Genomic DNA, 101573 nt, shown 5'->3' on the forward strand with positions numbered 1-101573 from the left:
ATCTGCATTTTTTCCTCATTTTGACCTCCATGGATGGAATCTTGAATAACTTGGTCACTCTTTAGACCAAAGCAGTTAAAAATTGGGCCATTTTCTCCGCAAATATGTGGGCTTTTTGAAAATACTCCCATATACAGCTTACTACATGTGTGGCACTGTCCATAACCACTTTTTTCTGCTCTGTCCTGCACAATTTCTTGATACTATGCATATAATTCAATTCTCAATAACTTTTTCATTTTTGGTTCAAATTAGTTGGAATCTAGACCATTTTATCCGCACATATGTGGCCTTTTTGAAACTATTATCATCTATAGATTGTTACATGTGTGGCACTGTCCATAATCATATTTGTCTGCGCCGTTCAGCACAATTGCTTCATACTATGCATATAACTCAATGCTCAATAACTTTTTCACTTTTGATTCAAATATTTTAAAAATTGGCGCATTTTCTGCGCTAGTATCATTAATTTAATATTACACCTTAACATTTACCTTATGACATGTGTGCGCAAAGTTGTAACCCAAAACATCTCACCTACCTAGCGCGTGGGCTGCTCATGCTGTTGCTGAAGGATACAATTCTTGATCACCACTCCAATTGTTTTATGTATATTAATCATGATGATTAATATATATCTGCCTGTTTAAAGTCCTTTTGAATCTACCTCTACATCACATCCACAACATACATGGAAATATACATAACACTCAATGCTATGATCATCTCATCTTTCAAATTAGATCAACAAACCAATTATTGAATGCCTGATTACTGCTTTTTAGATCTGGTAATCCTTTATTGTCTATTTAAAACCCCACATAGTTGGGGCTCTCAAAGACTTGCTGGACTTCTGCAGTTTACGTGGTAAAAGCAGGGGACATTCTCACTTTGTCTCATAGTCAATCTTCATTCAAATTGATGAATCATTCCTCCCCTGAAATATGTCAATTGAATCAATATTTATCACATATTATGATAACATAGTATTATATTCACTTACATATTTCAGAACAGAAGGCCAAGTACATGGTTTTTCCGGTATTAGTGGCCAAAGGTGTGCCTATAGCACAGGTGATAACTTCTTCAATATTGTGTATTTTAATCAAAATTTGAGATAAAAGTCAGAATTGCGCCAATTGAATTGAAATTTGAGATTAAACTCAGAATTGCACCAATTGAATTACAAGACGCGCCCCAAGCTCAAAAAAACTGGAGTAATGCACCTCACCACCACATACAACAGCATACATCAAGCCTCACTAACTTTAATATCAATCCTACGTGCCGGTAATCAAGAAACACATTGATTTAGAGATGGAAAACTCAAGGCAAGGTCAGATTTTAGACCAGCAATCATTTATGGCGGCCTTACACCAACAATCTCCTCTTGAACATCAGCAATATTCAGATCAAAGCTATGAAGATTTAATTCATCAACCTTTTCAAAGACCTACTACGGATCATAATGGCTCAATATATTCTCAAAATATTCATAACAGTTTCAATTTAGGTAATCGAGTAACACCTTTAAATCAAAATCAAGCTGATATCAACCAAATCAATTATGTTCAAGAGGCTCAGTGTGCACCTATTGATTTCAATCAAGATCATCAACTTCCACAACCTCCATTGGTTGATAATCGGCCATGTATAAACCAAAATAATATCAATCAAAACATTCAGCTTCAACATACTCAAACCTTACCAAACACAAGTATAAATCAAAATATTCAGCTTCAACAGGTTCAAATCGTACCAAATCAATTCAATTCACTTTTAAACATTGATCAAAATCATCAAATATCGGTTCCGCACTCTCATCGCGCATCAGCACCAATAGCACCAATTGCTATAAGCTCTTCCCTAAATCGGCAATCAGAATCTGAACCTTTGGGTTTGACAAAAACAACAACATCCGATTCGATAGGAATCTCTACTGTGTCCCAGCCAGCAGGAAAGAAAGCGTCACAAACAAAGAAATCTGCATCTAGATCAAAGAGTTCAACACAAACTAAACCTAACAAAGATTCTAACTGTGAAGAGGAAGTGACTAAGAGCAACAAGGCTCTCTTGGACGAGTTCCTAACACCAGCCCAACGTCTACCCGATAATATCTCTCTTCCAGCTGATCTGACTGTAACTGAATTGTATGCGTTGGATGCCTCGCAGCTTAGGACGCTTGCTGACCAGCATACTCGTGGGCGAGGTCATGGGGCACCATCATTACAGAAGAGACAAATTCTGAGGGATTTTCACAACTCGACCGAGAAACTGCTTGCCATCTTGTGCATCCACCTTGGAATATCACAAGATGTGGCCTCAAACGAGATGTGAGGTGCTCTTCATCCTATTCTCAACTCTAATAGATTATACTTCTGACGTCTATCTTTCTTTTTTGAAGTGGAAAATGCGCATCCTTTAGGGCGTCAAGAAATTATGACTATTTCATAAAATCTAAGGCAGTCTCAGATATCTATCGACAAAGTGAGTACAGCTCAATTCACAATCTTAATACTGAATTCCGACTGAAAGCCAAGTTCTTGTTATGGACAGATGGTGGTCCTCTTAATCCTGTTTCCAGGGAACAAGTACGTGAACTATGGGCAAGTTATACAAAAGAAGAGCAAGATCAGTTTCGCAAAGCTGGCGAGGCATGCGATATTGGTGATATTGATGATATTGATAATATTGAACCAGAGGACAACATCGACAACATCGACAACATCGACGGGGTTAATCCAGATGTAATACCCGACAATCGTCCAACTCACAAAGGCTTACTCAAGATTGTTCGGGGATCGAATGATGAGGAGACCCGCAAGAATGGCTTCCGCACCAAAAGCCGTGACCTGGCGCATTCCAAAATCAAATGCGATGAGTTTGTGGCTAGCTTCATCCAGAAGGTAAGTACATAATTCATTCTTTTCATCTTTTTGTGTGACGCTGATTGATGATTGTTCAACTTGTGTGGCTCTCAGGCAAACAACATGTCTCGAATTCATCCGGCTCAATTCACTATCACAGCTGTCTCAACACACCTTTCTAAGCACTGCTTTCAATACATGTCGACTACACCTGGCTTATGGGAATGGGTGGATCATGACATCAATTCGTCTCCAACTCATGAAAGCACTACTTCAAAGATGCAGGCTTTTTTGACCGGTAAGACAGTTGCAGGCCTCGCGCGTCCTAAGCGAGCAAGTAAGTGATTTCTACTCAATCTTGTGCTCGATCACAATTAATGTCAAATTTTTGAATCGTTTCAGATGGCTCAAGGGTAGAATTAGAGAAGTTGAAGGCCACCTTGAACCAAATCATTCGTATGTACCTGGTTTTTTATCACCGCTGCCTGCCTGTGCAGTGGCTGACACGACATTTGATTCCAGGAAAAGCTACAGAAGCTGCAAACAAGCCTCAAGAAGCTTGGACTTGGTCAAATTGTGAAGCTCGCCTTGCCGAACAAGGCTTCAAGTTGCAATACGAGCCATCCGATCCTTTGTACAAGTTTTGGATCACTAATCCAAATTCTGCTGTCACTGAAGAGAAAGCTCGACAGATCAATATTGACCTTGTAACTCACCCGGTGTCACTCACCCCAATTCCAGGCTTTGTATTCAAGTACAAGTCCGGCAGGAATAACAAGCGAAAACGGGATGTTGGTCTTGATGAGGAAGAGGAGCGGATTGGGGATGTTAATCTCAACATAAATGACTCGAACAGCAACTAATTTAGCTTTCCCTGTCCATTCTTATCGCACAACAGTTTAGCAATCTATACTACACTACTAACCGATTATGTTTGTTCTTTATTCAATCTGGTGCCTCAACTTGCTCGACTCGTTTCCAAATATGTGTTTCTTTTGAACTTGCAATTAGTCCGTTTGTAATCTAGAGGTAACCGTTCCAAAAAAAAATCGAAAGAGCAATTCAAACCCTTTTGCATTTCAGAAATGCTGTTTTCTTTGTTGTCACTTTCACTTAATGAGCGTTTTGTTTATCTTCGATTCGGATCAGAAACTCAATCATATCAAACTCTCATTTCATTGTAACTTTTGGATCAGAAATTCAATCAGATCGAATGCTCATTTCATTGTCACTCATATTTCCGTTTCCATCTCCATTTCCATGTTCATTCTGATCATCAACCCCCATCACCAGTATTGTGATCTTCCTCATCTTCTTTTAATTTAAATCAAAGAATAGAAAAACAAAAACAAAAAATGACTAGCAAATTGTCGACCAGCAATCGCAGAAAGCGCTTGACCACAATCTTCAATTTGTTCAAATTTAATAAACACCTTACCTAATCCTTCAACCGATTCACTCGCTTTCGAATGTATTCTACCTTTTTGATTCTTCTTTGGTCTTGGGATCTTCACATCTTCAATCTTAACATATTTACCTTTTCAAGAAAGACACAATCAATCAATGTGTGTTTGAGAAGTAAGTTTAAGAAAAAAGAACAACGTACTGCATTCTTCTATAATATCTTCCAAAATCTCTTTATACTCTTCATCATCCACCAATTCTTCCGGATTCACCTTATTCAACATCTGTAAGACCTTAGTCCTTTCACCTTGACTAGCCTTCACCGCCGCCAAAACACTAGCAGTCGCTGCCGTTGTATTCGGATTATTACGCTTTTGCTTTTGTTTTAAGACATTTCTCATTCTAGTGACAACATTTCCAAAACATGATCTATACGTTTTGTTCGACTTGACAATGAGATGTGAGATTTTTTCAAGATGTTGTAAAGGTGCCAGTGAAGTTTGCTGAGCAAAGGTGAATGGCCCGACACTGACAGGCCCCTATGAGCGGTGACCGGGTAGGGCAAACCCGATGTTACACACGGACTTGACTGTAGGAAGTCTTAAGCCGGATTTGGGCAAGTTACGGTGTTGAATTTCAAAAAATTTCGCCCGGGGGACTTGTGTGTATTTGGGTGGGCTTAACAGGTCATCTCTGAGAGAGGCTGTTAACAGCCACACTCGACTAGTAGTCGTTTGAAATGTCCCCCTCAATTCGACTACTAGTCGAGTTGTACAGGGTCGCGCGGTGCTCACTTCATGAGAGAAATTTAAAACAAAATGAAAAGTGCGGCCATCAGTTTTAGAGGGCATGGTCGCATCCGCGCATAATTAGGAATGTTCCTTAAAAAAGGTTCCTTAGAGCATCCACAGCCGTGCCGTAAATTGGTATCGTACGGAGGGTCGCACGGGTCGTTTAGGGAAGTGTTTGAGGCATGATTTTTAACTGATGCACAGCCATGGTTCCGTACAGTACGGCTTGAAGCATATTTGGCAAGGTGAGTTATGGGTTATTGATCATCAAGGGGGATGATTTGCAGGGAGTGTCGGCGAGGAAGTGGGAGTTTTATGGGAAAAGCGAGGTACGGATGAATTTAGGGAGCAAGCCGAAATAGAACAAATTTCTTCTATTTTGGCTCACACGGAGGAAATTCCCTTAGCTACATGACAATAGGGGGTTTCAAGCCGGATTGTTTTTGTGAAAATCGTAAAAAAACAGACAAACTTTTTACAACAGTGGATTTTTAAAAATTTGTCTGATCTCATAAAAGACACTGTAAAAATAGATGAGCGTAAAAGGAGCAAACTTGTCTGATTGAGTATCCAGACAGCGCTGGACCGGATGATCTATGATCGGTCAAGCCAATCCAGCTTCAGAACTTTTGTTTTCTTCTTTACCACATCAATTGAATGCAATTCATCTCTATTCATTTTGTTGATCATCTCTTCACCTAATCAAATCCGATGGTCCGCACATCTCAACGAAAGAAGACATTGGCTGAGGTTGAAAACTTTTGTGAAATCATGGAGATCGATGAAGATGATGACTGGTTAGCGGAGCAGGTCTTAGGCAAAAAGATCTTGCCTTCGGTCGGCAACATACTCTTTGAGGACAATCCAGACACCGGTGACCTTATTGACATCTTGTTCAACAAAGCTGGCGAGGCTCGAGATCTGTTAGAGATCCTACAAGGCTTACGATACCACAACACTCAATGGAAGATGCCCTTTGAGATGGAATTCAGTCTCAATGACCTTCTCCGAGATCGAGAGGTCGAGTTTTGACAGTGCATGCGAACCTCACATGCTGGCTTCTACACCCTTCTTGATAGGATCTCCGCTCATCCTATCTTCATTTCCATCACCAACAACCCACAGCCTCCCGTCATCATTCAACTAGCTCTTGCCCTTGAACGCCTCAGCAGCAATGGAAATGGTTGTGCAGTGCGTAGGATGGGAAGAGACTACAAGAGATCAATGGGCGCTATTGTCAAATGTACCCGACGAGTAATTCACGCCATCATCAGCACAAGTAGTGACTATATACAGTGGCCTTGACCAGACAGACGAGAAGATATATCGGCAGTGATGGCTCTAGAGGGTTTCCCAGGGTGTGTAGGTTTTGTTGATGGAACCAACATCCCTCTCTACCAACGGCCAGGTCTTGACGGCGAGACCTTTTTCGATTGAAAAAAACATTACTCAATCAATTGTCAAGTTGTCTGTGACTGTGATCACTGTATCACAGCTTTCTACACTGGATGGCCTGGATCCTGTCATGATTACAAGTGCTTTTTGATGATGACACTTTGTACTGAACCAGAACGTTGGTTTTCGGAAGGTGAGTTCATCAGTTCAACCGATGTGTTTCATTTTGAACAAGTCTCATTGACAAAATCATCTTTGATCATAGGTGAATACATATTAGGCAACTCTGCCTACAAAATCAGCAACGCCGTGGTCTCTACGTGTAAAGGTCAAGCAGCCAATCTTCCGGAAAACAAAGCGTTCAACACACTTGTTGCACAAGTTCGTATACGCAACAAACATACAATTGGATCTCAAAGTGCCGTTGGGCCTTGCTTCAATGCTTACGGCTTTGACTTGACAAGGCCAAGCACATGAAGTCAACCCTTCAATGGATACATGCCTGTTTTATCCTACACAACCTACTTGCTGCACTGGGAGATCAATGGGACAACGAATATGCTGATGACTATGCAAATGACACATATCAAGGTGTGGATAGCTTGTTTTTGGCAATGAATGATATTAGAGATAATGAAATTGGTCGTTTACGCAGAGAGCTAGTGCAAGACTTTGCTTTAGCATTTGATCAAGAAGATGTGTAGGTCCTTCTTTGTTCAAATAATACATGATTCAATTGTACATTCAGAATTATCTTTATTTCATGAGTACATGATGAACATGTACCTTCTGTGCAAAGAAACAAACAAATTTATTTTCATCTAATAGAACAACATTGAAATAACACACAAGCTGATCAGATCAACAAATGATCACAAAGAACTTGACATTTTGAGTAATAAGATACTTGACATTTTGAGTAATAAGATACTTGACATTTTGAGTAATAAGATACTTGACATTGTGAATAGAAAGAAATTTTCATTCATTAAACACTATCTTCAAGTACACTGAAATTTCATCTACAGACACACCATCCCTTTGACAGGTCTCCATAACATCTAAACAAGTTCTCAATGCTAAAGTACTGGCTTGTGCCTGTTGGTTCACAGCTGCTTGAGAGGCTTCTAAATTGAACTTCTCACAAGCCCAGACAATTTCTCTGTCATTCTTATCAGCTTCTACCTGCACTCGTCTCTCTTCAATAAGTGTCCGCCTTATCTCAGTGTCCATACTTCTCTCTTCACGACGTTTCATATTCTCATCGTCACACTCATACTTGATCTTGTCCCAGGTCAGTGATTCTTTAGCTCGTTGATTTTCAGAGTTGAGTTTTTTCAAATCATTCCCATTCTTGGCTTGAAACTTTGAATCTAGGAACATGTACTTCTTATTGTCACGGTCGTCCATAAGAAAGTGTGCTGGTCCTTTGCGGTGTTTTTGATTGGATTCATCAATTGTTGCCAAAGGTTTGGCAGGTTGATCGTCAGTGGCTGCATTTGAAGGCTTGCGTTTTTTGTTTGTCGAAGAGGTTTGATCTGCTTCAATTGGTGTATTGGCAATTACAGGTGGAGCAATTGGAGACGGCAGAGCAATTGGGGATTGGAGTGGTGGAAACTCAGGATCAAGAGAATCTTCAATATTGTCTAGGATTGGATCTTTGTTTGTAGGAGTCCAAAAGAAAGGCAGACCAATTGACGTCATCACCAGAAAGTGAGTTGAGAATAGGATCAATCACGTTGTCATCATCTTCAACCTGATTAACTGCTTGTGTACCTTCAATAATGACTGAATCGTCTTCTCAATCATTTTCTGAAGCTGTCTCTATATCTTCTTCAATTTGATTCATGCTATCCAAGAGGGCGTGTGGGATGACATTGGATTTGTGTCCATAGAGTTTGTCTAGAAGTTCATAGCAAGGACATATTTTTTCTGCTTTTTTTTTGAGGGTGTCCATTTCATCGTCTGCTTCAAGACCTTCACCTATACTTTTGAAAAGTTTCTTGGCTGCTATATATTTCTCTTTTATGATTCTCCACCTCTTCAACAAATCAGTCCCTTTCAAAGCCATTTGTTCATTAGAGTTTTTTGTTGATGTGCAATTGTTATTGTTATGAAGGAAATTCATCATACTTGCAACTGTAGTCCATGCCCCATTTTAACTGAGGCCAAGGCTTGACTTGCTCCCCGATCCAAAAAGGGCGTTATTGACTTTAGGCTTACTGATTTCCTCAATTAAACACGCCAAATCCTTGCAATCAAAGCGAGGATTGGTATGAGCTATCTTGGCCGTCTTCTCATTGTCTTGGACAGGATCAGGTAATTTGGATGATTTTTTGAAAGTGGTTGCTTTAGGAAGAGTAGAAAGAACCCCCGCTGGCTGTTTGGGCAAGGTCCTTTTAGCAGGTACTGGAGTTTTTGATACAGTCGGCTTTGCAGGAGTCGGCTTGGCAGGAGTAGAGCCTGATTCAATCTGTTTGCACATCTCTTTTGACTTTTGAATCTCAGCTGGAGTCGGGGTGGCGTTTGGACCCAGATTCAAGAGTGTGACATCCTCCTGGACCTGTGCCTTTGTCTTTTGAACCATTCTAAAAACAATCCAAAGTGTCAGCAAGCACATTCTGAATCACTCATTCCTTATAAATTCAAATAAAAACAAACCTGCTAATTGTTTGACTGGGTCAACCTTTATTGTGTTTTTTTCTAAACAATTGGGTTGATCTGAAATGGGACAAATGCCCCTGGAATTCATAGCGTGAAGCCAACAATTCGTGGGACACTCAACACCAATAACAGAGACTCAATTATCGAATTGTTGATACAGGGCGATCCTGAAGTTATCAATGGTACTAAAACTTAAAAAAGAAAGAGATACACTATGTGAGTATCTTTTGCTTTCAGTGATCTAAACAAATTAGACGAAGAAGCTTATTACAAAAATAAAAAGAAGGGATTCAACTAAATAATGAAAATTGTTGACTAACGGACGTCCAAATAACTTCAAGATAAGGGCTGGTTGATTGCTGAACAATCAAAGATAAAAGATAACTAGATGAAACAAAATAAACAACTGTAAGTTTATTTTTCAAAGACTTTTGATTGATCTTAGTTGAAACTGATTTGATCTAAATTTCACTTACTTCTCCACCTAGCTGGCTGATGAGTGAAACCCAATAGAAAATGGTCAGTAAGTCAATTGTCTTCTATAATGAATTCAGAGCTGATTGTCTCACCTTGGAATTGATGATTGAGTCAAGGTTAAGAACTAAAGAATTAATTTGAACAATTGAATTCAGAAGAAACCTTGAGGATAATCTTGATCCAAGTTGATCAAGGTAAAGAAATGATTATTCAAATCAAAAAGAATTGAGATTAAACTAATAATTGAATAACTTGAGGATAAATTTGAATCAATGATGAAGAAAAGATCAAATTCAAAAGGAATCTTGCAAATAAACTAATGATCTGATAACTTGAGACTAAAGACTTGAATTAAAAGATTACATTCAAAAGGAATCTTGAGAAGTAAACTGAAAACTAATAATTGAATCACTTGAGGATAAATTTGAATTGATGAAGAAGATCGAACGAAAGATTTGATTGGAGAGATCAAATTTGAAAGGAATCAGCTTGTGAATAAACTTGAGGAAGAATTGATGATGGAGATCAAAGCCGAGGTGAAGAGGTAAAGAACTGAAGAGGTAAGGAGGTGGTCTTGAAGATCAAGAGATGATCTTGAGTTGTGTTTTTTGATCGGTCAGCTGTAAAAAGAACCACAAAGATACAGCATCTTGTCCGGATTGCTGGACTATTACGCAAATATACGGTTTTATGAATTTGGGACACCTAAAAAGGTGTCCTGGAGTTTTAAATTTTATGGTATATTTTACAGTTTTGGACAGCTTACTGTACTGAAAAATACCGTCAAAAATCCGACTTGAAACCCCCTAATAAGGGGTTTCAAGTTTGAGTTTTTGCGTATCTTTACGTTTTAAAAACTTGGACGATGTTACAAATTTTACATAAAATAATTTTAAAACGGACAACCTTTTTACGTCTCCCGTTTTAAAATTAGCGTAAATTTACGCTTATAAAAAGTATCTGGTCAACCTTTTGACCTTTTCAATGATGGTATCGCCCACTTCATCAAACATGAGATCGGTCAAGAAGGCCATCTTGTCATTGTCTTTGAAGGGAATGTTGCCAAAGCTTGGAACAATTGGTTCACCACTTTTATTCTTTTTACGACGATAATCATTCAACGTGCTTGCTTCTTACAAACGGTCAAGTTTAAAGTTTTACGCTGTTGTATAAAACTTGACCGATTTTTTAAAAAAGCGTATAAAAATTGTAACTTGAAACCCCTTAATTTAGGGCATTGGCTGTGGATGTTTTTGCCCTAAATTTCCGTACAACACGGTTTACGCCACACAGCTGTGGATGCTCTTAAGAGCATCCACTATGTTGAGGGTGTTTTATCGTAAATTTTGCGGTCCTGATTGCAAAATTTAATCATGCGTGTTGTAGCTAAGTTGTTAACCGCATGAAATCCACTATGGGATGATGTAACGTAGGATTTAACTACGATAATCTGTTCTTAGAACACTATACACGCTATGGCAAAGTCGAGACTCGAATTAAAGTATCTTACCACACCTCACCCAGCCTATGCTGATGACTACCTTGGTGACCAGAAAGAACCAAATTGATGCCTTCAGGTTTTGACAATCAGCAAAGAGCTTTCTCACCTCTTGTTTGATCTTGGTGACATCGATCGCGCGAGATGACTTCTTTTGAACAAAGGTGCTTTTTTTAGCAAATCCGGAGTAAACAGCTACTATCAACAAGCTGAGGGTTCGAGGGAAGAGGGAAGGTTTTGAGTGAAGGTGGTGAGTGCAGAGCTGGATGGGAGATAGATCATTGGATGGCTGTTGACCGTTTGGATGCGCCAAAAGTTTACGATAAATCAAGTCGTAGGCTTTCGTAGATTTGAACAAGCGGACTGCAAGACTTGACGCGGTCGTACGGACCGCATGTCTAAAACAGGTCCATAGTGGACCTGTCTGGATTTTAGCGTTACGGTAACGCTAAATCACGTCGTTAACGCACCCATAGTGGATGCTCTAATAACCCTAAGGAACGTTCCTAAACAAGTATTGCACATGTATATTGCAAATCCCTGCCAACCGCAGCACTGCCAGCATTAAAGAGGTTCCCAGATGGGAATACGGGTCCTAGTGATCAGATTCCCATTCTGCTACTGTTACACAGTTCCATGAATATTTCCTGAGTAGCCATTGTGATATATGTAGTCAATATTTTGAAATGAAATGTACGTCTCAATCTGAACAAAGTTACAACATGTATTACACATGATTTTCTTATCTAGATGAGCAGATAACTGAGCGGACCTGTATGTAGCTGATAGCTAAGGATTTACTCAGATGTTTGCACATATGTAGTGTATGCTTTATGGCTCAGATGTGCAGTGCAAGATGATTTGATTCTGCATTCTTCTCTCAATGATATTCCCAGCCTAGGTCATGTTCCGACCAGGGAACCTATTTAATGCTGGCAGCATGTCAGACTACAGACCAATGTGTTGCACAGTGAGATACCCAATACACCAACTCCCAATGCATAACATGTTATCCACTGTTATCCAGCTATACACAAGGAGCGAGGTCCTCCTTGCTTTTGGATGCCCAACCACGTAGCCCTGTCAATGGCATCGATGTTTATCTGCTAAAACACAATAATGCAACCTTTGCAGGACCACAACGGAAAACATCAGGAAAGTTTTAGCCACGCTTGATAAACATAACAGACTCTACATATTGCTTACTGGTGTTAGTGACAAATCAAGCTATTTGATAGGTAGGATTTTATAACCTTTCAAAAAGGAAGAGACTACAACTTTGTTCGGAAGTATGAGTTTATCAAACAGCAACTAGTTGAGAACCGGATGGAAAATGAGGACTGTTATCAAGATGAGCTACACATAATGGCGTGATTTTTGGACCATCAATGTCCAATGATTCAATCAACGTAAGGAAATGAAAACAACACATAAAAACTTGACAATGGTTGAGAAAAACTTGACAACTTTTGAAGTTGCAAACAGCTGTATTATGTCAGCCCTGAGTACATATACATGTACCCAAAACTAACCTGTAACAGTAAAAAACACCATGTATAAAATTAATTACATGTTACATACTGAGCATAGACGGTATGTAACATGTAATACAATGTATCAAAACCTTCATTACATATACATAAACCTATAAAACAACATGTAATATGTAATAAATCACCATTTACACCTCATAACTCAGTGTCAAGAGTTAAATGCTTATGTTACATATCACACATAACATGTATATGTAATTAAGCATTACTAGTAACAATCATTACTATATGTTAATGACTAACCCTGAACCAATGTAGTGATAATAACAAATATCACTACAGTTAGGTTTAGAGAGGAGAGTATATAAACCCCTCCTCTCTCAGCCTTCAGAGATTCCCCCCAAGCAATAATTACTCACTCCTTTTAAAGAACAATTAAAGTTCAACTGAAGTAAATATCAAGAGTCTTATATAAATAAGACTAGTGATAAGCTTCATTAACTTTAATCAGCTTCCTGATTAAAAATAGGTAATACAATTCTTCACTCCCCTCTGGATCCTCTACTTCCCCTAAGTAGAAACCCAATCAAGGCTAGTGACCTTCAACAACTCCAGGCTGGTGACCTTAAGAAGAACTGCAGGCCGGTGACCTTAAGAATAACCCCAAGTTGGTGACTTTAAGGACAACCAGATTGGTGAACTAACTCACTCTTTGATCTGTTACAATAAGGATTAAAGGAAGGTCCAGGATCCAACCTTCACTTATTATAATAAAACTTTATTATAAATAATAAATCTCCTCTTCAGGAGTCAATTAAAGGAAGTCTTCCTGGGTTTGTCCAAACAGACTATCAGTCCTTTTTTTTCTTCCTTTCTTTTTCTTCCTTACTTCAATTTGTACCTACTAAATATTTGAAATAAAGAAGTAAAAATTAAGTAAACCTACTATTTACCATTTAGTGAGCATTGAGTACTCCTACAAAGAGCACCAAACCCTCACATATTATTTATGAGCTGAGCCAATTTTTGTTAGAGTATGTAGAGTACATAGACACATTGCACATTGTTAAGTTGAGAGTTGCATGGGTGGAAGGAGGTGGAAGGATGAACTCAATTGGTCACGGTATCTGTACGTGGGACTGTCAATTGACACTTTGTGCATAGGAACTATATTCCTTAAGCATCTAGGGAATGTTCCTAGTTATGCTCAAGTGCAACCGTGTTCTGCAGTTTTATGGTAGCAGTGCTGATGGAAGTATTCTTTAGTGATTACGGAAGTGAAGATAGTAAACTTATCAGAAGTCCCCCTGCCCAAGTAGTTGATGGAGGGACTTACGGCTAATGTCCTGTTTGTACACTCACAACAGCAAGGTTTTTGGCCACTTTTCTGTTTTTGGCCATTTTAAGGGCTCCAAACCTCATAGAATCTTACATCCAACTGCACAGAGCTTCCTTGACATCTTGTACCTCTCTTGGTACTGGTTTCAGATCTTCATTGTGGATAGATTTGATGCTATTGGGATTCTTGAACACTGTGTTTTTGGGCAGAACAGCACGCTTTAGTGGTCCTGTATCAAATTTGGTGTTCCAGCTAACACTTTTTACAACTCTTTGGAGTGGGCTCAATCAATACAATGGGTAAAAAACACGGTAAGTTGGAGGATCCAACCTGGCGGGAGACTATCCAAGAGACTTCAAAAATTGAGAAAAAAAGGCGCTGTGAGGCGTTCGGCTTTGTTTATCTGGCCTTTTACGGGCCTGTACGATGATTTATAGCTCGCAAATCAACACTTCAATCAATTTGTATGTCATTCAACAAAACTCTTTGATGATTGCACCGATCTACGCCCATATGAGGATAAAATTGTCACCGTGTGAGCACAGTAGCTGATCATAGAGTCTTCTTGCAAAAAAATCATTCACGGGAAAAATGAGAACGATAAATAAAAAAATGAAAAAGAAACACAAAAAGGTACTAATCAAAATCAAGAAGAGAGACGCAATACAAAAACAAACAAGAACAATGATAAAATATACCAGAACAACGATAAGAAATGTCAAAACAACGATAAAAATACAAAAATGAAGATCAAAGATACAGTAACAAGGGTCAAAGATGCACATAGAGATAATCAATGCAAGAACAATGTCAAAAACAGGATAACAGTGATGAAAACATGAGGATAAAAACTTGAAATCGTTGACATAAACATGAGAAAATTGATAAAAAGCAATTGGTTAGGCCTGGTTAGGGGGGTTAGGGGTTTGGGCTTAGGCTTAGGGCTTGAGGAAATATCAAGAATGTGGAGGAATGTGGCAAAGGATGTTATTTCATTTTTGAATGAAAATGCATTTTGATACAGCATTTATTTCTAAAGTCTCTCTGGTAGTCTCTCTTGTAGTCTCCCTCTCTCCCCAGGTTGGATCCTCCACCGTTCCCAAAAAACACACACAAGGACATGTACAAGGTACAAATGAAGATCCTTGCCAAAGGAAGCAAGATTTGATGAGGTCTGTGACCCTCATAATGGGCAAAAACAAAAAAAAATGACCAAAAATCTTGCTGTTGTGAGTATGAAAACCTGACATTAGCCGCAAGTCCCTCCCTTGACTACTTGGGTGGGGGGATTTCTGATAAGTAAGGCCCCGTTTGGTATAGCTTTCAGCTTTTACAAATACATTAGAAATTAATAGATTATGCAGTGTATAATCTATTATTTTATGAAGCCTCAGATCTGAAATTCAATTTTCAAAGCAAAAACAATTGATGGTGTTTGGTCTTTTTGGTATTTCACCAAACAAGACCACATATCAATCAGAATATATCATCAGCTTTATTCTTGCTCGGTCAATTCAATTTTGGACATTTAAGAGATCAACTGAACTTGGCTATTGATTCATTGATGACTCGATAGAATCATCACATTGATGGTTCAATGGAGTTGATCACAAGTGAAATCACTTGGTCCAAGTCTGGACCCCTTGGTCTATATGTTCACCAAGAAACAAGTGATGTTGTTTCTATTATCACAGTAATTGATTGAAAGACAAAAGGCAAATCAATGATTATGAAGATCAAAAATGAAAGTTGAACTTGAAAGGATCACAGTTGTTAGCAAAGATCAAAGTAAAGTTACAACAATTGAAGTACAAATCAGAGTAGAGTTGTTAGTCTGAACGTTTGAAGTCGCTTGTGGGATAGAGAATGATTTGTTTGTAGTTGGCGAGATTTTAATCGGAAGTGGTCTTGAGTGTCAATGCAACAGAGCCCCGAGTTTTGAGGCTTCCTCCAGGTAATAATGGATTATCAAAACTTGAAAGCTGGTCTAGAGCAGCTTTCATAATGATCAAACATAATAGATTATTGACTATAAAATGGCTTTTGAAAAGAGGGGCAAAAGAGGGAAAAAGCGATAACAAACCACTTTTTTTGAAAAAGTGTAAAATGTATTATTTTCAAAAAATAATACATTTCTCCCGGTTTTTGTAAGCTATACCAAACGGGGCCTAAGTTTATGAAGATAGTGATCCCTTGGAAGCTTACCAATCAACCGCCTTCACCTCAGTCTTGGACAAAGTTTGTTCTTCTCCTTCCTTTGATTCAATTCTCAATGATACTCATCCCCCACTCTGTTGTTACCATTGGAAATATAGAAAAACAATTTGACAATATACAAGAACAAATGTTGTACAAAATTTGAGGATGAACCATGATCATCTTTGAGAAAAGCAACAAGACTTCTTCAATCAATTCTTAATAGTGGTACACAAACTTGAACACCCAACCTAAAAACCCATGGACAAAACCCATGACAACCCAATTGTTTTTTGGGTTTTGTCCAACGGGGAAGTGGAAAACCAATGGACAAAACCCCCAAAACAATTGGGTTATCATGGGTGTTGGCCATGGGTTTTCAGGTTGGGTGTTCAAGTTTGTGTACCAATATTTAACCCATAGCTCCGATGTAACCATCTGACCTTGTGCATAGTACAACAGAGTTTATAAATCTTGTCACAAATTCCCTTCCAATTTGTTTGAGTTTTGTGAGCAAGTTGAACAAGGCGCTTTGTGAAATCAAGCTTATTGCTAGCCATGCAGAAAGATCTGATGGTGGATGGGACAAGACTGACAAGTACTGTGAAGATAAAGCAATGATGATATCTGAATTTTTATTCTCATACACGACTTGAAGCAAAAGAGTTATGTACAGGATATTGAATTGCACACAGATACTTCAACACTTGAGGGCATTACTTCAATCACAAGTTTTGTCACCATACATCAAGTTTCTTCTGATTATCAAAGCATTTGGTCATTGATTGGTCATACTAGCAGTTGAGAGAGGAACAAGAAAGAGTGAAGAGGAGCAATACTAAGAACATAGAGTTAAATACCCCATCAACACATCAAACGTACAGGTTTGATCTCAAAAATTGACAAACCAACATAACCAAAGATTATTTTATGTGTAAATTGGATCCAACTCAAACTCGTAATCCACCAGTTGAAAGCAAGTCTGCCAAAGGTCCATTGCACCCTTGTGCTGCTTCTCAATCTGATGTCAATATGATCTCTAAGCCGCCACCAACAGCAAAGACTTCATGGAAATCAATAAAGCATCTAGAAGACATTGTTTTTGTAGAAGAATGAGAACACAAGGTAACCTATAAAACCAGTGCAGAGTGTGAGCACTCTTCTCCACAACTCTTCAGGTATGCAGACCTTTTGAGCTAACCTATAAGGAAAAAGTGGAGGACAAAAAGTGAGAAACTAAAGAAGGCTTGAGATTGAACTCACAGATAAGATCTGATGGATGTTTCTCTTTCCAAAAGATGTTTATTATTATTATCAACTAACCTATAAAACCAGTGCAGAGTGTGAGCACTCTTCTCCACAACTCTTCAGGTATCCAGACCTTCCGAGCTAACCTAAACAGACACAATGGAAAACACAGAGGACAGGAAAAAGTTCAACTACCAGCGCACACATGTAGTTAGAGGATATATAATCTACCTATAAGGAAAAAGTGGAGGACAAAAAGTGAGAAACTAAAGAATACTCAAGATTGAAATAGAAATTACTTACTCTCTTTCCAAAAGATGGAGAAGAAAGTAAGTATTGAACACAGACGAGTACATATAGGGAGTGAAAAATAATTGTGGAAAAACAAGTTGGGGATGATGTGCGTCAGTGATATTGGGAAAGTAAGTATTGAACACAGACGAGTACATATAGGGAGTGAAAAATAATTGTGGAAAAACAAGTTGGGGATGATGTGCGTCAGTGATATTGGGAAAACAAAAATGAGAGCTAAACAACAATCAACAAGACAAGATGAGAATGAAAGCCCATTATCCAGTCACTACTAATCCCATAAGTACCGGTCTTGATTGTATTTCAACAGTTTTACCATTGAACTTGATTTCCTTGACGTATGCCAAGACACCCTTTGGAACGGGATACACAAGGCTCTTTTTATTGTATCCTGTCACTCGGACTGTAGTTGAGACATTGAGATACGGATTGTGTTGACATGTACTTCTGATTACATCACTAATACACTTTACATAATTTCTCCTATGTCTTTCAAATCATTTCATTATTCATATGCTTAGGGCCCGTTTGGTACGATATGATATATGTATATCCTACACCAAACCAATATACAGTATATCATGATATACGTATATTGAATTTTGAAAAAGAGAGGGTTGTTTGGTAAAATCATTTGGACAAAATATTAAGTCATATATTGCAATATATTTGTCCATTATGATATACAGCCTTTTGGCCGTATATCAGCCCCAAAAAGTCTTTTTGCCCCTCTCTCCTTACATTGTCCTTGCTACCTTTTTTTATCAATCATCCCCTCTTTCGTCACCATACACTCTCCTTCACCATACCCAATCATCCTTTCTTTGACTTCACCCTTTCAACTGTTCTTTGACTTCAACATTTTAATCATCACTCATCCTCTCAACTCTTCATCACTTCTTTTTTTATCAATCCCCATGTTATGATTCTTCTTTTGTCTTCAGCATCCACTTCTGTCTTGTCTTTGTTCACTTTCATGGAACAAACACAAATGAAAGATCTATTACCATGTCTGAAATACAAACAATTTCAATTGGAAGTCCAATAATACATGTGTAAAACAAAGATCCAATGAGGGTTGAAATCCGAATGGTTTTAAAAACATTTGATGGGTATTAAAAAGATTGGATGGTTTTTAAAATGAACTAGCCCTATCAGCGGCGGGCACCACACAGCTCCTTCTGAAGATTGACTGCCCATACTTTTTGGCCCGCACTTCTTGCATTATTACTCAAGCTTGTCTTTAGGCTTTTCTTGATCAATTTCGATGGTTGTCTATTTAACTGTTTAAGATAGGTCCATTGAGTAGGAGTAGAGGATGATAAAATCATAATATGGCTACTCAATGGATTTCCAGTGGGCTGATCTCCGTTTTGAGGTGTTTGAGTATTTCTTGGCATATGTGGTTGAAATTGAGATGCTGGTATCCCATGCCCTCCAGAAGCTTATGATGGTATAAGGGGCTTGGAAATGGTTTAGTGCCTGATTTTGTGTCCAAATAGACTGGATGGGCTGGTTCAGATGAGAGCTGGTTATAAGGGTGATGACTCTGATGAGACTTCAGCTGCTGTTTCTCTTGAGCTTGTACCGAGGATCTGGTATCCGGTTCAGGAAAGTTTCACAGGCTGACTCTTCTGCCTTTCACCCTCATCATTTGAAATCTTTCTCATTTTTTGTTAATTGATAGGAGAAGTTGGAAGAGGATATGGATTTCTCTCTGGGTTGTAGGCTATTGGTTTGACATGATATAATGTCTTTAGGTTGATGGTGGTCATGAATTGATTGGTAGTGATAATCTGGAGACCAAGTTGGTTCAATTAAGTTCAGCTCTAACAATAAATTGTGTGCCTGATGATACTTTGGCTGTCCTTGATCAAACATCATGAATGGATCAACAGAGGACTTGACCATTGGAACTGATCCACTCCAATTTGTGAGTGGGGCTTACTCTCCAATGGGTTCAAATTTGCCTTTGATTTCAGGTTTGATTTGATTTGGCACTTTTAAGGGTCAGGTGGGCAAGTGAAAGAATATTTTTCTATAGTTGTGATCATCAAGTGCGAAAGTATTCAACCCCTGTTTCTTACTCTGATGATGCTGGCAAAGTAGATTATGTTGATAGGTCTCTGGTGATGGTAGAAAGCGTTTGGGTGAATCTGAGCTCACAATTTGTGGTTGATCATCAGGTGTCAAGTTGATTGCTCTATGTCATTGGTGAGCTTGGAGAAGATAATTGATTTGAAGGTGAAGCTTATTCCTGTGTGATTGGATTTGTTTTTGAGTGGTGTTGAAACTGAATGAAGCTTGAATAATAGGCTCTTAAGCCCTATGTTACGCAGAAACACAAAAGAAAAAATCACCAAAGAGACACAACAAAAAAGAGGAAAGATAAAGCAAGACAACAGTGTAGTGGAAACAATCAAAAACAACCTGAGGAATTGTGCTCTGGAATTTTTGCAGGTAATGTTAGGTATACCACTATCTATAATGAATCAACACTTTCAATTACTAAACCTCTTAATGCAATAGCTACATTACTTGGAGATTCCTTCTTGATCTTCATTTGTTTCTTACAACCACTTTCTATTAATTCTGCTTCTGTAGATTGTGATATTAAACTTTCACATATGTCTAGGAAACCATTTGATAATTCAGGAACTGTTCAGATTCAGTTATATGTCTAGGTCCAACTTGAAATCAAGGATGGTAAGAGAGTAGAAGGTTTAAGTTCATGTGATATTATGATCTATAAGACTGATTTCAAAAATGTATGTCCAATGACCTTCAGTTGTGTATCTGAGACATTTGAAGTGTTTGCACCTATTGATTGAAGGCAAATAATATATGTGTATGTCTTCAAACTCCCATGAATACAAAAAACCTGATGATAAAAAATTAGAGATAAAATTGTAAAAAAAAACCAACCACACAGGGTTGCTGGTAGGATGAGTAAAGCCACCTCTCAAACATCATCATTGAACTTGGGGACCGTCAATGACACTTGCTAGTATTCATTTATAAAAAGGGAAAATATAACACTAAACTGGAACTTCATAAGCGGTGATACACCCCCTGAAGCAGTGATACAATCCCTGCACTCACTTCAAAAGGATGGACAAAGTGTGAGTGAATTTGTTTGATGATGATTGACAACCCTTCCAATGCGCCTGTTTTGTCTTCTAGAGTTGAAGTCTTGGTATCAAATGATGTCTCCAATCATGAACCTAGAGTTGGGCTAAGTGACATGAAATCAAGAACCAATGAATGCAATGAGATTTGCTTTAGAAAAGGATCAGAGAAAATTTGAATCTTACAATTGCTGTTCTTGATCATGATGATGATCACAATTATCATCCAGTTCACTTATTAAAAGTTCCAGTTCCTTGGTCACATACTTGTCAGATTGTCAATCAATCAATCTAGAAATTGTTGGATTTGAGCAGGCTGGATACACTTTGATAAGTAACACAAGCACAGGAGAAGTTTCATCTTTTCATCTGTTGTATGTTCTGAGGTTTATCAAAGCAAAAAATTGATGAGCAACATGAGAATTTCTGAGATGAGTGCGAGCTAATTTATAGAAGTGATTGATCTATGAATCCAGTGGGTTCAATCAGATAAAAACCTGTCTTCTTGAAGTACATTAAGTACAAAAATGAGCCATTAAGCTGTCAGGGTATGGAAATAAAGGTCAAAGGGTTTGGAAGACTGACCAAGATAATCCAAACAATTGTACACTCTCTCCTTGAGTCAACTCGTTTTGTGATACAACAATTCACTATTCAAGACCTTGTCGGCTATCAGCTTGAGCTTTTTTCCAAGTGCTTCTTGTCTCTATAATACCAAAATGAATCCACAACCTAAATGTGCATCTCTGTTGTAACTTTCTGAACTGCTGGTATCATCATCCTTGAGTGTAATCAAAACAGAAGTGGAGCTCCTTCCGCATTACTGTCAGTCGATATGTTCATTGCTTTGTTCAAGGTCAACTGTTTATCTAACACCAACTGTGTTTGAGCTTCTTCAGGATCGATGTTGTCTATCTCACATTTCCAAATCAAAATAACTTTCAGTTTCAGCTGTTTTAACTTTGCCAAAGTAATGAATCTTATTGTAGATACCTTGATTTGGTACTGTGCTTCCTAAGATTTTGAGATAACTCTTTGTTACTGGATTATCTATCACCTCTGATTGTTTGCTTGAATCAAGATTTGTTTGATTGTTTGAATCCTTGAAGTTATCTTTAGTCACATCACCTCATGGGTTGGGTGGAACTCTGGCTTCCCAATTAAGAGTAGCAAAGACAGCACCAGGATTGATAAATCAAAAAGTAGAATCAGAATTGAATTAGTGATTTTAAGCTAGATGAAGAAAATGGATTGAATGAAGAACTTACCATCAAATGAAGTCGATCCATTAATGAGTTCAAAAAAAGCACAAAAGCATCTGTGTATTGTTCAAATCAAAAAAGAATCAAACATCAGATCAGAGAGAATGAAATCGAGAAAGAGATAAATGAGTAAACTCAATCAGTAATCTGTTTTGATATCAGCGTGGTGTACAGCACCCAATGAAAGTAAATGATCAAGTTAATCTACAAGTTAATGTACCATTTTGGTTATATGTTCAGGATCCCTAGAAGTACAAACTTCTAAAGAATTCAAAGCTGATAATCAAACCAGTCCTTTCCTAAGATCATCTCCATACCATATTCATTTTTGAGTAAAGTTAATGATTGAGTCACTGTAAACATCATTCAACTTCCCCAATTTGGCAGAGGAAAATGATTAATAGTACAGTTTTTCATAAAAGAATCTAATACTGCACACCTGGGCCATTTCACCCACACTACATATGTGCAGCAAGCTAAGTCAATAGTTGTCTATCATGTACATACAGGTCTGCTCAGTTTTTTGCCCATCAGAATAAATAAATCACATGTTATACCACATGTAACTTTTTCGACTTTGAAATTTTTTTCCCAAAAATTCACTACATATAATTCTGTAGCTGCTCAGGCAATATTGTTGAAGCTATGTCTTAGTAACAGAAAGTGTGTTACATGCAGTTGAGTTGATGAGATCACACCAAAACATTGAGTCAGTGTATGTAGTCAATCTTTTGGAAGCTTTTTTCAATCTGAAAGAAGTTACAGCATGTATTACATATGAATAACTTGTCCTGATGAGCAGATAACTGAGCAGAACTGTATGTACATGATAACCACATATTCACTGAGCCTGCTACACATATGTAGTGTGGGTGTTATGGCTCAGGTGTGGAGTGATAGACCATTTTATGACAAATCATACTCCCAATCATTTTTCCCTGCCCACTTGGGGAACCCGAATAATGTCTGCAGTGAGTGTCATTTGGTTTTGATTTGATCGGTCAAATTAGAAACCAACTGAGCACATTTGAATGCAATTGAAGGGATAAGATTAAGCAATTGAGTTCAGATTGACAATGGGTATCTGATACATTTTGAGTTTTAAACCAAGAGATTCATTCAAGTTGATGTAATTCCCAAGAGTCATGAAGGCAACCATTGAACAGTGTTCAAGTTGAGGTTGTTATTTTCAAAACCAATCGTTCGAGTAATTTATCATTGAGATTTGCATGACTTAAAAGATTGGATATACCAAGAATTGAATAAACTGTGATCCCATATGGGTGTAGACAGGTGTAGGGGAGGAGATGAACTTTTCATAGTAAACTTGAGAATCCCTCATGATCATCTGATCCAAATGGTGTACGGCCTACAACAACCTTATACATAAGATGATATGGATTAATAGATTAGAACAAATACTAATAAATTGAATTTGATGATTTGTTTGATCACCTTGATGTTTTAGAGTGGTTCATGTTTCTTTGATATTTCTCTCTTGATGGCCGTTTTGAGCAATTTGATGATGGGATTGATTGATCATTCAAAGATACAATATTTTGATTGGATTGTCTGTGGTCTTTGATCAGCTGGGATGAGGAACTGATTGATAATTGATAAAGAGAGTAAAGTGTCAAGATTGAAGTGATTACCTGATTGTATTTGATGATCGAAGTTGAAGTTGAAGTTGAAGTGGATTGAAGGATTGGATTGAATGGAGATGATGTGACCAGGTGATTTGATGGGAGCTTGAATGAGGCGAACGCGTGAGCCAGCGATTTTACTCAAAGGACATGTAAACCTCCAATTTGGCAGTACTGATTGGGAGTTTTGTCGGGTTTTGCCGTCAAACACGGTTTGCCTTTAACTTGAATGATCGATTGATTGATTTTCAAATTTCATTCAATAGACACATTTGTTGTAGTGGTTACCAAACACTCAAGCAGTGGTCAAAAGGTCAACAACAGTCCAAAATGATCGTTGTTGACCTTTTTGGACAAGTGTTTGGTAACAGTATATTGAAAATCCTACCAAACGGGCCCTTATATCTAATTTCATGCTTGTAGTATTTCATATATATTCTAGTCTTCTCCAGAGCCTGTTGTTGTTTGAGTCTTGATTCTGTTTTATTCTTCTGTGAAACACTGTCCTTGGCGTACCACTCTATCTTATCTCCTTATTCATCATACACATAGAGTGCTGACTTCCACGTACAGCTGTTTTGTGTATCATCAGATTGTGGAGCATATATGATGGTACCCAAGGTGAAAGAACAAGATACTGAGTTGTGGATGGAACAGGACAAAAACCAAGGAGGTGAAAGAGTAAGAGAGTGGTCATCACAGCTTGATCATCATTACCAGGAATCCCCCAGGCCCAGTGTTGAAATTGTCACAAACTACTGATTGTACTCGGGAAACTGAATCTGCTGGTTTACCAGCATAGTGATACCCAACAAAAGTTTGGAAGCTAGGTTTGTTGCCAGCAAGGTAGTGACCTTTTTCAAAGAAATGATCCAACCTGTTCACCAAGGTCTCGTTTCCTCCATGAAGTTTGATCAAATATGCTGTATTGTTTGGTGCATAGAAGGAATATTCCCAAATACTGCTCTATAGATACAAATTGTTCCGACTGGTAAATCAGGATCATATAGACACATAATCATGATTAAAAATCACAAACCTCGTAAAATCCAACTTCATTAGATTCATGGAGCAAACACGCACGGTTTTTTCAGTATCTTCAGGTGAGCAAGCTTTGGGGTCAGTATAAGCATATGATCTGTTTGCAAAACACTTCTGAAAGAATCCTGAATCCAAAAAAAATCAATCATCAGAAGTCATTCCACAATAGAGAGAAAGTGGGTTAATCCAACCTTTGAAACCATCACTGGTGACTGTAGGATCCCATATATTTTGATACCATAATGACTGATTCTCATGTTTATGAGCATCTTTGAGGTGATTGAGAAGCTGGGCAACCTGACTGATTCCAAAATTTCTGAAAGCGTACTGATAGGAAACTGAGATCAGCTCTAGCACGAGGTTAAAGGGTTATTGATTTTGAGAAGAGCTTACCTCCAAGTTTCTACTACCTTCACAAGTCTGGCGACCAGTACTAAAGGCGTCCAAGACTGTGTAAGGTATATATTTGTATTGTCTGTCACAGATATTGTGTATAAGCCAGATTGATTTCAAGGAACACTGAAGATAACAATGGACAGTAGCACAACTTATAAACACATATTTCTTGACCCTCAACATCACAGCTGTGTCATCCCAACAAACACAAGTTCAATTTCAAGATTGCCCAATTGATTCTGAAGAGATTTACTTACATTGCCAGGGTTTGTTCTGCATCACTCACAAGTGCAGTGTACATCTCTTGAAGGTCCACCCCAAGACTGGCAGCTTGCCAAGAGTACTTCAAGGCAAAGTCTGCAAGAATATTGGTACCATCACTACCTCCTTGAGTCCAACCAGGAAGGATCTATTGAATACCCATATGAAACAGTAAAAATTATGTTCTTAGTGCTGGGTTCGCTCCCTTGAGCAAAGGGTAGTGCAAAAAGATGCTCATGTTTGATTGGCATTCAGGAATGACTCTGATAGATGGGAAAGATCAGGTAAACCCATAGATTATTATACATATCAATGGATTCAAGATATAAAGGACTTACCCATTCTTCCACGATCCATCACTGCAAGTTTCTGCTATCTGGGCATTTTCTACTGGCAAGTGAAGATTCATCCACAGGTAGACAGTTTGAGTGGTGTCCCTGAGGTGTATAGAAATGTCAAGGGTCAATACTTTGGAAGGTACCCTGATATGAGTCTTGTTTGCCTCACCATGAGCAATAGAGTGAGTCAAAATATGGCAATGTTGTATTGGCAAATACACCTGCAGACACCAGATTCAATGAATTATGACTCTTTCTTGCACCTAAAGCTGCAATTTCTGAGGACCAAATGTGATCACATACCCTGAGTTTCACCTGTTGCGTTATTTGGAGTCATGAAAGAGCAATACATGCTTGAATATCTGAAGAATGTCATGAGTATAGGCGCACTGGCAATCAGCATGGCATGCAATTGACCTCAAGGAAAGATCATGACATTACATCATTACAGCAATATCCTCTTTGGTGTCTTTGAGTGGAATATTGAGGTGGCCTAAAGGCTTGCTCCATTGTTTGACACTTTCTGCTCAAACATCTTCGAATGTTTTCTGATCCCCAATCTCCTCTTCACACCAACAAGCCTGATATGCTGACACAAACAAGACTCCAACTTGGGTGGTGATTGAATTTACACCAGGTGGGTATGAAAAGAGTGCGCCCAACTTGTAATCACCCTGAACATAAGTAACAGGGATATCCAGAGTGGTTTGAACAATTCCCTTTGAGTTCATTCCAAATCTGAAGAAATACAGTGTTTAGTGAATCCCACAAGCAGACAATGAAGGTGGAAATGACTGACTTGTCCGCTTGCCAAATACCCCATCCACTCAAACACCATGTAAATATCCGTGTGGCACGTCGACGTGCACACACGGAGAGTTTTGAAATAAAACTCCAAGTCTTTTGGTCGAATTTAGACTGAGATTGTTGTTGAGCACCCTTTGTGCTTTGTGATTTGTTCAAAGGATTTGCAGAATCCTTTGTTGTCAGCAGGGGTCAACTGACTTTCAACCTCCCAGGTGATAAGGGGAAGATGTGCTTGTTGTGGCACCTCTTTGATGGGTTGTTACAGGGTCTAAGGAAAGTCTTTCGTGTGTGCACGTCGACGTGCTACAAGGATATTTACATGGTGAAAGGTTGTTTGCCGCCTTGAGTCAAATCATAGCAGGCAAAAGCTTTATACCGGCCAGAACCTGGTGCAAAGCTATCAAGAAATGAATCTGAGTAAGAATACATGTGGAAGACCTTATTTCATTGGAATTCACGCACCAGGCCACCCATCTTCCACCCAGGGTGATACAACCTTTTTTCGGATCAATTTGCATTTTACCCCCTGTTGTGTGTAATGTAAAGGGATAGGTCAGACCAAAGGTTTCTGTAGGGCGTCAAATTGATCTTAATCTTTTGACGCATCAGCAAATGAAAACAGAAGGTCATTGGAGAGGTCCAACACAAAATAAGCTTTCTGGTTACCGGCAGGTTCAGAAGTGAAGCATTCCAATCCAGCACGTCAGGTAGATGTGGCTTCAAGCTTGACCTTTGGTGAGTCAAGTGTTATAGCAAAGTACCCAGGATATGCCTCTGTTACCAAGACAGATTTTGATGGGTGCAGAGTAAGACCAAGTGAGATGATAATTACCACAGATTAATCAGCTCTTGGCCACATTTTCAAGTCTTGGTATGAGTGTTCTGACCATCTGAACCATTCACACACAATCTCAACCTGTCCTTGTACTTTGTGACCCAAGTGTTGAATCCATGTGGACATTGGGTGGGTAATAGCTGAAAGTTTCCATACGAGCTGAATTTACCATAAGCTCATCAGTCACCATGACCAACATGAGTATGCAAGTGTTTTGGTTGTGACTCACCCTAATGAACTTCTGGTTCCAGAATTGTGCAAAGGACTCAGACCATAGATCCTAGCTGTTGAATGAGCCAGATAGCCTAGATAACCAGAAAGGTGGTCAGATGTGCATTAAATGTAGTAGTCTACGGCAGTGAATTCAAGACCCGCCTGCAGGGGCATAACCCTCACAATCCACATTGATCTTGACTGTGCCAAATGGGACTGATGGTGAGACAAAAACCCAACATTCAGTCTTTGCTCAGACACATTTTTCAATTTGACCTTACTCACTAGAAGCACCCAGTGACACATCACCAAGGTTGTTGGTCCAGATGAATGGGTTCTGAGCCAGATATAAATGGTGCATGTGTGTCAGGACATATTGCTGTAAGCCAAGTCTACCTCAAATTGCATCTTGGCATTGCCGTAGGATGTACCACCCAAGTTGTTATATCTGAGTAGGATTGTGTCTTGTTGATACTCTTGTTGTGGTTTTGGTCATCATTGGATCTTGCAAGTATCTCGTGAAAGCAAGGCTGGATCAATGATTTTTCTTGAAGGAAGAATGAAGCTGCTAGGCAAATGCAAGCAAATGTGAGAAGCGCACAAGCCGGGTTTTTTTGCGTTATTTTTGTTTCAAGACGGTAGTTGAATGATCAGATACAAATCTTGAAGAGACAAACAGTGAATGCAAGTATTGAAGAAAAGACAGGAAGACTACAAAAAATATGACAACTTTGAGTGTGGGATCACAATGCAAACACTGTGCTGTGTAAATAAAACTGAATTGAGGGTGTGAATCCAAACAAATTTCAATCTCTGCACAAAAAATGGACATATCCCCCACCAGTGGATTCCCAGGGCCCAAATGCTCCTGGATGATCAAAGGAGGAAGGCTTGGCAAACACCGAAGATGCTTGCAGCAGCTCGCAGCTCAAGATGATGATCCAAATCATAAGAGCATCAGCACCGGGCCTTGTAAAATAGGGCCTGATTTGTTGTTGAGATACTAGCAGTGTATCTCTTTGACTTGAGTTTCAGACATCGAGAAAGGTCTTCCAATTATCTGTGAAAGTTCCCTTTTCCATTACTCCAACATTTCAATTTAAAACACATCACAAACAAATCAACACACCTGGAAGCAAATCTTATTGATCATTGGTGCATTTAATCTTAAATAATGCACATAGAAAATCAAATGATATCCACCTCTTGTCCTAATTCTTTCCAATGCATATAGCTAGTCTCTCTTGAAAGCTTTCTTTCCCTTTCTCTCTGTTCCTCATCCGTTACTTTACGGAGGAAAAGAGAGTAAGTCACTTTCATTATTTCTTTCTGTATGTTCATGATACTGATCACCATATATGATTATGTTTTGTTTTCCTTTATCTAATTCACCTATATGTGTGTTATCATCAGAAAAAATAACTAAAAGTGTTTGTACTGAACACTTTTATTTTTCTTAATCTGACCTTGCAAACCTTATAGGTCAGATTATACTTGAATTTTCTATCATTTTCATTCTTTCTTATCTAACATCGCTTTATCATGTTGTTATTGTTTCTCTTTTGATCTCTTAGGTTAGTTGGCAAGTTTTATTGTGACTGAGGTGATAATGGCTCACCTCTTGATATTTGTCACAAGTTTATCAGGTGAAATAATATGCATTATTTTACAGAGGAAAAGAGAAGCATATAACTAAAAGTATTTGTACTGCACAATTTTCTTTTTCTTAATCTGAACTTGCAAACCTTATAGGTTAGTTGGCAAGTTTTATTGTGACCGAGTTGATAGAGGCTCACCTCTAGATATTTGTCACGAGTTTATCAGGTACACTTCTACAACAATCTTCTCTTTTCATTTGTTTGCTGTATGACACAGAGTTAACAGCCAAGAACATGTATGCATATTTTCCCAGAACATTGTAAAGTTTTGGCAAAACTGAGGCTTTGCAAAAGCTGGAAAGTCCAAATGATACATTGCTCAAGCAGGCTTGATATGTGATATGTGATTATGTCATATCAATTGCTGATCTAAACACAATTGAGATGTGTTGGGCGAGGTTGTTGTCTTTTTTGATGGTAGGAATTTGTACATCCAATATTGGTGGGTTAAGTGCAGTCCTTTGGTCCCTTGGGGCAAATTTAGGATTATACAATGCAGTCCATGATTACATGTTCAAGGTATATTTTACGTGTTGTTTAAACCATACAGGCTGTTTGCAAGGTCCAGTGCCTCACTTTTATTCTCATGGGTTTGTAAAATGGCCTGGATTTAAATCTTTACAAGGCCTGGTGCTGATGCTCTAAGAGACCTGTTCATAGTTGGCATGGAATGTTAACACAGTGGAATATGTGAAACGGCAAATGTCACACTCGCAAACAGATCAAGCAAGCTAACCACTCTCAAAAGAAGTGCATTGAAAAGCATACAACAAACTCCCCCAATGGTTTTGGTTGTGCTACTCTCGGACATTGTCCACATTTTTATTCCTTCTCTCATTTGTGGTTGCGTTTTCTAACACAGTACTTCCAAAAAAGATTGTTTGATATCTTCAAAAAAGTAGTATCTACTCAAAATTACTAAATTTGTTATTAGTGTTATCATTTTGATTCATTTTCATTTTTAATGGTAGTAGTTCAGCAATTTTTATTTTCCCGCCCATCACCCTTCTTGTCAGACAAAGGGTTGAAGTTTCATGTGGAGCATTATGCCAGCGTTAAAGCAGCTGTATTTCTCTTCTCACAGGAGAGCAGGGAGTGTCACAGTGGGACAGCTCAGCACCAAGTTAGGCTACCCACAGTGCTCTCCTACTCTGCAGCCCAGTCCAATATGATCTCATGCAATTCCAGGCCACAGGCCTCTATGGGTAGCACAGCGGACCATTTGCCAAAATTAGCAGTGACTGATTCCTCAAAATTCATGAGGTGGAAATTGGAACAAACACCAAATTTGAAATGATGACCCGCATTGCACCCCTCTGAGTTGAATTTGACTGTGCACCGGTGGAGCACCCCTGCAGTGGGCTGTGCACCAATGATGTATCACACTCAGTCAGCCCAAGTATATTGTATGCCGAGCACACATTCCTGTGATATCTGACTTGCTTACTCCGCCCCAGACAAAAGGTGAGCATCGGAAGAGTTGTGATTCCCAATTCCCGCCTGCCACCTGGAAGGACCACAGTTTGTAAATTTCCTGTGCAGTCAACACAGCATGCCTCATCTGGTCACAAGCATCCATTTACCAATTCCCAAAAAGAACACAAGATATTCCAAACTTAACAAAGTCCCCCGTTTCTCTGAGGCTGTACAGGCCAGCTCAAACGAGGGACTTACACGCAAAGTCCCAAATTTGGCGTGAGATCTGTCGGGGAATTTCGACAAAATCTATCATTGTCACTGCACAAAAATCTCACTAATCATCTCCTCTCGAGATCCTTATCAAAAATATGCGCAGGGGCGCTGCGCATCTTTTGCCCTGCTCCATTTTTCCTTAACTTAAATGGCTCAAAAGATGCTTTGCAAAAAGGAATTCGGGCCAAAACCGGGGCCCATCAGGGCCTCGCGACGACTGCGGCAACCAAAACTTGAAAATTAGGTGCGAAACCCGTATTTGCGCGACAATACCTCCAATTGGTTACGCGCAAACACAGTGCCCGTGGAGAAGGCCCCCGACGTCGGGGGCCCAAAGCTGTTGCGCAAAAGTATCAAAAAAACTGTGAAATTTCTGTCCAGGCCAAATTGGAACGCTGAGCCCGCCCAGTTTGCCCCATACCCAGCAGCCAGACTCGGGTGTTGACCTCAGGAGCACTGAGCCATCATTCAACTTCACCAACAGTGATGAGCTGGGCTGAGCGGTCCTGCCCTTTGTATGAACCCATGGGGCATCTGTCAAAACATATGCTCAAGGCCATTACCGGGCAAAGATTCCCCGCAATTCCCGTTTTAGATTGGGGTTGGAGCTTCGGGATCCAGATCCTGAAGAGAGTATGTCCGGTCTCGATGCCATCCTTACATCGTCCACAAGGAAATCAAGCTATCTTATTCCTCAGAGAGTCTCAGGTCTTGTTTACAGCTTGTGATCACAAAAACAACCACAAACAGTTATATCAAATCACAAATCAAGACTATCATTACTAGTAAAGGGTAGAATCGATGTCAGAACTATCAGATCATAATTAACATCATCAACGACATCTGTTCATCATTATTCTTAGGTGGTCCTCATGGATTTGGTTATGAACCACTTTTACTCAAACATGAGCGTGATGCGGTAGCAAGTCTCTTGCAGTTCCTCGAGTGTCATCATTAAACCTTCATCAGCCCCAACAGCACTATTCGACCGTTGACTTTCAACTCTCATCTTTCACCATCAATCTACCCTTTGTTTAGATCAAACTGGTACCAATTTCTTCACTGGAGAACCGCTCAAGTCACTCAACTCTATCCTTCTCCGATAATGTTGACTTACAACGACCAGCTGCTTTGGCCTTTTCCGAGATTACTGAAAAAGATGTTAGAGAAGTAGGAAGGGATACTTTAGAACCTATCATGTTCTTATTACAATCTCATGATACAGAAGTTCAACGTGCTGCTAGCGCTTCTTGGTAACTTGGCTGTCAACAGTTTGTTGCATTTCCAATCCTCTCTAGTCAATCATCATGGTCATGCGCTAATTAGAATTCATCTGATCATCATGACTTCTGTTCTCTTTATCACTTGAACAGCTGAAAACAAGTTGTTGATTGTTAAGTTGGGTGGACTTGAAATGTGACGAGCAACAACAAAAGACAACCGAATTCAAGGAAAACACAATGAAGAACGAAAAACAAAAGAACAAAAGCCGACCTAAGCGAAGGTCAGCTTTACTTCTTTTCTATCAAACTTGGGAAATAAATTCAAACAACTAACTAACAATACCAAAACATTTTATCTGTTGATCAAACAGACATATACTACCTCCACCAAGTTTTTCCTCTAAACCAAGTTAATATCTCGATTACCATTCTCCTTTGAATTGATTTTCTTGAATCAAAGAACTAACCATTTGCCAAAAAAGGATGCTAAACCTCCTCCGATAGATGAACCTGCATTACATCAAGGAAGGAAAAGAATAAAAGAACATGTAGAAGGTGATTGGCCTACTCACATATACCTTTCAAGTTAGTTGTGTTCATCTTTGTCTTATGATAAAAGAATTCAAAGAGAAACTGATTTTGAATGAATTGGTTATTAAAAAAGAAAGAGATTAAATCAATTCTATTGAAAATCATAAGATACTTGTCAAGAGAGTTCTTCAAAATGGCATAACTTGATAACCAGTCAAAGTAAGCAAAAAACCCCAATCTGTCTTGATGATGATTTGTAGCTCTTAGGCTCATTTTTTGTTGACTCTAGATGATCGATTACATTTATCACTTTCACGCCCATTAGCTCTCAAATCTCCTCAACTAAAGACTTTTAGAATAGCTTTAACACATGCTATAAACCAAATGAATTCCATTTTGTTCCATTCTCTCGATTTTGTTATCTTACAAATGACAATCAAAGTAGATCTTTTTAGCTTCAGAAGTGGGAAGTGGACATTCTTCTGTACGTCTTTTTTGACTCTGATTCAATCTTTCAAACAAAAACTGATCAAGATTTTTTTATTTTTGAAAAGCTGACAAATTTGGTCGAAAAAGTCAATGAAATTTTGAAAGAATTTGGGTTAGAAGAATACTATGAGAATCCAATCTTTCATTCATCGATTCCATGTGATTTAATAAATTCTGAAAACTCTACATCAGAAGAAAATGTAATAAAAGAAATTGAAAAGAAATCAAACCAAAACAAAGAATTAAATAAGATTAGATCATTTGAAGTTTCAATCAAGAATGTAGAGTCAACTATTGAAAAAGTATATGGTCATTACCTTCAAAAGATTCATAAACCATTTCAACCTTTATTTATTCTTGGGATTTTTACTTTCTTATCAATACCATTCACATACAATTTGGGAACTCTAGCTTCAGGATTGATAAAGGAAAAAATTGTAATTGTAGAAGTTCTCCAAAGCTAATGAGAAGGATTTGCCTTCAAAGTCATCTGTAAATAAGATCTCCAGGAATACATTGTAAGGTGCACATCTACACTCAACCCCTTTGGCTCTCAAGTCATACATATACCAATATATCATAAATGTAGTGAAGCATTAAAAAATGACCATGAGTTCACAACAGCCCAATCAATTTTGTCATGTTCTCAAGGGCAGCAGCCTGTATACTCTCCTTACCCATACAGCAGTAAAGTCTTCCGGTGCAAACTGATTTGCAGATCCACTCGAATGAAAAGTTGAATCCATTCTTTGATCCTTCACTCAATAAAGAGGCACAATGTTGATTGATTTAAGATTAAATCAAGAGATTTGAATGATGCATTACATTTCATATTGTAGAAGAAGTACTACTACTAATATTAGATTGAGCATCAAGTGAATCAAGTACAGGTCCCAGTACATGCCAGCAGGTTTACTTAATATGTCCCTCATCCTATCAGAATTGAAAATTTCTAAAGCAGGTAAAAGATCAAGTGTAGCTTTAACTTCAACCTTTGAAAATTTAGCCCTCAATTGTTTGATTCGATTTTTCACCATTTTAATTTCTGGTTTCGAAATCTTGGGTTTCTTGGATACTCCTAATGCTGATGGTCTACGTTCAGTTGAGATTTCTAATTCGTTTTGGGTTTGATGTTAATCTAATTTGATTCCTACTACTTTAGATTTTTCTATCATCCATTCAAGTTCTTCTTCAATATGTTGATTAACCTTTTCATTTAACTTTGTTTCCCATTCTTTTGTTTTATAACGTCTTGTATGACGTCCTGCGGAAAATTCCCAATCTGGTACTAATAATCCCGGTACTATTGGGATGTTTTTGGTCGGATTTTGAAAATAATCTGGGAATCGGTTTCTTAGTTCTGGTGAACTTGATAGCCAAAGATGGTAATCCTCATATTCTTCTGGATCTACTGTAGATTTCCAAGTATCTAGAGGTGGTGCGAATAGGTCTTTGCGATCTGAAAAAAAAAGCAAGGACAGAGGCAATCACGTCAGCCAATTTATTTCTAAGCGCACATAGGCCTTGGGTATGATAGGAAATCCAATGATCATGGGCTGATGATAGATCATGAGAATTAAGTGCTTACTTTCTCTCGGTTGGACGTGTGAGACCTCGATAACCCGTTGATCTGCGAGCATAGGATAAGGTATGAAGTTTAGCAATCTACGAAGAAAGCTCACTCTTCAAGGTGTCAAATCAACTTACCAACGATCTCTCCATCCCTTCTACGCAGTTCCTTAGCCCATTCAGCTTCCATAAGTGTTTGATAACGCTCACGAGCCTCGATTCGTTTCTCAGAATCTTGAAGTCCTATCATCCATTTATGTTCGACAGGCCAAGGAATGATTTTCTCCGATTCTCTTAATGGTTCAAGTTGTTGTATTGAATGTGGTGTACCAATTCTTGTCCAATGAATCTCTTTCCTTCAACCATTTCTTACAGACTCATGTTGAACTTCTTGTAAGTTTTCATAGTAAATCCTGTTACAATTAATAAATCAAATCAGAAACTTGGAACTTTGACCAGAGTGTGATTTTGGAGAAAATAAAAATTGATGGATGCTTAACTCGTCTGAACCTGGACTCATCAGTCTGACTGTACTATACTCGAATTCGATTGGAACACTTCTCACATATTCAGGTAATTCAGGATGAGCTTTTTCAGACTTATCGGTCTAAACAAAATCATACAAATCCCAATCAGTAAATCAATCATAAAAAACATAAACCTCTCAAAAATACATCAAAAGTGACGAATTCCAAACTAACCCAGAACTCAGGTTCCAGTAAAACAATCCGATTAGTAGTTCTATCCACCTGATAAACCGTACCAATCTTACCTCTAAACTCTTTTGTACAATCATCACTCGATCACCAGCTGTAAGATTTCAAAACTTAATTCGATCTGAAAGATGTACAATAAAATAATTTGTGTCAATCTCCGTGTAGTCCAAATACCCTGCTGTACTTCTATAGAAGCATAAGGCCATAGATAAGTCAGATTTGACATTTTGGAAGAAATTCTGAAAGTTGAAGAATATGACTCCACTGAAAATTTGATGATCACATGATCGGAGTGACCAGGCTTTTGACTTCGACGAGTTTCCCAACCTCCATCCATATTCTCGGGACCCCGACCAGGTAGGATGAGGTTTGAACCTACACCATAATGATGATTAGAGGTTGAAACAACTTGAGCTACGAGTAAGGCGCTGGCTAAGTCAAAACGAGACACCGGATTATCAGGGAAAATCGGGATGGGATGACCATAGACGCGAAATCGGGCAAGACCACCTGAAATGAAACACTGGTGAGATGGAGAGAAGGTCACAGTAGGAAATGAGCAAATGATTACGAACCATCAGGAATCATGTGTAACTTCAGATATTGGTAAGTCTCGGCGGTTTGCTCGATTTTGAACAGGTGACGTGATGAAGGACCTAGAGGCACGGCTGGCAACAATTCTTGCCACTGCTTTTTCCAAACCACATCAATCAAACAGTAATGAGAAGCTGATTGGTTCATCTCATTGGGAACGTACCTGGGAATGATCAGCACATGGAGCTATTGTGGAGGTTGAATCGGATTGAGCGCTGATGGGAAGTCCAAAGACAGAACAAGCTGAAGCTTTGTTGCCACTGAAGTGGGTGGTGTTGAGATCAAAGCCTTCGATAGTGGCGGAAGAGACGCCGAGGCGAATGATGACCCTATAGATGAAGTTTGTCGAAAGCCATGATAAGTTGAGCTGATCAGGATCTGACTCGAAGTGAGATCGGGTTTATGACTGACCAATCATATGTAGGATTGTGACGACGAGATTCCCATCCCTGAAAGAAGATTCAGAATACCAGATTGTCAAGATTCATAAGGGAAATCAACAAAAGGTGGAGCAAGTTTCAAGGATACTTTATGGAGAGCTTCCAAGTGTTCAGTGAGGAACACTGAGCGCTCAGTCGTTAATACTGAGTGTTCAGGGCCGCTTGTCTCCTAGTCTGCCTGAGGCTTGACTCAGACGGATGAAGTTCAGCGTAAGGAATGTTCTTCCAATCTTTCCCCTTTGTGGATAATTGTACGCTTCTGGGCCACAAAAATCACACAAATGTGACAAAATTGCCAAGATCTTTGGGCCCCCGAAGTCGGGGGCCTTCTCCACAGGCACTGTGAAACTGTTGTTTGCTCAACAGGGATCGTCGCTGGCGCACCACAAGACAAGTGCTCAATTCCGAGCGTCACCTTGCATCCAACCTCTCTCGCCCATACCTTTTCTATCATGCTCCGCAGGAGCCATTCCGCGAGGGGTGCAACCTTGCTGGCTCAGCACAAGCAAAAATCTCTCACCACACGGCCGAAAAAACAACCACAATTCATCAATGCTAGCGAAGAATCTCAGCGCGTAGAAGTTGGCAACATGTTTCAGCCAAGGCACGGATACCCAGCTCGACCAGAGCAGATCCAGTCTGTTGTCGATCTACTCAACGACCGCACCTCGTTCTTATTAGCCGGAACTGGCTTTGGCAAAAGCCGGGTGCCCGAAATGTACTATCACGCTCACGAAACAACTTCGGCGCCCATTATCCTCTGTATTAACCCCTTGGATGCCCTCGGAGACGATCAGGTCAGCAGTTCACTGTTTCACTCGGCAATCAGACTTGATCTGACTAGGGTTGCCTTTGCAGGTCAGCGAGAAAGAGGCAGTAGATCTGCGGGCAATCAATTTGACTGGCGAAAACTGCACGCAGGACGCGTGTGATTCCATTTTGCTCGGCGATTTCGTCTTCGTCTATGTGGTAATGTGTTCATCCTTGGGTATACAGATGATATCATGTGTATAGGCTAACATCAAAGTGCTTCTTTGTCTGGTCGGTGGCCAGAGTCCAGAGGTGGCGTTGACGAACAAAATATTTGACCGATTGTGGCGAGAACCACGGTTTTAGGCCAGGTTGATCCTCACGGTAGTCGATGAAGCTCACATGATCTACACTTGGGGACTGGTGGAGAGTGGTCAAGCGAAGCGTCTAGCCAGCCACGTTCGCGTACAGGATGCAGGTGTATTCCGACCTTCTTACGGCGATCTTGCGCGGCGATTTCTCTCGACAGTCAAAGTTCCATTGCTGTTGATGTCCGCAACATGCACACCCCAGGCCATCCTAGCTATTCAGGCCAACCTCAAATTAGATCCTCAGGATGTATTTGTGACCAGAGCTGAGCTGGTTCGTCCAGAGATCCGGCTCATACGCAGGACTTTCAAACGACCCCACAAAGCCTCACTCCGTGGAATCTTCCCACATGAAGATCAAGTGCCTACCAGCTCTATTCCCCCGACACTATTGTATAGTGGCACTCAGAATGCAACTTTAGAATACTTGCAAATTCTCAACACCAGCCGAGGACAGCCAAACGAAACCGGGAATCCCTTCTCCAACTTTGCTCGCCGATACCACGCCTCCACCGGGCCCGAAGCCAAGCTCGATGCTGTGGCTGCGTATGTGACAGGCACCCTGGCGGTACTTTGCTGCACGCTGGCCCTCGGCCTGGGTCAAAATTGGAGTCGGGTTCGAAGAGTAGTTGTTGTGGGTCGACAAGACCCTTGCAACTTCGTACAGATGACTGGACGCTGTGGACGAGATGGGCGCCGAGGTCTAGGTATCATTTTGGTGGAGCATAAGCGTACGAAAGGGAAGAGCAGGATTTCCGATTTCAAAACCCCGACGATCATGACGGACGATGATCGTATGGACGCGTTTGCAATAACGCCTGTGTGCTTACGAGTGGCCCTGGCCGTGGATCTGAAGTGAGCTAAGTTTTTCACCTCGGCGTCCTGCATTTCATCATGCTGAAGTGTCTTGAAAGGCTCGGGTTCATACCTCTGGACATAGATCACTGCTCCGTCAAGGAGGAGGCAAAGCGTCAGCTGGAAGCAAATATGAGCCCGTGCGACTGTTCAAACTGCAAACCTGAGGAGGCAGAGGCTCTCTGGCTCGCCCAATCAGCGCTCACGACGGACAACTTCGATGGGGCGCTAGCAATGTGCGAATCGCAACTCTTCGACCTCGCCAATAGCCTACCTGAAAGGCCTCCACCTCCGGCCCCCCAAACACGTTCACTGGCCATGCGTTGCAAGGCCGACGACCCCATCCGAAGTTCTCCCTTGCACAAATCACTAGTCAACATGTTCGAATCGTCTTTTGAAAGGTTTTTCAACACAATTTTCACAGGGCCTTCGGACCTGGGCCCTGCAGATTATTTTAGCCGGGAGTTAGCGTGGGGTTTGGCAAAGAATGTGGATGAATTGTCGAGTCCAAAAGGTTTTGCAGCTGTTTTGACCAGTGAAATGATCCCCGGTCAATACCAATGCCATTTGGAAGCTTTCAATGAGTGGAAAGACGCCTATGATACTGCTGACATCATCGCTGTCGCTCGTTATTCTCGGCTGGCCACTCTTAAACCCGCCGCCAAGATCGAACCGCCACAATCTGTCGAAGGAGCTGTCATCTCACACGCTCGGGAACTGGCAGACAAGGAACAATCACGATTTGAGCGAGATCAAGCCAAGTTGCAGGACGCCGAAGACAAACAGGCTGAACGGTATCGAATTGCCAAAGAGAAGGAGGAGACCAAAAAGGCCAAAGCCGTCGCTAAAGCAGAAAAGGCACGAATCGCGAAAGATAATAAAGAAGCCAAAAAGGCTGCAGCCTTAGCTAAAGCGGCCGAAAAGGCCCGGATTGCCAAAGAGAAGGGTCAGCTGCCCAAACCCAAACCCCGGCCGCCTGCTAAAACACGTGCTCGCAAGGTGGTTCCTCCTGCCGGAACTGCCACAACTGAGCACCTCTCCGGCATTTCGAAGCCCGGAGGCCTCAAAGACGTGGTCCAAGAACCTCATCAGAAAGGAAGCCTGACTCAGCAGGTAAGACTAGCTCATTGCCCGATGTTACGACCCACGTCCAAACAATATGTTGACCCTTAGTGTTATTCAGGAGTTCACCGCTCATGATGTGTCACATGAGTCCGCTGTGCGAGCGTTTACAGACCTGGTCGGCGGCTCGTCCAAAAGAGCCGCGTCTGATGACCTGTTGGTCACCACGGATCCCAAGCGTAGGCTGCCCTTGCAGGTAAGAGGTCTTACAGAATTTCACTGTAATTCCATGACTCTAAATACGATTAAATATTCACAAGGCTTGTGTGATCTTATTACATTGTCAGTCCTCGCCCTGGGCCTCAGGGTTTTCCCACGAAGACAACACATCAGACGCGCCCCACCGAAATCGAGACGATCGACCAGCCGCTTTATCGGCATTAATCAATCCAACCATATGCTCATGTCCCTCGCGCCAAACGTTAACGGTCATTGGGGGGGGCCGCGCGGTAGATTTATTGCCTAAATGTTCCTGAGCATAGCTGAGAAACGCCTTCATCGAGGCGTCAGTGATTGTGTTTGGGTTGGGCTGGTAGACCATCTTGTGACCGGATAGGGATCTGAGTAGCTGCATGAGCATTCGTAGCTGTGGACAAAACGATTTCTGTGTCAGATAGGAGATTGTGGTGCAATACTATGTTGAAGACACATACCAATGGAATGTTGTTCGAAAAGCGATACGTGAGGCGTTCAATGTCCGTCCCATGTCCCTGTGAGTTGATGAGAGCACAGATAAGCCTTCTCTCACTTGTGATTCAATGTACACTTCGAAAGATTGTGAACTCACGGTGTTGTTGTACATATGTTTGAGCCAAAAAATATGTATTTCCAGGTACTCATCAATAGCGAGCCAATGGTTATCTCCTCGGCCTGAAGGAATAAGCAGCGAGTGCTTGATGGCATGTGCAAGGCTCTTAGGTAAGTCAACTTCTAAAAGCATGACTATCCTTGGTATATGCCGTGCATAATGCGAAAGCCCTGTTAATCCTTGGGCCATTACGGCCCAACGCTTCCACATGGCCATAAGTCTACCAATGTCACCAGCGCGAGTGGACTCGTGGGCCTCGACCACGGTTGCAAAATCTCTCAAACGCAATATTAAATTATACCGAGTATGATCCCCATTCGCAGCGGCCGCTTTCAGGGAGGTTTGGTCAAAATACTGCTTCCAGACCTTATCAAATATTCGTAGAATATCTGCCTCTTCGGTCCAGTTGACGTGTTCTTCAGCCTCGATCACCTGTCTAGTGGGCCAGCAAAGTAAGTGATGTGTTACATTCCTACAGCGCGAGTAAATTTGTTACTTACTTGAGAATAAACACCAGGGTTGCTTTATGAACGATTTGCAAAGATCGCATGATGCTGTTGAAATCTTGCGATTGCGGTGGCTTCTTGTACTCACCACCTAAGGCATGAGCTGATCGCCACACCCCGGAATCATGTCCATTCCCAGAATCACCCCAATGAAGACCCCATATGGCCTTCGCAAAATTCCAATTGGTATGCGCACCACCAAAGATAGACAGGACCCAATCAATGCCCTCAAGTGCTTTCACCGGTGGATAGCGCTTAACTCGCAAGCTTTCAAGTAGCTGGTTCGAGCCAACGTCTCCCGCCGCGATTAACACCCTCTTGGCATACTCGTCTTTGTCGACACCGGTTTGGCCCATTACTGCGTCTAGAACTCGTGAAACCCCATCGGCAGACGAGTCAGGCGCATCCATCATACGGAGAAAGTGTATGTTCGGCTTGTGCAATGCAATTTGGTCTATAGGTGGTGGTCGACATGACAGCTTTGGTAGCTTGTTGGCCTCGGGGACTCCAGGTAGGTGACTCGAGAATTCCAATAGTGCTTGGGCGAGTTGTGATTTGATAACTAAGACCCAGTGTTCCATGTCTGAAGGGGACGGCGCAAACAAACCAACTTCCACTGGCTTGCGGTCCGCAGAGTCCATGGCGTCCAAAAATGTGGCGATGCTAGCCGCCTCGTCCGCGCATTTCGCCTGGAGACAGCTGCGAATGACGTGATAAAACCCCCAGGTGCCGTGGAATAGGCGCGACGATGTGTCAATTCGAGTATTGTGGATCCTAAGATGTATGTCAATATTATCAAAGCATAATAAAGGCATGATCTTATGATTCACTTTGAAAAGATCAATCATTCTTTCTTCTTGCAGTATGCGAAGGTGGTCCGTAGCTTGCAAAACACTCGTACGTGAGGTGGTCAATCCGAGAGTGTGTAGCCATTCGTTGACTCGACACGAGACTCCACTCGCCAGAGTCATCAAACCATTCGCAAGGGGTATGGCGTTAGCGCGACGATTGCAAGCTACAGCGATCATCGAACATATCATTGTTGGGAGCTTACATTCGAAGTGGAGGGTGGAAGTGTCAGTAAGTAAAACCATCCGGTTTTTGAAAATCTTCCATGGCTCACTGTTTCGATTTTATGCCCGGCCAGGCTTGCCGCATTTGGTTTCACGAAAACCAGGTTCTCGAGGGACAAGACGGTGTCCTCATCCAACGCCCCTTCGATCCCGCTCTCCCCGGAATTGGGGTTGTCACCAGGTGGAGTGCTAGCCTGGGACTGCAAGGGGTGCGCCGCCTCGACATGTTCATCCTCTTTGTCGTCGGTCGGCTTCTTGTTCTTCATGCTAAGGGAGAGCTTGCTTCGTATTAGGGAATGAAGGAAGGGCATCCCAGTCTGGATTTGTTTGGCACGATGCTCCGCTGCACCTTCACCGAAGTAGTCAGGTGTGATGCGGTTCGAACTCGTGAAAGCTCCTGCGGGAAAATAACCCCTCATGACTTCCTGCTGATTCACAATTGCAGAGGCCTGAGGAAAACAAACCGCGGAGGTCAGGTTGGTTACATCGCGTCAGATCATATTCTTTGAAGAAAGAAGTTCCGGCTGACCTCTTCCAAGATTATTTTCTCCCAGCCTTCTTCGCCTACATCGCTGGTCCTAGTCAGATTGCCAAGATTCTTGACAATTGACCGGGTGGTCTTGATTCCCAAGCCAATCTTCATGAAACGTTGGCGGGAATTCAATTCTTCGTGAGTCGAAGAGAAAAAGGTCACCATAAATTCTTTTGGGCTGAAGCCAATCTTGTTGATATAGTCACAAACGTCTATTGTACAAGCAACTGTCTTGGGAATATGCACGCTGGGTGTTATAGGTGTTTGAGCAGAGCCATTAGGAGGTTTAGGAGTGGGAGTCGGCATTTTATGAGATGCTGGTTCTTTTTGAAATGGAATATGAACACGATGTAATAATACACGGAAGCCAAGACGGGCCCAATTCATACAACGATGGACAAACCGTGAAGCGATCAAGAGTGTACAGCTGTTCAACCTCGAACTTGACCAAAGTGCTCATGAACGGGAATCTAACGTAGCGCATGAGGCCCCCGCGCATGTTTGAGTTTCAAGCTAATAAACCAATCCCAGGCGTTTTTGGGATTGTATTGTCACGCCTGGGATTGATTTGTTAGCTTGAGTGTCATCCTAACAATTCAATCCCAGGATATCTTGGTATTGATTTGAGGATTGAGTGTCATCCTAACCAATCAAACCCATTATAACATGGGTCAGATCGGGTGGATGAAACTCAAACGACGCGCCTGGTGGAAACCCCAGGCGCGTTTAACCCCAACATGCAATAAGGGGAAAGACAAGAAGGCATCTGCAACTTTGACATCGATCAAATAGAAGGTCTTTCGTCCCCGGTGCTTTGTTCCCCCATCCAAGCAGCCAGCTATGTCAGAACATTACCCATCTGATGCCCCTCCATTCGACGCACATCAATCGGATGATGTGCAATCAGTGCCTGATATCTCTGAACGGCATGGATTTGATTCACCTACCTCTGAGGGACAACGAACCAAAACCGATGGATATGAATCACCTACCTCTGAAGGACCACGTTCAGTTTCTCTTCGCGGCGAATTAATGGAAACAGAACCATCGGACCCTCCGGATTCTGATGACTCTTTTGTCATACCTCTCAGCGAGATTGATCGAGGTGAGCGAGTCTCTTGCATCATTGATGCTATCCTAGATCAAGACATGACTGTACGACAGTTTATTGGCGAGGTTAGACCCACACCCTATACGCTCATCAACCCAACCTGCACTCCAAATCAAAGGCAGATTGTCATTAGGAGCATCGACGCCATCAACTACATGCGCAGTCAAAACTTGAACGTTGAAGAGTTCATCCACGCTATACTTGATCGTACCAACGAGGATCTCTGGCCACATCAGGCTTCCTTTCGTGGCACTGGCATATACTCTTGTGCGGTCATTCAAGGCATATTTATTGGCCTGCGCAACCAAATCTGCGGCGCCGGAAATGAACAGGGAATATGGTGTGAGCTGATCCAATGGGAGGTAAGCCAAGCTTCTATCTCTTACATTCCACGTCCTCGTTCTGCAATGTAGCATCTCACAAAATGTTTGACTTACCATCTTTCCTTTAATGTTTTGACAGGCTAATGACTTGCGGATCATTGTGGCGGAGAATCCCTCTCCATGGTGAAGCAACTCGGTGACTTGCATTAGGTGAGATACTTTCTCACCTTCCCTCATGATGATGGCTCATCTTCTTCATAATAGTTTCTCACACTGATACTGACCATTATGAAGCAGTGCGAAGGACCTTTGCGACACAAAAAATGCATTGTCTCTAGGTCCCTTGAGGACCTCAAACTGCTGTTTGTGCTTAAGAATTTATGGGAGGACGAAACCTTTTGCACCTCGCAGCATTTGAGAGTCGCGAGGCCCTGATGGGCCCCGGTTTTGGCCCGAATTCCTTTTTGCAAAGCATCTTTTGAGCCATTTAAGTTAAGGAAAAATGGAGCAGGGCAAAAGATGCGCAGCGCCCCTGCGCATATTTTTGATAAGGATCTCGAGAGGAGATGATTAGTGAGATTTTTGTGCAGTGACAATGATAGATTTTGTCGAAATTCCCCGACAGATCTCACGCCAAATTTGGGACTTTGCGTGTAAGTCCCTCGTTTGAGCTGGCCTGTACAGCCTCAGAGAAACGGGGGACTTTGTTAAGTTTGAAGATATTCAGTCATTGGTCTTGTTGAGAGGTTGTGTCAAATCAAGGCTCTCTCCAAGGACTTCTATTGTGCACAATACAGGTGAGGGTTGTAAGAAACCTTTGATCCTTTTCAGAAAATCTGCCGACATCGTTGCAAAGCTGGTCAGCTGCGCTAAGGTTATTGATTCCCATATATCAGGATAGGTTGCGGACACCTTTTTGGCAGGGTCCTTCAATAGCATTATTTTAGAATACAATGTTTGCAATCATATGATATGATATGATGTTGATGAGCTGCAATGACAAGATTAGAACAATAGGGGTCCTCAAGTTCAGAAGATTTGAACACAGTCCAAGTGTAAATTGAACAGCTATCTGAGCAAGCATACCTGTTCAATATCTGAGCAAGGACGCACGTGTGTTCTGTTTGTTTTGTGCATGGGGCATGTTTGTTTTGTGCATGGAACACATCCTCAGACACCAACATGAAAACAAAAATCACAAGTCTGGAGACTGAGCAGGACTTGGATAATGGGTTGAGACAAGGCAGTTTCCTCCATCTCTCCATCTGTGAGACGAAATCACAATTTGTCCGTTTCAATAGGCAATTTCCATTTTCATCCTCACCATGAGCACAGCCCATCTGCCCTTGAAAGACAGAGTCAAATCTTTGTGTCAGCACTATTCACCTAATCACTGTTTTTTTGGTGGTGATAATTGATAATGAGAACAACGAGAAAACAGAAAAGAGAGACAAGATAAAGATTGGATGTGAGCATACAGGCAGAGTTTATAAAGGCTACCACATATCCAATGTTTGTTGATATCATGGCTTAAGGAAAATTTTCTTGTCTTGGGCCTTCTGTTTGTTTCAGCGTAGACCTCTGATTGTTACCTGTCCACAGAGGCTCCGAGCCACTGGTCGAATTCAATGAAATAAATTAACAATTCAAACACGGTCCAAGTGTAATTCAAACACGATTTTTCTCAACTTGAGGACCCCTATTGCTAACCTCATCTTCATCCCAATCCGTCATTATCTGGTTCAACATGTGGTTTCCTACTTAGGTTAAGCACTGGTAATGGTGAAGGAGCTACAATAATTTTAAGATAGATTGAGTCCGAGAATTTTTCATCTCGCCAAGCGAGCGATTTGGTGTACAAATTCTGGAAGAACGACCACCCTACAATCACATACAAACATGCAGGTGACATCTCATCTCCAGTATGATGGGCATCTTAAAAAGTTAGGCAACAGTCATTAGATGTCAGTACTGGGAATTCTCCTGGGTGTCCACAGGTTTCAGGCTTAGCTCAACTCAGATTTGACAATTTCCCAGGATAGATCCACCGCCGCAAGAATGTCTTCCGGAAGTGGGCCTTCTTCCGATTTGGTGCAGTTCATCTCAATTTGATCAACTGAAGACGCGCCAAAGATGATGCCATCCTCGGGCTTCAGCGCAGAATGATGTTGTAGCCATCGAGCTGCCACTGACACCAAAGTTGTGTCAGGATAACCTTTCAGTGAAGCTTTGAGAATCTCCAATGCCTTGAAATAACTGTCACGAAAGTATCGTTCGCGATACTACAAAAGAGGAGCCGCCCGTAAGGATCATATCAGCGCTTGGCTGTCGACAGAAAACGAGATTCTGTCAAAAGCGGTGAAGGAATCATGACTTTGAGTATAGGGAATCATCTGTTTTGAACATACCATCACGCCTTGTCTATGGCTGGGATCGAAACGGCCACCCGGTTCAATCTGATCATCAGGCTTCGTGATCTTCCCGGCGAAAAAGCCCCCAGCTGGCAAAGGAATTCGATAAAGTTTGTACAGACTGAAATTACAGTTAGAGCTCATCAGGACCAACCTAGCGGATTATAGAGAACCAAACGGATTCCCAAAGATCGACAGCAAGGAAAAAGCTGGGTCGAGCCATTCGAGGTCAGACTCCGTGATGTGACTGCAGGATAAAAAAAGAAAAAACCTCACCTCGGTTTCGATGGACCTGGTAATGGCATTATACATACCTTGATAAATCGTTGGCTTGACATAGCCATTCTTGTCGCAAATTCCCCATATAATGGCTACTTCCCACGCAGCAAAATTACTGAGGCCGAGCTCTGTAAACTTTCCCTGTCGGTACAGTGCGTCGCAAGCTTTTAATGTCTCCTCGAATGGAACTGATCGATCTGGGGCGTGTAAATAAAACACGCGAAGCTTTGGCACATTGAGGGCATCCAAACTCTTATCCAGAGTCGCTCTGAGGCGGTCTGGCTTGTGATCACCCGGTTTCTGGTCGATGGAAACATGGTAACGATAAGATGAGGGATCGAACAATTTGTATATCATAGTACACGCGTAGACATACCACTGGGAAGCATTTGGAATCGATCGACAACCCCGAACAATCTAACTTGGAAAGCATCTCTTCGGTGGTCCCATCGCCATCTATCATAGGACAGGTTGAGCGGTGAGAACCAGTACATGGGACGAAGTTGAATTGGTAAGCTCACAGAGTCTTGCTGTGTCTAACTCAGTATGCCCATGCGACCTGAACACATCAATGACTTTTTGAGCCGTACCCAAGTCATGTATCCTGCCAAAGTGTGAATATCGATACCAGACGAAGCGTTGTCAGGGTGCGAGGGGCTTAGAGTGATTCTGAGCGACCTGACCTTGAGCCAAACGCGCCCTCATTCCCGATTGTCATAGTCCTTGAGAGAGCGATGAAATAGGTACCAACAGATTGAGTGTTGATCAGCTAAATGATGTGACATTCAACGTACCCCATGATCAAAGGTATCCTCGTTTTCTGCGTACTCGCCATTCCTCTGTCTGTGAGCATAACTGCTGTGTTAACTTCAAGAGTCAGGATTTGGACAGTTTTCTATGTGGAGGGGGGTGAGACGGTAGGTGACGGTTTGATCAAATGTGTGGGGTCATGAACAGCTTGTCGAAGTGAACGATATATAACTGATTGTATGCCTATGACGTCAATTCGAGGATAAGATGTAAAAACCGGTCCTGAGACTTGGACTTGTGTTTGACGGAGGCGGAAGTAGCGGCCTCTGGGAGATTGCTGGCAGCCGGCTGCTGGCACTGGCACTGGCAGTGCCAGTCACTCAAAGCCCATGAAAGTATGGCTTCCAAAACCTTTCCCGCGTTGAATCTCGTATGGTGTCCACTCACATGACATACCCACTACACATGTGGTGATAAACAATATCACATTTCACCAATACCGCACCAAGCCTATTCATCCAACAAAATCGAGTCTACCCATCACTAACCAAGACTGACAAGTCATGCTCATACCCGCTATGTTCGCTCCGCTCGCAATTGTCGCACTGAAGACCCAGTCTCATCTTTGGAGACCACTGTCCCGACAACTTTGGTGTGACTTTCTTGAAGGCGGGTGCTCACTGTAGAAGAGATCAAGGTTAGCTATCTTTGATTTGCCTTCTGAGACGAGGATTTCAACTGAGTTATGTGTTGCCCTTTTTTTTCTCGTGACCTGGTTGATCGCTGGGCATACGGAGCTAAGGTCCTTTACAAAGCTGGGGCTCATGGTGCTCAACTTCATTGCGCACACGGATATCTATTATGTATGCCTACTCGCCACCGGAAGAAACAATTATAGTCTTTTGACCGATTAATCTTGGTCTATTACATATGTCTACCAAGCTTGATAATAATCCTACCACATTTTAATTTTATATTACTTTCTGATAAAATTGATGATGTACCTGAGTTTTGATCAATTTGATTCCATAAGATTTTGATTTTTCATCTGGTTTTGAGTGATCTCGTACTTGAGTTTACTGTTTGCTTCAGTTTTTTTTCAAAAGACCAGTGCGAGAATGCTGGGAGCAACTGGTGTATTAGTCAAGATAGATGATGGTGGTGAGGGGGAATCGTCCTGGCTATACTTCTCCCGAGAGCCTTCAACCAGCTCTTATGTGATGGGGGTTTCAGGGCGCATGTGGTGCGAGTGAAGTTGTTGTGCAATTGATTTGGAGGGATTTCACGGAGGGGTGAAATCTTGGGGAAAGGGGTAAGTACCTGGCACTGGCAGTAGTGCCAGTAATCTCCCGAAGGCCGGGTGTTCCCGACGGAGGAGAGCTGGTGCTTGGTCGTTATGGGTATAGGCGGGTCCATGTTTGACTCCACGATTTTACGTGCAGCGCTTCTTTCCAAATTCCATCACACTGACGGTCACATGCCAGATCAGACCAGATCACTCTCGTTTCGCTTCCTGCACATCAAATCACACATCGATGTCACCCCAGCCCAAGACGTCCGCTTCAATGTGGAAAGACCAGGTTGGTTAAAATCCGATTTTCACGCCTTCGCTCGCGAAGCTATTAGGCTTACTCCTGAACCATTTGGCACGCGGCTTGGTCAAATGAATCGGTCAATAGGGAAATGCCGCCTTTAAAAGCGCGAAATATGAACTTGCCATCGAACACTACACAGCCGCGATGAAGTCGGATCCTTCAGATCATGTGTTGCCGTGTAATAGAGCTATGGCTCGTTTGAAGCTGGAGCAGTATGTCAACCTTGGTTTCCTAAGCCGACGAAATATGCCTGTGCACCTAAATTGACCACTTGGTCGGGACACTCCAGATGGAAATTGGCAGAACAGGATGGCTCTCGATCATTGAATTTACTGCCTACTCCCAATTGTAAAGCTCACTTTCGCCGTGGTCTTGCAAGGAAAGGCATGAAGAGGTGGGCAGAGGCAAAACAAGGTGAGAGGCGCTGAATGTCAGGACGCAAACATCATTATTCATATCTTGACTAACCATGGCCAACTTCCTCCGTTTCGGTAACCAGATTTCGAGGCTGCTTATACGATTGAGCCATCCAATGCAAGTATCGCAACCGAACTAGCATTCGTAAAGTCCCAACTTGAACCCACAGCCACAGATGTAAGATTGTGGGATGATATCTCTCACTATAACCTTCGCAAGCTGATGAAAATCGGCAACGCATCATGTCGCATTAGCCAGACCCTTCAAGTCGAGGTAAAGTTGTGGGTCCCTCATCCAATCCTACGCCATCTTCGCTTAGCTCTTCGTCAAGTTGTCCCCCCATCTCAGTCACATCTACATCCCTTGACGAACCATCTACATCTTCAATCTCACAAACTTCAGCTCTCCTCGGTCAATCGACTCAAATCCTAAATGGAGATTCGCCCGGGCTGAATCTGATTCGTGAGGTGTCTACCAGGCGGTTTGACCCCTCAAAAAAGTCTGAAAAGGCTTCTGAAACACCGACATCTACACTGAATTCTTTCAGTACCCTCAAAGATATCCGAAAGAAGAAAGAAAATGGAGGGTACTCTTTTACAAAGCGAGACGATGCCAATGTTTCATTCACTGCGAGCTCTTCTCCGAAGGCAACCAAGACTAGCTTACCGATGGTACGGGATGACATCAGAACGACATCACAGACAGCGTTCCCCCCTTCATCGCCCGTTTACTCATTTTCTGAACTAGAGCGCCAGTGGGGAATGTCCGCTCGGCCTGATGCTCGCTGGTGTATTCTCAAAGTTCGTTTGTCGGCTATGAACTTCCTGGGATCATTCGAGAAACATCATTCACTGATATTGTAACATTTTCTTGTGGTATAGGGCATACACGCCGCACATTTACCTACTATCTTCGGTGAGCATTTGGAACCAAACTTCCTTGATCAGATGATCGAAGCGTTTGAGGTACCACAGAGGTGCGTATTTTCTACTCCACTTGTATTTTCAGCAACGTTGGGGCTGAGCCGATTTTCTGGCTACGATGGGACTCAGATCGGGGACTCAACCAGACTTGGCGCAAGCAGCAAGGTTAATAGAAGGATTAAACGGTGTTTCAAGATTGAAAACTTTAACCATGTTCCTCACCTCAGAGCAAAAGGAAGGTCAGTTGGAACCCATATCCTGACATATGATACCTTGCTTTACATGAGTTGTATTCTGAGTTAATCGAGTTTCTGTACTGCTCCCTATCGACAACCTCCAGTGATTAAAGAACTACTCGCAAGGTATGAAAGCATTGGTCCCGAAAAGCAAAACATTTCATTGTCCAATTGGGATTTGTGACTCTGAGTAGTTCTCACAATTGACCATGGTTTTACTTGTAATTTGCGCGTGAACGAGTACCTACCGAGTAGTTGAAGATGAGAAACTTCAGGGCTTTGGCTTATAGTTTCTCAATATATCCACCTAGACTCGCGCAGTTAGCTAGTTGGTGTCTAACCGACTCAGATTGGACTAGACTTGATTTGGGGCTTGCAGACTCTCGGCAAAGGAGAACGGATATGCCTGACATACATCTAAGCCTCAAAGGACGTCCGACTACCCATCATGGAGTAGGCTGGTAAAGTTTCTCCTTGCACAAGATTGTCATGGCAAGCAGCTACGTATATACACTATACTCAGATTGCGATATGTTGAACGTTCAGAAGCATTTGACGCCATTTCAACATAGGGTTGCATAAGCATTGAAGAGATCATATAATTATTTGTGCTGGGAAGATTTAATTTCGTGACTGATGAGAGGTGCATTGATAGAACAATGATAAGCTAATAATGTTAATGCATATGACGCGCTTCTTGAACATTGCTATCATTTATTACCCTTTTCCCCCAATTTTATGAATCCATTGGATGACCATAAACTTATACACTTCAATCCTCTCCTAAAGTCTTTCCTTTCATTGTGTTAAGGGATCTGATGAGAAGTATGTTGACCTATGTTGACGACCAAAGTAGACGACAGACGCAAGTTCGAAGAAACTCGAAAAACAAGTACCCCAATGATTTCTCAGCTGACACTGTCGCGATGTCATCATTGTGCTCATATCCGCAGACATCGCGCATTAGCCCCGAATGGGGTCTCGAAAGACGTGGGCTTTCCTGAAAGCAAAGGTTTGTTTGTGCCGCAGATTTCCATGAACTCTCGCTTGGGCGCCCTGCCGTGGTTTGGCCGTCGATTCAGGTCGAACACAACAGGCTTCATAAGGGATGCTCTCATCTCCGAAAAACGATCACCCATGGGTTTGGCTTTGTCCTTCTGATGTAATTGACTAGGGTAGTTGAATCTGATTTTCGATGATGTTTGATACCCAGCTGAGTCTTTACCTGGGCTATCTAGTCTTCTTCTCTTGTCATTTCGCCCCATCTGGGGAGAGCCGATATCGCAATCTGGTCGGAGGGGTGATCTCTTGCCGCGAGTTATCGCTGGCTTCAGAGGAGTGGATGTCCAAAAAGGACCGTCTTCCAGGGACATTGATTCGAATGAACGCAATGGGCTCGGCAGTGACTCGAATTCAGCTAGTCTTCCTTTACGTTTTAACTGGGACGCGTGGCGGGTCAGTCCATAGTCTTGCAGAGGAGAACAATCAAAATCGATGTGCTCCAACTTCGGATTAGATTGCAGATGATTACGAGAGGTCCCTGCCCGTTGGTTTAGAGTGCCGAGAGAGCGACGGGGGGCGACGGCGTCCCATATCAATTTATGACCTCTACCTGCACATCGAATGGGAAGACGCTTGGGTCTATGGCGGGGTGGTGGTGTGGTGAACTCATCGTAAACGCGAATTGCCATAGCTAGTGCTCCTCTATAGACATCATGACAACATTGATAGTTTTTTGTCAGGCTTAATATCTTCACAGGAAAAAAATCAAGGGGAGTGAAGAAGATTACGTGCCGTTAGCTTGCACTTATCGCAGAACACTAAGAAGTTCGCTTCAGAGCAGGACTTCGAATAAAAGAAGATACAAAATTTAATCGGTTGAATGCAGTGAAGGCTGAGGATTCTGGAAACCCCATCCAAGATTCCACAATTTGTACTATAATATGGCCAGATCTCCTCTACCTCCGATTCCGATGGGCGGATGGATATGAGAATTAGTACATGCGCAGACAAGTCCCGGACATGAAGCAGTTCGTCTAGCCAACCAGTTGTCGTAAGAGACTCTTGACCAATGTCCGTGGTTTCAAGGGTTTCGCTCTGCAGCTTATCGGAAATTGTTAAACTTTGGATTTTATCACTCCTCAGTGAGATTTCGAAAATACGAAACGCAATGATCCAGCAATCACATTCGTGCCATCAGACTGTTCCAGGGGACTCGGGGCGATTGACTTCATTAGATTGCCCAGCTGTCCGCTACCTTCACAGCTCGAATATCTCGTGCACTCAGGAGGAGCTTCAGAAAACGTGAGCTTTCTTGCTTCTTGTGCCGAGTAAGAACATTTCTAATTCGTATGAAACGCACGGTGTGCTTCGTTGCTCGTCTGCGCTGATCCAATTCTGGTGGCAGCCATTTTTCATCAACCTCAACTGATAGTACTGACAAGAATCAATCACGGATCTCGATGTGCCTGCGAGCCACGTCACTTACGACGAATCAGTTCATCAAGACTTTGAAGAGCACCTTCCAAATTGCCAATTGCCTCCATATGCTTGCCGCAGGAAATTTTGCGCGTGCAGCAATAGACAGTGCTATGAGATGTCAAAGGGCTTCTGATGGTCAAATAGGGTTTTCAAGTGTTCAAATGGAGTAGTTGTTGTTATCAAGTAGCGCTTCCTGTGATCTTGAACTACTGCTGGAAGGAGGGAATTTCGAGCCGAAAAGGACGCGGGTGTGAAACATATCCGATCCGCGACACCTCACAATCTCGGATAATGGGAAGCTCAAATCCATCAGCTCAGCTTTTGAGAAACCAACAAGCTCAAAAGTTTTCCGCTTGACTCTACATACATATCAGTCTGACGCCTCCACTCGAGTCCCTCACCTGTAATTCGAATTAAATCTTGGGATCACAGAGACTTATCCGACATCGCAGCTTGACCCTCTGACCGAACTTCAATCATCGACCGAGCTGGATCAGCGACATGCCTCAGACAGTCAATTCTCTGTGGGCGAGTTGGGTTCAAAAAGCGGCGAACGATGCTGTCGCCAATGGACGAAGGGAGGCTGATTCATATAAGGGAGCTGCTAGGGCGATTGGGGCACATCATATCAAGCTCGTACACCCTTCAGAGGCATTGGCACTGAAAGGTGTTGGACCTAAGACTGTAGCCATCATTGCTTCACGTTTGCGAGACTATTGCGAAGAAAACAACCTGGAATTCCCGGCTACACGTGAGCGAACAAATCATCATTCTCATTTTTGCTTCGTCCTCGCGCTGATCCTATCTTGATCAGCTCCCCGAGCAAATGCAGGCCGCCAAAAACGCGCGATATCAAATGGAGCCCCTGCTCCATCCGCCAAACGAACGGCAGCCGCACCAGGCCGCCGGAGCAACCCATACGCGCTGACTGCTGAAGAGATGGCTTTGGATGATGATTCAGAAGATGATAACCCTCTACCGAGTTGTTCTACTAAATCCGCTACTCGCAATCGATTTCCATCCGCCAAACGAACGGCAGCCGCACTAGGCCGCCGGAGCAACCCATACGCGCTAACTGCTGAGGAGATGGCTTTGGATGATGATTCAGAAGATGAAAACCCTTTAGCGAGTTGCTCTACTAACTCCGCTGCTCGCAATCGATTGTCCGATGCCAATCCCCGATCCAAATCACGGACTAGAAAAGAATACATACCTGGGTCCCGGACAGGCGGGTGGGGGATTCTTATTGCTTTGTATTTTGCTCATGATGACGCTTTCCCTTCAAATGATCTTACCAAGGAAGAAATCATTCAGACCGCTCAAGAATTTTGTGATTCAAGCTATACAATACCAGCAGCTAGAGGAGGAGGGGCTGGCAATAGCGGTAATTTTACAGCCTGGTCGAATATGTCAGTGTTGTACTCGTTGCCCTCGTCTGATAACTCCTTGTCAACTTGAAGCGCTGAAACCTATCTCATTGTGACGTTCCAGGAAGAAATTGAAGGAGGAAGGCTTGGTACTCGGTCTCAATGGACGGCCAGCCAAGTGGACTCTAACACGGCAAGGCCTAACCCTGGCACGTGCGGTAGCTCGACAAGCAGCACTTCCTCAGCTTGAGATCAATGAGGAGACTTTACCCATTGGTCCACAACGTGCACCTCTTTCACCGCATACTTCGAGCCAATCTATGGCCGGGAGTTGTCAAAATAGAAAGTCGCAAGTCGAATCAGTAGGTCCAGCTAGCCAGAATTTGGATCGTGCCACTCCTCAAAGCCGTTCTGCACCTCCAGCGCGTGTCGGAAGTGGGATAAGTTGCTCGAATGCTGGGTCCGATCCAAATGACGCACGATTCAGCTTCACTTATCTTGATCCGGGTAAGGGCTATTACCTTATGTGAATGTTATAAATCTGTATGCATATATAACGACCAGTTTTACTGAATATTCTCCTTGTGTTGATCAATCGAAAGAATCTCGTCATGTTCGGTCACGCGGTGAAGCAGACACCAAGATGGATGCGAAGACTTTTGATACCCTGTATAAAGTGGAATTTCCGCAAAGCCAATCCTCACACCAGTTCAAACGCAACGCAATTATCGAGGATTTCATCGCTGAACCGAACTTGCGCCCACCCACCAGAATCGGTTGGATGTTCAGCAGTAAAGCGGTTCCGACATGTCCAGGCTTACCGATATCGAAAGCGGCATCGGAGGTCCCGAAGTCATATCCATCGACCAGCGCCAGTGTTTTACCTAGGGTGAATACATCACATATGGACACTGCAACTTGTCCTGCGCTGGCAACTCGTGTTGCGCCCCAACCTCCTGTATCTCGCTTTGAAAAGATGGCCCAAGCAGCCGAAGCAAGACTTCGGGCGACTGACTCATGTGTCCAGCCGTTGTTCCGGCTTCCCAGCGCTATCGATTTTTCATCATCTCCAGCGGGCGCTACTGCCCCAGGCAAGTGGTTTTTGCATGTATATACAACTCTTCCGATCCCCTTTTCTAACGTACGTTACTGCGGGAGTTAGATCCATCCGGATCGAGTTCAACTCGATCTCAGTTTTTCGATCGAATAAACCCTCAAGAGTGGCAAGCTGGGACGTATGACATTCGCCTGCTACTGGATCATCGAGAATTGAAGTCCACTGACGACCGGTCAGCTTTCTTCGACCTATGTCAAGCGGAGGCTCTAAAGCTGGCAAATAGAAAGGAGGCTGCAATCGTGGTAGAGCAACGCGTACTTCCTGTTGGAGATGCTCTCTGGATTGCTGTTCACAAAGTGACTGGAGAAGAGGTGGTTCTGGATAGTATAGTCGAACGCAAGCGACTTGATGATCTCTGTACCAGCATTCACGATGATCGCTATCACGAGCAAAAGGTACTTGATCGTTTTGATCTCACCAAACGACCGTACTCGTCTTATAGATATGCCTTGGAATCTTGATGCAAGGACCTGGTTGCCTGACACCGTAAACTCGTTTGTTCTCCTCGCTCCTATAGGCACGCTTGAAAAAGTCGGGATTGAAAGACATCATCTATCTCGTTGAGAACTATAATCAAAAAGCCAATCAAGTTAAATTCGGACAGATGATACAGACGGCAAAAGCGGAAGTCATGGTATTGAATGATTGTCACTTGGAATTGACAGATGACTGGAGGGCGTCCGTGAGATATCTGATCATGCGAAGTCGCGTGATCTTTGAAGTTCATCAAGTAAGCCTACTCAACTATATTTTAGGACTGCTTGAAATGTCTAACGGAGCATTCATTCTCTACTCTCATGACGTCCAGAACCTCGATCTTTGGGTGATTCCAGATGATAAGATCGACAGAGCTTCATATCTTTCAACCTTGAGCACTCTTCGCAAATCACACCCCAGTCATTACTGGGTATCATCCTACCCCTCCTTTGAGAAACTCAACGACAAGTCAGCCAATCTGAATGTTCGTCAGATCTGGGCGCGTATGGCTTTTTGCATCAGTGGAATGAGTGCTGAAAAGGTAGATAGCCTTGTTAAGCGCTGGGAATCTCCCAGGACATTTTGGGATGCCTATAAGGAACATCGGATTTCTTCATCAACCCAGGTACAGGAATGGAGTTGGATCCAAGATGCAAATGAGTCCGAGTTCCGGCGGATTACACCCAGTCTGTGCAAAAAGATTTGGGATATTTTTAATTCATCAGAATATGATGCACAGGATGGAGTCTGATGATTGTAGGTGTCACCCGACATCTTGTGTTTTCACTATGGTGGTATATTCTCTACTTTTTGATCAGACTTATACCAACTTGCAGATACTACAAGATATCAAGCTGTGAAACATTTCTTCTTAATACTTCCAAAATACTCTTGTGCCTTACTAGATATCATCGTTATGTTAAACTCTGGCCTCCGGAGACACCTAGACAGGGCAGAACATATGTGAAGGAAATCGAACCATTTAAGTGGAGGTCACATCAAGATCCAATACTCTCCAACCAAAGAGTACAATGCCAATGGCAAGAGAACTGACCGAGATAATTTCCTAGTATGTTGATAAGAACTTGGAAAGCGTGACGAAAAAGGAAATGACAAGGAGTGTAAACTGGAGTCGTTGCAACGAGTTAGTTCTCCAAATCATCGGACAGCTACATATGCTCGTTATACCCAGTAAACAAGAGATGCAGCATAACAAGTTCCATATGCCGCTCATGTATCGGGCCAAATGCACCTTTGGACGTCTCCGGATGACTTTCACGGCGAGTTGGAGGTCGATGAATAAGTCACAATTCATGGGTAAGTACATCTTTTGCATGGTCGACTTCAATTGGTCAGGATCTTGATGCGTTACAAATCCCCCCATGTGGAATCTTGACATCGACCGAAGGTGATCACCGGTGTGATCGACTTGATTATACGAACTGCCACTTCTCCTCTGAAGTTGGTTGCGTCGCAACGCGGCAACCAGCTTGTAAGGGCGACTCCGCTGTCAACCGTTTCAGGTCATTGATTACAACCTCATATCCGAATGACGTGTGCTCTGCGAGCATGAAGTGTGCATTCAACTCTTTAGATGGCAGGTATCGAGCATCGAGGGACCTGTGGTTAAACAAGTTTGCAACTTATTGTGAGAGCACAATCGTTAATCTATTCCCACATCAACGGGATTGCAAAGTTTCTCGGAATGATGCACCTCTGACCAATCAGACGGATCAATCAGGCGTTGTGAGCATCTTGGATTCATTATGAAGTTTAGAGGCGATGGGCCTCCTAAGGAATTCACGTGGTGAAGGTTTGTTATAAGTGGTCTTGAGACGATCCTCATAAAAGACCGCAGTGTGCCCAAATCGTCCTATCACTACCTAAGGACATTCCAAAACTTCAAACGCCTGTGACTTTTCCACCATTACAAATTATCCCTGTGACTTTTCCACCATTACAAATTATCGTACGATGTTGATCATCTTTAAATCATTATGTTTATTTGGTAAGTGTCGTAAATAAACAAAACCCAGGGGTAGCTAGTCAGCTGATCGTAACACGAATTGAATAGGTATCATTATCGGAGACATGAAAGCATTGTCAAAAGAAGACCTCGCCACCCGGTATGACCAAAAAATTCTGGCTTCTCTGCTACTACGATTTTCACCCAGCTCTAACCTAGTCTTGATGACTTTTTGAATTGTGTTTACATGTTCATTTGCCTCGTTCATTAGATCTGAATCAGCACTTCTTACCCGGTCGAGTGAGTGGGGTATGTCAATCGATACAAAACGCCTCAGACGAAGAACATTCGGTAAACATGGTAAGAATTTTCATCTTAGATCAAGAATCTGGGCTTGTGCAAAAGCTGATGTGCCATGCACGGTATGTAATTTGAAGGTAAGGGTCATGGCGGTGGACATGGTCATGGCGGTGGTCTCGGCCATGGCAACTGCGGCCCCTCGAAATTGAAAGGCTTCGGAGCAGGCATGAGACCGGGGGCAGGAATGGGTGGGGGAAAACCCTCACACTTTGGTGGTGGCAGTCATGGACATGGACGACATGGAAAACATGGACGACATGGTCACGGTCACGGTCACGGTCACGGTCACGGTGGTAGTCTTGGCCGTGGCGACTGTGATTTCTGCAAGTCAAAAGGCTTTGGCGCAGGCATAAGACCTGGAGCCGAAACGGGTAAAGGGAGACCACAGCCGGGTGGAGGTATGGGTGGAGTGATGGGTAGTGGTATGGGTATAGATACAGACACGGATATGGGCAGTAGTATAGGTGCAGGTATGGGAAATATTGGTGGCCCAATAATGGTGGGCCCACCAGGCTTTGTAGGCTCTGGGGACTCCCCTGAGGACTTTGGAATGCCAGATAGCAATAACAATAGTGGACCTCATTCTGGAGGTGGAGACTTTCAAGATATCAAAAAACCACAAGCTGGTCCTGACGTAGAGACAAAGTCTAAACCACACAGAGCCGCAGGCAAACCGGGCAAGACAACCAAAGTCACTGTGAACAAAAAGCGACCAGGCTCTGGGGACTTGGTGGAGAGCCCAGAAGAGTATGAAATGCCAGAAGACCAAAAGCCTAGTGGAGCTGAGATCTCTAAGGGTCCAGGTGGTAAAATCTCAAGTGAGTCCCATTCCAAATTTGTGGTTTCCAATTTTACAACATGTGTATCACAATGGATTTCACAGTCCTTCTGGTTTTCTATAACTCTGAAATTTCTGGTGAAGCTCTATTTGGAGGTGCAGATTTACAGCCAATCAATCAAACACCCTCTGGTCCTGATGTAGAGACAAAGTCTAAACCACACAGAGCCGCAGGCAAACCAGGCAAGACAACCAAAATCATTGTGAACAAAAAGGGACCAGGCTCTGGGGACTTGATGGAGAGCCCAGAAGAGTATGAAATGCCAGAAGACCAAAAGCCTAGTGGAGCTGAGATCTCTAAGACTAAGGGTCCAGGTGGTAAAATCTCAAGTGAGTCCAATTCCAGATTTTTGGTTTCCAATTTTACAACATGTGTATCACAATGGATTTCACGGTCCTTCCAGATTTGGTGGTCTTCTGACTAATCATACCAATGTTTCTGGTGAAGCTCTATTTGGAGGTGCAGATTTACAGCCAATCAATCAAACACCCTCTGGTCCTGATGTAGAGACAAAGTCTAAACCACACAGAGCCGCAGGCAAACCAGGCAAGACAACCAAAGTCATTGTGAACAAAAAGGGACCAGGCTCTGGGGACTTGATGGAGAGCCCAGAAGAGTATGAAATGCCAGAAGACCAAAAGCCTAGTGGAGCTGAGATCTCTAATGGTCCAGGTGGTAAAATCTCAAGTGAGTCCCATTCCAAATTTGTGGTTTCCAATTTTACAACATGTGTATCACAATGGATTTCACGGTCCTTTCAGATTTGGTGGTCTTCTGACTAATCATACCAATGTTTCTGGTGAAGCTCAATTTGGAGATGGAGATTTACAGCCAATCAAGCAAACACCATCTGGTCCTGATGTAGAATCAAAGGCCAAGCCACATGGAGCTGGGAGAAAACCAGTTAACAAGACTAAAAGTGATATGGAACATGCCACTGGTGATCAAGATTCAGATCAAAGCTCAAAAATTTCAGGCACTCCTGGATCTCAGATATCTGCAAGTGAAACTGCATTTGGTCCAAGTAAAGAAAGTGTTTCCACCTATGAGCATTCTTATTCTTACTCAACAGTTGAAGCCACCCCGGAATCTAGTCAAGGAAATGGTGATGGATCTACTACACCTTGTCTGCCATGTGAATCTGCATAGACTGTTTTTGAGACATCCCTGAGAGGATGAGGCTGTATAAATGTTTGGTGTCTATATTTCATTGGGATTTAATCTGCTGGTTTGAAAAATCCATATTCGTCATTGACAATTGTTTTGAAATTGTGATAATTGTAAATACACACTGTTTCTCAGATGGAGTAATTGAAGGTACCATTGCATGATAAGCTAGCCCGCCAAAATATGGGAGAAAAGAAGGAAAGGAAAAAATTGATTGGACAGTGCTTCATTGAAACATCCCATAGTGCCATTTGATTTTAGTGAATGAGGAGCTTCCATGGAGTATCAGATTGTAAGGTGTAAGGACTTGAATGGCTTGCTGAGAGGCAAGAGGTAGAATTCAAGGGTGTTACTTATGATGAGATAGATTGCTAAGTTAGGAGTATAGCATCTACTTTTTATGGCATGGAGAACTGGATAATATAAGGATGAGAGCTTTATGAAGCACAAAGTGTTCTCAGCAACGTATGAAGAACACGAGTCAAGTAAAGATAAAGTACCTTTATGAAGCACAAAGTGTTCTCAGCAACGTATGAAGAACACGAGTCAAGTAAAGATAAAGTACCTGATGGTACGAGAAAAACAATAGATAAGAATGGATCACTTTAGTAGGAACATTAGTATAATAAACAAACCTTTATGAAGCACGAAGTGTTCTCAGCAACGTATGAAGAACACGAGTCAAGTAAAGATAAAGTACCTGATGGTACGAGAAAAACAATAGATAAGAATGGATGAAGAAAAAGGAAAACATAGCAGAGAAAACATTCATTCTTATATGAGTAGAATCTCGTACATCCTTGGTACAAGAAATGGAATGAAGAAGGAAGCAAAAGAGACAACATCATAAGATAATTGATTATGATGTCATGACTAGAAGAGGAACAATAACAATTAAATAATTAAATATCTTTATAGATAACTCAGTATAAAAACATATGTAGATAGTCTTATACTATGAGATTCTCAATATGGATCATAACACAAAGAAGATCAGATACCTGTGTGCTTAATCTTATACATATACTGCTCCAAATACTTGGGTACATGTCTGTACATGTTTTGATCAGTCAGCTTTGAGATAAGCAAAAGGATCAATGCAGGGATTTTACAAGACTTAGAAAATGTAACTGACTATTACAGGTTGGAGATCCATAAGACTGAATAAGCCATCTAATTTGACTATTGAATTCATGGACAAGTCTTTGAAAAAACTGGTGTTTTTGACCCTCTTTTCCCCATAAGAAGTCAGATGCCTGAAGACTCAATGGGCAGATTTAAGTGGGCGCACAGCTCTTTTCTTTGGTCCAAGGACATTTGTTTTCAGGATACAAAGATATGAAGTGTTGAATCAGTCCCCAGCCAAACGCTTCCGGCTCATACGCCAAAGAGGTGGTATAAGGTCTAAGACCCTCTTTTGACTACTTGTTTGTCTGAGAGGGACTTGTTAAGTTAGAGCACAGAGGTAGTTGATTAATCCCTTTTCAAGACTCTCAGCCATCTTGTCATACAAGCTAGGCTTAGCATCATTGTACCCTGACCCAGCCATTATCCCAGGCTCAAGCCTTCTTGGTTGGAGAACCATTTGCTGGCCCTGGTTGGTCAACCATTTACAACGGTTTGTGGTGTAGATAACTACTTGTGTGTGTAAAAATTTTCAGATAAAAGGAGGGAACTATCACCACATGTAGTGTTTCCAAGCTACAAGATGACTGTTTACCTCATTGCTATCATTTCAAATCTTACTTTTTATACATGCTAGTACAATATGTCAAAGCAGCAAATGATGTAGTTCAGAAACAGCACCTCACTAACCATCAAATTCTAAAAATATGAGTTAACTCACCTTTCACCCAAGAAGAATTAGAATATCTTGGCTAAAGAAGGTGGACTTGATCTCTGCTGCTCTTTGACGTTTAACATCATTTTTCTTAGTGGCACATAGGTCAGACATGATGACAATGAGTTTTCAATATAACAACATAACAGGCACTACACATGTTAATGATAGCAAATGCAATATGAAACAATAACTATACAGTAAAGTTTCAACCTTATGATGTAAGAAAATGAGGTGTTCACGCTTGACGCTGTGAACCTAGGACAGAAACGAGTGCTAAACTCGACAAACCTTTAAAAAGGTTTAACAAAACTATCAGCCCGTGTTGACAAGACACGCTGAGGCAACTAAAACGGACAAGTGCTAAACTCGACAAACCTTTAAAAAGGTTTAACAAAACTATCAGCCCGTGTTGACAAGACACGCTGAGGCAACTAAAACGGACAAGTGCTAAACTCAACAAACCTGGAAGGGAACAGGGAGGATTATGAAACTGAAGTTTAGAATCTTTTTCCTTGATGAGGGAAAATGAGAAGCTACAGCAACATACAACACACCTTTAAAAAGGTTTAACAAAACTATCAGCCCGTGTTGACAAGACACGCTGAGGCAACTAAAACGGACGAGTGCTAAACTCGACAAACCTTTAAAAAGGTTTAACAAAACTATCAGCCCGTGTTGACAAGACACGCTGAGGCAACTAAAACGGACGAGTGCTAAACTCGACAAACCTGGAAGGGAACAGGGAGGATTATGAAACTGAAGTTTAGAATCTTTTTCCTTGATGAGGGAAAATGAGAAGCTACAGCAACATACAACACACCTTTAAAAAGGTTTAACAAAACTATCAGCCCGTGTTGACAAGACACGCTGAGGCAACTAAAACGGACGAGTGCTAAACTCGACAAACCTGGAAGGGAACAGGGAGGATTATGAAACTGAACTAAATGAGAGAGAATTTTGAAGTGAAAGAGATGATAGAGATGATAAAGGAAAACAAATAATCATAGTAAGGTGGTTCAGTAGAATTCTTAGTATTTTGATAAAAGAAAAAGTTTAATTGATAACTCACGTTTAGAATCTTTTTCCTTGATGAGGGAAAAAGTTCTAAATGTGAAGAGAGGCAAGATTATAAGAGAAAATGTCACAAAGATAATTTTGGGATTTAAACATCATGTCCACATCCTTATTCAGTTTAACTCAACTACAATCCCAATCCGGCGAGACCCTCTATATCTTCCTCATCACACCTAGTTCATAAATCCCATTTTGTCAAGACATTCTAACATTTCTTCCACCTAACCTTGTACCTTGACACTGATTGAATATGTTTCAATTTGAATCCTCCTTGCTACACTCCTTTCTGTCAACGCTACACACAGTCAATACTTTTGACTCCATAACCGTCATTGGTTTTGACCCAATCATGATTTACTCCAACATATGAAATGTGATTTGTTACAGGAATGAAACTATAATTTAACAGATTCACCTTCTGGTTTATATCTTGAATTCATTTCACTTGTGTATGCAATCATAAAACCTACTTATGTACGCCAATTCATAGCAGTACCCGTATCACTATGTCAATACCGGAATCGCTCCGCTCCGCTCTCAATTTTGGCCCTTTGAGGCAGCGGAGCGGAGCCTCCGCCCCGAAAGGATCGCTCCGCTATTGCTTTTTTTGGGCAAAAAAATCTCATTCAAGAGCGGAGCAATTTCTACGCTCTAAATCGCTCCGCTCTTCGCTTTATAGCGATTTTGAAGGGCAGAAAAAGAAAAAAAATTGTATTTTGAATCAATGTGTACTTGGTTGAGCCTATAGGGCCGGGCTAAGTAAGAGAAAAGAGAGAACAGACAAGAAGAAAAAAAAGAAATGAGAAAAGGAAACTGGAAAACAAAACTTCCAAGGAAAAATTTGATTTAAATTGAGAACATCTAGCGTTTTTTCTTAGTTGATCTTTGTATGTATTCTTGAAGAGCTTTTGCAGAAGCTTCAAAAGGGCCGTCAGGTATGATCCCTTCTTTCAACCACGCCTGAGATCCCACCAGGCGCTCCATCGTCTTGGGAAGCATGCTACCTCGTGACGGGGTACATACATCGGCAGCAGCGGAAAAGGTCCGCTCGCATGCACAGGAAGTGGCCAATATAGAGAGGTAGTCGCGGGCCAGTCTTGCAAGTACTGGGAAATGTTGATGATGGGCCTGTGAGCAAAGACAAAGCACAGTCAGAAATTAGGTGATGAGGCCATGTATATGAAAGAGAAGAAAAATTACCTCCCACCATTGGAGGGGGGTTTGGTCTGGATCCATTCGGTATCTTCCTTGAAGATAGTCGTCCAGTTCCGAAGATGCAACATCACCTTGATCACCGGTTGAGCCTCCAAACACATCGAACTCGTCAGGCTCCACATTCTTGCTGATTTCTTGAGTTGGTGGTGTAGGCTGGAGCTCTTCGCTTTCCGCCAAGAGTTTCTCGTACGCAGTGTCTAAGACAACACGGGCTGCAGCTTCAAAGTCTGGATAGTGCAGATTGAAGAATTTGCCTTGGAATCGAGGATTGAGCATGGTGGCGAGAGATATGGCGTCGGAGTTGGCAGCCTCGCATTGATATTCAGTAAGCCATTGTATCATTGTGTCAATTGCTTCGTTCAGACTTGGAAAGTTTGTGTTTTCGGCCTTGTGTTGCTGAAGCTCGTTGATGACGCGACAGTATTTGGCCAAGAGGATGCATCCTGTTGGACCATTGCCCTCAACTCGAGCGCTTGCATCCACGAATGTCTTCCAGAACGCAAGATCATGATCAGTAAGCTGATCATGAACGGAAGAATGAGATGAACAAAAGAGCAGTGGAAAACATACCTTCAAGACTTTGTTGACCAACTCCACAGCGTGCCATTCCGATGGCGAAATTGTAACTCCTTTGAAAAATTGGGCCTTACGATCGGCAGCCAGCATTGAGTTAATGACCTGACAAGTCAAAAGACATGATGAGGAATGAAGAGATAATTAAAAACATAATGAAGTAGGAAAAGTAAGTAAAATACACGTACTTCCTGTGCCTCACAGGCAACCTTCCGACTTTCATAATGACTGTTCCAACGAGTCTTGCAAGGACGTCGAAGCATCCGACCCTTGTAACCCATCCGCTGAGCGCGTACCTTGAAGTCCTCGCGTCGGGCGGCGCTACTGGCAATTTGTCCTGAAACAGTATCGATCTATGTGCAAAAGACAACAACAAGATTGTCAGCATCTTCAATTACAAGTCAAGATATTCAATTTGTACCATACCTTTGCGAGAGCCACAGCAACAGCATCCTGCTTCTTACCAGCATCAGCTTCACCACCTTCATCATTGCCATCCTCGTCATTGATACCATCAGGTTGGTCAGGTAAGCCATCCGAACCTTCAGAAACATCTGAATCGTGATACTCCAGAGGATCCTCCCCGTCGTTGACCTCAATTCCAGGCACCGGGAGGGGAATATTGTGAGGAGTTGATGGTTTTGCCTTAGAAATATTCTGACCAAGCTTTTTGAGACCGTGTCCCACCACAAGATTCAACTTGTGTGCGTAACATCGCACATGATGAGTTGAGTTGTCCCAAATGACAGGACTTGCAGCCGATGCAAACATAGTTTGCATCTCGACGGCCATTGTAGAATTGTTTCCTCCGCTGTCAGTAGTCTGCGCCAGCATGTGAGGAAGGGAAAAAAATAAAATATAAGAAATAAAAAATGAAAGAGAACCAAAAGGTTAATACAAAAGAAAATGAAAATGAAGGACTGTAATAAATTTTACTCATCTTCTTATGTAGGCCATGTCGAATCAAGAATTTGCCAATAGGCCTAGCCAAGAGAGCCCCAAAATGGCGCCAAGCGACCATCTTGAGGGTAAGATGAGTAGATTTATACTCCCAGTTTTCGTCAATATAGTTGGCTGTTGCTCCAACAAACGCATAACGATTCCCTTTGGTTGTCCAAACATCATGGATCAGACAAAACTTACCTTCGTTTTCCTACCAATATGAAAAGAAAAGTAAATGATTGTTAGCACTCAAACAATGGTGGAAAGAATGATAATACTATGTACTTACTTTTAATGTGTTAATTGCCTTGTGGTGCAGACCGGCAAAAAGGTCTACAGACTGTTGGGCAGCCCACGTCGATGATCGAACAACAGCGCCTCGGTTGCTTGCATCAAAAGCTGCACGGAGTGCAGCATCCTCAAATCGAGCCCAGGGGAGTGCGTGTCGTACAATCCACAGCACTAAGATCGTGTTTAATAGGTCGACTGTGAACTTGGGTCCACCAAAATAAGTTGTTAAGGTGGACTTTTGCTCCTTCTTCTCGGCTTCTTGCTTTTCTTTGTAGGCGACAGGGAGTATCATACCGGCAGCTATTGCTTTGTGTCTTTGCGTACAAACCGGATGTGATTCGCTTCCATCTTGATGACACCATAAGCTCCAATAAGTAGTAGGTCCAGTTTTGTAAGTATTCCTACAAAATTTACACCTGAAGGATCGCCCCTACATAAGAAGAGATATCACACTGATCAGTATACACAATAATCGCGATAATAGAAAAGAACAATAATCGAAAAGAAAATGAAAAAGAACATTACAAAAGTCAATCACTTACTTTTGGAGTTGGCTTAGGTGGTTCGTAGTACTCGCAAAGATACTCCACATCAGCAGATCGTTTTTCATTGTACCCCAGTTCCCTTTCTTCGATCCCAACAAACTCAACTTCAGAGTCCTGGTCCATATCCATACCCGTAGGTACTTCATAATCCTACATCAGATAAGGCAAGAATAAATAAACTTTATAGTTTGACTATGTATATGATAAGATGCACATACATTCTCTTTAGATCTCTTGGTAGATGTACCAGCGCTACTTTGGCTTCCTGCAGGTAATCGAGATTGAACACGTTTGCTACTCGAAGAAAGCGTCTAAGGAGGGTAAGAAATCGAAAATCAAGTCACAGTCAGCTATGTCGGCAGATATCAGAAAAGGAGAGAGACAATAAGAAAACAACTGACCTTTCCCTTTGCAGTCGGCTTTGCTTTAGGTGCTGCTTTGTGTTTTTTTGCAATAGGATTTGGTGGTCGAGGCGATGCGGACCAACGAGAAAGTGGTCCAGCATCAGGATCATCTTTGTCTGGAAACGACAGAGTGACAGCTGCTCGGGAATCTCGAGGTGGAACAATGAATCCTTTTTGTTTGCGAGAAGGACTTGGTGGCCGGAGTTGTTGAGTTGATGAACTACCCGGAACAATAAGGCTTTGTGATGAGCTTTGCGATAATTTTTTAGTGAGACCCATTCTGAAAAGGTAGCGAAAAGGGGAAAAGGAAATATTAAGAAAGGTCTTTTATAAGATAGGAGACCGTGTGGAGTGATGAAGATGTTAGGGTGATCGATACACTCACCTTAATATCACGAATAAAGCCAGTCGAAAATGTGAACCACAAGCCAGCCGGATGGAAAAATCTGGCCAGGGGTCTTGTTCCATCGTGTCAAGGAGTATCGGTGGCGTCGTCAAACTGGCGGTCACGGTGGTATTGCCGAAATGGGAAGGTGGTATATCAAATCGAGGTGGTATTGAGTGGCGGTGTGGGTAGAGGGTTACTGGGTTTCCTGCGCTCTATACCGCAGGAAACTCGGCCCCGGCCGTCAAAATGCGGAGCGGACGCTGCGCTATAAAATTTCAACCTGCCCATGAGCGGAGCGCAAGCCCCGCTCTTTATGGCGGGAAAATAGCGGACCGCCGGGACCCCGGGACCGCTCCGCTATCGCTCCGCAACCACTTTTTCATGCGGAGCGGTTCCGGTATTGACTATGTATTGCACCTCAGCTCACCATTGATGCTCCTAACACTGCAAAGATAATGTATTCCTCCGAGGTGAAAAATAATCAAAGTTAATGCACAAAATGACTAATAATGCAGAATTAATGCAGAATTATGCAGACTTAATGCAGACTTAATGCACTTTTAATCATTTTGTACATTAAATGTAATAATTTTTCACCTTGGAGAAATACATTATTTCTGCAGTGTAAGTGCCTTTTTTCATCAACATACAATCATAAAATCTTATTATTTTTCCTTTTTTTTCTTGTTCCCCATCAAGCTTGTTTAAACAAACCCAAGTACTTAACATGAGTACAATTTGTCCCTGTTACACTGGTAGCAAGAGCTTTTTTGCTTGTGTTTTCTTATATATCTCCAGCAAATCATATTTTTGATTTACAAGTCTCAAATTTCTCTCAAAAGATCGGAAGGATAAGAAATTATAAACGGTACTCAGAGCATCCACTATTGTTACAGTAAAATTTCAGTAAATTTTCCAGTACAGATTTCACAGTACAGTAAATTAAGAGCCCGGTAACTTAAGCGTGATTTCTTGAAATCGCATTCAGGGACAGGGCTTTTCTACACGTAGAAAAGCCTTTTTTTTTGAAAAGCATTGAAAATCGCTGAAACTCGCGTTTTGTGAAAAAAGAGAGAAACAATCAAAAAGAGAGAGACAAATGCGTTTGGTTTGTTTACCACCGAAAATCAATTTCCGACTTGTTGACCATCGGAAATCGATTTTCGCTTTGTTGACCATCTCGATCGATCTCAATTTCATCTCAATCATTCTCCACTCATCTCAATCATTCTCAACTCATCCTTTCTCTTCTCAACTTGGCCATTCTCGGCTTGTTGACCTCTACATCAGGTGCTCTACATACATATCAATCCAAACTACAGTCCCCATCATGTCATCCTCTTCGGAGTCGGACTCTGATGCGTCTTTTGAAGCCTCTCGACGCCCAATTAAGCTTTTGAAATACATCATCAAAGCTGGGAAAGACTACCTAGATTCAATCATGGCCCCAAAGACCCCATGTAGAACTTCCAAACTACGTGGAAATCAGTACACTCAAGAAATCTTGAACGGTAGCGATGTTCGATTTTGAGAGCTCTGTCGTATGGAAAAGCTTGCTTTCAAGGGCTTAATCAAAGCCCTTGAAGGTAAAATTATTATTTGTTGCAAGAGAAGTGTCACTGTAGAGGAGCAAGTCATGATATTTCTTTATATCATCGGCAATTCCGGTTCAAATCGAGTAGCTGGTGAACGCTTCCAACGTTCCGGTCACACGATTAGCAAATATTTCAATGATGTATGCAAGGCTATTGCTTCCCTCGAATCCATTTATATAGTACAACCTACTGGAAATGAACCTTGTTCAAAAGAAATACGAAACAACCCTGACTTTTACCCGTACTTTGAGAAGTGTGTGGGTGCTATAGATGGCACCCACATTCCTTGTATTGTTCCTCCTGACTGTCAGCCAGCCCATCAAAATCAAAAGGGAGATCTCTCTCAAAACGTCCTTGCGGGGTGCTCCTTTAATATGTTGTTTACGTTTGTCTACGCCGGCTTAGAAGGATCACAAGCGGATGCCCGTGTCCTTTGTCGAGCTCCTGAGGAAGGTAGATTTGAAGTACCCAATGGTAAGTCAAAAGTTTTCTCCCTCAAGATGTTCTTAGATGTTCTTTTGTAGATCATTGATTTTTCATCTGTTGATTTCAATCCAGACCGCTTCTATCTTGCCGACGCTGGATACGCCAATGTACCAGGCTTCCTTGCACCTTATCGTTCGTTTCGATACCACCTCAAGGAGTGGAGACATTCAGGTCTAACACCACAAACGGCAAAGGAGCTTTATAATCATCGTCACTCACACTACACAAAATGTCATCTTTACCGGGCGGTAAAGAAAACTACTGACATAGAAAAGTCCTGAGGCAACAGGAAGAGAGCTAAAAATCTGAAAAAATATGCACCTTGTTCCTAGATGTTGGGGCGTCATGATGAGTATTTTTTTGTATTTTACACGCAGATATTGGTTTATGTACTAACAATAAACGCTGAAAATCATCAAAAACTCACATGTAACAATACCTAAAATTTGGGTCATGAGTATGAAGACAATATTTTGTGGTCTAAAAACTTCAATAACTTTTGCAATTCTGCTCCAAATAACTCGATTTTTGGTTCATTCGAAAGCTGAACTATTCTCCTTCACACTTCATAATGTTAGTAAGGTGCTATCTAGTCATTTAAACACTCGACATATGTTCAAACAGTTCTGCATGAATTGCTCTGTAGGATCTTTTTTAGACCAGCTACAGATGTGATGTCTCAATGAAAAATGTAGAGGAAAGGCTCACCTTTTTAATGCACTTCAAATCGAGTGATTTGACCCAGAACTGCAAAAGTTATTGATGTTTGAAGATTCCAAAATCCTGTCTTCAAAGTCAAGGGCCAAATTTCAGGTATTGTTACAGGTGGGTTTTTGATGATTCTCAGCCTTTATTGTTAGTACATTAACCAATATCTGTGTGTAAAATACAAAAAAATACTCATCATGACGCCCCAACATCTAGGAACAAGGTGCATATTTTTTCAGATTTTTAGCTCTCTTCCTGTTGCCTCAGGACTTTTCTATGTCAGTAGTTTTCTTTACCGCCCGGTAAAGATGACATTTTGTGTAGTGTCAGCTCTTCGAATCATAATTGAACGGATCTTTGGCGTGTCTAAAATGCGGTTTCCTATATTAGCTCAAATGCCTTCATATCCATACAAGATACAAATTATGATTGTAATGGCGTGTTGTGTACTACATAACCTCATCCGAATCGAGTCCGGCGAAGATGAGTTCTACAAGGAGTACATGTTGAAGGAACGGTTAGAAACAAGATTAGATGGTGATAATTTGAACCCTGACTGGGTTGAGCCAAATACTGCTGCACGTACTCAAGCAACTGAACAAAGAGATGCGCTCGCAGAAAGGATGTTTTACGATTATATGCATGCACCTGTGGCTTGTAGGCAAGCCTAGAAATATTATTGTACATTTGTATTTATCAATTCAAGACTGCTATCTCACTGTATCTATTATTATCATTAAAGGCAGCATTTATTATTATCATCAAAAGCAAAATTTATTATTATCATCATTCACAGCAGAATTGTATCTATCATTATTGAAAGAAAGATCTCACTGTTTAACTACTGTAGTATACATGTTTTATTTTTTGTTTGAGGTCTGAGTCTGAGATACAAAATATTTCTTTGAGATTTGAGAGACAAGATAAGAATAGAAAATGAGATAAAAAAATAGATACATAATTATTTATCTACCTCTTGATACTCTGCTAATATTCCAGCTTCACTCTTCAACCAATCCCACCTATAAGCTTTATCCATGTGAAAGAAAAAAGAAGCACTGTCGTCTTTTTTTAATTCATTAGCTACTTTGATGATATGTTGAGGTTTTAATTGTTTGCCACATCCTTTATTAAAGATACTCATTGCTTCTTGTCGCATTGGATGTTGTTCCAATTTAATTTTGGCGATGGTGACCTTATCACTATCGTGTTTCTCTTCTAATCCTGCTACTCGATCAATGGCTGAATTAATCGATTCAGCTACTAGTTTTGGCCCAGATACACGTGATTGTTTGGCACTCGCAATAGATCCTGATGGAACCGGACTACATTTGTTGCGTATGAATCTTCTCGCTGGTGTCTCGTCATCATCACTACTGGTGTCGAGTTCACGTTCGGCCGCGGTGAGACTGTTGAGTCCAGACTTGCGCTTCTTCTGTGTGGTGATAATTGATTGATTTGAATTGAATAATGATGAATTGATTGATGATGAATTGATTGATTTGAATTGAATAATGATGAATTGATTGATGATGAATTGAATAATGATGAATTGATTTGAATTGAATGATGAATTGATTTGAATTGATTTGAATTGATTTGAATGATGAATTGATTTGAATTGATTGATGATATTGATTTGAATTGATTGATGATAATTGAATCGATCGATCGATTAGAATGAGTAAAATCGAATTGATCGATTGATTAGAATGAGTAAAATAATTGATCAATAGATTGGAATGAGTAAAATCAAATTGATTGATTAGAATTGAATGAGTAAAATCAAATTGATTGATTAGAATTGAAAGATTAAAATCAAATCGATTGATTAGAATTGAAAGATATTGTCAAGTGATAAAAATGCAATATGAGACATACAGGAGTCTTCTTCTTTTGTGCAGCAGCTTGTGTTTCAACCTTGATTTCCTCCATACCCGAGTTGTCAGAGGAGTCAGACTTGTGAGATCCATTTGAGGCCGACTTGTGAGATCCACCTTCACTCGACTTGTTTCTAGATGCTACATCAGCTTGTCATTGATTGGAAGAAATTAGTTTGGTAATCAGTTATGTACAGATGAAATGAAAGAAACATACATTCATTTTCCTTGTCTGATCCACTCAGCGAGGTTTGTTTCTTCTTGTTGGTCTGAGTTCCAAAACCTTTGTTACCATTGGCTCGTAAGTGCTTCTCTGGCATAAGTGGCAATACCGCTTGATATGCTGGAAAACCGTTTTTTCGAATTGGCTTTGCATCACGATGGCCTTGCTATAATCAAAGAATTAGAATGAATGATATATGAGTATTGAAATTTGATTGTATGAATTAAGATTGATGAATATCTTACCGCAATCCAACGGTCCCACCACTCGTTGTCAGCCTGAACTTCGCCGGTTGTTGTATTAGTTCCAGGGGCACCAGATGAGTCCATTATCGCATCAAAGGCCTTCAAAGTGGTCTTGCACTGTAAATATAAGCATCAAGTAAGTAAATTGTTTGTTTGTACTGAAAGGGAAACAAAGGAAGTGGTACTGACCTTTTGAAAGTGGTTTTTTAATCGGCTCGAACTTGCTTGGACTTTGAATTTGGTGTTGTAGTTATCCAAAATGATTTTCCATCCACTGGACTTGAGGCCGCTGTCGTTGGCATTTCCAAGGTCCATTTGGTTCTTTATTTTGTCCATAACATACAAGCTATGACTGAGTTCCCAATCGTCGCTCTTCTTGGTTGGTTCTTCTTCTTTTGATTCATCTTCATCTTTCAATTTAACTTTTGAATTATCTTTTGATTTAACTTTTGAATTATCTTTTGATTTAACCTTTGAATTATCTTTTGATTTAACTTTTGAATTATCTTTTGATTTAACTTTTGAATTATCTTTTGAGTTATTTGATTTGGCTTTTGATTTCGATTGGACTACTTCGACTCTGTCACTGCTGCTATCTGAATCGGACATATTGCGGTTGAGTTGTTGAGTTGTTGAACCGAGTGATTGAAGATGATGAGTGAAGATGAGGGAAAAGACGAGTGAAGACGAGCAAAGATGAGGGAAGGTGAAGTTCTGTACTGTAGATTGACTTTCCGTACGGTAGACGGGGACTTGTCAAAATTTGGGCAAGGTTACAAGACAAAAGAAATCACAGAAATGTGATTTCTTGAAGGAAGAATTCGCTAATAGCGAATTCTTGAAATGTCTCGAAAAATCGCCTTTTATAAGCATTTTTCGATTTTTAAAATGCTTGTAAATAAGAAAACGAACGCATTTCACAGAATGTGATTTCTTGACTGCCAAGAATGTGATTTCTTGCAAAAAAGAGCTTAAGTGAACGCGCTCTAAGTGATAGGACCAGTCTCTGGGGAAGTTTGTCACGGGATCAAGGGTCTTGTTGATAATGTCTCCATCCTATTATGGCAATTGTCGGATGAGGAAAAGGGAGGGGAATGTACAACGTGTAATCTGGAGTACCAGTTCCTCAACCTGTGACATGTAAGTCCTTTCCTGTCACATATGGGATTATAACATTAAGTACAGAAATGTGGAAATCCACTATTGTTTCAGTGATATTGTTCTGTACGGTATGTACCGTACAGAAATGACCCTGCCCCACAATCATAGAGGATTGTACTTTCAGTAAATAATCTGCAAGCCCTTGGCTCAGAAATATGGATAGTCTCAAAGTATCTAGATTCACAAGATGCTGAGATCCATCATGGTGTGAAGAATGATCTCAAGAATCCATTGTTGTCTGATGGATGATCGTACAACAACAAGGACAATCCAAAAAATTGCACAAGATGTTCTTTTGATGAAGTCATTTTGATTGATCAAGTCGATTATTGAGAAGATTAGTTGAAATGATTGATTGATTGGAACCAACTATCAAGGCACAACTCGTCGGGGAGTTCCATGACTGTGGTGCGGGTTAGGATGTCTACAAGCATATGCTAATATACCACCATGTGTGGTGTGCGGAAAATTTTTCCCATTCCTCCAGGAAAATTATTCACACATCCACGCAACATCCTTGACCGCAAAACAGCTCAGCTCATCCATTTTGTCACACACTCAGTTCTCAAAACTTTGTTATTTGATTTTATTTGCAAATACCACCCACCCAGAGGGGTCAGACAATCCTTTGGTTTGCACAGGAAGGAATGTTTTTGGGACCACACAAACCAAGCCGGTGTGGAAATCAAAATTAATGACCATTTTTTCTAACATTACCTGTTGATATTTATTCAATCAAGGATTCAAAGTTATTATAAAAGATTCAACTTTTATATCAATCTTATATTTTGGATTTTTCTTCATTTGCACACTCATTTATATTGTTCTGTTACAATATCAATTTATTATATTTTGTTTTACAATTGGGAGTTATAGACTTCTTCAAATCCAAGACTCAAGTATAATTACTCAACTCAAACTGATTTTGATTATAGCTTATTATCTTCAACTTTGGTACTTTAATCATTTTATTATTCATTTATTTACAACACATAAAACTACATACAAACAAAAGAAGAAATGCTTAAAAAAACAAATAAAGAATACCTACAGTCCAATTAAAATGAAGGTGTCAGTATTCTTAATTATCAAGATTAGGGTCCAAAGTCAAGGTTTAAGATTAGAAAGAAATAGGATTGTCATACAAAGATAGAAGGCTGAAATCATAATTGAAGAGGTTGATTGATGAAGGTTGTGGTTGAAAAGGAGTTGAGATCGATATTGAATCAGTTCAATAGATCTAGGGTGTGATTCTGAAGATGAGAAGGTGGAGAAGATGTGAAAAAAAGACTTACTTGAAGGTTAGAGTGTTGAGTTAAGATTGAGGGTAGGTGACATCAAGATCGAGATGGGTAGCTGAGGTCCAACTGAATCAAAGATTGATGAAGGTGGTAGTTGAAATTGGAGCTGTAGATCGAAATTCTAAAACTGAAAGTAACAATAAGAGTGGTGATGATTCAGTTTCAGTAATTCAAAAGAAGGAAATGGAATGAAACTTACCTACATAGTGATCAAAATTGAAATTGGATGACTCACTCTATTTGAGACCAGAAATCGAATCCTAAATCAATAAAGCCAAGATGATGTTAATGAGATCTGGATGAGAAAGGGAGACTGGAGAAGAGGAAAGTGGAGAAAGATTAAAAGAAACTTACTGTAATGTGATTAGAGAAAGGAGGGGAATGAGTTGATGATGTGATGCCGAGTGCAATCGGAGTAAAACTTAAATAACTTGGTTGGGGTGAATGGAAGGGTATGTAGCTGTTGAAGCGAAGGTTGTGAGTATATAAGGAGGGGGTTTCTAGCAAATGGAATCCTATCATCCTATCATCCTATCAGATATGTTTTGATTTGATCATCGTGTTTGTGTGTGTGAAAAAGAGTTTGTTAGTTCTTTCTTTTGTGATCGAGTTTGAGTGATTGATTTAAAAACTCTTGAAGTGTCTATTTTCAATCTTGAGGTCTTGTTTGTGTGATTAAGATAAAATAAGTTGTCTTGAAGAGTTTCATTGAATTTAAATAAGGCTATTGATAGTGTTTCGTGATCTACTGTGTTCTTGATAACTTGCTGAGAGTGTAGTGTGCGAGTTATTGATATTGAAGTCTTGATCGGTTGCTGAGCTGGTGTGAAGACGTTGGTCTTTATTTTTTTTATTATTTTTTTACTTTGTGTTATCTGTGTCACTGTTTGTGAAAGCTTAAACAACTCGGGACCAACCCAGAGCACCGGTTTGAATCCCATCCTTTCAACAAATTTGCCAATTTTGAAAAATCCCTTCTGGAAATTTGACTTTGCCGATTATTCGAAACAATTAAATTGTTATCACCGGGTCCGAGTACCCAATTTCCTGGAAAATCACCACCACCGACAAAACCATCTCCCCCCTCTCCAATTGTAAAAGTACACTGCGGACTCAAAATCCAAAAGTAGTAAAAAATTGAAAATTACATAACTCTGGTTATAGAGGTTGTGTAGGCGTGTACAGTACACCTCCAGGCTCCGCCAGACTTTGCACATCCATCTATGGGATAAACAAAGTGTTGCGGGAAAAATTTGTGAAGATAGAAAGTTGTTAGATTGCTCTGGTTCTTTTTGAACTGCAACAAAAGGTCGAGGTCAGCTTCACCGCACCCGTAGTTTCATCCGCTCTCACAAGTGGTGATTCTTACCCTCTCCGGCTCAGCCTACGCTACACTGTGTAGGAGTTCTACACCGGCCCGCGGCCTGCCATCCCATACAGCTCTCTGGCTTCCAAGAAAATGATCTTGGAAGCAGAGCGTGGGTGGTATATGTCAGTAAACACATATAACAGCCCAAATAGAACTTATGTGTTAAAAGGACTAGATAAATAGCTCACACGAAATGGATATGAAGACAAAAAAATGATTGATGAGAAGATGAAAAAGTTGATCAATGAGAAGATGAAGGAGTTGATCAATGAGAGGGTGATAGAAATTAAATGAGTAGAGGGTGGTTTTGGGAGGGTGGTGATGGTTTACTTGGTAGAATCAGTAGATTTGGTGGATGCCAATTCAGTACAGATTCTGTAGAGGTGCAGTAACTGTACCTCTACAGATGTTTGACCAAATCTGTAGCTACCAATCTGTACTTTGTCCACAACTGGGGATTTTTGGCCTTGGTATGGTAAATTTCAGTCAAATTTAAAGTACCAAGGCTGTTTACAGCAACAATAGTGGATGCTATTAGGAAATAAGAAAGGGACCCACTATTTCTAGACCCCCTGCAAATGACCCTTAGCCCCCTTGTTCTGGGGAATTACCCAACTGACCTGGCAAAACCAAATTGCACCAAGCCAAAATTTGGCTGGGTCAGACCTCAAACATCCAACAATAAGGCCTGTATCTTCATTTCTTTGTCCTGCTTTGTGCCCCTTTCTTACCAAAGGGGCGACAGCATCCATAAAAGAAGCTTACAGTGCCCTTACCTGAACATGCCCACACACAAATGAGGAGTGTTTTCAAACATGCAGCATGCAATTCACCTTCAAGTGAGTAAAAATTCTCAAATCCAGATGATCCAAAGAAATCATATGACCGTACTGCATGGTTCCTTCTGGTAAGACTGCCACATGAGCCAAGAAGTATGACTTAAAGTGTTTGATGATATATTATCAATTCCTTGATCTCACAGACATGAGACACATAAAAAATGAAACAAAAACAAAATCTTGCCAGACCAACAGAGGAGAGGAGCCACCTACAACATAGGGATAGGTGTCAAAAATAATCATGGATGCACTCACAAGCCACCCTATTTCTAGAATTTCTCAGTTCCCAGCTTTTTTATCTTATAGGAGTGTTAATCTGCATAAATTCTGATACTTTTCCCCTTGAATATTTGTCACTTTACCTTTGATGAGACGAGAGAGAGTGAGACTCAAGAGAGGAACATCTCTGGGTGAGAGGTTCTCTGAGAGGACTCCAAACTGGTACCTGGATTGTTACCTAATCCAGGGCCAAAATGGTCAGCGTTGAAACCGTGCGTGGATGATATAGATGGAAATACATTGAATTTTGGAATGAATGATCTCTTGAAACCAAATATCAATAAACAAGGAAACTTATTGAAGCAACAGTTATAATCATCCAAATGAGAACTTTAGGAGAAATGAGAACTTCAATTACAACAACAACTTCCAAAAGAATTAAAAAATTCAATTTAATAGACAAAACAATAGGGGACTACCCAATCAGATCAAGCAAATAACAAAGTTTTTGGTCTGTGTTTCTACTCAACTTGATTGAACCTATCCCTGCCACAAATGCCAATGCAAGAGTTGTCTTAGACAGAGACATAGATGTTGTTAAAAAATTTCCAGGTAAGAGTCACAGATCAGGCAAGATTCTTCATCCAGTCTTTACTCACAATTAGTCAATCTTCTTCATTTGAAGTAAATACACTGAGAGCACATTGTTGAATTGACGTAAGTAGTGAAGAGCTAATCAAACGTTGTGATAGTTGATTGTCTGCAAAACATGAGAAGGATTTATCAGGAAGCTTAACTAAAAGTTAAATAAAAACAATACAAGTACAGTAAAGATTCACACAAAATAATTCATGGTTAAACCTTGAAGGTTAATAGGGCAGAAATGTACCTATGTGAGTCAAGCTCAGAAAAATAATTGTTTAATAAGATAGTTTCAGACGTACAATGATAAGGTTGTATGTCAAGAGGGAAACAGCCCAAATTGTAAGTCAAGGTTCCAGATAACATAAGTAATAATAATAATTATATTTAGAATTAAGGTAGGCCGTTGCTATTTGCCGCCCACATGAAATCCATGTAGGCGCTGTCCAAAATACGCCTACATGGATGTTTTCCGCCAAAAAGCGCCTACATACAGCCTGTAGGCGCTTTTTTCTTTTTTAAATGACGCCTACAGGCTGAAAAACCAATGTAGGCGTCATTTGTGTACGCCTACATTCTGAAAATAGAATGTAGGCGTCATTTGTGTACGCCTACATTCTGAAAATAGAATGTAGGCGTCATTTGTGTACGCCTACATTCTATTTTTAGAATGTAGGCGCTCGAAAAAAGCGCCTACATTTCATTTGGGCTATGTAGGCGCTTTTTTTAACACTGCGCCACATTGCAAATTTACCGTGGAGTTTAGAAAATTGAGTAGACATAGAAAATTATAGAGAAGCTGGCAAGGGTCAGAAAAATATGAAAAAATAATGGGAGGGCCCTTTGATGCATTCCAATTGTCTGGCATATTTTTTCATATTTTTAAAACCACAATGCATATAACACTACACAAAATATAATATCTTCTGGGCAGAAAATACAAAAACCAACAAACAGTGATATTGAGCAGTCTTGGAGAGAGACAAAAATACATAAAAATATGCATATTGTTCCTATGGCTGAGACCTTGAATTTGAGCATTTTTTTGTATTTTTAGTGTGCAGATTGTTGATTGTACTAACAAAAAACCTCCAAGTTTCTCAGATTACAACCTGTAACACGGATTGGAATTTGGCCAAGGGGTGACAAGGGGATATCTGGAATTCTATATCCCTCATATCTTTTGCAATTCTGGGTCAAAACACTTGATAGTTAGCTGATTAGGAAGCAATGAAATGCATTTGAATGTAATGTTAATGCATCAAATCTGTAGCTCCGCTACAAAAAAACCTATTTGTCTTCAAATCCATTAGTCTCTGTGATATGATCTAGTTTAGATCTATCTGTGTAGTTGTGCTGGGTCTCTGTCTTTGTTTTACATTGATATCTACCACTCACGGTATGCACATTCACACACATAAGATACATTTGACCATACAGTCTTTGTGTGATACCTAACTCGTTGCCGAGTTAGGTTTCACGTGTTTGGGGGGGGCCGCTCGGCCGAAGACTCCCTGGTCAAGGGTGGATCTCTGCTACCTCTACTTGGGACATGACGTCCGGAGCCTGCGGAGAGCCACCCTGCCAGGGCTCGAGTTCGTGCGGTCCGTGTGGCTTGTCAGTATGGTAGCCCCCCTGAACCTTGTTCCCTGTACAATGGTTTCAGTTTCACAGGCGTCGATCTCTCTGTCGATCTCATGGTCTAGGAAGTGTAATGTTCTTGGTCAACTACCCCTCAATGAGGACAGCTTAAATTATGCTACGACGTAACACCACGATTCATTTCCCTCCTCTCAACTTTTATGGGTCTTCTCGCAGCTACAGATCAATCACCTACTCGCTAACCTTCTACTATGTACTCCTCTCCTGGTTTCCTCCACCATCAGACTCAATCTCGAAGGTACGTCTCTTCTCGGACCCTGGATCTCCTTCTGCGCTTCCATCTCTGAACCTCACCGCCGGCCATCCTGGGTCCTCCATCGCCTTCCAGACGTATTTCGCATCCTCTGCTTGTTCCTTCGAGTACTTCCTTAAGTACAATTGGTAAGCTTTCGATTTCCACCTTCCAATTTGTACAATGTCTTCTAATGGTAATCCGTCGTTCCAGCGTAGTGTAGCTCCTCCTACCCTGAAGGAGTGTCCAGTCAGCCGGTTGTCTGGGTCTGATGAGTCCCATACTTTCTTGTATATGCTCATTGCCTCGAACTTCGTTAGGCATTTACGCTTTCCTTCTTTGTCTACGTATGAGAACAGCTGATCGGTATGTGTTGTGCCTTCGTTACTTTTGACTAGTAGGTGTAGAATGCGAAAGGGGTCTAACAACGATGGGCGGCGGTGTAAGTGCAACCACTGGATCTCCCCTGGTTTAGCTGTTTTTGTGTTGTAGAGTGCAATTTTGATGTAATCGTAGTTCGCCGAGGTAAGTACGTCCTTCACCAATATCGGCCTGGACTTTTTCTTATCCGATATCAGTTCGCCTAGGCGAGCCATGCCCCAGAAGGCGGTGATTGCCACAGCGAGTGCTGCCTGATTCTTTCTACCGGAGTTCGTGAGTGCCTTCAGAAGCTCTGCCATGTGGCGCAGCTCGACCGGTCGTTTCTGAGGTCTTGGTGACTCTTTTTTTGCAGCGTCTGTCACCGCTACTGCCTTCAAGATCTTCTTCACGACGGGGTCATTTTCTTGGGGAAAGGGGTGGTTATGGAAAAGGTGCCATGAGCGGATTCCGGTTACGTATTTCGCTAAGGTTCCTGCTGTGATCTTGTGAGTGCTCGATGTCTTTGATGGGGAACTGGAGTCATCAAGTCTTGAGTTTACTGGTTCTCCTGCCCATACTAGGAAGTGGTACAACGTTATCGGATCTAAGGGTAAGATTTGGTCTCGCCTCTTGCCGCTCAGTTCTGCGAACTTCATCAGTTTTGATATAGCTGACGAATAGTTCTCTAGCGTCGGTTGGGACCAGCTTCCACTTAGCAGGGCCCTCTGAATCGGGTTTTCTTGCCAAGTGATGGAACTATGGTGCAAGATACGGACGTGATAGATGTGTTAGCGGTTATCGGTTCATGACCTGGGTACGTCTCTTTCTCTCTTTTTTTTTTTTTTTTTTACTTACGATGATTCATCTTGGAGGAAGTTCACTAATTTCTTTTTGTTTTCCATCTTAACGGATGTTCCTTTGCAGCAGTTGGCTTAGGTCGATGGGTAGGTTTATTATCACCTCGTTGATAAGCTCCCAGTCTGCTGTTTCGCCTCGAGATAGGCCGTCGGCCTTATTTTCACCTGATGTGACTCGTTCTATGAAGAGGTCGCACTGGAAACTGGTGAGAGCTTTCTGGATGTTCTTCCACTCCTGATTAACCGTCTTATCGCGGGACTTCCTATTACGACAAACAGCTTCGGTCGTTGTATTATCAGTTAACACTCGGAACCTCCTGCCTGCCGGTGGAAACAGGTCTGCTACGACCCTTAACCCCAATCGAATGGCTACTGTTTCAAGCCATGCGATCTTCCGTTTCGGGGTATTCGGCGGTAAGTTTCGTGTTTCCCAGCCCTCTAGTAACTTGAACTGTGCCCACCTCGAGCCGACCAGGATCCCTATGCCGAAGTTTGGGCTGGCATCTCCAACCCAGCCTACATCAATGGGGTCTACCTCTGGGACCAGCCTCAGGGGTTCGAATTCGGTAAGTGTCTGGAGCCACTCTCTCAGATCTCTTTTCACCTCTTCAGGTACCTTGCGTGTCGCTTGGGCATTATACCATGTCGCCGTCCACCAATATAGGTCCCACATACAGCATCTCATGTTTGGGATGATGTGTGTTATGTGTCCCAGCTGTCCGACAATCTTCTCAATGTCCTTCTTCTTCCATTTCTGGTCCAACGTGAGTAGATCTGTTACTGTCTGAATCCTTTCTTCTAATTTTTCCTTCGGAAGTCTAACTGTTTTGCTGTCTCCATTCCATATGAAACCAAGATATTTTTGCTCCACCTCCCAGTCGCAGAATTTCTCGTTGTTAGATTGGACACCCATGTTCTTGGTCACTTGGAGGATATCTTTCATATCCAGTAAGTCTCCTTTCTCTTTCACCAGCATATTATCATCTACCCACCGGAAGATGGCTTTCACATTGAAGACTGCTTTAATTATTTCCTTCCAAGTGTCTGCCATCCACCCGAAGGTGCCACACCCTGCAACCCCGCCAAATGCTATCCGCGTATTGATCCATATCATTCCCTGAAAGTCTTTAATCGTTACACTGTGAAAATAATGTATTTTTCCAAGGTGAAAAATGATTGACATTAATGCACAAAATGATTAATAATGCAGAATTAATGCAGAAAAATGCAGAATTAATACAGAATTAATGCATTTTTAATCATTTTGTGAAATAAATGTAATCATTTTTCACCTTGGAAAAATACATTATATTTGCAGTGTTAGGTATTTCCATTGTGTTGGGTGAGTTGGTCCTTGACAATAGGCTTTTTTCCAGTCTACAATAGCTAACAGTAGGGATTTCCCTGTTGCCGCTCTAAAGTATCTCGCCACCGTCGCAAAGTCGTCCCACGACGTCTTGTAATCTTCTTTGTCCACAAAGAAATTTACCAATGGGATATCTGGTGCTTCGTCTGAGTAAAGCCAGTCTCTCAAGATCCTCTCTGCATTGTCTGAGTGTGCGGTTCTATCTTCACCTGTCCAGTCGTCTGCACGTTCGATTGGGGGTGGTTCCCTTGAGTCTTGATTTCTCTTTTTCATCAACGATACCTTATCTTTTGGGAAGGATAGGTCGTTGATCATCCTGAGGGAGCCATCGTTGTTAGTTACGCTGCCCATTGGGCTCGAGCGGAAGAAGCCCCATCTAGCGAATACCTCTTCATGAGTAAATGGTCCGAACATTCGCCCGGCTCGTCTTTCTTTTTGAAGGTTATTCATTATTTGCTCTTTAACGGCTAGCGCGGAGGAGTGGTTGTCGGGGGTAAACCAACGTAAGTCTCCTATCTTGTGCTCTGGTATCCCTTGATGGAAACCTTCTTTCAGCGCCGTAATGACATGTTTCCATCTATCCGATAGATTACATTCTTCTAGCAGGGTTTCCCACTCTGGTATCACCATCTCGCATCGTACCTCTTCGGGCCACTGTCTCTCCGATTGGGGGACTCTCCTTAGTGGTCGAACCTTGTCAAGTCTCTCTTGACCGCTCATCAGGATTTCATCTGATTCGGCGGCAATACTAGTAGAGTACAAAAAAAAAAGGGGGATAACGTAAGTCAGTGTTGTTTCCTCCTCTCACTCCCGTGTCTCACTAGGGGGGGGTTGTTTGGAGGGTGTGAAAGTCTTTTAATATGTATTGCATGTGGCTTTCTCAAACGTAAGTGTGTGATAGTATTCACTCTTCTTTCATTATTGTTTCAGTGGGGCTTCTAACATGATTTTAATTGGGTGTGGATACTAATAGGGGTTACAAGCGTTTGTTCTCTTATATCTGCACTTACTTGTTACCAGTTGCGGAACTTCTGCCTTTCTCAGCCTGATTTCCACTACTACTCGGTGCTGAGCTACCCTCTAACATCAACTGCTTGGTTTGAGGCACAAAGCTTCCAGGTCCTATAGCTGGTCTGTTGGTTTGCGGTATGAACTGTCTGCTCTGATTTTCGTGCTGACTAAAATGATTGAAGCTACCATTGTTGTTGGGATACGATCGTCTCGGGCCATTCACATGGTGTCTCACATTCGACTGGCTGCGATTCTGGAAGGGTCTTCCTCCACGTCCTGATCTCTGGCTTCTAGACGGACCGGCATGTGGGTTGTGTTTGTGAAACAGGGGTGTAGCTGATATTGGGTTCAGAGCTGAGACTAATCGACCTCCTGTTCCTTCTAGTTTAAGCTCCTGGATGATGTTTAGGCCATCCCACGACTGGTGCTCAGGGTAGATCTGCCCATCTATCGGGCTTTTGTTTTGCAGGGTGTAGCCTATAGCATACGGGTTATCGTCAAACAACTCGTCTTTCGCGAACTCCGAGTCCGTTATGGCTTGTTTAACTAAGGCTTTGTTCCGGAATCCGACATCAGACATTCTGCCATCGGGTAATCGATGTTCCCAGACGTTCTGCCTCTGGGCTATATCGTAACGAAACGCCGGGGTCCATCTGCCTTGTTGCTCTAGCTGGATTTCTAGTACGTTCATCTTATGGGCGATGAGACGTGGTGCCATCGGGTGGTTAATCTGATTTGGCAATTTGTCGTACTCTGCTTGATGATATCTGACCATTAGATCGAACCTCTTGGACCACTCAGCCGACGTGAGGCGCCACTCGCTAGGGATTGGTAACCCCACATAAGGGATGGTGCCTGAGTGACAGCTTGCAGGTTTCGCTCTCTTCTTAGCCATAAAGTTCTTATCCAGTAACAGCCATTTGACGTTGAAAATCGAAACCGGAACATGTCTATTCTTATTGATCATGAGTTTATCGAAGTAGTCTGAGAGTTTTGGCATGGTGTGTGTGAGATGACATCCAACTACAACCTCTGTATTGACTTTCTCTTTCTCCTTCTTTGACTTCTTGGCGGAAGGTTGCTCATCGTCTTCCGCCTCCTTTTCACTCTCTGTATCTTCTAATCACACGAATCGATCAGGTCGGTTGAGTCTTTTACGGCATTCTCTTTATTTCAGGGGTCAAACTCTGCTCACCATCTGAATCAATGTCATATAACTGAGGATCTCGCTCTTCTGAATTATTCTTCTCGCACCATTTCATGTACTGGGTGGTCAACATTTCCAGTCTCTTGTCTTTTTTCTTCCTATACGCGGTCTGGATGTTACGGATCCATTTTTCGTGTGCTAGGCATAGCTGAGGGTCTAGGTCTGCATCTTCCGTATCTGCTTCTATATTTGGTTCACGTAGGGAACAAAATTTCCGCAAACGTAAGTTTCTCTCTTCTCACTCGTTCTTCTCTGTTTATATAGATTATCACTTCTGGGCCTGACACGTAACAAATGCATGTTTCAAGATATATATTGATTAACTGGATGTTGCTTCGGAATTTAACCGGTTAGATCAACAAGGCCTTTAGCTTCAGGTGATTTTCAAATACCACTATGGACATTCTTTATTCTCTTCGGAATTTAACCGGGATGTGATGTTTTACTGATCAAGTGACTTGTGGGCTTTTCTTCTCCTCGGATTTTAACCGGAACTTTCTTCTCCTCGGATTTTAACCGGAATCAAGCTTTACACTAGTTAGATTATATATTACTCACGTAGGCCGACTAAGATACCACCACTGCGTTCTACTCCATCCACCACTCCTACTGCGGTGGTTTCATTCGTGGGCTCTGTCGTCACATCTGGTTCTTCTTGGTGTTGGGCGTTAGCACTCGTACTCGCCGTTGGTTGATTGGTGTTATTCGGTGGGCCTCTATTTTCTTTAGGGTCGGTATCTTGTTCTTCGTCGTCGATCTCTCTGTCCATACCTTCTCCCGCTTTTTGGCTTCTTGTTATGCATTGACTCTTCCCTTTGACTTTGTCCACGACATTGACTGACTTCTTGGGGGCTGCAGCTGTTGATCTCGGTTCCAGGGTGGCGTTAAGGGTTTGTTCGTTGAACTCTTCGTTGTTCATTTTAGGATGGTTTTCTTTTCTCTTTTTAAAACTTGAATATGATTGTTCTTGTAGGGATATATATAGAATGTGATTGAAGTTGGTGTGTTAGAAAAGGGAAAGAATTTCTTCTATACTGAGTTTATGTAAGAAAGAAAAGAAAAATTTGTCCTTGGAACAATGTGTTGAAAGAAGATGAGCGTCTTTCAACTATGTGCGGATGGGGATGGATGTGAGTGTGAGGCAGAGATTTTCTTTCTGCCTGTGCACACTCACTCGCTATCTATTCCTCTTAGCTCGGTCCGGTCTTAGCGCCGGGTCTCTGATCTACGGGGCCGTTCATCCCCAGTCCTTATGGAACACACGGATACCGTCGTCCCTTTGAGCATCCGTATCACACAATTTCCTATATAGCCACATAGATATTCTTTGGGATTAGATGCAGGTTTTTTGTCTCAATGAAAGATATAGTCACAGAGTTTGGCTTTCCAATGAACAAAAAATCAAGTGGTTTGACCAAGAATTGACAAAGATATAAGGGATTGTTGAATTCAAATTATGCCCTCCAATGTCTGTTACAGGTTGTAATCTAACAATCCTGGAGGTTTTTTGTTAGTACAATCAAAGATTCTCACACTAAAAATACAAAAACATACTCAAATTCAAGGTCTCAGCCATAGGAACAATATGCATAATTTTGTGTATTTTTGTCTCTCTTCAAGACTGCTCAATATCACTGTTTGTTGGTTTTTATATTTTCTGCCCAGAAGATATTATATTTTGTGTAGTATTATATGCATTGTGGTTTTAAAAATATGAAAAAATATGCCAGACAATTGGAATGCATCAAAGGGCCCTCCCATTATTTTTTCATATTTTTCTGACCCTTGCCAGCTTCTCTATAATTTTCTATGTCTACTCAATTTTCTAAACTCCACGGTAAATTTGCGATTTGGCGTAGTGTAAGCGCCTACATGGAAAATACAATGTAGGCGCTGGAAGAGGTGAGTAGTGCCAGCAACGATGGACCAGCTGCGCTTTGCTGCGCTTCGGGCCAGTTAACGGAAGCGCAACGGGATTAATAGTTTTTTTAGCCCAAATCAGCGCCTACATCCAGTCGTGCAAATGTAGGCGCTACAAATCCAGCTTCATAACCCCTCAGCAGGGTAATGAAGCCCCATTTTGATGTCCAAAACGCAGTTTGGCCTCGAATTGAGTGCACCGGAGGACGGACAACGCATTTCGGACTCGAAATGAGAGAACCGGAGGACGGAAAAGACCAAAAACGCAGTTTGGCCTCGAAATGAGTGCACCGGAGGACGGAAAACACATTTCGGACTCGAAATGAGAGAACCGGAGGACAGAAAAGACCAAAAACGCAGTTGTGTTATTGTATTTGAAGTTTAATACAATCTTCTCATCTCAACATGAAGGGGATCAGATTATTATAATTCAGAAATAGAAGGTTTGTAAATAACTTCCTCATATATATCAATCAAATTTTAACAAAAAAAACCCATTCTGAAATTCTTACACAAAAAAAAGAAATACAAATTAATCAATAACAACAACTTTGATTTTTTGAAGGGTGGAGGGTTGAAAAAGTTCAAAGTCCGTGTTCTAGAGTGGAAAAGGGGGAAAGGAGCCAAGGGGCCTCTATATCAGTGGATTTGTACGTGAAGTTTGACCAAACTTCCACGTACACACACGTGTAGGCGCGCAGAAATGACGCCTACATGGCTGTATTAGGAAAGTGGGCGCTTTTTTCCCATGCCTACATGGATTTTCCTGCATGTAGGCGTGATATTCACCCGCCTACATGTCAAATCTTAAATGTAGGCGCAATTTCTGAGCGCCTACATGCAAAAAAAGGGATGTAGGCGTAAAATTCAAGCGCCTACATATGTAGGCGCACCCAAATTACGCCTACAGTCGAAAAAATAAAATGTAGGCGTAAATTCCGTGCGCCCACATATGTAGGCGCTTCAAATTGACACCTACATTTCATTTTTGGAATGTAGGCGTATACAAATGACGCCTACATTGGTTTTCCAGCCTGTAGGCGTCATTTGAAAAGGGAAAAAGCGTCTACAGGCTGTATGTAGGCGCTTTTTCGTGGGAAAAAGGCATGTAGGCGCTGTTTTGGCAGCGCCTACATGGATTTTGTGTGGGCTGCAAATAGCAACGGCCTTAAGGTAAAAATATACTATTATTATTATATTTTTGAGTAGTAAGAAGTTAGTATAGCACTCCAAAGACAACATGAGATGTGACTGGAAACATCCATTCTTTAATGAGTATGTAAAAGTACAATAATCTTGTAATGAAAAGAAGCAGAGAGGCATACTCCAAAGATATTTTATGTCTCTGTCTAAGACAACTCTTGCGCTGGCATTTGTGGAAGGGATAGGTTCAATCAAGTTGAGTAGCAACACAGACCAAAAACTTTGTTATTTGCTTGATCTGATTGGGTGGTCAGATGACCGGGGTTTGCTAGCCAACGCCACCTGAGATGAGGACCATAGCCAACACACATATGGTATCTGGGGCTGCTTGACTGAGAAATGGGGGGTAGATTGATCCCAGTCAAGCCAAAAGGTTAGATCCATTTACAGCAAAAGCCTTTGTTTTAAGGGGTTTTGGAGTCATGGTTGTGTTGGGATGCCGTGATAGCACATATGAGATATTTTGGGGTACAATGATGTTGACCCAGTTGAAGTTTCTGATTTGGTATCACCATTGATGTCAGGTACATTTCTTCAGGTGCCTCACATACAAACCAATCAAATGTGCACAATGCAAATGATAGACAATGAGAGCATGAATGAAGCACAGCAATAATGTTTGTATTTTTATGTCCAATTGCAAGTTTCAATTATTTTTTCTCATTCATTGTTTACTAATTCAAAGGGGGGATGTTTGTAGCAGGATACACATATTATCCTGGTTACAAGTTATGGAATAGCCCAGGCCATATCTACTAGGTCCATTGTAGTGAGCTATTTATATTACTGATTTAAAATCAAAGGTTAAAAATTACATAACAACTGATTTACTCAAATATATCTTTTGATTATGGTGACTTATCAAGTTGTGCAATTCACATTTATTATAATTATTACTCAATTTCATATTTCTTTTTATCTCAACTATTTACAGCCATTCCGATATTGCTTGTCGCTCCGTTTTGAAAAAGAAAAGTTGAAACCTAAGTTTTTACTCGATAAAACTTCAAACTCAGCTGTAATTCAAGGCAATACAGCCAAACTTCAGGTTTTAACCGGTTAAAACTTAGGTTTCGAGCTCACAAACTTTTTCTTTTCAAAAAGGTGCGACAAGCAATATCGGAATGGCTGTACATTTATATTAGAGAAAACATATTAGAAGAGAATGTTGTTAGAAAAGATAGTTGAGAAAATTCAATAAAAATTGATAAGAAGAAAATCAATGAAGAGTTTTGATTCCTTTCTTTTGAAAATGTTCTTGCTAAAACCTCAATCACTTATCAGATTATTAGTGTATTCTGACAATGAAAACGTAAAAATGATCACAGTTTACCAGATAATTATGATATGAAATAAGGAAAACCATGAGAGCAAGATGATACATTGTGTCCCTTGATCTACATGACAAGTAGAGATATTTATGTCTCAAACCTGTCTTGAGGCTGGGCTCCAATTGCCTAGTGTTTGTATAAAATGAGGGAACAGCCATGACGTCTACAAGAGTTCCCCGGCTACAAAATATCTTTTTATCTTATCAGGGGGTTTCAAGTTATAATGATCTAGCTAGTCGAGTTGATGTAATAGACTTGTTTAATTAAGTTGATTTTGGTAACTTTTTGGCACTTTCTCTTGCTCTAATCAACTGATCTTCCTTTCCTTTGATTCAATTTTAAGCTTCTTTTGATGGATCTTTCAATTATGAGTTGTAGGTAATTTTACATCTGTGTTTCTTTCTAGTTCCTCTTGTACTAGCTAAGTTACTTCAATTTAATTTTGATTTAATTTGATTAATTGTTGCTATGTATTTCTTCTATTTTATTTAATGTTGTCTTTTCTCTTTTGATTATAATATTTTAAGATGTTTTCTGATTTTGTATCTTTGAAATAAAATAAAATAAACCGAAGGAAATGTATGAAACTGAATTAGGGCGGTTCAAGAAGAGAACCGCAAACCCACGTGACACGAAGTCTTGATCCACAAATTTAAGGCCGACTAGTACTTAAAATCCTGGTTTGCACAGTCACGAACATTGTAAATGTAAGTTTTAAGTCCCTCCAAAGTCAGGTCCAACGCATCTCACCAGTCGTCTTTTTCGGTTTTTTTCCTCAGTTCCTGTATTTTTTTTGGATCATCTTGTCCTAGCAAGACAAAAAAGAGGTACATCTTTCTCTGACTTGACCTCAAATCCAGCAGCCTCTTTCTCGGCTTCGATCTCAAATCCAGCAGCCTCTTTCTCTGACTCGATCTTGAAGGTAGATCAACCAGCCTCTTTCTCTGACTCGACCTCAAATCAACCAGCCTCTTCCTCGGCTTCGACCTCAAATCCAGCAGCTTCTTTCTCTGCCTTGACCTCGACCTCGACCTCAATCACCTGTCGCCCCAGCTTTCCCCGGAATGCAAAACTTAAAGGCCAAGCTCAACAATTGCCCAGTGGCCCTTCTGAAGGCAGTGAACCTGAGGAAGATCTAGCTTTTCCACCAGTTAGGCAATCCATCGCAAGCCCTCTGGTATCAACGCCTGAAGCGACCCGCCGCAAAAAGCGGTGGCGGGGCGGCGACGGGGCGGGCCGCCCCGTTGCCGCTACAAAAATTTTTATGCAGGGGGTCCAATTGCCCCGCCACCGCCCTCCCCAGAAAAATCAACATGTAGCGGGACGCGGGATTGGCGAGGCTGGTCAAAATGATGCCCCGCAGCCGCCTGTCAGAGCGGTATGTAGTGGGTATAAACTATATAGTCTATTACCTTTCATTCCCTTTCCACCGCCAAGAAATACGTAAAGACCACTCAATCCTTGGACCGACTTCACTTTGACTCTTCCACACAAGAAACAACCCTCAATACATCCAACTAACCTTCACTAACCTCCACTTTGGTATCAGCACGTTTTCAAAGTTTGAATTGGGAACTCGGAGTCAAATCAGCCTTTAAGTAGCCAAATCTTATCATATCAACAATAACAAGAGGTCATCAGACGTAGGTGAACGGGCATATGGTTTATCATTTGTTTTATCAGCACATTTTCAAAGTTTGAATTGGGAAATCGGAGTCAAATCAGCCTTTAAGTAGCCAAATCTTATCATATCAACAATAACAAGATATCATCAGAGGTGAACGGGTATCGACTATCATTTGTCTTTATTGATTTCATTCATTCCTCTCTTATACTGAAGTGGGATACTGATGATTCTAGCTTCTAGCTTGTTTTTTCTTGATCCTCATTAATGAGTTTGCCTGTGAAATCAAACCTGTTTAGAAAGAGATCAATGACGACATATCATGATGGACCCTATCTTATGTGCTCAGGACTCTATATAAGGTGAGTGGAGTGACTCTTAATCATTTTATTTTTCCCCAGTTGGACTTGCTTCACAAATTTTCCCTCAGATAATAATAAACTTACAATCATCTTACCATTTTATTTAAATTTTCAACGATCAAATCTCTATTTTGATTCTTTGATATAGTTTAGATACCATGTCTCTTTCCAACTCTACCCTTGCACCTCCTGGTTCTGCTACTAGTACTTGTCCTAATCTTCATCCAAGAAGTCCTACTCACTGCCAGCATTAAATATGTTCCCTGGTCGGAACATGACCTAGGCTGGGAATATCATTGAGAGAAGAATGGTGCATCAAATCATCTTGCACTGCACATCTGAGCCATAAAGCATACACTACATATGTGCAAACATCTGAGTAAATCCTTAGCTATCAGCTACATACAGGTCCGCTCAGTTTTCTGCTCATCTAGATAAGAAGTTCATGTGTAATACATGCTGTAACTTTGTTCAGATTGAGCCACACATCTCAAAATATTGACTACATATATCACAATGGCTACTCAGGAAATATTCATGGAACTGTGTAACAGTAGCAGGATGGGAATGTGATCACTAGGACCCATATTCCCATCTGGGAACCTCTTTAATGCTGGCATACTGGTCCTAGTGCTAGGCCAGGCTTTGTGATCCAGTCTCCCGACTCGCGAGTCTCACTTAGCCATCCTTTGAGTGACTTACCCAAGTTTGATCTTGATCAAAATCCTGGAAGTAGTCCCTATCATCCAGAAGAGCAAGCTGATACCGATGAAGCATCTGTTTCCTCTGTTGATGACAAAGCTGTTTCCGTTGTGGAAATAACCAGCGCCACCGACTTCCTGGCTTCTGTGCGACACAACGAGAAGAAGAATGTTTGACGAGCAAAGGCCAAGGAAGTAGCAAAGGCAAAGTCTCCTCGTGGGCGTGGAAAGGGTCGTCCCAGAGGCTCTGGTGCCTCCGCCAATTTACCTCGAGCAGCAGTGAAGAAACGCAAGACAACTGTTCATCCTGTTCTTGTAAGTTCAAAGCTCCATTCGGAGATTGTGAGTTATTAAAATTGATCGAACTGATCCTTTTTCATCTTTTCACTTCTCATTCTCATTGTTGTCTTTATTCTCTTCTGTTTGTGTCTTTTTTCAAGACTGGTGTCCCATCTGGTGTCGATGTCAATCAAGACTCTGATGTAGAGATTGTGGATAGTGCAGGAGTTTGACGTGCTCAACTTGGGCGTGTTTTGGAGCTTTTGGAGTATTACTATCCTCCAACCCATGTGAAAGGTGAGGTAAGGGTTTCTTTTACAATATTAATCTTTCCTCTATGTGTAACGTTCTGCCCTCGAATTGACTCTTGGCTTACCCTTTCTTTGTTTGTATGTTTCAGACAGGCAATGATCCTTGAATGTTCAAGTGTCAATGGTGTATGAGCAGGTTCACGTGTGGTCTTCGCACGCACTACAACCTTTACGCCCATCGGGATGGGGCCAAGGGACGAGCAGCCTGCCCTCGAAGATCTGTGGCAATCCAGTCCGGCTGCATCTTACCTCGCACCTGGGCTCAAGAGCAAGCTGATATGGTGGCAGTATCTAACGAAGCCAATGGCCAACCCACTCTCGACTTGTTTTTGTCTCAAGCAACCTTCAGCATTGATTTGTGTAACATCTTTCTAGTCCTTTGGATCTTGAAGCTCACTCTCCCGTTCAACCGTTTCTACAACATGCCGCTTCGTGCTGCTTTCAAGCTGGCCAACCGACAAGCCAAATTGAGAACACCAACCTGGGCCGCTGGTGTTGCCAAGGAGCTGTATCAAAGCTTAAGTTCTGCAGTGATATCTATGGTATATGTAAGTCCATTCTTTGCTTTCATCTCTCTTTTTACATTCAATCGATCAACTTTATACTTATCTCTTTCAGCATCAACTTTCCTTTCTTTTCACCTTCTCTTCATTTTGTTTTATTCATCTTTTAGGAGAACACAGGCAAATTTTCACTTGTCCATGACGTTTGGACAGCTAAGGGTAACCGATACACTTTCATAGGAGTATCAGCTAACTTCATCAACAGCGAGTGGAATTATTGGACAATTCACTCAACGTTGAAGCTTGTTGCCTGGAACAAGTTCGGTTCACTTCTAGCACCGCCGGTGGCATGATTCTTGATAGCAAATGGTTTGCACAAGAGGATAAGTATTTCATTTATATCTTAATTCTCCTCTCTCGCTTCTCTTCTTTCAAGTAGACTAATTTTTTCAATTTTGGATCAATTACATGATAGGTCAAACTACTGATTCCGGTTCAAACAACAATACAATGGCAAGAGAGATGGAAGTGTTAAAAAGCTGTCAGAGCAGGGATGATTACAGTTCAGAACAGATCTAATGAACTTAATCAAATCCCACGAATTGAGTTACTCACCTGTCAGAGCAGGGATGATTACAGTTCAGAACAGATCTAATGAACTTAATCAAATCCCACGAATTGAGTTACTCACCTTTCACCCAAGAATGCAATAGAATATCTTGGATCAGTTTTATTTCCATCACAATTATAAGAATGAACAAGATATGAAAATATGAAACTTGAATGAACAACATACCTGTCAGAGCAGGGATGATTACAGTTCAGAACAGATCTAATGAACTTAATCAAATCCCACGAATTGAGTTACTCACCTTTCACCCAAGAATGCAATAGAATATCTTGGATCAGTTTTATTTCCATCACAATTATAAGAATGAACAAGATATGAAAATATGAAACTTGAATGAACAACATACCTGTCAGAGCAGGGATGATTACAGTTCAGAACAGATCTAATGAACTTAATCAAATCCCACGAATTGAGTTACTCACCTTTCACCCAAGAATGCAATAGAATATCTTGGATGAAGAGGGAAAACTCGCTTTGCTGCTCTTCGAGGTTTAACATTAATAGTCTTTGAAAATGATACTTAGGTTAACTATGATGATAAACTGTTGTAAACATAACATGCACTTCTAAACGCTACATATGATATTAGTAAATGATGAATGAAATAATAAACACTAAGGTTTCAGACTTTATGAAATATGACATAAAAATTACATAACGAAAATGAAAACTCTAACATCCCCCCTATTTCAAAATCATTCCTAATTTATGTGATTAAGTTTGAGAGCATGAACAAGCGCTTGAGGACCTAATGGCTTGGTTAAGTGATCCGCTAGCATTTCTTCGCTTGGAATATGGTGTATTAACAGCTGATTTGATTGAATGAGATCTCGAATGTAATGATAGCGTCGATTGATATGTTTAGACTTAGATTTCAAACCGTCACCCGTGGCGGTAAAAATAGCTGAAGTGTTATCAATGTAGAATGGGGTGGGTTGTTCCAACTGATGCATTATGTCAAAATAGAAAGATCTAACCCATGCCATGTGTTTAGAACACTCCGTAGCCGCTATATATTCAGCCTCAGATGTTGATAGTGCCACGATCAATTGTCGCTGAGATTTCCAGCATACCGCTCCATCTGATACAGTGATGATGTACCCGGTTACTGATTTTCGCGTTAAAGAGCACTGTGAGAAATCTGAGTCAGAGAAAGCTTGAGGTTCGTCAGTCCCCCCAGAGTAGGTGATTGTAAAATCTTGAGTTCCTTTTAAATACCGTAACACATGCTTCGCAGCCATCCAGTGTGAGACAGTCCAGGCAGAGTTGTACTTAGATAGTTGTGATACCGCATATGAAATATCGGGACGAGTGCACGAAGATATCCATTGAAGGCAACCCACAAGCTCTTGATATGGTATGTCCTTGGCTTCTTCTATTTCTTCCACAGAACCGGGAGTGAGAATGGTCTTTTGCGGAAGGGGAGTTTTAGCCGACTTGCAGTTGACCATAGCGAATTGTTCTAGGCAGGACTCGATATAGTGAGATTGAGATATTTTGATATACGATCCGTCATCGGCAATGTCTAGTTTGATGCCGAGATATAGAGTAGGTCGTTCAGTCCATTTCAATTTGTATTTGGAATCAATGAAGGTCTGGAATTTGAAAAATAAGTCATCGTTGTCGCAAACACCTCGTAAACCTCGGTACTTCGGACCCGCACCGAGGAAAACGTGTACCGTATCCTCGGAGCGGCTCCGTATACAAGCGGCAGATGCATTTGGGATGTCTCAGATGCATCTGAAGGCATCCCCCAGCATGCCAAGTCCACTCGCACACGCCAACACAACTGTCTACACATGTATAAACAATGCCACACCCACATGTGTAGGTGTGTGACACAACACGTTAGCTTGACTTATCTACACACAAACATGTAGATCTTGTACACACGTATGTACACATGTGTGGCACATAAGAAAACATGTGCACACAAACCTGTGTAGTCTTGTGACACGCTATGGCTACTCACACTAAGTACGTACCTAAGTGCATCTTGTACACACCCATGCACACATGTGTGTGTCATGTGTTACACTGTTTTTGATATGTGACACACACAGACTGTTCGTGGTCACACCCACACCCATTTCTCTAAACCTAACCAAATTACCACGTGTGATGTGGGTTTGTCACTCAACAACCGCATCAAACACAACCACCCACACGATCAAACACCTCACCCATCACTACACCACACAATTGAAACGAACACATTCCTCTCTCATCACTTCTCTCATCACTTTCCTCGAACCAGTGGCAGATCGGTCTGGAATCTACCTTGGTGAGTCCAGTCTATCTACAAACTCACCTTCTGATCGATTGTACTTACACTTACAAACTTGATTTTTCGAACAACTCTGTATTATATCAATGATTGGCGTAACTCATCCTCACATCAAAAAAACGTCTCTCACTCATCCTTACATCACCTCACACAGTTTTTGATTGTTTTCTTAACTTCTTTCCATTCAACCTTTCAAACACGTTAATAACGCTTTAAAGAACCCAACCAATTTGTCCGGTAAGTCCAATCAATCTTCTTATTCTCACAACCTTCAGATCAATCGTACTCACATCAAACACAACTTTTCACACGTCCTCTCACAACATTTCACACCTTTCTCACAACACATCACACAACTTTCTCAAGAACCCAACCGATTTGTCAACCCTTGCCGGCTGAAATACCTCGGTAAGTTCAATCAATCTTCTTATTCTCACAACCTTCAGATCAATCGTACTCACATCAAACACAACTTTTCACACTTCTTCTCACAACATCTCACACCTTTCTCACAACATCTCACACCTTTCTCACAACACATCACACAACTTTTGAACTCCAACACAATTTTCATTTTCAATTCTTTTCCTTTATCATTACCAACCCATTGAATAACCAACTTGATCGATCCATTCAGCCTCACGATGACTGAGATTCCACCACCTGAGGCTAGAACTGGCTTCAAAACTCGACTTCACGCCATCCTGTACATTCAGGAACATGCCAACAATAATGGCTTTCGTGTAACCATCAAGGATTCCAGGGCGAAATGGGTTCAATTCAAATGTCATCTAGGACCAACTCGACACAAGGACACCAATTCCAATGCGAATACCAAGACGTGTGGATTTCTGTCCACCTCTAAACTCGATTCTTCCGATGGAACTTGGAATTTTACTATTCAAAACGCGAATCACAATCATGAACCAGACTTCAATATACACAAGCACGATCTTGCGATTTTACGTGACACCATCAGCAAAGAAGAAGAAAAACAACATCGAAACATTGTAACACCTCAAATTCCTTCAGGACAAATCCTTATACCTCATATTCAATCAGTCCAACCTTCGACTTCTGCAATCACTCCCCCGTTTCTTATACTTCAATACCAAGCTCTGCAGCAGCAAATGCAAGCTCTGCCAATGCAGTCTCAAGTGTATCTATTGACTCGATTCCTTTCCGAATGCCAGCTTTCTGCCGGACTCGCAAACACAGTCTCAACTCCTATTCCCACACCTCTACCTCCTAATCCTCTCCCCGAAATCTCGAATACAACACCCCAAGATTCAACAACTCCAAAGGCTTCGAATCAGTCTACTAATGATGAAGACACACAAGAATCACGATTTTTAAGCAACTCACCCATCAAATCTAATCCAGATCAAAGCTTGGTAAGCTTGTTCAGATATGATTCATCATATTTGATGCTTACTATGTATTGATCTGACTTCTTAGCTTAATATCAAGAATCGAGAAACGGCAAAAAGTGGAGAATCGAAAGGGAAAGAACGCGAGGAGCCGCCAATTTCAGAAGAGGAAGAAGCACCTGAAGAAAATCACGCACCAGTATGTCAATCTTTGACAACCTTAAGCTTACCGCTTATTCATTTAGCTAACACACCATGTTACCTTACCACAGGATAGCAATCCCGTTGTTCATAGGAGTCCAAAGATTTCGAAGGTAAGCTATTCACATTATTCAATAAATGTGTATGTCAAAATTCAACTAAACTGATACATCATTATTTTGAACAAAGAAGAAAACACCGAAGAGAAAAGCTTCAGCTGTGGAAGAGCCGACACACAATAACCATCCTACGAGTCCAATAACAACGAGGGCTTCAAGCTCAAGCCAGGCTCAAGTTGCCCAAAAATCGACTAGGACAATTCAAAATAAAGAAAACGTAGGAGATCAAATCATAATTAGATGACTATCATCAACTAACTCCATTTGTTTACTCTAGGATCAACCAAAGGTGAAGAAAGCTCGGACACAAGCAAACAAGCATGAAGTTAGTTTCCAACTTCCATTTTCATCACTCGTCTTAACTAATTGATTCATCAGCTTACCTTGCACCACAAAGCCTCCAAACAAAGATCGAAGTCGAAGGCAAAGCCGAAGCTATCCAAATACGAACAAAAAGTGATGGAACGCGTAAAGAACATGTCAAAAGAAAACCAGGCAATAGTCAAAGTACGTCCCTTGCTGGCTTCATTTCTTAGTTTATGAACAGATAGAATGTATACGTGTAATTTTACTGATTTGATATTATGATTCAACTCGCAGAGATGGGATTGTGTCAAGACCCTCCCCGTAGAGTTGTTTCCTTTCATCAAATCCGCCGTTAACCCACCCAGCAAAGGTCTCTGCACCTTTGGAGCAATTGCGGTACAACTTGGTCGAGGTGTTGATGAGGCACCGATTGTCAGGCGTGAAATGCTTGCAGAAGTCCAAAAACGTCTCCCTTGGTATACGAAACACCTTTTGACATTGTCATCTGAGCCGTTTGACATAGAGAAGATGCTCTCGATTCTTGAAAACCCCAACTTAGTAGTAGGCCGGGAGTTTTACTACCCGATTCCTGGAGGCTGCTGTATTATAGCAAATACCTACGAAAGGCCAGTCATATCTTACTCTGATGTCGCCCAATACTCTGCGACTTCATTACCTTTTTTCACTTCACCGGATAAAGAAAAAGACGCCCAGCCTATCATTCTGGGAATGATAAATAGCTGTCACTGTATATCACTCACACTGGATATCCAACCTGAGCTTCCAATCCCTCATATACGATCAGAGTGGTTTACATTACGGGACAGCATTGCTATTGGATGGGAGGAAAGGTTTTTAGGTAACATCAAAGTCTACAATGAGTGGCGCAAAAGTGAGAACAAGAAGATTGATTGGTCCAAAGCACGTCAAATTGATCTTGATTCTGGCTCTTCTGATTTATCTGAGCCTGAAGAATAAGTAGTTTTAATGTTTTCTCTTTTCTTGCTTCTATCCTAAACTTGATCTCTTATTAATTCTTTGTTATTTTGGATCTACACCTTGGAAATCCCCTGGTTTGTTTCGGTTCTCCTTCTTTGATATTTTTTTTGTCTTTCTTGTTTAATAATATAATTCAAACTTAACATGAATCAGAACCACAATTGTTCCATGTTTCAACTTTGCAATTGAGGTGATCTGGCTCCTAAATTGATGTGCCCACATTTATGTTTTTACAATCGTGCCACAACGGTGGATGGAGTGGCACATGTGACACAATAGTGCCACACCGTTGTGACACTCCATCCACAGCTGTGGCACGACTGTAAAAACAGTGTCACAATGGTGTGACACAACTGTGTCACACGTTACACAGGTGTGACCCATCATGAGACATTTGTATGTTTTGGTTTCAATAATATAATTTAAACTTAACATGAATCAGAAGAACAATTGTTCCATGTTTCAACTTTGCAATTGAGGTGATCTGGCTCCTAGATTGATGTGCCATCATTTTTGTTTGGACTTACGAGCCAAAAATGTTGATTGGAGTGTCACATGTGACACAGTAGTGCCACACCGTTGTGCCACTCCATTCACAACGGTGTGCCACAATTGTGTCACATGTGACACAATGGTGTGGCACAGCTGTGTCACACGTGACACAATTGTGACCCATCATGTTGTATGTTTTGGTATCAATAAGATAATTTAAACTTAACATGAATCAGAAAAACAATTGTTCCATGTTTCAACTTTGCAATTGAGGTGATCTGGCTCCTAACTTGATCTGCCATCATTTTTGTTTGGACTTACGAGCCAAAAATGTTGAATGGAGTGTCACATGTGACACAGTTGGAGCACACCGTTGTGCCACTCCATTCACACCGGTGTGTCACAGTTGTGTTAACAGTGTCACAATGGTGTGGCACATATGTGTCACACGTCCCATCATGAGCCATTTCTCGTGTGGTTACACAAGAACACAAGAAATGATAGTGTAATGCAAGGTTTGTCCAAACCCTATGTACACATGAGTGTCATCAAGGTGTAACCTGTGTCACACCCATGAGGTCTGTGACTGACACAGCTGTGGTTCATGGTGACACAAACCTCACAGCTGTGACACAATTGTTTCACCTCTGTGAGGTTTGTGTCACCACTAAACAATGTTGTGCCACAAACAACTGTGTCACCACAAACCTCACAGCTGTGTCACAGCTGTGGTTTGTGGTGACACAAATCAAATTGCCACAATTTAATTCAATTGGATCACTGTATTAATTCAACGATTCATTTGAATGAATACAATTGAATTCAATTGAATGAATTGAATTGAATCAAATCAATCAAATTGATCCAATCGAATCATCCGATAGAATGATTCAATTGTTTACATTTGATTGATTTGATTCAATCCAATTCATTCAATCGAATGATCCAATTGAATCAATACAATTGAATCATTCGAATTCATTTGAAAATTCAATTGAACTTGTTCATAGGATTGTTCAATACATTTATTTGTGTTGATATATTCAAATGAATGTATTGATCGAAAGGGATTCTTTCAAATGATGCATTTGAAAGAATCCTTTTTAATTCGATTCAATCATTTGAATTGATGAATTGAATCAAATCAATCGATTAAATACAATTACAATTAAATAAACCTATTGAAAGGTTTCATTTCGATTTCATACTTCTGTTCCCATCGAGCGCGATGGGAATCTACCTTACCACCCATCCCATCATCTTTTCAATTCTCAACTCGCTTACACCCTCAAGATTTACCTTTAATCTAAGTGGACAATATTTCAAATCAAAAACGATCAATATTTCCTCTTAGTCGTGGTTGCTTGATTAGAGTGTTGTTGGCCTCCGGCTACGATCCATCTGGTCATACGGCTCGCTGATTTGAATATTGCTGCATCAAAATCGACTGTATCAATTGAATTGATTGTATCAACCACCTCTAACCAAACTCTTGCGGTTACTGGTTCACTAGTTAATCGATCGAGTAATGCTCAAAGTCGTACATCTTCCAATCCATCTCATCATCGGCTGATTGTTTTGTCTTACTTAATCTTACATAGATCACCATGTCACGTCAAAAAAGAAGGAAAAGAGCCGAAAAGAATGGATTCAAGAAGAAAAACTTCAAATCTAAAACATCCCCATCAGCTGTCAAGCGGCGAACTGAGAGATGGAAATCTTATTACGACCTAGGCCGATTATATCCTTGAAGGCATACCCGCCAAACTGAAATTAAAGCTAGACTCACCAAAGAGCTTGGACTTCACTGCCAGCATTAAAGAGGTTCCCAAATGGGAATATGGGTCCTAGGGATCATATTCCCATTCTACTACTGTTACACAGTTCCATGAATATTTCTTGAGTATGTAGCCATTGTGATATACGGCCGATCTTTCACT

At 41.4% G+C, this 101573-nt stretch overlaps 14 protein-coding genes across 14 annotated transcripts; 8 read left to right on the plus strand and 6 right to left on the minus strand.

Annotated features, from left to right (window-relative positions):
- Positions 1-1365: 1365 nt before the first annotated feature.
- Positions 1366-3733, plus strand: MELLADRAFT_94626 (uncharacterized protein; the record flags this gene model as incomplete). The annotated part of the gene is made up of 6 exons (XM_007417250.1): positions 1366-2336; positions 2408-2490; positions 2539-2909; positions 2985-3207; positions 3273-3326; positions 3393-3733. The coding sequence occupies 6 exons, from the start codon at positions 1366-1368 to the stop codon at positions 3731-3733; spliced, it is 2043 nt and encodes a 680-aa protein (XP_007417312.1).
- Positions 3734-4228: 495 nt separating this feature from the next.
- Positions 4229-4534, minus strand: MELLADRAFT_31912 (uncharacterized protein; the record flags this gene model as incomplete). Its single annotated transcript, XM_007417225.1, has 2 exons — positions 4229-4407; positions 4477-4534. Coding segments are annotated over 2 exons (237 nt in total), but the record flags the coding sequence as incomplete, so codon positions are not given.
- A 19882-nt stretch (positions 4535-24416) lies between these two features.
- MELLADRAFT_112721 (family 92 glycoside hydrolase) lies at positions 24417-27972 on the minus strand (the record flags this gene model as incomplete). Its single annotated transcript, XM_007417282.1, has 13 exons — positions 24417-24686; positions 24804-24886; positions 24953-25088; positions 25155-25236; positions 25415-25566; position 25681; positions 25757-25855; positions 25926-26034; positions 26060-26118; positions 26351-26494; positions 27480-27557; positions 27628-27703; positions 27897-27972. The coding sequence occupies 13 exons, from the start codon at positions 27970-27972 to the stop codon at positions 24417-24419; spliced, it is 1365 nt and encodes a 454-aa protein (XP_007417344.1).
- Positions 27973-36975: 9003 nt separating this feature from the next.
- MELLADRAFT_112722 (uncharacterized protein) lies at positions 36976-37537 on the plus strand (the record flags this gene model as incomplete). Its single annotated transcript, XM_007417267.1, has 2 exons — positions 36976-37320; positions 37382-37537. 2 exons carry the CDS (start codon positions 36976-36978, stop codon positions 37535-37537), a joined length of 501 nt encoding a protein of 166 aa, XP_007417329.1.
- Positions 37538-38628: 1091 nt separating this feature from the next.
- On the plus strand, positions 38629-39818 carry MELLADRAFT_112723 (uncharacterized protein; the record flags this gene model as incomplete). The annotated part of the gene is made up of 2 exons (XM_007417268.1): positions 38629-39609; positions 39732-39818. 2 exons carry the CDS (start codon positions 38629-38631, stop codon positions 39816-39818), a joined length of 1068 nt encoding a protein of 355 aa, XP_007417330.1.
- An 83-nt stretch (positions 39819-39901) lies between these two features.
- MELLADRAFT_68596 (uncharacterized protein) lies at positions 39902-42843 on the minus strand (the record flags this gene model as incomplete). The annotated part of the gene is made up of 6 exons (XM_007417233.1): positions 39902-40222; positions 40272-40328; positions 40793-40862; positions 40927-41621; positions 42056-42454; positions 42535-42843. The coding sequence occupies 6 exons, from the start codon at positions 42841-42843 to the stop codon at positions 39902-39904; spliced, it is 1851 nt and encodes a 616-aa protein (XP_007417295.1).
- A 534-nt stretch (positions 42844-43377) lies between these two features.
- Positions 43378-44158, plus strand: MELLADRAFT_68597 (uncharacterized protein; the record flags this gene model as incomplete). Its single annotated transcript, XM_007417234.1, has 2 exons — positions 43378-44010; positions 44111-44158. The coding sequence occupies 2 exons, from the start codon at positions 43378-43380 to the stop codon at positions 44156-44158; spliced, it is 681 nt and encodes a 226-aa protein (XP_007417296.1).
- A 1439-nt stretch (positions 44159-45597) lies between these two features.
- Positions 45598-47732, minus strand: MELLADRAFT_45741 (uncharacterized protein; the record flags this gene model as incomplete). The annotated part of the gene is made up of 9 exons (XM_007417229.1): positions 45598-45906; positions 45988-46253; positions 46380-46471; positions 46537-46591; positions 46659-46961; positions 47038-47117; positions 47183-47265; positions 47345-47383; positions 47456-47732. 9 exons carry the CDS (start codon positions 47512-47514, stop codon positions 45885-45887), a joined length of 999 nt encoding a protein of 332 aa, XP_007417291.1.
- Positions 47733-49150: 1418 nt separating this feature from the next.
- On the plus strand, positions 49151-50766 carry MELLADRAFT_68599 (uncharacterized protein; the record flags this gene model as incomplete). The annotated part of the gene is made up of 7 exons (XM_007417235.1): positions 49151-49218; positions 49296-49420; positions 49506-49600; positions 49678-50223; positions 50305-50399; positions 50476-50585; positions 50687-50766. 7 exons carry the CDS (start codon positions 49151-49153, stop codon positions 50764-50766), a joined length of 1119 nt encoding a protein of 372 aa, XP_007417297.1.
- Positions 50767-51523: 757 nt separating this feature from the next.
- Positions 51524-52273, minus strand: MELLADRAFT_68600 (uncharacterized protein; the record flags this gene model as incomplete). Its single annotated transcript, XM_007417236.1, has 1 exon — positions 51524-52273. The coding sequence occupies one exon, from the start codon at positions 52271-52273 to the stop codon at positions 51524-51526; it is 750 nt and encodes a 249-aa protein (XP_007417298.1).
- A 1291-nt stretch (positions 52274-53564) lies between these two features.
- MELLADRAFT_50702 (uncharacterized protein) lies at positions 53565-57024 on the plus strand (the record flags this gene model as incomplete). The annotated part of the gene is made up of 6 exons (XM_007417230.1): positions 53565-53849; positions 54150-54476; positions 54559-54792; positions 55625-55942; positions 56065-56277; positions 56356-57024. 6 exons carry the CDS (start codon positions 53565-53567, stop codon positions 56773-56775), a joined length of 1797 nt encoding a protein of 598 aa, XP_007417292.1.
- A 974-nt stretch (positions 57025-57998) lies between these two features.
- On the plus strand, positions 57999-60338 carry MELLADRAFT_112729 (uncharacterized protein; the record flags this gene model as incomplete). The annotated part of the gene is made up of 5 exons (XM_007417269.1): positions 57999-58032; positions 58428-59168; positions 59234-59518; positions 59637-59876; positions 59995-60338. 5 exons carry the CDS (start codon positions 57999-58001, stop codon positions 60336-60338), a joined length of 1644 nt encoding a protein of 547 aa, XP_007417331.1.
- Positions 60339-88182: 27844 nt separating this feature from the next.
- MELLADRAFT_94633 (uncharacterized protein) lies at positions 88183-88541 on the minus strand (the record flags this gene model as incomplete). The annotated part of the gene is made up of 3 exons (XM_007417251.1): positions 88183-88238; positions 88332-88449; positions 88506-88541. The coding sequence occupies 3 exons, from the start codon at positions 88539-88541 to the stop codon at positions 88183-88185; spliced, it is 210 nt and encodes a 69-aa protein (XP_007417313.1).
- An 8249-nt stretch (positions 88542-96790) lies between these two features.
- MELLADRAFT_94634 (uncharacterized protein) lies at positions 96791-97959 on the plus strand (the record flags this gene model as incomplete). The annotated part of the gene is made up of 4 exons (XM_007417252.1): positions 96791-97540; positions 97605-97715; positions 97812-97830; positions 97907-97959. 4 exons carry the CDS (start codon positions 96791-96793, stop codon positions 97957-97959), a joined length of 933 nt encoding a protein of 310 aa, XP_007417314.1.
- Between the last annotated feature and the right edge of the window lie 3614 nt (positions 97960-101573).

This window comes from Melampsora larici-populina (genome assembly GCF_000204055.1).
Source record: "Melampsora larici-populina 98AG31 unplaced genomic scaffold MELLAscaffold_70, whole genome shotgun sequence".
Taxonomy (NCBI): domain Eukaryota; kingdom Fungi; phylum Basidiomycota; class Pucciniomycetes; order Pucciniales; family Melampsoraceae; genus Melampsora; species Melampsora laricis-populina.